Below are 141332 nucleotides of genomic sequence, written 5' to 3'. Positions count from 1 at the left end.
AAGATTGCTTGTGTTGTATTAGCATGAAAAACTGGCACAAATTTGCTTGATTGAGCTTCAGGGAGGAAGTTTGGCAGCACACGGCATCACTTTAGGATCTGACAGCAAAAGACCTAAACACAGTTTGAGAGAAAAAATAATACAAATTGTATTATTTTATTAGGCATGTGCCTAAAGGCTTCAGCTCTGTTTCTGTCAACATAAGTTTACTAAAACAGGATGTGGGGAAGCAGGAAAGCACAGCCACAAGAACAACAATCACAAGATACATAATAGATTTAGTAACTTTCTGTTACAGTTTATAATAATATCTGATTTTTATGACCTGTTATTCCTCTAAGGTTGGGATGTCGAACTCATTTTCATTTCAGGCCACATGAAGATCATGAATGTCACTATGGTCTGATGTCGCCCCCTTCAGGCGAAATAGTTTCATGTCCAATCGTTCTAAAAATAGATTAAATTAATAATAATAATAATAATAATAATAATAATAATAATAATAATAATAATAATAATAATAATAATAATAATAATAATATAATTATTTTTCTAATAGAATAACAAATATTTGTAAAGTGTTTAAGAAATTTCACTTTTCTGGCCACATAATTGAAAAATCAGTTAAAATATACCATTTAATTCGATTTGAATAAACCAGAGAAACCCAGATAAAAAAACAGCAAATTTAACAATTTCCCCAGCAGAGTGACTCCTCTTGTTGAATGAACGATCTCCGAAGGGAACCGGAAACACCCGCTCCTCTACTTCCTGCTTCCTCGGTCCGCCCACAGTCAGCTGTTACTCGGGTGATTGCAAACATCTGCCCGTCCTCCGTGGTCCCGCAGCTCCGTCCAGGATGGGGGAGAACGACGACAGCGACATTATCGAGCACCACGTCGAGGAGGAGATGGAGAAGAAAGCGGCCAGGATCCGCGGCCTGTCCTCCCCGCTGCTGGATAGCCTCAGTCCGTCCGAGAGAGAGGGCCACAGCAGCACCCAGTCCTCCCACAGGCTGCTGGCCTACAGCGATGCCCTCATCTCCATCATTGCCACAGTCATGGTGAGAAATCCCGCAGCAGATTCACCTTAATTCACAGTGTCCAAAAGTGCGGCCCGAGGGCCATTTGCGACCCTCTGAAAGATTGTGTGCGGCCCCTGACCTCAACGCAAGCATAGGGGGTTGATGCAGATGGACACTTTTTCATTCTGTCGATTAACATTTTTTAAGAGATAACATATTATTAAAAAAAGAATATTAATACATTCCCATTTATTAACGACGTTTTTGCAGTCATCTTAGTTTTGGAGTATAATAAAATAAAATAAAAATAATCAACCCCCCAAAAGTTAGAAACTTTGTGCCTCTCTTATGATAACTGTGCAAAACCTTTTTTACTCTTTTTGTCTACAATGATTTAAATGTAAATTTTGATTATTATTAAGAATATATATGTAAAAAAATAAAAATTCCCCTCTCACCCTCCATGGGTGGTCTCTTTCATCCTCTGAGCTCGGGTCCTCTACCAGAGGCCTGGGAGCTTGAGCTTCTAGGCACCTTGGCTGTGCCTAGAACTGCACATTTCTGGACTGAGATGTCTGATGTTGTTCCTGGGATCTGTTTGAGCCACTGCTCCAGTTTGGGGGTGACTGCCCCGAGGGCCCCGATGACCACAGGCACCACTGTGGTCTTCACCTTCCAGGCCTTCTCCAGTTCCTCTCTGAGGCCCTGGTATTTCTCCAGTTGCTCCTTTTTCCTGATGTTGTGGTCACTTGGTATTGCTACATCCACCACAACGGCTTTCCTCTGTTCTTTATCCACCACCACAATGTCCGGTTGGTTCTCCATTACCATCTTGTCTGTCTGGATCTGGAAGTCCCACAGGATCTTAGCTCGGTCATTCTCCACCACCTTTGGGGGTGTTCCCCATTTTGACCTCGGGGCTTCCAGTCCATATTCGGCACAGATGTTCCTGTACACTATGCCCGCCACTTGGTTATGTCGTTCCATGTACGCTTTCCCTGCCAGCATCTTGCACCCTGCTGTTATGTGCTGGACTGTCTCAGAGGCCTCCTTGCACAACCTACACCTTGGGTCTTGTCTGGTGTGGTAGATCTGAGCTTCTATTGCTCTGGTGTTTAGGGCCTGTTCCTGGGCGGCCAGGATGAGGGCCTCTGTGCTGTCCTTGAGTCCAGCTTTCTCCAGCCATTGGTAGGATTTCCTGATATCAGCCACTTCAGTTATTTGTCGGTGGTACATCCCATGTAGGGGCTTGTCTTCCCATGATGGTTCCTCCAGCACCTCATCCTCTGTTCCCCATTGCCTGAGACATTCGCTGAGCACATCGTCCGTTGAGGCTTTGTCCTTGATGTATTTATGGATCTTAGATGTTTCATCCTGGACAGTGGCTCTCACACTCACTAGTCCTCTGCCTCCTTCCTTACGGCTCGTGTACAGTCTCAGGGTGCTGGATTTGGGGTGGAACACTCCATGCATGGTTAGTAGTTTCCGAGTCTTAACGTCCGTGGCCTTCATCTCTTCCATTGGCCAGCTAATTATTCCGGCAGGGTATCTGATTACTGGTAAGGCATAGCTGTTTATTGCACGGATCTTGTTCTTGCCATTGAGCTGGCTTCTCAGGACTTGCCTTATTCGTTGGAGGTATTTGGCTGTGGCTCCTTTCCTTGTGACCTCATCGAGGTTGCCATTTGCTTGTGGTATTCCCAGGTACTTGTAGCTGTGCTCTATGTCTGCTATCGTTCCCTCTGGGAGTGAGACCCCTTCTGTGCGGACGACCTTCCCTCTCTTTGTAACCATCCGGCCACACTTCTCTAGTCCGAATGACATCCCAATGTCAGTGCTGTAGATCCTGGTGGTGTGGATCAGTGAGTCGATGTCTCGCTCGCTCTTAGCGTACAGCTTGATGTCATCCATGTAGAGGAGGTGACTGATTGTGGCCCCATTTTTTGTCTACAATGATTTAAATGTAAATTTTGATTATTATTAAGAATATATATATATATATATATATATATATATATATATATATATATATATATATATATATGTTTTGTTTGTTTTAAGTGGTTCTTGATTACAAACAGAAACAGTTTGAACAATTGTTTCAGTTCTGCTGCTGATAATAATTTGATGCTGATGTGTTCAATGATTAAATATTTACTTAATTGTAAAACTGATACCAAAATATAACTTCACTAGATTTTAAATATTCCTCATTTTAGCACAGTAGGAAGACTGCTTTCTCATAAAATTACTACTTTAGTGCCTTAATAGTTATTCTCTTAATATTGTGACTTTATTTTTGTCATTTTAAAACACAAAATTCCCTCCAGGACTGGAGTTGGTACCCCTAAAATAGGCAAATTATGCAGAAAGGTCCTTCATTTAGTGAAAATGTTATTGGAGAAACTGAAGCGTTGTCCTCTTGGCAAAAACCATTACCAATTATTTTAGTTACTTTAATTATTATTACATATTAAATCTGACGGACATATCTTCTAATCCTGACTCTTATTTACAGATATTGCCGGTTGCCCACACCAAAGTGGAAGATAACGAGGTAAACCTTATTATTATCTTGATTGATCTTTATTATACATTACAGGTTTCTGTCTGAAAAGTTCTCTATAAAAAATATTGATTGGTTTGTGCAGGAGTTGAGGGAGAGTGTTCAGCTGCTGCTAACGACGAAGATCGCCGTTTACCTGATGACCTTCCTGATCGTGACGGTTGCCTGGGCCGCCCATATCAGGCACTTACTTTCTCTGTTCAGATTTCTTTTTATCACTCAGACTTTTTTCCAGGTTTCCTTATTTGGTCTTTGATTTTGGCAGGTTATTCCAGGTCATTGTTCACATTGACGATTGCCTCGCTCTGCTTAACCTTGTGAGTACAGCCTCAGGTTTGTTGACGTCTTTATTTTTTGTTTTTCTACCAGACCCTCTCTAAGTTTCACATTTCCCTTTTTTTGTTCTGCTTTCTGTTCTAATTCAGGCCTGCATGATGCTGATAACCTTCCTGCCGTACACTGTGAGTACCAGACTGGTTCTGAATGCGTTTACATTTGAATAAATGGATTCATTTTCCTTCTGCTTTGCAGTTTTCTTTAATGGCGACCTTCCCTGAGAACGTCCTCGGGATTTTACTCTTCTGTGGTTGTGTGATGGTGATCGGGGTGATTCAGGTCAGGAAGTGTTTCCTCGTCCTTTACGTCAGATATCGGCCCGGTCCCAATTCTCACAACCTTAATCTTGGAAATATGGCAATGTTCACACAAAAAAATTAGTTTCCAAATGTAAAGTATTAAAATAGTTTTGGTTTCATTCTACTGGACGTGTGGCTACGTTGAATTTTGTTCGTTTTCAACACATTTGAACATCCAAATATCTCCACCATTGACTTTGAAAGGAAAAATATCTTACCTGTACATATAAAATTGATTTATTTTGTTGCAGTTGTAGTTTTGGCAGCATAAATGCTGAAACTGTGACCGATCGCGCCATTTTGGATGTCGAAGTCCTGAAATTTTTGCACGATTGTAACCTGACGACGCAAACCTTTATGTTCACTTTGACTGAGTCCACACTTCAGAGGGGCGTAGGGCGCAGGGTAGGGCACAGCGTAGGGCGCAGGGTAGGGCGCAGCGTAGGGCGCAGGGTAGGGCGCAGGGTAGGGCGCAGGGTAGGACGCAGGGTAGGGCGCAGCGTAGGGCGCAGCGTAGGGCGCAGGGTAGGACGCAGCGTAGGGCGCAGGGTAGGGCGCAGGGTAGGACGCAGCGTAGGGCGCAGGGTAGGGCGCAGGGTAGGACGCAGCGTAGGGCGCAGGGTAGGGCGCAGGGTAGGGCGCAGGGTAGGGCGCAGGGTAGGACGCAGCGTAGGGCGCAGGGTAGGGCGCAGGGTAGGGTGCAGCGTAGGGCGCAGGGTAGGGCGCAGCGCGCAGGGTAGGGCGCAGCGTGAGTTTTGGCACCGGGCCGTTTGCACCGTGTGTTCACTAACCCCTGACACGCTGACCTGATTCCTGCGTTTTCCAGTCGGTGATTGTGCTGTACGCCTTCAGCCGGCCCTTCCTGCTGAACGAACAGATCCAGATCTCAGAGAACCTGACCTACTATAAACATCACATCCTCAAGGTCATCATGAGGGTTCCCATCATGTGCTTCTTCGCCAGCATCTTCTCCTTCATCTTCTTCCAGCTGGTCAGCACCAAATCTGTCCCACTTAAACTGTTTTCACATGCAAGTGAAAAAAGATGGTGGTTAGTTAATAAGTTTTGCTGTTTTTAGAGACATTTGTAGACTTGCCCTGGATAAGTGTAGATGTAAAACGCTGCTGTGTTAATCAGATAATAATCAGACATTCATCTGATCTGACGGTTCTTAATCTGATTCCCATTAAATCTGGTAGAAAAAAATATTTTTAAACATTCTTGACTGGATCCGATCGGCGGTTTTCTTTAACCTTTCTAACAAAGTTACAGACGGCAGCTTCCACATTTACAAGAATAAAATTCAGAATTTTGAGTTTTAATGTCATACTTTTATAATTTGAAGAATAAGTCATAATTTTAAGATTTAAAGTTGTGATGTTAGAATTAAAGTCATAAGTTTGACTTTTTAAGTCTATTTTGAGTTCTATAGTCATAATATCAAGAGTAAAAGTCAATTACGAGTTTTAAAGTCAATTTCGAGAAGAAGTCAAAATTTTAGGGTTAAAAATAATTTTCAGAGTGAAAGTCATAATTTTGAGTTTTAAAGTTAGAATATTGCCTTTCAACGTCATAATTATGAAATACAAAATAATGTTTCTCTAAGGAAGTTTGCTTCATTAGAGATGACTCTGAAAGCCAAAATCAGGACTTTCTGTCTGATAATCCTGACTTTTAATGTCGTAATTATGAGTTTGAAAGTTAAAGTTATGACTTTGTTTCTCAAAATTCTGACTTTTAAACTCTTAATTATGACTTCCTGTGTGGCTTTTTTTTTTTTTATTTGTGGCAGGAATGGGTTTCCGTAGCCTCCCATGTTTCACCACCTTTCCATAAGTTATTGAGGTCGTTCTAATTTATGCCATGTCTTCCAGTCTTATGTTCTCCTAGCCATCGTCATCTTCCTGCCTTACATCTCCCAGAGCCTGAAGTGGTGCCGCAGCAAAGCCATCGGTAGGAACCCGGACCCACTGCCGCTCTGATGTCGCTTCCTTCCTCTCATGAGTCTCTTCTGCTTCAGGTCAGGTGGAGGAGACGCCGGACTCCATGTTGTTTTACACATACCTTCCCAACGAGCCGCTCAGCAAGGAGCGAGTCGAGGCTTTCAGCGACGGCGTTTACGCCATCGTAGCAACGCTTCTCATCTTAGACATATGGTATGCTCTGAAGCCAAACAGTATGTTCTACATATTTGTTGAAATGGTCATTATTTTGTGAAATGCTTAGTAAGGGACAAATGATCTGTAAAAAAATAAAAATAATAAAAATCCTGGCTTTTCAGAGTCTGGGCCCTGAACTGTCACATTCACTGCAACAACTCAAAATCTAGAAAGTAATTTTTGGTCTAGTTTCTAGTCCAAATATCTTACTAATGTCTCATTGTAAGGGTAGTTAGATATTTGCACTAGAAAATTACTTTAAGATTTTGTGTTTTTGTAGTGAGGAGGCGGGTCTTAATGCTGTCAATCACCCCATGTATCCAATGCAATTCAGTTTATTTATATAGAGAAAATTCATTACAAATGTCTTGTTTCCATTTAATGCTTTCCAATTAGTACACTAGCACAATTAAATATTCAAAGTAGATTAAAAGGTTTTTAAGGAAACCCTGGACCTAGCAGAGCTTGTTATGAATGCTAAGGCTAGTTAGCATAGCCACCGTTGACATCGAATAAGCAGTTTTTCTGTAACGGTAAGCTGTTTCTCCTCCATTACCACATTTAGCAACGTGCTAATCTGTGTTCATGAGGTTGATTGACAGCACTAAGACCCGCCTCCTGGCTCTGATTGGTTATTTTTGGTTCAGTTCTTAAGACAGTGGAGGAGATCTACTTTTTATTTCACAGATTATCAGTGACAGTTTTAACAAATATGTTAAAAAAAAAGTCACTTCATCTTTACAAAATAATGTGTGACTTTAATGGTGTTCTGTTTAGTAGTAAAACAAAGTAACGTGTACTGGGCTCCATGGTTTCAGTGAGGACAACGTTCCGGACCCGGCGGTGGTGCAGAAGCAGTTTGGCGGCAGCCTGGTCGCCGCCCTGCAGGCCTACGGCCCGGAGTACCTCGCCTACTTCGGCTCCTTCGCCACTGTCGGCCTCCTCTGGTTCGTCCACCATTCCCTCTTCCTCCACGTCACCAAGGCGACACGCTTCATGGGCCTGCTGAACACCTTCTCTCTGGCGTTTGTTGGCGGTTTGCCGTTAGCCTACCAGCTAACGCACGAGTTCCCACGCAACTCGCAGAATGAACTCGAAGCCATTCAGATCAGCTGCGTGATCGTTTTCTTCGCCGGGATATTCCAGCTCTCCATCTGGGTGGTGGCGCTCTACAACGAGCAGGAAACCTTGCACCCTTACGTCTGGTATGGCGGACGGGAGCACGTGTTCATGCTAGCTAAGCTAGCTCTGTACCCCTGCGTCGCTTTGGGGACGTTTTTCCTGTCCTGCATCTTGAGTAAATTCAGCACCTCCATCTTCCATCTGATGGAGATCACGGTGCCTTTCGCCTTTCTTGTGCTGAGGCTCTTGGTGCGCATCGGGGTGGCACTGCTTCGCTTCCTTTTCTGTCCCAACCGGTCCGATCTGACGACCATTGTGGACGATGAAGCGGACGAAACGCGAGTCCCGTTTAATGCTGTAGTTACCTAGAAGTTTCCTGACTGGCTCTGTGGAGTATTGCTGCTAAAAGGTTTGGCCACTGAAAGAAACCCCTGGTGGGTTTATATCCAGAGCAAAGTGGACAGAACCGTCCTCCTTTTCTATTAGTTGTTTGTTCATCTCTGGAGCACAGATGGGATTAAACGCTGAATGTGAAATCTGGATCCAAGATGTAAAGGAAGCTCTGATACTAATGCAGTTAGCCAAGATTCGTTCGTTCATTCATTCGTCTTTTCAGTTACCACCTGTGTGATTAGCGGCCGTTTTAACCAGAGGTGGGTAGTGTCCCCAAAAATTGTACACAACCAAGAGTAGTACAGCATATTTGTACTTAAGTAAAAGTAGAAAAATAACCGTCCAAGAAATACTTGAGTAACAATAAAAAGTACAGCATAGTAAAAGTACTCCAGTAAAGGTAGCCGGGTAAATGTAACCAGTTACAACCCATCTCTGGTTTTAGTGTTGTCACCATCCAGGCATCCAAATGTGATTCTCTTAGCATGTTCATATTTTTGTTTTATCTCAATCAGGATCTGAAGGTTAGATTGGGAATCTGTTTTCTCAGCCAAATTCTTTTCTTAAAGGTTTAGTTCAGATGATTAGTGGTGAGATTATGAGATAGAAACCTACCTTTCCTTTGTATTTGGCAGAATTGTATTGTATTCAGTATAATTTGGGTCTCCTTTAATCAGAACTGCAGAAACTGAGTCATGACAGCCTTTTTTTGTATTATTTTGTTTAGCAAAGGCTGTTTCCTTACTGATCCATTTTGTTTTTGCGTAGGCTCAGTGAAGCTGGTTACAAAGAAAAAATAATGTTTTTTCTTTGTTCTGCTCCAGAGCAACACACTGAATTTGGTCATTGCGGCTGCAGATCTGACATTTTTCAGATTGGAGATTTTGTCCAGGCCTGAAGCAAATGGAGGAATGTCTTTAGGAAGTTGGAAGGTCAGTCGGGGTTTCGTCAACAGCATCGGGGGCATCAGAGTCTGTAGTGGCGAAAGAGGATGAACCAAAGAGAAACTTTGGAAATATTTGGTTCAGAAATGTTCTGAGTCATGAGGCATTTGGTTTTGATTTTTTTGCCCCAATTCTTGGGAGCTATTAACTTCTGAGGGCCAAAATCATTAAGTTGGAAGGAGTTTTAGGCCACAAAATGTATGTTTGGTGCCTTTTTTTCAAGTTGATCCACTCAGTAATTAAATTTAAATCATTGTAGACAGAAAACGTAAAAACATTTTTGCACAGTTGCGTTAAGACAGTTACGCAGTTTTTTTTTGCGTTTGATTGCAGAAACATGATAAATGGACGATATGTTTTTTTGTACCTTTTTTCTTTAATAAGATGATATTTATCTCTAAACTATGTTTCTCTATAAGATGAAAAAGTGTCCATCTGTATCAACCTCCTGTGCTTGCAATGAGGTCAGGGGCCGCACAAAATCCTTCAGAGGGCCGCATAAGGCCCCCGCACCACACCTTGGACACCTCTATGGCAAATCTATTGTTTTGGTTTAAATGAAGTTGTCAAGATTTAAGGAAGATGCTAACTGCTCATAAGCTCTCCACAGAACCAAACTGGAAGCTTAGCGCACTTTAAAACCCGTACTGACAAAGTAGAGCCATAAAACTCGTCACTGCACTGTTTTATATTGATTTCGTACAAATTTAACAACTTATAAATCAGTTCAAATTAATATTTAATCAAAAACTAAACATCAAATGTTTCAGAGACAAAAACCGTGAGACATACGAAGGGTTTTTACTGTGTTGCATCAACACTGGAACTTGAAATGGTTCCCTCCTTTTTCCTGTAGTTTGTTTTTTTTATTTTCTTCCGTTTATTTTTCAAATCGATGGTTGTGGATTTGATAAAACAACTTAAAAAGGGATCCTGTATGTTTGTCCAGTAGGGGTCACTGTTATTTTAAATAAATAATGCTTAAACACCGACATTGTCATAAAAACCGTTTTAATACCAACTCCAGGTGGATTTAAAACCAACGTGCACTTTAATTAAAACCTATAAAATCGTGCTCATCTTTTTTTCTTTGTATTATTTTGTGTTAATTTGTTTGCAACCTGCACTGTTTTCCATTCAGATCATGTTGAGAAGAGACCTTTTCTTTTTTTCACTGAAGGACTGAAAAGCCGTTAAATGTTTGGTTTCAAAATGTTGACTTCCTAAATACAAATGTTTGTGGCACATCATGCAGATTAATAAAAATGAACTGTCAAGCTTTATTTTTGTGATTTGTCATCTGTAAGGTCACAATAAAATAGATGTTTGTTTTAAAGAAAAAATTTATTCATTTCATTACAGTCTTCATATCATCTCTAAAACATCAGTGTTCACGTTACACCTTTGTTTTGCTCGGTTCCTTCAGCACAAGATAAAGATTTGATCCGAAAGGCTAAATGCTGTCATTTCTGCAACCGATCGACCAAAACACACAAACTAAACCAGCAGTATAAAGTGCAGAACCTGAACGTTTGGGTCGCAACAGCTTTGTGCTTTCTGGTCTGTACATTTATGTCTGCATGACCGTTAGATCCATAAATTAAGTTAAAAAATAAAATAAAAATGAAACCTTGAGAGAGCCGCTGGAATTAAATCATTTTTTAGACTTGAGTTTGTCTTGTGGCCGTTAGAATCTGTCACTGTCGATTTATGGGGGTTTTTTGTTTGTTTTTTAGACAATTTGGCCTCTGAATTTTCACATAAACTGCAAAAACTCAAAATCTTGCCAAGTAATTTTGGCTTAGTTTCTAGTGCAAATATCTTACTAAAACCAACTTGTAAGAAACTTTTTAGTAAGATGGAATCATTGACTGAAAACAGGCTCTTATATCTTGCTAAAAAGTTACTTAAAACGTTAAGCTGCTCAAAGTGAAGGACTGTAATGTTTTCTGCACATTTCCACCTGCAAAATAGGGTTAATATTTTGTATTTTGCCAAATAAATAGGGAATCCACTGTTACATTCAGAGCCAAGATTGGTTAGAAATCTTTAGATTAAATCAGATTCTTACTATAAAAACAAAAAAAGCAATATATTTTTACCAAACCTTTGCAAAAAATAAAAAATAAAATAAAATCCTGACCTTTCCCTTTAAGTATCCCAGAGGCTCTCTGCAGATTCTGTAAAAATGAGCTTAAAAATGTGTAAAAATGTAAATAATAGTGTTGCAGATGTTGCTTCAGTGTCTGGAAACAGCAGCAGTTAGAGAACATTTACAGCTGGTCCCGATAATCTCAGAGGAAAACACTCAGAACCGCTTAAACTAATAAATTAGAACCTTCAAGAAGAAAAACTGACGTGAATTAGCTCTCTGCTTTGGGGTGTTGTTTCAGAGAGGGATCCGACTCGCTGGCGCCCCCCGGAGGTCCCCGGAAGGAAGTGAGCGTTGATCAAGCTTTGGTAAACATTTCTCCCCAGAGAGATCTGGCTTGGATGCGAGAGCGCGGTAACGCATCGTTTGACTCGACCCGAATGGTAAGCATGGAAACAGCATTTCTAATAAAACCTTCTAGTGTTTACAGATTCATGTTGATGCGTTTACTGTACAGAGAAAACAAACCGTACCGATGCTTCACACCATCTTACATTCATAATTTACTCTTATAAACATTGATTTGATGTAACCCTCCCTGCTCAAATCAATTTGATTTAACTGTCCCGCAGCATAACCCGCCTCCACCTTACAGTGCAACCACAGCTTAAAACAAAGGAAGCGCTAAGCTTTCATTAAAGGAACATTTCATGTTTAAAGTTGGATCAGAAGATAAATTCCTGTAAAGCTCACACAAAAGCATGTTTTGGTGAAAAAAAGTAAACCTAAAATGTGGCGCCAATATTTCCTCTAATTTAATTTCATCTGCAAAAAATAAAAAGTAAATTCACATTTTGAAAAAAGTATAAGACAGCAAAATAGACAAAATAATAGAGTTGCTGGTTTTATGTATTCTGTTGTATAGGTGGAGGGTAAAACCATAAGATATGATTCAGATTTATTATATATTTTATTTAATTTAGATTTTAGAGTGAAACCAAAACTTAAACTCAATGAATATGAAATTCCTCAACTTTAGAAATCTGAACTTGAATACATTTTTCAGTAAAAGATCAAGTGAAAATTAAAGCTATCCTGTGATTTTCTTCTAATATGGGGGAAAATAAAGTAATTTTTGCTTGTTTATTAGCTAATTATTTAGTTTAGAAATCTGTTATTTTTGCCTTTTCTCCAGGGTTGATATGATTCAGTTATTAAACCTATATCATTCAGTGGCAACAGATGGAAGTACTGCTCAGAAACCACAACACATGCTGAACTCTATAAACTTTCTAATCCAACAGGGAGAAATATCTCTAATTCCCATTAAAAATGTTCCAACGGCAAAATAAAAGGCAAAAACTTTATTTTTGAGAAAAATAATTAGAGCAGGGACAACCGCCATCAGCTTCCAGTTTCCAAATTAAGAAACTGAAGAAAAAAAACTGTGAATTTCTGAGAACTGAGCTGAGTGCTGCCACCTGCTGGTCAGGTCTTAAACTGCACATATTTCTCATTTACACGTTTCCTTAAAATCAATTCGTTAAACTGGGAAAACAAATAGATAATTTAATCAAACCTAATTATTTCAATTTGTCAAATAAAATATTTATATTAAAAAGCTAAAAAAAATTATTTTTTTGTTCTACCGCATTTTTACTAGCATAAGATAAAATGTTTTAAGTATCAAGTAACACTTCATACATGTAAGGGTTTTGCTTTATTTTTATTATTTTTTCCCCCAGAAAATCCCCTTTTCTATTTGTTTTTACCTGATGAGCAACAATTATTTCATGTTGCACTTCAGCATAGGAATCTTTAAACAATAGAATAAATAATTTTATATGAATTTAACATATAATGATTAAGTTTTACATCAAATCACTTCAAGTACCCGTTTTATTTTTTAAATATATACAAATAGTATTTATTTTAACCAAGTAAACCTGTTACATATTTACTCTCCTATAATTTTCAATGCAACTAATAAATAAATTTAAATGCCCAGCAGAAACTGAATAAAAAATAAATAAAAAAAATGGCAATTATTCAGATTAGTAGTTTGATTTATAAATATTAAATTTTTATGAAATGCAATCCTGTTTTTTTTTTGTCTGTAACGGTGGTTTGTAAATAAAGATTTTAATCCACAAGTCACAGTAATTACAGCATCAGTTCAGCCTCCTTATTGTTCACTAACAGTTTTATAATGCAGTGTTACAGTTTAAATGCTTAAAACAATATTTTACCATAAAATAAAAAGTAATTCATCAGTGAATTTGGGAGAAAATGTAAACCTTAACACTGTGTGAGCTTTACAGGTGTTGCTAGGAAGATTTTAAAACGTTATTTTAAAACAGTTAATCTATTTTGTTTATGTTCAGATAAGCTACTCGGGTTTAGATTAAAGCTTGCAGCGCTGATCTCCTAATCCCACTGTGACTCCTAATCTTTTCCATCCTTTTCTTGAAGTAAAGCTTTACCAAACATCACCGTCTCTAAATAACCTCAGCGTAAACCTACATGGCTGCCTGTTAAAGATAAACTTTGTTCATGCTAAAAAGGAAATTATCTCTTTAGTTGCATATCATTTCTCACAGCTTAAAATGTTTTTTTTTTCTTTTCCCACAGCAAATCTCTAAGTAAATATATATATTAGGTATTTGTTCAGCTAAATATTTACGTATATTTCTGTACAATATATTTCTTCAAGTGTCAGGTGTGCAGATGATGATCTACGATCTGCGCCTGCAGTCGATCCGTTTCCACCAACGTTTGGTTAGAAACCTAAAAGCTACCAGTGGAAGGAGATGGAGGCAGCGCCGCCGCTGCATGCGCCGCCGCTGCATGCGCCGCTGCATGCACCGCTGCATGCACCGCAGCTGCTGCATGCGCCGCAGCTGCATGCGCCGCCGCTGCATGCGCCGCCGCTGCTGCATGCGCCGCAGCTGCATGCGCCGCCGCAGCTGCATGCGCCGCCGCAGCTGCATGCGCCGCAGCTGCATGCGCCGCCGCTGCATGCATGCTACATGTGTGGATGTGCAGAGCGGAGTCCGTGAACCAGTCCGTTCTGCTGGTGGAAGCTTCTCTTAAGAGTTCACATCAGAAAAGTCAGTGCAAAGTTCACCGTTCTCAGAATCCAAACTCCTCCTCGTCCTCCTTCGCCGGCGCTGGAAAAGCGAGCGAAGGCGGTCAAAAGCAAACCGGCGGCAGCAACTCCTGGGTTTGGTTTGGTACATTTTTTTTCTTCCCCCTCCAGAGTCGCCTCAAATCTAGAAGGTTGATGATGGATCTAGGAGTAACACACAGCACAGTCCAAAGGTGTGTGTGTGTGTGTGTGTGTGTGTGTGTGTGTGTGTGTGTGTGTGTGTGTGTGCGTGTGTGTGTGTGTGTGTGTGTGTGTGCTCGTACTAGCTAAGGGAACCGCCTCACACACTTCCTGAGTGGGTTTCACTCAGCCTGGACGGCCGGCAGCGGCAGCAGGCCTCTCTCCTTCAGCTGGGAGTGCAGGATGTGGAAGATGCTGAGCTGCTGCTCCGGCTGCAGCGTCAGCAGCTGCTGCAGCACTTTGCTGGGGTTCGGACCTCTGCAACACAAACGGCCCAGTCAAAGTACCACAGTGTAGAGAGAGCCCAACAAACGTAGCAATAACGCTGGAAAAGACGTTATCCTTGCTGCCCACCTGACGAAGCTGGCGATGTAGACGTGAGTGAAAGTCGCCATCAGGTACTGACAGTCGAAGCGGTCCATGATGCCGCCGTGGCCCGGGATGGTGTTGGCAAAATCCTGGGAGAACAGAGCATTCCATGACTTTTCCATGACTCTCCATGACTTTCGATATAATTGTCCATGACCCTCGTACAACAGGTTCAGAAAGAAAAGTGTAAGACTGAAAGACTAACTCCACCAAGCTGAAAAACAGCAAACATGTAAAAGTTCAGGCAGAGAGGGAGGAAATATTCTTCTTTGCAGAATTGTTTTAATTCAGGCACATAGGAAATTAAGGTTTAGGTCAGACTTTGACTAGGTTCTCACTACGGTTCACTGAAGACCCAGTGTCAGAAAATGCTTTTAAACCAGTGGTGTCAAAACCTTTAGCTGAAAGTCCTCAGGGGCCAAAATGTGTCTTTTCACCCCAATTAAAAACACAAAAATAAATTTAAAAAGGGCCTGCAAGAAGAGTGCCCATCACTTTGGACCCAGAGATCCAGCTACAGCTCGCACAGCCGGACTTGGCCTCAGGAGCTCATCCGTGCAGTACTGACCTGGTTCACTGTTATAGTACAATAGTTGAACGAGAAATTCAGTCCGACTGACGATTATAAGCTTCGCAAGGCAGTGCTCTAGTGATGCCCCACATGCTACTGATAGACTTCATGCTAACATTAGCATTTTGGCAAATTTTAGTTTATGCATTCATTTTAACACACTGAATGGTACAGGCACAGCTTAGTCCACATGCTTCTGACTCTCCACAGGTTATTGACTACACTGCAGCTTTCTTTAACATTAATGCTAATTTTTAGCATCAGAACGCTGGGTCCAAGCCGACGGGCACACTTTGGCAGGCCCCGGTTAAATTTCTTCAGGAACTTATGAACACAGCCGTGGTTGATTAGTTAATTTTAAACTCCTGGTCTGCTATTTATTTTGGTAACGGTACCAAAATGTACAGGATTGCGCAACACCTTGTTGAAACAATAATTACTGAAATTGTTGTTGTTGGGTCATTAATTTGAACACGTTTTGTTGATTTTTTTTTCTTGTTCTTTAATGAAGTTAAAGAACTTTATTATTATTATTATTATTATTATTTATTTTTTTAAATAATAATAATAGCAATAATACTTTATTATGAGTTAATGTTATTATTGCTATTGTTATTTAATAATAATAATAATAATAATAATAATAATAGTACTAACAGTAGTACTATTATTTAAGAAAAATAGGAATAACTGTCATTCTAATTTAATATAATAAATTATATTAATTTAATAGTTATTAAATGATAACTATGTTATTATAATGTAATACTGTTACTATAGCTATTGTTTTTAATAACAGCATGCTATTATTATTATAATAAAAAATAATAGCAATAATAATACTAAATTATAACTTTATATTATATTATTACTACTATCATTAGAAATAGTAACAATAATAATTATCAATATAAGTAATACTAATTATTATTATTATATTGATAATTTTTTATTATCGTTATTCACAATAATTATTATGATTATAATAATCATTTTAGTATAATACTTAGCAATATAATAATTATTATATTACTAAGTATCATATTAATTATTATATTAATTGTATATTGATTAAAATACAAATATATTAATATTCATATTATTAATGCTATTATCATTAAAAAACAATAGCAATAATAATGTTAAATTATAACTTTATGTTATATTGCTATTACTATTTTTATCAATAGTAATAATAATTTTCAATATAATAAATAATAATTATTATTATATTGATTAACATAATATTATTATTATTGTTATTATTACTAATAGTAATTATTATTATTATTATTATTATTGAAGTTGAGCTTTTAGACTCAGCGGTCTGTTTTTCATCACCAACTTGCCCAGCCGGGGAAGTTTCCTCTCTGAGATTGGCTAAATCGTCCCCAAGGACAGATCTCTTTTGGGTACGGTCTTCCAAAGTCGCTTTTGTAGCGCAGAAGTTGAGTTTTTACACTCAGCAGTTTTCCGTGGTTTGCTTCCTTGTCGATGAATAGATAGTCATCGAACTCATCGTACTCAGTAATGTCGTCCTTATGACTAGTTATATCAAATTTGATCCCTGGAAGCAGTTTGTTAAAAACTTTCCTCACTCCAGTGTTGATCAAATATCCAGCACCAAAAGTGAGCGGAAAAAACAACACCTGTTCCATCCTTGGTCAAACACCTTGCAAAGAGTCACTGAGCTGCTTTGATTTAACCTCCTGTTTGGGATCCAAGCATTTAGAACCTCAGATGTTCTTTCATCTATGACATAGATCTATGTCATAGATGAGGTCATAGCTACAACCAGTCACTGCAGTTCTGGGGGAATGTCTTGCTTCTTATCGTTGCTATGGAAACGGTCAGATCAGTTCTCCATGACTAACTATTAACCCTTTGCAACTGCGTCACTTAATTATTTTAGGCGCCATGACGAACTTCAGAAGGGTATAGTTCAAGAGGCTAGGGATTAAAAGAGGGATTTTAATGGTTAAATATTAAGTTTAGAATGACAATGGTATATTAAAACAATTAATTTAAGTAGGATTTTTCATGAATCCATCAGGTTTAAAATTCTGAATCATACTTAAGAGATAAATAAAGCAGTTTATAGTTGTGAGGATTGATACGAAATTGATAGGAAATGAAATGGAAAAATGCGATGTGAGCTCCTCTGTATTCTACTTTGACGGTCTATAAAATAATTTTATTTCACTTCTAGCAACAAGGAGAATGTTACTGGATAATGGCCCAAGTGTGTTTCACTATTATATCATCCTACAGCAGCGACAAACAAAACAAAGTAACTTTGGTAATTCTAACTTAGGTGTATAAAAATATCTGGTTTCAACTGTAAATGACACTTTCCAAATCTAACCAATTAATCAAACGTTAGATTGTACTTTATTAAAAACCTGTGCAGTTTGAATATCAAGCACTTTGTAAACATCTATAAAAGTCAAGCATTTTCAAGGATTTCAAGCACCCATACGAATCTTGCTATTGAGATCTTCCAACCGTCTTCATCCAGGTAAAACCATCTATGAGGGGAAAATACTTTTTTCACAAGAGAATAAACAGTTTAAAAGGGATTTAGGAAAATTATCATGTTTAACTGCCTCATTTACCAAAGATGGAGACGTTCTGCAAAGACCAACAGCAATTTGAGTGATTAATCAAACCCCGAGAGTTTTTTCCTGTATAATTAGATGAGGCGTTGAAGCAGGCCTGACAGCAGGTGGTGCAGTTTTATCTCGACTAACCACAGCAGAGAATCTGTGCTGCTGTTTGAGCGATCCGTCAAAAACTCTGCTGAGCAAACAGAGTCTTTAAATAAAACCTCAGCCGAAGCAGCCCAACCGATTCCTGCAACGGCTCATCTCAACCAAACATGGAGGAGCAGCATTCAGCTTCTATGCTCCACAAATCTAGAACAAGCTTCCAGAAAACTGCAAAACAGCCGAAACCCTGAGTTCCTTTAAATCCAGACTAAACCCCTCCTGCTTAGAGCTGATTTAGAAACATAATACATGAAACATATTTCACTCTTCAAATGTAATGCTTGTTAAATTGTTGACTGTGTGGTGTTTTCTTCATAACTTTGTAATTTTGTGTTTTCATGATGTAAAGCTGAAATGTGCTACACAAATAAACGTGATTAGTCTGTCTACACAGACTTTTATTGATGGTAAATCTCAAAGACGGATTGTCAGAAGAACCAGGAAAAAAAAAAATCAAGCTTCAGGAGATGAGACGTTCCTTACTTTGATTTTGAACGCTCGCTTGAAGCCGCTGGCAAAGAATCCGCCGAACGGCCCGATGAGGGAGGCGAAGGACGACAGGAAGATGCTGTGGATCTGGAAGGGGTAAAGGTTCACCGTTTTCTGAAATGGAAACAAAAAAACAGGATTTCATGACTCCATTCAGGACGTTCTTGAATAATAGCGCGGATGAAGAGCGGGTCTCACCCAGCTGAGCGTGTTCTGCAGCGCCGCAGGGAGCGTGTACTCCTGTATGACAAACAGATCAGACGGCTCACATTCCACCGTGAACCTGTTGGTCTCACTGTTGAACTCCACCGGACACACAAAGTACTGGAACTGCGACAGGAGGTAGGCCAGCTGACGGGGAAGAAAAAGACGTGAGTGATGCGCCGGTTACGGCAAATTTTACTGGATGATAAATTGTCCCAGAAATTATAGCAATAAATGAAAATATTTTCAAGTAGTAAAAACAAAATTGTCGTTAAAAAAAGGACTAGTTGAGCCCAAAGCACCAGACTGAAGACTTTTATCATCCAGTTTTTGGTAGACAGAAAAGAGAGAAACAATAAATCATCCAAATTCAAATTGTTGAGCTTGTTTTAATTTATAATGCGATTAATTGATCTAATGCTTATTGGGGCAGGCCTAGTCGGTGATATGAGAAAATAAAGAGATGTTGCATTAATAACTTTTGGAAAAGTTCTTTTCTGAGGTTTAATCTCAGTCCTAAACCTAATAATAATGTATTCAGGTTATCTGCAGGTGTAAACAAGTCAAATTTAAGAATTTCTAAGACCTTTTAAAGCCACCTTCAATTAAATTCAGAGACGAAAACACCAAGTATAAGGGATTTCTAGGGTGGTAAAGGAATGTTGTCTAGGTAACTGGCAATAAATTTCCATTTTATTTGCAAATTTTAAGACTTTTGATTAATATATTTAAGGCCATCTTACCTTTTTCAAAAGACTTAAGGCCTTAATTTTTTAGATACATTAATTTAAGGCTTTTTAAGGAAGTGTGGAAGTGAATAAGAAGAAGAAAATAAATCTGTCAACAGATAAAACATTAAAGATGTTTTTTAATCTACGCAGGCAGCAGGGATAAAAACAGAACTGGTTCTTAATCTGATTTAAGTGAGACGGTAGAAGCAATGGGCAGATGACCTTATTTCATATTCCCATGGTTCTCAAACTGTGTTGCGAGCATCACAGGTTGCTTCTAGATTTGTCCAAATCCAATCGCTGATTTAATGTCTTCCAGAAGTGGTGATGTAGTATTTAATAGCTTCCTGTAAAACCAGATCTTCTTCATCCTTCTCTGGGTTCTTAGAAACCATTTAGGGGGAAATGCTGAGCGTGTGATGAAGCTGTGAAACCTTAACTACTCACAATGAAGCCAAAGACCACCGTGGAGAAGAATCCCCCGATGAAACCCTCCCACGTCTTCTTGGGCGAGAGCTGCAGGGGGAACGAAGAGAGAAGAAGAAGTGAAAAGCTGTTTCCAGCATCAACAAAGCTGACAATGTTTTTATCCACCATTAATAAACCGCTTGTGATTCGAGAGAAATCGTTTTTTTATGCAGTACTTTGATCTGACTCGGTGTCAACAAGGAGATAAAATCCCACCAACGCACAGAAACAGACGTCTGTTTCATTTTAGACTATTTAAAATCTCTTTGACGAGTTTCTCATGACGACTCTCTAGCATGTCTTCACTGAAACCAGATTTGGTTTGACTGAACTTTAAAAGGAGAGATGGGATTGAACCTAACCTGAAAAGCAAAGCTTGCCTTTTCAGAAAGTATCTTCTCTCTGAAAACCAGAGCAGCATGACTTAGTTTTTCAAACTTGCACACCTGATAATCCGGCAGACTTGCTCGATTTACCTTTAATGGGCCAGCGCCCCCGATCCATTATCCAGGTCCCTTTGCACTGAATACCATTTTATGATTAATATTACCAACATTACTGCTGTCTTGATGTTCATTGTTCCTTCTGCATTTAAAAACCTCTGAAGACAACTTCCTTCTTATTGTAAACAAAATGGTGTGGCGTCAGATTTTAGAGCTTGCAGGATTTTTTTGTACCTTTCTAGGTAAACGATCTAGAGTTTGATTAAAGCACACTAACTGAATTCACCCTGAGTGAATCACAAAACCCAAGGAAAAATGCAGATAAAACCAGAGTATAGACGTTTGGTCACGATGCACAGCTGGAGGAAACCAAATGCAGCACATCAGCGTAAACATATTTCAACTGGAAGGCATAATAATTTGACACAGGCCTTGAAAACCTTGAAGTTATTGATCACCATGAACTTCCATCAACACCAAGTTTAAGGAAGTACAAGATAAGCAGCTTAGATTCATGATCAGTCAAGAACCGAAGGTAATCAGGTTTTAGTCTTCAGACACCTTCACCTTCAATTCTTAATACCAACCAACGAAGGCAACCAAAGCTCTTTACAGTAAAAGTTACATCACAAGAAAAACAGACCAACAGAATCCAACAAGAAACAAAGAGATAAGAAAAATGAAACTATGCTACATGGTAATAAAACTGTGAAATAAAAAGTCTTGAGCTTAGACTGGAGCACCACTTGGTTTGACGAGTCAGACGTTAAAACCAACGATTTCCACCTGCAGCTGCCCGTCACAAGCCGAGTTCAGTAAACCTACTGATAGGGCTGTTGTAAACGAATATTTTAGTAATCGAGTAATCTATCGATTATTCTTACGATTAATCGAGTAATCGGATAAAAAAAAATTATAAAATGAAATATTGGTAAATCTGGCATAATACCGGTGTTACTATCAGATATCAATATCAGTCCAATTTTTCATATTTGAGCATCCCTAACAGTTGCTTTTTTTGTAGTTTAGAAAACTAACCTGTAACAATAATAGCTCACTTTCTAAGTTAACCAGAAGAAAAGTTATAGAAAAATCTGAATTTATATTGAATTTAATAACAAAGAAGCAGGCTCACAAATATGCTTATAAAAAATGTCTACAATCCAGCTTTTAGTTTATGTATTCATCTTCAGTGAGTTTAATAGATTAATTAAACTCACCTTGCCACCTAACCTGTCACGCTTTGGGTTTGAAAATACGGGAAATGTGCCTGGAGTGGGAGGAGAGGGCGAATGAACGAACATGGGGTGGAGGGGAGGAAATAGACCAGCGGACTGACGAACCGTTAGACCGGGGGACGAACACGGGGGAAGCAATACGGGATATTTACGACACCTTCACTGGTCACACTCAGAAACTCATCTACCAGCCATGTACGATGCGCTCCGCCACCCGTTTCTTCAGACCGGGATATGAAATTTATTGTGCGGTTCGTCGGTAAAGCTACATTTACACGGTAAGCATCAGCTACTCAGCCGCCCGCCCTGTTCAGGCTATCCGCTCACCTCAGCGCTCTTCCCGCCGTTCGCTTTCAACCAGCAGCACCGTAGGAGAAATGCTGCCGTACTCCAGGCATTCCCCCAGTCATTTTAAGGATGCTTATTGGTTCCCCAAAAACGATAAAAAGTCGGGCATTATCATCAATCAATAAAATCCCCAAGGGCCAATCTTGAAGATTGGACTTTATGCCGCTGAGACTTAGCTTTTGTCAACAACTCAGAGGCGGAAGTGAGAGCTCCGCGCAACGCAAATGAAGTCCCGGCCGGAACACGGTGCGCTAACTAATAAAACATAAATTAACGAAGCTTCGAGGCAGGTAAATTTTCCTCGAGGAATTTTAGTAATCGAGGTACTCGAATCATTCGAGGAATCGTTTCAGCCCTACCTACTGAGGTCTTACGCTGGTTTCATGACATGCTGTTGTGGCTCAGCTAAAGTAGTGAAATACGAGGTCTCCGGTTGGACAGCTGGGCCCAAACGAGGTCAATAACAGGACAGAGGTTTCACACACAGCTAAAGACCTAAAACATGGCTGAGGAAAACTTTTCCAGGAACTGTTGACATAAATCAAGCTCATATTTCTTGCTGAAAACTTACTCGTGAGTTACTTTTGTTTTATTTCACGTGTACTAAGATATTTGATCAAAAATCAATGTATTGAGTATAAAAGAGATTTCCCACATAAATCAGCTACAACTTGCATTTAAAAGAAAAAAAGCTTGCTTTACCTTGATAAGAGGAGTTCTCCCAAAGAAGAATCCAAACAGATACGCCATGATGTCGTTGCAGATCACTATGGAAATGGGAACAATGTACCTAGAAAGCAGGAATGTCAGCTATGTGAGCGGCAGTTGAAGTCACAACAACAAGTTAACATTTATTCCATTTAAATTATTTAACTAATTAAAATCAGTTTCTATTTGGTTACTGCTGCTACAGGACACACAAAAACAGAGCACCACAACACTAGTGATGGCACATCGTGGCTGTCTGTGTCCTGCTTACCAGATCATTCCTTCAAACAGGTTCTGAATGACAAGGTGGGACTGAGTTACCACAATCAACAGGGTCACATGGGTCCAAGCAAACTGGAATGGCAAACACAAAACACAAACACCACAGTTTCACTGGACTGGAATGTCGTTGTGCCTGTTCAGAAGTGAGCTCGTGTCAGAAATAAAAGGAGTCCAAACAGGTGAATGACGCCGACGGAGGGAGACGATCAGAAACATCAAAATGAAGCAGGCGACAGACGGACAGAGTTCACACTGGAAATTCAGGAGGGTGCATGCGAAAAAGACCAAAATCAAACTGTAACGCTGCAGCATGATGAATGCAGGACGACACAGGAGCCAGAATTAGTCATATTTTGAAAATAATCAACTGCAGCCACATGATCAGCATGAATGAGTTCTTAACTTGGGGTTTTTAAATGGGTGATGTCAGCTTTTCTATTTTCAGAATGGAACGATTATGCAACATTCAGAGAAACTGAGCGCACAATTTACTTAAAACATGCACTGCAAAAAACACAAAATCTTACCAAGTATTTTTGGTCTAGTACACTTGGAATAAGAAAAAACTAAATTACAAGCAACTTTTCAGCTTGTTTAAAGTTAATAATTACTTAATATTGATGAAAAACTACTAGCTGTATAGGCAGATTATTTTACTAACAAGACATTTTCCCATGTTATAAGTGAAATTATCTGCCAACAGAACTAGAACTTTTTCACCAGTATTAAGGAATATTGACTCAAAACATCTTGCTGAGTTAATACTTGTAAGTTAGTTTTGTCTTATTTCAAGTGTATTTATTTGCACCAGAAACTAGACCAAAAATACTTGTTAATATTTTGTGTTTTTGCAGTGTCTATTTTATTCTAAGCTTGTGTGTCCAGTTTTTCTTTTTTGTGTTTTTGCAGTGTAATAATTCTGGACTTTAGATCCCTATTATTTTTTGGCAGAAATGATAGTTCTTTATCTGGTTTCAAGGCACAGTAACCCAGATAGACTTAAACTTTCCTCTGAAGGACTTTTCTAACGTCAGAACCAGCAGTGTTTGCATTGAAACATAACTAATCTTGGCATTAGTGATTACAAAGCAGAAGTTTGGCATTAGTACCATTTATTGTTATTTTATGACCTTGTGCAGTGATTGTCTGAACGCACGATGCATGTTAATCTAACACAGCAGTGGTTGATAAGCTAATTTAACCACCTGCTCCACTGTTCATATGTTGTTGTGTGTGGGTTGCCTTTTTATTATTAATATTTTTATTTTAGCTGAACTGAAACTCACCAAATTCTGCAGCACATCTACCTGTTAAGGTTGTCATAGTCAAGCTAACATAAATGACCTAATTCATTCTCTCTCACCAACTTTTATTTTTAATTAAAACTTCTTCTTGACCTGTGAAATGTTGTACTATGGAATTTCGTTATCTAATTAGTTATGTTGGCAAAGCACTGCATCCTTTTTTCTTCTATATATGAAGTGTACATTTAAGATTTAGTGCGTTATGTTGACAACTTGACAGCTAAAGCTAATGGTAGTCATCGTCAGCAAGCAGAATCTGTTTATGTTGCAACATAAATATTTCCTCATAATATTAAGCTTCAGGACCCAAACCCTGCAGAAAATTAACAGACGATGTTTAAAAGCCGGGTGGTGCCAGGATACCAATTAAATAAAGACCAGTTCTGCCAAGAACAGCATTAGAAGAGCCAAGTATCCAGCTAGTTTTACGCCAGTCCACTGTTAACTGCAGAAATTCAGTGTTTAAGTTGCATTATTGTAGCGTATTCTGCTTTAAAAGCCTTACAGGCCAAAATAACTTCACTAGTGCATAAAATCAGTCCAAATTAAAGTCTTCTCAGTTTGACGCATGAAAAGCAGAGAACAGACCAAGAGGATGGACAGCAGGTTCAACGCAGTGAAGCAGAGGAGATGGTTACTTTGCTGATACACACCATGTAAAACTGCAGGCGGTAATGTTTCTTCACTAAACTCAGCACAAACATGCAGAAACCTGTGAAAGAGTAAACAACATGCTGTCAGTTTTACTCAGCAGTGTACAGTAGATTAAACAACAGTCTCCTCTGTGCTGTAGGGAGTAGGTGAACCATGCATTTCATTAAACAACTTCATATGTTCACTGACATAATAAAAGTTACAATAATTACACAACACCTAAACCTGCGGTGCACTAAACTGAAATGAGAGCTGCTAATGCTGGTTTATGCATCTTGTCTGATGAGCTTTAATGCAACGCTTTGACTCACTGTCAGGCGCTTTGGAAACTGTCTGATAACCGTATCACTCCGCAGGATGCTAAGACCAAAGACTCGTTTTATTCTGTCCACTGAAGTATTTTCTTTATAGTGGATGTTTTATTTTAAAAAAATGTGTCAACTTTTTACATATCTAACATAAAAACACACCTGAGTGAAGTTGGCCCCCACCTTCTTCAAATCTAACAAAATTGGTGTCAAAAGTTTGTGCTACGTTTGTGTAGCTGCCATTATGTATTATAAATCATAAATAAATATATCCTTCAAACCAGACAAAATTGATGTTGATCAATTTGTGCAGCAAAAATTTTCTTTTGTGCTGCCATAATTTTAAATATGACCTCTGGAAATAAAGACGTTTCCAGAGGTCATCATCAATATTTTCAAAGCAAAAGCAGCACAAACTTTTTTTCTCGCTATAAAAGCAGAACTGAGTTGACTGACACCAAATTTGATTGATTTTGTAAATGTGAGCGTTGGCCTTTGACCTCTGAAATCTTTTTCATTAATATCTTAAAAACAATAGCTGCACAAATAAAAATTTTGCTGCACAAATGTTTGACATCAATTTTGTTAAATCTGAAGAAGATTTGGGGGGCAACTTCACTCAGATCAAAAACACAACGGGGCAACTGGTGGAGTGACCCAGCGCCCCTAGGAACAGGCTCAGCTAGTTTACTGGGAAAATCCCTGGAATTAAATTAAATTTAAGGCTTTTTTAACGCTTCTTGCTCATAATTTCAGAGGGTGCTGCATGTGAGCTGGTGTAAGATCAATAAACTGTCCAACCAGCAAATGAAAGATCAAAGATAAAAACAGTAAAAGGAGGATATGAATGAGCTCATGTGATTGTAAATCAGCGTTAAAGCTCCAAGGGGATTTGTTGCTTTTTTTTCTTCAAAAAACCAATGCTGTTTGAGGATGGAATCTGAATCAAAGGGGTCAAAGGTCATGTGTTGTTATTCCAAGATACTGAAGGCGACTCACCTGCGAGGTACAAAGTGAAAGAAATGAAGCGGTGATAGCGAGAAAGGAACTGCAGAGGCTCCTCCCTCCGCACCAAAGCCCCAAAGTAATCCGCGAGCGTTTCACCATAGAAGAAGTAGTTGACACAAATCAGGAAGTACCTGAGGCAGAAAGCACAGGTCTGGTGCTAAGCTATTGTTTGGGTCACTGGGTTGACCTGTTGCATGTTAACCTACAGAGAGAGTGAGAGTGAGAGTGTGTGTGTGTGTGTGTGTGTGTGTGTGTGTGTGTGTGTGTGTGTGTGTGTGTGTGTGTGTGTGTGTGTGTGTGGTGACCTTGGTAGGAAAATAAAAAGTGTTCATTTACTTCCAGCATGGCAGTGATCTTTGCTCTGATCTTTGCATTGTGTGGGTGTGTATGCAAAGTGTCAACAGCAGCAGCAGGGTGGGGATGCTACACACACACACACACACGCATGCACGCACGAACACACACACACACACGCATGCACGCACGAACACACACACACACACACACGCACGCACGCACGCACGCACGCCAAAATATGCAAATCTCACAAAGTGTAATTGATACTGTATTAGTTTAGATAGTAAACAGTAGACTGGGAATCATAATGTATTTCCTGTTTAGTACGTCTGCGTGATTTATAAAAGGAAACATTTCCTGCTCTAAATTTGACAGAAGCGTCAAATTTACAGCATGTTTGCGGTGGAGATTTTTATCTCATAGCTGAAGCTATTTCAGTTCTGATTAGGGAAAGGTTTGGTTGAAAATTATTCTCCACTATTACAGCTCCAGGAAAAGGTTGGACACATTGATCCCACATCAAATTGGAGATTTTAAGAGTATTTTTAACGATGTGGCTTCAAAATAAAACATTTTTCATACCAAATCAGATTTTTCTCACTTCTGTTTGTAAACAAGAAATTAAAAATGACAGAAAATGTTTTTACACTACAAAAAATAAAATCTCACCAAGTATTTTGTCTAGTTTCCAGTACAAATGTCTTAGTATACTTGAAACAAAACATAACTAACTTACAAATAACTATTCAGCAACATATAGGAGCTTTTTTAGAGCCAGTAATTCTTAATATTTATTTAAAAAGTACTAGTTCCACTGGCAGATAATTTCACTTATAACAGAACAAATTTTCATTACAAGTGAAATATTTATCAATATTAAGGAATTATTGACTCTAAAGCTCCTTTATCTTGCTGAAGTTACTTGTAAGTTATGTTTAATTTGAACTATATGTATACAAAAACTCTTGGTAGGATTTTGTGTTTTTGCAGGGTTTAATTCTTAAAATAATCAAACGTAAAAATAAACTGCAGAAAACTTTTCCGTTTTAAGAGAACACTGCCCTTTAAGAATATTTTAGACCAAAGTGAAACTTCATGAGACACATTGAAAAACTGCAGCATAACTGTGTGTTCATAAGATGTAGCTGCTGTTTAACGTATTAATCGATTTTCCTCACCAACTCAGAGTCCTGAACCAAGGCAGCTCATAGGAATGGTAAACTCTGTAGCCGATGGTGATTATCTCCTGGAAACACTTGATCTGCACACCCATGACCTGGAACACAAGCAAAAGGAGAGTCAAAAAACAAAAAATTAAAGTTTATTCAACTTGTACACACAGCAACCGCATGAGAGTTTTATAAATTAAAGTTTTGTCTCCAGTGTGACTCACTGCGACTTACCACAAAGATAAGCATGATGGGTCCCATGTAGATCATAAGGAAAAAACCCGAAATCATGCAAATGGACAGAAGTCCTCGTATCCAGTAGTTCCTCCATCTGTGAAGAATTACAAGCTTTTAGAGAAAATGCATGGCTGTTATATCAGATTTAACATGAGGGTATAAATCAACGATCAACAGAAGAACCATCACATTTCAACAGAGGACCGTGATTAGCAGAATATTTGAATAGAAGTGGGGAAAATATTAATGTTATCTGAGATAAAGAAATAAGAGTTATGAGAGTAAATGTTTAGATGAGATCAATATATCAATATTTATCCTGCCAAATGTGATTAATCACAAGTAATTGTTAATCATACCCAATCACTACTACTTAAAAACTGAATTTTCTATTTACTCTGGTTTTCTTTCTCAAACAGTCTGAGATTTATATCCCTCCTCTGCTGCGTCATTCATTCAATTTATAATTAAAAAATAAAAAAATATTTATTACAAAGGACAACTCAGACTTTTTTTCCTCAGAATTCTGAGGGGAAAAATCTAAATCTGAATTTTGAGAAGAAAAGTCAGAAATATGTTGAAAAAAAGACAAGAAAAAAATTACAATTCTAAGAGACAAAAGACAAGAGAGAAATCTGAGATTAAAGAGTGAGATTTCAGATTAAAGAGAAAAATCTGAGACTGAAGTCAAAAATCTAAGGGAAAAAATTACAATACTAACAAAAAACTCAAATTTGAGGGAAAAATGTCAGAAATCTGATATTAAAGTGAGAATTTTGAGAAAGACAAATTGAGATTAAAGTCAGAAATCTAAGGGAAAAAATCTGAGAAACAGTCTTTTAATTAAATCAGAAATCTGAGATTGAAGAGCAAAATCTGAATGAAAAGGTCAGAAATTGAGATTAAAGTAAAAAGTCTGAAGACAAAAATTTGAGGAGAAAAAAAATCAGAAATCTGATAATAAATCAGATTTCTGAAGAGAAAAAAAGATAAAAATTGACATTAAAGTCAGAAACCTGGGAAGGGAATTTTATTTTATTATTTTCTAAATTCATCATCCCTTTTCCTCTTCAATAAAACCGTCTTTTCCTCATCCCTGTGTGATGTAATGCATTGCCAATGTGTGCTTGCTGGGGAAAAGCTTCGTATTCACTGTGAAATGTTTGTAGCTCTGAGGCGAAACCTTTCAAAACACAGGAAGTGACCTCACAGGAGCCAAACTGAGGCGGCCGTCTGTGAATGGAGGAGAGAAACCGCTGCATCAGGAGAAACGCTCTCACTGCTGAGTGCTCACTATCCCCTCCTGCAGTCTTCACCTCCAGATCCATTCATCCCTCCTCTGCTGCGTCATTCATCTCAACCCACCGACGTCCAATGGTCACTGAAATCTAAGTCCAGCTTCGTCCTCTTCCCTCTCTCTGCTCGGCGCCCTTTGGCTTGATGAACCTTTACGCACCATGACCTGCCAGTCATCCAGCGGTCACACCCTCCACTCCTTCACTGCACAACAAAACAGCCCATTGTCGAGGACTTCTCCACTCGATAGTGTCGATATCTCTGCTGCCGTTTGCGTTCATCTTGTCAGACTCTTATCTTTCTTCCTATGTTTATCTCCGTCAGGCACCAGCAAACCAAAACAAACTCTTCGTCTGGGGCAAACTGACATTTCTGCTCCTCCTGAAGCCTCTGAATGATCATAATTGTCAACCCATTAGGAACAATAAATATTCAATAAAAATGTGTACAATATGCAAAAATGCCACAAAAAATGTTCGGGTTGAGTTTTCTGCCATTTAGCAAATAGAAATAATTTTGATGATTCCAACTGACCAAGAAGAAGAAAAGATCAGTTGGATTCAACCAGAGTTGGGCAGCAACTGGTTACATTTACTCAATTACATGCAAGTAACTTTTGTGAAAATAAACTTACTTTTAGCAGTATTTTTACTAAGCTGTACTTTTTGCTTTACTTGAGTAATTTCCTTTTGAAGTATTTCTACTTTTACTTGAGTAAACTTTCTGGATTTTCTACCTACTGGATGTTTTAACCAGTAAGTCACCAGACAGACACTCAGCTGCAGCTTCTGTTAAAGTTTCATCCGTTTTTTATGGAAAGAAACTGATTTGCTCGATTCTGTTTTTTGTTATTTATATGAATTATTATCATTTCTGTCCTAAGAATACCAACATTTCCACTTAAATTTATATTTTGGTCAGTCTGATAATGTAATTTTTAAATATTGAATGATTGATAATTTGATCAGTTACTCGATTAATCAGTTATTCTGGCGATTAATCGGATTTTAAAAATGGCCTTTAAAAATATGAAGATATTTTTACTTTTTATACAATATTAGACATACATTAAAAGATAAATAAACAAATAATTTTTAATTAAGAAAATACATGTTTTATTGCCTACAATGAAATAACGTAGCGTTCCTTTAGTAAATCTGAACCAGGAGAAGCTAAAACTATGCAACTTGAGGAGTGTTGGCTAAAACAGACAAGGATCTTTTTTTATCTGGAATGTAAAATATTTATAAATTTATATATTTTCACTTTGGGCTTGTTACTCCCTTGTTACTAAAGGAGTTGACGATTATTTAAACAATTCGTTTCAGCTCTCCTCAATTCAAAATATCTATGCACCATTTTCTGGGCCCAGTTAACCTTAATGCAGTGTGGAAGACGATTTTGTTTTTTGGGGAGGTTTGATGTTTTTCTGAGTGTTTCTGTGGAAATAAAATCAACTGTGACTACTGACCAAACTTACAAACTGAGATCTCTTTCTGCTTGCTGTCAGACTTGGTGTCGTCTCTAAAGATAACACATGCATGCAAATTTAACTTTAGCTGCAGTCAGGCCTGGCTTATCAGAGCTCCTCTGATAAATGCTGCCATCACTTCTCATATGAAATAACCAACAGAAGCCGTTTGAAAACGTTCCAGGAAAGAACATGCACTGAAGAAGGCAGAGGTTTAGTTAAGAAAAAGGCCAATAATCAGCCATCTTTGTGTGGCTTCACAGAATGGTGACAACAGAAAGTATCAGACACAAGAAAATAGGGCTGAACACATTGGCGTTTCATATCAGTCAATGTCAATAATTATTGATTTGTTTTTTGTTTTAAATATCTGAAATACTACCAAAATGGTGGCATAACTTTTTCTGTTGTATCCACAGTTTTCACTCCACATTAAGCAGATATGAGGCAAAATCTTGCTTAGCAGAAGATGGTTGCTAGGTAACCAAAGTAGGGGGGGACTTGAAACTACCCAGCAGGTTGTTGCTAGGTAACCAAAACGTGGGTGGGTGGGTGGGTTAGTTGATTCCACCAACCTAGCTTAGCTAGCAATGAGAAGCTGAGCAGTTAAAGTCTTTCCTCTGCCTACATCCCCGAGATTATCTATTGATATTGATTTATTTTCAATCACAAGATACAATGTTATTGATTTATTGTCCAGCTGTACGAGAAAACCTTCAGTGTTACAGAACAGATGCATATCTGCGTTTGAGGAGTACGTACTTGGGAGGAAGCCCCTCCAGAGCTTTGTTCAGGCATTCTGGAGTGTTGTCCGTGTCCGCTGTGGAGGCGGGAACATCTGGAGTGTCCGTTTTGGAGTCACCGTCACATTCTCCCTCAGTGTCGCCTGACAGGCCCAGCCTGTCGTCGCCATCGGCTTCCTGCCAGAAAAACAAACAAAAAAAAGCAGATAAGTATTTAAACACTGACTCATAAATAGGAGTTAGCAGCTCAAGAAAGCATTTAAAAACAGGAGAGATGAAATCATGTAAATATTGAGAGAGTACTAGAGTTAAAAAGGAGAAATTATTTTGTTGCAAAATCGTTTTTCTCAGAATTGTCAAATGAAATCCATCCAACTTGCAGACTGACAACTACAGAAGACAATATGTGCCTCCATGGTTACCAATGGTCACCTCCAGCGTTATTTTACATTACAGTGGGGTCATGTCCTCCAATCCCCAACCCAAGAACAGATCCAGGATCAAATCCTCCTCGATGGAGTATTAGGGCCGTTGCAGACAGAAAAACAGAGAAAAGTACATTTCTGCTTAGAAATGTTCTAGAACAAATCTTTTGAAAAAACAAAAACTCTTCCTAGTTTAATCTCAAAACTTCTGAATTTGTCCTTGAAAATGTTCGACTTTTGGGGCTCAGAAATTTTCTTGTTTCTTCCAGAAAGTTTTTGACTCTTTGACCTCAGACCTCACATGACTTAGAAATATGACAGCTTGAAATTGAGCCTCTGTCTCTTTAAGAAGTTTCTCCACACTGACACTGCGCCTTCAGCTCATCACAATGTTCCTCTATTATACCATTTACAAATATTCTTAGGAGTGTTTGACTGAGAAGCAGATCTGATGTAAATATTACCAGATTTGCACCAGTAAAGAATAAAAAAATACTTTAATAATTTAAGTGTCAGATTGCAGCACCAAGTTACAGGAGCCTCCCAGGATATTTATCACAAACAAAATGTCCTTTGATGCAAATATAAATAAGAGTTGCATATTATACACTGATGCTTATTAACTTTTAGTATTTTGTAAAACATTTTTTGCAACATTCAATCATAAAATATTAAACGTTGCATAAACAATCAAAACTGGAAACGGTTAGTTAGTAGGGACTTAAACACACATTTGTGTTAATATGTGTGATTAAGACGGTTAATTGTGTTCTTGAGGCACCTCCATTAATTGATCTCAACGAGGTGAGCTGGAGATTTTCCCCCTGAAGGAACCAGCTGCTGCGTTTCCTTTCTTAACTTGAGACTCTCTGCTGTTCCTCCTCATCCTGTTTTTACCTTTCATGGGCTCTTTTACTCAAACGCTGCCAAATGTGGTTAAACGGGGTCATCAGGGTTAAATTACAGAGCCTTAAGTCCACAGACGTAATGAGCTCACAAAATGGGAAAGCAGTCGGGTTGCAGTGTGGGTTACTCTAGTTGGTGTAAAAACAGAGACAGAGGAGATGAACCTGGATTTAAATTCAGGATAAAGGGAATAGGGAGTATATCTTTTCATCTTTTGATAATTGTTCTGCTCTAAAACGATATATTTTTGCTAAATTTGACAGAGAAACACTAAAGATTGGTTTGGTTTGTAGAAAGCCATTGATGATGAACCAGAACCAGTCATGGTAATATTCAAAATAATGAACTTCATTAAATATTCCAGTGTTAAATGGTCATTAATGTGTTCTTGCATTATTATGCCATCATTACTTAAAAAAGGTCTCAAAATAAAATATAATTTATCGGAATAATTTCTGGAACAATTTATCATCCAGCAAAACGTGTTATTATGACAGGTGTGGAGTGTGGTTGATTTCCAAAAACGACTCGATTTCATGCAAAACTGAATTATAAATCAAACAGAGGACGTTATTTTAGCTGCTAAGCAAATAAAACCTTTAAAAATGTTTTGCAACATAAACAAGCAGATATGAGTAATTAAAATCCCATAATAACCAAGAATAATTTCTAGAATGACTAGAAAAATGTGCATGTGTCCTAAGCTGCTGAAACAAACAAATCTACTGCAGAGAATCTTTACATTTTTTTGTAGTGCTGATTATACTGATTGATTATTTTGACAGAACTCTTCACCCGCCTGTCTTCCTGCAGCTCTTCATGTCTCTCAGAGCTGCAGGAACTGGATGATGTCATTTTGTCCCTGCAGCTCTGGGACAGAGAACAAATGTCTCTGTTCTATCAGAGGATATATTGACCTTTAACCTCGCTTAGAGCTTTGACAACAGGAAAGAAATCGCTTCAGGACATTGAAAAAAGTAAATAAATAAAAAGGATGAGATCGTTCTAATTAAGAGTGAGAATATTAAATCTGGTTTCAGGTCATTTCATTAACTTCAAATTGTACAAAGTTTGGGAGGAAAATGATTCATCGTTTCTATTATTCCATACAAACAGAAATCTGAAAGGTGTGGCATGCATGTATAATTAGCCATCTCTGGCTATGTTTCTGCCAGCTTTGCATATCTAGAGATGACATGATTTTTTTGTTTCTCAAACCAGCCTAAGATCAGTGACCCTAAATGGAAATGCACTGATCACAGCTCTGAGATGTGCATAGCTTAAAGGTGACCTTGATGCTTCCTAAAACAAATTAAGATAGGTCTAGGGGCCATACAAACATTTCTTGTACAAAATAATTCTTAGAAAATGAGATTTTAATCTGTTCCTTTTAGAATGAGCTGTTTTATGGTCTCTTGTCATTTTAAATTCAAAGAAGCTGCTGCTGGCCACGCCCACAGACTCAACATTTACAATCGCATGTGAAAATGGCTGCAAACAGATGTGCAATTATACAACCATATATATTTGAAAAGCAGAAGTGGAGCCTACTGCAAAACCAACAAGAATCTGGCAAGTGGTTTCTGGATGGTAAGTCGACTACAAAACACTTGTCTTTTCCAGCAGCCATTGTAAAGTGCATACAGCAGTAAAACCAGCTGACCAAACTTGCTGGAGCTCAGCTCGGGTTGCTAGGTAACGGGCCAAACTCTGTTGGGGTTGCTAGGTAACGGCACAGTGCCTGCTGATTTACATTCCAGAGTTTTTGAAACGGCTCATTTTCCAGACACCAAAAGAATTTAAACTTTTTGCCAAAAACCGGTCAGGTGTTTTTTTGTTTTCTTTCTTTGTTGTATTTTTTAAGCACTTGGGCTGTTTTTAGAAGGAATAGAAACACAAATGCAAGTACTAAAATGAGGGGAAATTTACAAATTTTACACAATAGTTCAGTCCCCTTTAAGATAATTTTTTAGAACCTCAATATGTTTTAAACCTCCTCTCTGATCGGTCTGCTGTGGTCTCCATGATGCTGTTTGTCCTGTAACAGTTGGGATTTTAAAGGACCAAGCTGATTAAATCACAGCCTAGACAAGTTTCCTAATCCTTGAGGGAAGAAGAACAATCAGCCGCAAACACCAGAATGAAAGTGCGACTTCCTCAGAGAAGCATCTCCATTTTCAACAACGCTGCTTTTTTCCCCTCTGACAAACTGCAGTGTGAAGCAATAAGAAGCTTTCAGCAGCCAAACAAAGTCAGGTGGGAATTTAATGCTCATTGATACAGATGGATCAATGGAAACTGTGGGCTGCCATTCAAGCACCAATTGTCTCTTTAATTCATGGCTTTACCCTGTGCCAGTTAAGCATCGTCAGCCTGTTTTAGACTCAACTTTAAGCCGAGTTCAGCAGAATCGCAACAGCCTGGGGGATCGTCTTTCAAGATTAATTTTATTTATGAAAACATTGTAAATCAAGTCAAAAATAAACAGCATTTTAGAATAAATACATTTGTGGAATCAGAAAGCCAATAATAAACATTCAGACAATATTTATTTACATCTTGTTGCCATTTATTTCAGGTCATGTGACAGTGATGCAGTGCATTTTAAGGTTTTATTAAGCTTGAGAAACTTTAATAGAAACTCCAGGTGTGTGTCTGGTGAATTTTTGTTAAAACATGTTTGTTTTTCATTCAGTGGGTAGAAAATCCTGAAATTTTACTTAAATAAGAGAAGAAATACTTTATAATAAAATTACTCAAGTAAAAATAAGAAGTGAAAAGTAGTAAAAATACTCCTAAAAGTGAACTTTTCAAAAAAGTTACTCAAATAAATGTAACTGTTTGAATGCAACCCAACTCTGTTGATTTATCTCATTTTTAATGCCTCATTATTTTAATAATTATTTACTTCATCAGCCCCTTTACTTGATTAACTTGATTGTGTGGAATAATTATTTCTAGTATTTCTATATAAAATACTTAACATGGTCCACTTAAATTAGTTACAAAGTCACTTAGAGACAACAAAGTCAATGTTTAAAAGTGCTTTAAATCCTTTAGTGTTTAATCCAGACATAAACTTCAGGATGACATATTTATTATTAGTCAGCAGCAGCCTGACGAGTCCGGCTATGATAAATAGGTGAAGGTATCACCTCAACCCGAACTGCTCCCAATCGGAACCGTATCCGTGACCGAGCTGCGGCTGAAGCTGGATTAACCAGCTAACCAGCCTGGCTAACCCGGCTCTCCAGCAACAACCAGCCGGACTGGTTTCCAGGACGAGGATCCACGGTGATACCGGTGTCTCCTTACGCCCGAAAGGTGCGTTTTACCTTGTCGCTGATGTTCTCGGCGGTGTCGGGGTCTCCTCCACCGGCGCCTCGCTTCCTCAGCTCCGTCATGTTTCGCTCGTCTCGCCCCCGGGACGTTAATGTGTCACATAAGCCGACTCCGAGGGCAGGGAGGGCGGGGAGGGAGAGAGGGAGAGGACCGGGGACGAACCTTGGAGTTTTAACAGCCGAAGTCCGGGATTTTTAGAGCCGGTTCGACCTCAGAGGCGGTCCGAGAAGAAGGTCAAGTTTCCTGAAAGTCAACCGGTGCCGACAGCGCAGCTCCGCGGGACGAGGCACGGCTGCTTTACCTGTTTGTTTACCACCGCAGTCCCTGCTTTGCCTTTTTTACTGCTGCGAAGCACGAGAAATCATGGACACCACTTCCGGCGAAGGCTTTCAAAAATAAAAGCTTTTCTCAGGCGCGGTTTTCTTTAATTTCCCCTCAAAAGTCTAAAGCACATGTGTCAAACTCAAGGCCCGCGGGCCACATGTGGCCCGCCATGTCATTTTATGTGCCCCCCCAGCATTTTATAGGCCGATGATTTACTTAAAATAGGATTTGAGCACGAATTAACTACAAACTACATCTCCCACAATGCATTCCGATTGTTACCAGCCAACATTACGGCTTCTCGCCACTAGAGAGCAGCAGAGTCACCTCAAGCTGCTTATTGATTTTCCCAGCGAATAAAACTGAGACATCGACAAGCTAACATCAAAATGTCCAAGAAAAGAAAAATCGATTTACAAGTAAGACTGTGAATGAAGATGTGTGTGAGTTGGTGTCAGGACGGCAGGTCGCGCCAGACTTTTTTTGTTATCCGTTATCCTGACCGACAACATCATGTACTATTTTTATCCGTGAAATTACAATCATATTAACATCGGCCATTTAACCGCATTTTATGCGGTTTAGTTAATATTCACCGTGAATCCAGATCCCATCACAAATTAAGCAGATACATGTATCTACATTTTTCTCGTAGTGACAAAAACCACTGACTGAGGCCCCAATAACTTTTAATAAATTGAATTAAGCGGCTTCACTTAAATTAGCCGCTGGGGTCCTGGTTCCCATCTGCAGAAAAATCTGGATCTGTCTGATCCAAACAGATCAACTGAACTCTGGGTGTTTTACCCTGCGCGGTCCGGTGTGCCTTTTTACCAGGATTTTTTATTTATTTATTTATTTTTATTATTTATTTATTTTTTTTAATTTTTTTTTTTTTTTTTTTGCGTGTTTTCGCTTCTCCGAAACGGACAGATGTTACGTCTGCAGCTCCTCCAGAGCGCCGCTCTCCTGGGTAACGTGAACCCAGAAGGCTCCATTTGTTAAATCCGCTGGATGAGTTACTTCCAGCATCTTCGCAGTCCACAGTGGTTGAGCAGCGGACTGCGCATGTTACAGTCTAATTAACTTTTGCGTCGTCATTTATTTCCTCAAGATAAACTACCGGCTCCTCAAATGGATTAACACAACGTTTCATTCTCTTTAGTTTTCTCTGGTCTGTAATGGAGACTTGAATTTAACGCGCCATTTCAACCAAAGGTTTGTAATGCACTTCCTAACCAGACGCTCCAAAGCGTCCGGTCCATAACTCTTCAACACGCTGTCAGTCCCGGTCAGAAAGACGCATTTAGTTCAGAGACCATGAGATGATATTCAGAAAGGATTTTTTAATTAATTGATTTCAGTTGCCTCTGAGACTAAATCTTTGTGTAAAGTCTATAATGTCTGCCCATGTGACTTGTTTTTATTTGTTTGCTCACCTTTAATCACTGATTTAAATATTGTAATTTTTAAACTGAGCAGTAATTTTACATTCATGGAAACTCAAATGTAATATTTAAAACTTCAATACATAAAATCAGTTATTTAACAATGTAAGGTGTTTAATTTATTTTTAACATTGTATTTTTATACATTTATGCTAGGGATGCCCAAGTAGTTTTCCAGAGCTACCGTCTGCAGCTTTAGATGCATTCCTTCTCTAACACACCTGGACCATTGACTCAATATAAGCCTCTACAGAACTGAATGAGGGAAGTCAACCTTTTGTCTGGGTGTGTTTTAGCAGGGATGCACTGTGGCCCGTTGAGGGGGGCCAATATGCTGAAGTGGCCCTCGGTGAAATTGAGTTTGACACCCCTGGTCTAAAGGAATAACTCAGTTTTTATGTGTGTGGTTTTTCTTTCTTTATTTGTTTATTTACATGTGTTAATACAATTGTAGATAAAATGGGAGTAAATTTTCACCAAAAAACTCAGAAATGTTCAAGAACAACAAAAAGAAAAAAGAAAAGAAAATTTCTGAGCTCCAAAAGTTTAAAATTTGCAAGGCAAAACTCAGAAATTTGGAAAATAATTTAAAAAAAAACAAATTTTTAAATTACAAAGACATTTCTGAGCTCCAAAAGTGAAAAAAATTGAAATATTTCTTGATAAATGTCAGAAAAAAATAAGGAAACTTCTGAGCTCCAAAAGTTGAACATTTGCAAGAAAGAAAATCAAAAAGTGTTTTTTCCCCTTTTTCTATTCTACATCGTTGTAGATATGAATTAATAAAAAAGTCACATTTGCTTGTCATTGAATGAATGGTATTATTTCAGTGCACCATAATACATTTGGATGACATATTCATTTTTATAACCCCATCTATAATTTATCCACCATAAATTGATTTTTCTCTTGTTGAAGTTGTATACTTTGGAACTTCTTAAATTATGATTTGCAGCTAAAATAATTTTTTACAGGAAAGAAAGTTTAAAATACCAAACATTAAATGTTTCTACCATTAGAGTTGCAAAAACTCATTGTTACATGTGATATATATATACTTTCACCCATTGTTTACTTCTTTGTCTTCAGATGTAATTCATAAATGCGCATATGGGCTCACATTTGGTTTTATTTTGAAATGCGGCGAACCTCACTTCCGGAGTGAGTCTGTATTTATTTTAACTTTATTCTGCTCTGCTGCAGCGTCACCCTCCATTCAGTTCATACTGGGTTAACCTGCTCTGCTTCTCTCTGCAGTAACAACCAGTGCGGGCCGAATTAAACACACAAACACACATTTTGCATCGATTACAACCTGAAAACCCAAAATCTGCTCTGCTCGGACCGCCAACTTCAAATCCAACAAGTCAGTTTAATTCAAATCAATTTAAATACCTCACAATGTCATGATAATGAGGTTTGTGAGCAAAATGCCCAACACATAAAGAAAAATGTAAAAAATAATCGTTGCGTGGACATGGGGTCTGGTTTACCTTTTGACCTTTAAACTTTCATATTTTCAAAAAAGAAAAGCAGCACAAAGTGGCAAAATGTGGCATAGTTGATTTTTACCAAATTAGTTTGATGGAATAGAATTTTTGTCAAACAATTTTAATTTTAAAACAGTTGTTTAATCCTAAGAAATCAGAAGCTCAGGAAAGTCAGACATGCAAGTTCATCAGCTAAATTAGCAAAACTGTCAAGATTAAAAAAGATTCAAACATCTACGATCTGCAAAGTAACCTGAGTTTGAGCAGAAAATGGTTCCAAAAACTGTTAAAGGAGCTACTAAATTAAGATGAACACCTGCTGAAATTTGTGTTAAAAGCTGAAGATATACATTTTATTAAACTTTAGAACTTGTGCAGAAATTGCAGGAAAGCAAAATTTTATTTTAACTGATAAATTAGCAAATCATCTGCAAAAGAAATTACCTGAAATAAGAAAATGGGAAGCTTTTTTAAAAATGTCCTGGAGAAATACATTAATTCAATATGCAAAGGCATAAAATGTAAATTTTACATGTAAAGCACAACCAATTATTAGATTTCCCTTTAGAAATTAATTCATTTAGCATTTACTCTGGTAAACTTCATTTTCTGAAAAGTTTAAGTGTAACAACTAAATCTAAAAGCTATTTTACTCCCAAAAGCTTTAGAAGTAGAGAAGTTGAAGAATATTTTTGCATATTTGTTTACATTTAGATGAGCAGCAAATGATAAAACCAGATCCAACAGAGATTAATGTCTCTCTGTATGTTTGTATTAATTTCAGATTTCAAAACAGACCTGAAAATATTCCCCAAATCAGAGACGACAGCCTTTGGTGGTAAACAGCAATTATTTATTGAACTGAAATGAAAAAGAATAAGTACCAGCTCTATTGCATTATTGAACCATTTTGCTCCGTCGACATTGACGTGGGTGTTACTCTACTATTTTTTATTTTTCTCTCGTAGGATGTAGTGAACACAAAGATACAAGGAACATTCAGCTATCACAGATTGCACACCAGATACTGTAGTAACGCAGTCTAATACAAGACCACCAAAATAATCCAGGATTTTTTTTCTGTTTTTTTTTTCCTTCCTCGTTTCGTAATTAGTTCGTAGTTTTTCCGTAAAGAGTACAAAAGTCCACCCGACGCCGGGAACGGGATAAGTCGGCTGCTCATCAGACAATGCCTCAGAGATAAAAACAAAAGCAGATATCCAGCAGAAAAAAAGAAAATCTAACATGTACAATAATACACTGACACAGAAAGTCAGCTGTGTTAATAAAACATGCAACAAGTAACAAAACTTGCTGAAATCATTAAAAAAAAATCTAAAACCAGTTGTAATTGCATAAATACTCTGTACAGTTCATTAATCTGCAGTGAAATGCATCTCTGCTGAAATGACAACGTAAACCTGCGTCAGTGAAAACTCATGATTCCTCTTTGCTTTTTTTTTTTTTACAAGGTGCAAAGAAGTTGGGCCTCTTCTGCGAGACGGCGATGATGATTGCACTAAGTTACAGTACGGAAACGATGAACGCTAGCAGGAGTGTGTGTGTGTGTGTGTGTGTGTGTGTGTGTGTGTGTGTGTGTGTTTAGGACCGAAACGAGGGCTGGTGGAAACCAAACGGATGAAAGTTCTTCAAAAGAAGCAGCGCTGGAATAAAGGGAGGAATATGGGAGAAAAGAAGAAAGAAAAGGAGTAAAACAAACTGACAGGATAGTTGAAGATGGTTCTTGACTTTAACCTTTGCAATTAAATTTCTAGAATCGCTGAAGAAATTAAAAACTGGATAAGATTATTTTAGGTTTAGATTCATTTTTATGCTCCAGAAAACTGCCTTTTGTCTAGGGGTGTCCAAAGCGTGGCTCAGGGGCCATTTGTGGGCCTTGACATTATTTTGTTTGGCCCCTGACTACAAATCAAAAATGGTAAAAAGCAGTTGATGTTTTTACCATCATCAATTCAAAAATGTTTGTTTTTCTTTTAATAAAGCAATAATCATAAGTCCATTTTCTTTTGGCTCTTTAATAGATTTACAGAATAATTAAAAAAATAGTTTATTGAAAAAAAATCACAACACACTTCTTTTTTCATTTACAGGTCAATGAAATCTGTGGGCAGTTTGTAATTTAAATTAGTCAGTTTTGGCCACAGGTTTAAAGTTTGGCCCCCACTGGCCAACAACAACAACAAAAGGATTTTTCAAGACCTTTTGAACAACAAACAAGAAAGAAGATATTTTTATAAGTAAATGTCTACAAGGTGAATTTGTTAAAATTTAAAAAGAAATAATTCTGTAGTTCATATAAAATGTGGGGGGAAGCATTTAGTTGAAAGTAACTGACAGTAATATTAGTTTGATTCTGTAAATCCAATGCAGATATTGGATGAAATTGTACAGAAAAACCATCATGAAGCTTTTTATGACCGTCATATTTAAAAACACCATTCAGTTCTTTGTTACTTTAGGCCAGTGATATTAGAAATGCATAAGGACTCTTAGATATTATAATATTCCTCTTACTACTTTTGCTTTTCCATATTGGTGTTGTGGGCAGGATGAGCTAAACTCTCAAGCTGATTCTGAGGAATCCCAAGGAATTCGTACTTCCTACACACGAGGTGTACAAACTATATAGGAATTACTCCCTAAAGCAGTTCTAGGTCTTTAGATCGACTTTTAATCAGGAGGTTTTTGGCTAAGTTCTTTATTTGACCCGACAGAAAAATACCAGTTTGTCATATGCATGTAAGTCAATCAAATTTTACAATAAAGAGGACTAAATCGAAAGTAAACAAGGTGAAAAACTTTATCTAAGCCATGAATTCATAAAATTTTGTCCTTTAAGTTTGAGGAGATTAAAAACTGGACAATCAGAGGAAAAAATATTGCGCCTTCGTTACGGAAATGTCTCAAAATGCTGCAATTTTCCACGTTTTTGGTGACGTTTGAGCTGAAATAAAAACTTTGGCTGTATAGAAAACACTAGCTGCATTTATTGTCCCTTTAAATCCTCCACACCATCTCTGCTGGGCAACATTTCACCACAGAAATCAAACATAAAATCATAAAGTGGCATTTAAAAACGCATTTTTAACCCAGTTCGGCTGTTTTTGCCCAACTTTTTAAATATAACGGATATTGTTAAGGGATAACCAAGGTCTTCTCTTAAATTAGGTTGCAGCTAGAAGAATTAAAAACAGATTGTGTAGAGAGATGTAAAAATAAAGATGTCCCTTTTCTGTGTGCTTCTAAAAAGCTGCTTTGACTGAAATGTGGATGTCAGAGAATAAATTCACATTTTAAAACAAATCTCCGCCTTTTTGGATGAACTCGTAAAAACAGAAAGAATAAAACTGATATGTTTAAAAATCTGAACTGATCCAGTCTTCAGAGCGCAGCAGCAACCATGATAAAAAAATACAACAACCTCCAAATGGAAAACGACGAAGGACAGAGGAGATGACAGGCTGAAAAAACAAAACTATTTGGCAAAAAAATGGTGATTTTATGATCGATGTCACATTTTGTAAACAACAAAGTGATCTGGAAATTATTTATATATATTTATATATATAAAAAAAAGGTGATTTTTGCATAACTCCACCCACAGACATAAAGTTTTGACATTCATATCCCTCCGTACGTTTTCTGTATTCGCTGTGGCTTGTGACGCAGGTTACACACAATCTGTAGTTTTGTTTTAAAGCAAGGAGTGGTTAGTCACATCGCTAAGTTACAAGCAAGCTGTTGTTTTTCTAGATGACCTTCATTTTCGTTGTGTTTGCAGAGTTAAAAAGGCCGTGGTTACGTATTTACACTATGAACAAGTCTTTTTTTCTTTTTGTTTTTAATGGTGACAGAAGGAGGAAGAGTGTCTTCGAAAATGGCGGGGGATTGATTCAGATTAGCTGCTTGGCTATTTTTTCCCTCCGGATGATGAGTGCATGTGGTTACAGTGATGGCTGAGTTTCTTTCCCACATTTTCCTTTCGATCCGGTTCCGATCTCCGTGCAAATCAAACATTGTGGCGTTTGAGAGGATTGGGATTCTGGGAGGTTTCAGGTCACACGGAGGGCAGATCCAGGCGGTTTGCTAACCTATCAGTTTTTGGCGCCGCCGTCGTCAACGCTTCGCTCGTGCTGAAGGTTGTAGTAGCAGTTCTGACAAACTCGCACTGGAGATGAAATCTTCAGCCTTTTAATTTCCGACTGGAAGCGACTACACCTGCAAAACAAGCCGATTATATGTTAATAAATGAGATTCTGACTAAAGGTTCTACTAGTAATTTCTACAAACCAGATGATTTATAAACAAAGCCCAATTCATCACGTATGTGAACATGTAAAAGGAAAATAAAGGAGTACGTATAGAGCCCTGAGGTACACCAGAGGTACTAGAATAGATGTGGGTTAACGTTTAGGTCTGTCACGATTACAGACTTACAATATTAAATCAGTGACGTTTATACATACACATATAACCAGTGCATGTTGGCATTCAAGGTGTTTTTGTGATCGATTGATTAGAGGAACTGCTGATCGGTTTCAGGTTCTTACCGCTGACAGAAGAGCTGCCCGCAGTTCCTGCAGTGGTGGCGTCGCTCGGTCAGGGAGAAGCGGACGGTGCAGCCGGAGCAGCTGTCCACCACCTCGTCCTTCACCCAGTGGTCAGCCGCCGAGCGGCCGGGCTGGTCGCTCACCGACCAGCTGAACACCCGGCCGCGCCCGTCTCCGACCAGGATCTTACTGTGGTCCCTGCAGAGACGAAGCAGAGGGAAATGAGACGCTCTCACCGGGGCTCATTCACTTTCAAACAGCAAAATTCAAGCAAACTATCATTTTAGTAAAACAGGATGTAGTTTCATAGATATAAGCCTGTCATCTGTTAACGTCACGTTGCGTCAGCAGCCGCTTGCATGTCGCCTGCAGAACGCAGACAATAATACATTATTCTAACTAAACTACTTACAATTAAAGAAATTGTTACAGCTGTTTTTGTTCCTACGTTGGTTAATTTAACTTTTTATGTATTTATTGAGCCTTTAGGAATAATAAATATTGCTTAGATTGAAAGGATCCAAACAAATCATGGGACAGTAGATGACTTTCCTGCTCAAATTAAATGCTTAAACCCAAAATGCAAAAGATTTTCAAAAACAAAAATCTAAAAACATGTTCTTGCCAAGTTTTTTGTCATTTAGCAAATGTAAATAATTTTGGTAATTCTAACTGACCTAAAACAATAAAAGTTTAGTCTGATTTAACTTCAAACAGTGAGAATAAAAAGGGTCTTTTTATTAGGAGCACAAAAATATCTATTAATGTTTTACAAATTCAGGCGTTATATTTGAACTTTATTACAAAACTGCTCAGCTTTATTATCAAGCACTTTCCAAACCTTGAAAACATCTAATTAAAATTCAAGGATGTTGAAGGATTTCAAGCACCTGCATTAATTAAAGGTTTAAATGAATTAAACCAGTGAAACGTTGAGAGTTAAACAGCAGAACTTTTAGGAGTTTGCTTCGTATTTATGTTTTAAATGTTTTTAAATGGTTTATTCTTGAAAAAGCCTTTTTTAAAATGTTCTGTCTTACTTGGAGATGGAGAGTGAGGTGATCTCGGCCGGATGGGCGTTGTCCTTGCGATCGAACGCTGTGTGCATGGTGAGTTTGCTCCGGAAGACCAGCTGACGCTCCCATCTGTATCCTGCAGCCACACACACATCAAACACGCTCGCCGAATCGCCTCTAGCTGGAAAACGCTCAGAGTCAGGAAGATGTCGCCCACCTGCTTTGAGCTGGTTGTAGGTCCGCGGCTCGGCGGCCGGCGGATGGACCGACTGAGGGAGGGACGCCTGGGCCGGGTGAGCCGACGGAGGCAGGGGGCCTTTGGTTTGGCCCTCGGAGTAGTTGACGAACACGAAGCCGTCTTTCTCGTCGATGCTGAGCGTGTCCGACCAGCGGTGAGAGTCGTCAGAGCCGCTGTCCATCGACCACGACGCTCCGGCTCTGGATGACGGACCTGAACGGAGGATCAAAACAGAGACGGAGTTACAGAAAATACAGAGAAAATCAGAGCTAACAATTAACTCAGATCAGAAATAAGCCTTCAGAGCCACCTAAAGGCAGTTGCAAAGTCGGCCTTCTATCACCTGAAGAACATTTCCAGGATTAGAGGATTAATCTAGAGAAACTCATCCATGTGTTCATCGTTAGTCACAGTGATAACTGGGTCTTCTCTGTGGCTCTGTGGGTGTCGATGTGTCGCTGGGCAAAGCACTGATCCCCCTACTGATCTGCATGTTGGTGTATAAATGTGTGTTTGTGACTCCAGTGTAAAGCGTTTTGAGTGGTAAAATGATTGGATAAGTTCACAGGTCTGCCTAAAAAAATCAATCAGATCCTGGTTCTGTTGGACCTCAGTGGGGCTTTTAACACTGTTGATCATGACATATTACTAAAACGTCAGTCGTAGTGAGAAAGCTGGTGCTGTTGAGCAGAGATCTGGGCGGCGTACCTCTGGGTCGGTGGACGGCGCTGCCCGGCTGGCTGCCGCTGCCTCCGCCGGTCGAAGGGTTGCGCGGCGCCGCCGGTTCCTCTCCTTCTGACTCGCTGCTGTCATCGTCGCCATTGTGACTCTCGCCGCCCTCTGAGAGAACAACAACGTTTAGGTTCATCAATGCAGAAGCGTTCATAACTCCCTCACACTTTGTCACATTACTGTCATAAACTTTAACGTATTTCTTCAGCCTTAGCCATGGCTTCGTAGAATCGCTTTCTGTTGCAGCTGAAAGCTTTTCAGCTGTTTTCACGCCCAGTGGACTCGGTTCATTGGGGACTAAAGGTGCATTTCCAGCTGCTGCACTGTGTCAAACAAACCAAACTCATTGAAAAACATGTTCCCCTCCTCGCCTGTGGGGGCGCTGCACCAAGAACCCCTGAAGGAAACAACACAAAAACTAAACAAAACTAACTTATAAGTAACTTTTTAAAAATAAGTCATTAATTCCTTAAAATTCATAAAAAGTAATAGTTTCATTGGCTGACTATTTCACTTATAACAAGGGAAAAAAATGTCTTGTTATAAGTTTAATAATCTGCCTGTTGAAACTAGAACTTTTTCGATCAATATTAAAGTTTAATTTACTTAAAACAAGCTCATATATTTTGTTGAAAAGTTACTTGTAAGTTAGTTTGGTTTAATTTCAAGTGTATTAAGATATTTGCACTAGAAACTAGACCAAAGATACTTAATAATAATAATAATAATAATAATAATATTTTGTGTTTTGCAGTGTAGACGAGGTCTGAATGAAAATGGCTGCTCTACGTTTTAATTAAGGGTATCACCGTATATTATACAGTTGGTTTATTACATAAAATAGCATTAAAATAACTTTAAGTCTGAAAAATGTAAAGCAAAACTCACCGATCTTCTCATCCGCGCAGCAGTCGGACACGTCGGGCTCCACTGGCTCTGGCGCAGGGGTTTCTGGGACTTGTAGGAACTCCATTCTCCAAAACTACAAAACATTTTTCACCACAATCCCAGAAGGTTAAAGGTAAAGCTCCTGAAAAGATGACAAACCTGAGTTCAGAAAGTCTGGTTACCCTGACGACTCCGTCGGAGTGTCCGGTGACGATGACGTTCTGCGTGTCCCACTCGTTCATCTCGGACACGCAGCAGCAGAGGATCTGCTGGCTGCGGCCGGTGAAGGTGTTGGCGCTGGCGATGGGGCTGCCGTTGATGCTCCACACGTGGATGTAGGTTCCTGCACAGGAGACGATGTCGCCCTGCAGAAAGCGGACGGTTTATTAGCACCGCACTTTGTACTCCCCTGACCTACATGAAATTCCAGGGTCATCCAGTGAGGAAGTGACTCACTGTCAGCTCGTTGATGCAGAGAGCGGAAACGGGCGCGCGGTGGCCACGCAGCTGCGTGACGAAGGACAGCTTGTTGAGGTCCCAGATGATGCAGGTCCGATCCCGGGAGCCGCTGACGACGATGCGGTACGCCGACGACGCGGTCAGACACGTCACGGCATCCGTGTGGCCAAGTAACGCCTGAAACGTAAAGAGAAACGGTTCATTCTGACAAACCTCACCTCACTGACCGAGGCAACTGGATGATTCAGACTAAATGGCTGTGCCTGACGCGACCCAAATACCATTTATCTATTTTTGCCTTAGTTACACTAGTTCCTACACCAGCCATCTTATGTCATGTTCTCTTTTTTATTTTTAACTTAAACAACAACAAGGAATCGTTATGTAGCTGAATTTATAAAAAACAATAAAAATTAAAAAAATTAATTTAAGTGTCACTATATTTGAAAGAAAAATGTACATTAAGAAAACATCCATCCATCCTTCATCATACACGCTTAAAATCTGGCAGAAGAAACATTTTTCCATAAACACTGCAGGTCTGAGTCTGTTGAAGTTTTGGTTAAAACATGTTTTTCATTCAGTTGGTAGAAAATCCAGAAATTTTACTCAAGAGTAGAAATACTTCATAATAAAATTACTCAACTAAAAGTAAAAAGTACAGCATAATAAAAATACTCCTAAAAGTAAATTTTTCTAAAAAGTTACTCAAGTTAACGTAGCTGAGTAAATGTAACTAGTTACTACCCAACTCTGCATACAAGTTGAATACTTTTGGAAGTGTGAACAAAAAAAAAAAAAAAGATTTCACATAAAAATATTTGGGTCACTCCAGGCTGAGTGTGAGCAGCCTCACCTGTGTGTGCAGCTTCACCTGTGTGAGCAGCCTCACCTGTGTGTGCAGCTTCACCTGTGTGTGCAGCCTCACCTGTGTGTGCAGCCTCACCTGTGTGTGCAGCCTCACCTGTGTGCGCAGCCTCACCTGTGTGTGCAGCCACACCTGTGTGTGCAGCCTCACCTGTGTGCGCAGCTTCACCTGTGTGTGCAGCTTCACCTGTGTGCGCAGCTTCACCTGTGTGTGCAGCCTCACCTGTGTGCGCAGCCTCACCTGTGTGTGCAGCTTCACCTGTGTGAGCAGCCTCACCTGTGTGTGCAGCTTCACCTGTGTGAGCAGCCTCACCTGTGTGTGCAGCCTCACCTGTGTGTGCAGCCTCACCTGTGTGCGCAGCTTCACCTGTGTGTGCAGCCTCACCTGTGTGCGCAGCTTCACCTGTGTGTGCAGCCTCACCTGTGTGCGCAGCTTCACCTGTGTGTGCAGCCTCACCTGTGTGCGCAGCCTCACCTGTGTGTGCAGCTTCACCTGTGTGAGCAGCCTCACCTGTGTGTGCAGCTTCACCTGTGTGAGCAGCCTCACCTGTGTGTGCAGCCTCACCTGTGTGTGCAGCCTCACCTGTGTGTGCAGCCACACCTGTGTGCGCAGCCTCACCTGTGTGTGCAGCCTCACCTGTGTGCGCAGCCTCACCTGTTTGAGCGTCAGAGACTTGGCCTTCTCCTTGGAGCTTCCTGTCTCCCACACGCAGATGGCGGTGCTCGTCCCCCCGGTGATGACGAGCTTCGGGTTGGGACAGATGGCGCCGAGGATCTGGCCCCACTCTGACAGACACTCGTACACCACCAGGGCCTGAAACGAGTCGGAACATCAAAATTTATCCTCAACACAACAACTGGCTGTGCACAAAAAGGTTTTCTTAACGTCCCACCACCTTGAAGTACACACACACTGCACAAAATATTACCAAGTAATTCTGGTCTAGTTTCTAGAGCAAATATCTTAGTACACTTAAAATGAGACAAAACTAACTTAGAAGTAACTTTCCAGCAAAATATAGAAGCTTGTTTTAAGTCAATAATTCCTCAATGTTGTTTTAAAAAATAAAATTTTAAGTAAAACATGGAAAAAATGTCTTGTTCTAAGTGAAATAATCTGAGTGGAACTAGCATTATTTTCATCAATATAAAGGAATTATTTAGTAAAACAAGCATCTATATCTTTCTGGAAAGTTACTTTTAAGTTAGTTTCAACTTATTTCAAGTGCACTAAGATATTTGAACGAGAAACTAGACAAACATTTTGGTAATATTTTGTGTTTTTGCATCAGATCCATCAGTAGACCCAGACTTCAGGCCTGACCTCTAGTTTCTAGCTGTAATACCTGAAGCTGTGTGTTGACCCTTTGCAGGTCCAAAGATAATAACTTATCAGGGATAATAATAACATATTAAAACCATCTCTGTAAATCTGTGAGGGCATAAGAAGCCTCTGACCTTGTCGGACTCGTAGTTGGCCAAGCGGCAGCTGAGGTCGGCGTAGCCCCAGGCGAACGTTTTGCTCCAGGTGGGTGGAACCAGAACTTTGTTTTGCTCCACAGCCAGGATGCCTTTATCAGTGCAAACGATCTGACCCACAGGCTCCTTCAGCTCTGAACCAGAGAAACATGAGTTCTGTTTACTTATGTGTTTAAACTCAGACAATGAAGCTGTATAAAAAAAAATCAGCTTCTTAGAAAAACCAAAAAGTAAGACACACAGAAGCAACTACTGAATTATTTTTATTTATAAATTCATTCTGTTTATTTTTACATGTGTTCAGGATGGAACTAGTTGCAATAAACAATAAATCAATTTAGATAAATTAAAATCAATAATGCTGATGGAAATATTAAAGCAGTTTTAATCTGTGTGTGTGTGTGTGTGTGTGTGTAGGTGTGTGTGTGTGTGTGTGTGTGTGTGTGTGTGTGTGTGTGTGTGTGTGTGTGTGTGTGTGTGTGTGTGTGTGTGTGTGTGTGTGTGTGTGTGTGTGTGTGGCCTTATGATAACCTTTGACAGGAGCAAGAGAAGGTCTGAGGTTGTCCAGGTGATGGAAAAAGATCTTGTCGTTGTTGGAGTTCGGCGGAACGGCTGCTAGGTCGCCGTTGGTTTTACTGCGAACGCGTTTGGGGGGATGAGGTTTCTTAAACAGCTGAAAGAAAGAAAAAGAAAACTCAGTCAGAAGGAGATTTCTGCTTCCCAAACCAAAGCAGAGTCAGATTTCCGAGTTTCTGACCTGCTTGGGGATTTGTCCGAAGTTGTTGATGAAGCCGATGGTGGCCGTCTCCTTCAGCGGGTCGTTGATGTTGTAGATGTCCACCTGCCCCTCGTAGAACAGGTGGTGGAAGACGTTGACGGCCTCCACGGCCGGCGGCCCCTGCTGCTTGTAGCCGAAGATCAGGTCGATCCACTCATGGAGGTGAGCGGAGACGTAGTCGCACTCCAGCGCCTGGAAAAAAACACAAATCTCAAACCTCAACAAGTATAAATTAGGCTTTCCTGAACAGGTTAGGATCGGTCTGTGGGCTGACCCAAACATGTTCATTAAATTTTTTTCACAAAATCTACTTTTGATAACAAGACTTTAGCCTGGTTAGGCATAGAATGAGCTGCTTTAGGGCCTCTGTCACTTTAAACCCACACAAACACAAATCGACCCCAACTCACCATTTACGTAAAAATGTCTGCAAACAGATGCGCAATTGTATAACCGTATATCTCTGAAAAGCAGAAGTGGAGCCTCCTGCGCAACCAACAAGAAAGCAGCAAGTGGTTTCTGGATGGTAAGTCAACAACTAAACACTTGTCTTTTCCAGCAGCCATTGTACAGCAAGACTATCAAACCATTGGAGCTCTGCTTGGGTTTCTAGGTAACGGTGCAGCATGACTCAACAATCAGGAGGCTTTTTAAAAGGGTCATTTACCAGATACCAAAAAACATTAACTTACTGCTAAAAAAATCATTTAGGTCATCTTCAGTTGTTACAAAACTGCTACATGTAGCAAATATGACTTAAAAGAAATTTTACTTCCTGATTTAATGCCTTCAATTTAGGCCACCGTCTCTTTAAAACCTCCGGCTGCAGAAAGTCATTACAACATGGCTCCTCCATTAACCCTTCAACCACGTTTTTACCAGTGTTTCACTGCGCAGTGCCACCAGTTTGCTAATTGCTGCTGGCTAGTCTGAAGGAACTGAGCAGGGAGGGCTGCTCTGAGAGGCGGAAGGAAAGAAACAGCAGCTCGGAGGAGGAGCTGCACCTTGGAGGCGGAGCTAGATCCACCCAGGCGTTTTGAATAGTGGAATAGTTGTCATGAGAATTAAAGGACTTCTCAAACAGGCTTGAAGGAGTCAAAGCAGGACTCCAGGTATGTTTTTGAAGAGGGCATCACAACATGATGTAAAGCTCAAAAAAGCGGATTTTACTTGTTACTGCCCTCTAATTCTCCTACCTCTCTGTGGACTCTGATGAACTCCCGGGGGTCACCTTTGGCCCACGGCGGGAGGATGACGTCACCCAGCTTGGTGCCGTTCTGCTTGGCACCTGAAGCAACAAACGGCAGAATAAGTGAAATCTCCTCCAGCTGAAAGTAGCTGACGGCGCGGATCGTCTCTGGTCACCCACCCAGATCAAAGTTATTGGAGTTCAGCAGGAACTCAGGCAGGTAGAAGAACTCTGGGATCAGCTCCTTGACGTCGGCCATGTTGTGTTTGGAGGCGGAGAGCCACGCCTCCCGGACGCTGTGGAACATCCTGTCTGCAAGGTCAAAGTGACCTCCCTGAAGGTCACAGAGACACACAGTTAAATCGTGGTTCCCAAACATTTTCAACACTTAAAGGGGTTTTTATTGTTTCCTTTTAAGTAACTAAACAAGTGTGTTGTTTTTCTTTCCCTTTTGTTTATTGTTTTTGGTTGTCATATTTTATTTTGAACATTTAAAATGTCTTCCAGTTCTAAATTATGGAAATGAGGCTAAACTTCAGAGCTATTTAGCTTTGCCTTTTGGCAAGCAGAGCTTTGTACCGATTGCTGTAATAATCAATATAAGCTCTGGAATTGAGGATCGAACCTGAAGTCTGAGGAAAATCTGCGTGAATGGCTCCATCCGGACCAAATACGAGGCAACGATCATGGCGGAGGAGTAGTGGGTCCCGTAGTGGTACGCTGGGGTTTCACCTGGACAGAGGAGTCAGCGAAGATCTGAGTAACATCAGGAAATAGCTGCACCATTTGTTTAGTTTGATGTAAATTCGCCAGTTTAATAACAGATAAAACTGCTGAATAATATTACTAAATACTAGCTTTTTGATGCTAACGCCAACTTCATGAGCGCTCTATGACTAACCCAAATCTGATTCTTTTGCCAAATCTGACTTTTTCACCGCAGTCTGAACGGCCCAATTCCAATCTTTTTTTACCCAAAAATAATCAGATTTGTGTCATGTCCATATGTGGAGCTAAGTGGGATACATATCTGATTGTTTTCAAAGTGTCTGCAGTCTGAACGGTCATGTCACTTAATGTAATTCTGCACCAGAAGAAGCAGACGCGGTAAATCAAACTGATAATTGTAATTATGAAATTAAGACAGACGTTTGTGTCACTGAAGCAAATTATAATCACAATCCCACTCTTGGCTCCACATCCTAACAAAAGGATGCAGTCAAAAGGCCGCTGCAATGCATTGTGCTTTCTTTTGATCAGCTTCCTCCTTCATGTTATGATCTTGTGACAATACTGTCGTCTCTCATTGCTGAACAAATTTAAAATCTTCCTTTTGCACATTCTGGCAACTTTGAGGATGAAAACCAGTCTGATGGTGATTGAGTTTCATTAGCAGTATGAACAAAAAAACCAAGCAAGTCAGATTTCAGTAAAAAATGTGAACTGAGCATGAAGAGGTTCGGCGGTCTCACCGTTGGGATCCTCCCAGTCTTTGTATCTCTTCTTGTACTGGGTGAGCCGGTCGTCGGTCTGGGCGCCCATCGGCTTGGCCAGGTTTCGGAACGTCTTTGGGTTGTTCAGGTCCAACTCCTGCAAATTTAAATAAACAACAAAAACTGAAGGCGGACCCAAATCCACAAACCTCGTTTTAAAGGTGAAACGCTTCTTTGCTCACCTCTGAGTCGAAGTCGGCCAGGATCCAGGGGAAAACCGGGTACTGCATCAGGTCGTTGTACGAGCGTCCCGCCAGCGTGTTCAGATGCATCAGGTACTGGAAGTTACTGATCTCGCCTCGCTGGAACACACACACACACACACACACACTCAGGAGGCGTCGATACAGGCATCAAGACTATAAATCCCAAACTAAAGATTCTTACCTCCCATCTTTGAGTGACTGACTTCTCACCAACCAGCGTGCTGAGAAGTCCAGACCTGAAGGAGACGAGGAGAAAAACTCAGTGGCTCTGAAATAAAGGGCTGATAGTCTTTATTATTATTGTTTTATTATTATTGTTATCATTATCATCATCGGTGCGGAGAAACAGATACAAGAGGAAATGTTATTTATGAGAACAGAGTAGGTGATTGTGATTTATGTAAAAAAAAAAACTGTAGTAAATTCCTTTCTGGTTATTTTTATGTGCAGAATAGCCTTAATAACTGAAATAACTAATTATTATGAGATAATTACCCTTGTTCGACGCTGGTGTTGGGCCTCTGGCCTGAAACAGACTCTGAGCTGTCAGCCAGCGACGGCACAACAGCCAAGAACCTGCAGAAAAAAAAAAACGCTGTTCAGCGTCTCCAGCAGGAGTAAAACTCATTTTCATTACCAAAGGTAACTCTACACTCTACCTTTGGTAAACTTTGTTGCGAACGCCTTTCTGGAAAGCCAACAAGTAGTTCCTTCCATCGGCTGAGAAAACTTCCACCGCCATCGGCTGAAAAGAAACAAAAACAAATCAAGGTTTTACACTAAAACATAAAACCTTCAACATTTGAGCATATTTAACAAAAACCTTTAAAAATCATAGCATTTCTGAAGTACACGGTGAAATAAAGTCACATTGGACTTTTGCTCTTCATTCATTTGGCTTTTTGTGCATTTAAACCAACTTATTGTTGGTGTTTTTGTTAATGATGCTAATTTTGTTTGTTGATGAAATTTTAAGAAAAATGATTGTTTATCCACAGTTATTAAAATTAAATAGATGCTATATTAGTGGGTTAGCTATTGATCAATAAAAACTGGAACACTGACCAATTTATTTGATGCATATTGATGTCTGTGATGTCGTTTCAGAATTGGTTACTGTATGATGTATTTATGATGTTTTCATGACAATGAGCTGCCTTCACTGCAAAAACAAAAATCTTACTAAATACTTTTGGTCTAGTTTAGTTAGTTAGTACATTTGAAACAAGACAAAACTAACTTACAAGTAACTTTTCAGCAAGAAACTGTTTTAAGTCAATAATTCCTTAATATCAAAGTACGGGTTCCACTGGCAGATTATTTCACTTGTAAAAACACATTTTTCATGTCATAACTGCAGTATTTTTAATCAATATTAAGGAATATTTGTCTTTAAACAAGCTCCTGTTTCTTGCTGAAAAGTTACTCATAAGTTAGTTTTGTCTTATTTAAAGTGTTATATGACATAATTGCACTAGAAACTAGACCAAAAATACTTGGTTTTCAATTGTGTTATTGAAGTGAAGTTGTTGAGATGTTCTATGTAAATAAACTTGACTGACTGATTAAATACAAATTTGTTATATGTATGGTCTACATGTGTAATAAATATAAGATTTTGTAGGTGGATCAGAACTGGGAATATTGATACGTTTATGCTTGTCAATATTCAGTCCCATGAATATTTAGTTTTGATTTTATGCTTCATGCTCTAAATTTTTTTGTACATCTTTAAAAAACAAATCATCAATAATAATAATAAAAAAATTCCAACTAAGAGAAGTATCACTGTAGATACTTATAGTCCAAACTGTTGAAAACTCTTCTAAATTTGAGCCTTTTAGCCCAGTTTATGATCCAATAACATCACTTTTCTTAGGTGCTTAATAAAAATATAGAAGTGGTATTTAAAGTACAAAAACAAAAATATATGTTAATTAAAACATGCCAACCAATTTACTTATAAAGTTGAATGTCTCAGACAGAGCTAACACTGCAGTGTGGAGGGTTTTGGGCCTGACCTGCAGCAGGTAGCGCCGCTTGTGAACCTCCTTGATGTCTTCGTAAGCAAAGATGCTGCAGGTTCTCTTCAGCTGGCTCTGGCCCTGCCGCGCCCCTCTGGGAATGATGGCCTCGTGCAAACTGGACACCAAGTAAACATAAGGATTCAGATGAAATTACGCAACAAAAACAGCACAAAAAATATAAAGGGAGAATAAAAATGTAAAACACTAATGAAGAAATATTTCCCATAAATTCATGATTGAAAGTCTGGTTAAAAGTTTGTAAATGTCTATAATTCTACTCTAACATGTCCCTGCAGAGGGATGACGTCACTCTGTCAGGAGGTAAAGTCTGGGTCAGAGGTCAGAGAGGAGACGGCGGCGGCTCACTTGGGCGGCAGGGTGTCGATGTCCCTGATCTCCCTGGAGACGGTCATGGTGTAGCCGTCGATGACGTAGAAATGCTCCTTCCCGAACAGCAGCAGACCCTCGCTGGTATCCAGGCCCTGCACCCTGGCACAGCGGTACATGTGCTGGATCTGGAGGAACAGGAAGAAAACAGATCACATGAATATAAACTGTGCGCGGAAACTGTTCAGAGGAAAAAAATGAACAGGAGAGAAACTGTGTGATGTGAGAAGAGTTGGTGAGAAAAAGAGACAGTTCAGAGAAAAACACTGCAGAAAAAATGAAACAAGGATGGAAGGAAAAAAACAGGAAGGGAGAAAATAAAGGATGAAAGAATTGAAAAAAAGTCCAGTATTCACAACAGGATTTGCTGCGCCGCACTGAATGGTGATTGACAGCGCTAAGATCCGCCTACTGGCTCTGACTGCTTGTTTCTAGTTAGCGCTGATTCAAGGCAGATGATATTTTGGATTATATGTCTCATAAACAGATAAAACCAATATGTAAAAAAATAATTTATAAACGTTGATTCTTTTGTAATGTTTGTTAAATTATGATTTTATTCTAATCATAAATATGTTGTTTATTCTAATAACATATTTATTATTATTGAGTTTATTTGATCGGGACAGACACACATCGACATGGATAAACTGAATAAAACAGTCCCATGTTTGTCATAGTGCAATAGCAACAGCTACTTTAAATATAATTTAAATGAACATATTTTAATTACTTTTTTATTATAGAAAAAAAAATATTTATTCTAAACAATATTTATTGTAATAAATACAATATGATTTTATTGTAATTCAACTTCTATGCACCATAAATCTGGAACAAACTTCCTGTAATGTTTGTTAAACTGTTGACTGCACTGTGTTTTCTTTGTAGCTTTATCACTTTGTGTTTTTATTACTTAAAGCAACTTGAACAAATAAAACAAATAAACTTGACTTGAGTTGTTATTTGTGGCAGAGTGTAATGGGGATCCTTAAATAAACAAAGCTGCTCAACAACATAAGATGAGCTTTTATTCCACAATCCAATAAGAAGAAAAACAGGAAACACTGAAATTCTGCAACCACAATAGCAGAGCAGATATCGATCAGAAATGTCTCCCCTCACCTTCTCCCCCTCCTCCAGGAGGCGCAGCAGGGACGTGTTGTCGGTCCTCTGCTCTTCTTCTGGACCTCCAGACTCCAGCAGCTGGTCCTGAAGCTGCTCCTGGCTGTCCTCGTCCGTGCCGTCAGCTGTGGAGCGAGACCTCTTCAGAGGAGCCTTCACCAGACCTGGAGGGCAGGAAGAGCAGGAAATAAACACACCGACAGGCAGTAAAATGGATGAGTAAGAAGCAAAACAGATGCTGACTAACCAAATCTATTATAAATCATTTAATATTTAAAAATTACATAATCAGATGGACCAAAATATACAGTTAAATGGAAATGGTCCTTAAAATATCACAATATTTTAAGGACCAAAATGACAATAATTTATACAAGGAACAAAAATTAATAAAATCAGGAAAAACATAATTTTTCAATTCAGTTTCTGTCAATAAAAAACTGACAACAAAAACAGCTAAAAACTGTTGAATTTCTGGTTAAAACATGTTTGTTTTTCATTCAGTGGGTAGAGAATCCAGAAATTTTACTCGAGAGTAGAAATACTTCATAATAAAATTACTGGAGTAAAAGTAAAAGGTACAGCGTAGTAAAAATACCCCTAAAAATATGTTTTATTAAAAAAGTTACTCATTTAAATGTAACTGAATAAATGTAACTAGTTACGACCCAACACCGGGTAAGATCAAACACGATTTTCAATTTTAATCGGAAAACATTAAAATAAAAAAATGTGGGCTTACTAAATATTTTATCTTTCTTGCTAGTATGCTACTAGAAGCTTTAATTAGGTCAAATCAAAGCTAAAATGTAGTTTCTATATAGGATTTTGTATTTGTCTGTGCCTCACCGCACATCACGGGTCGAACAGGAAATACTTGTATTAAATCTTTGTCACCTTTGACCCTAGCGATGGTGTCCTCTCCGTGCTCCGGCTCGTGCTGCGCCGTCTCTCCCTCAGTGCTGTGCTCCACGGAGTGCTGGTACATCCCCGGGTTTCCAGACAGCAGCCGCATGTAGTATTCCTTGCTGTCGTAGCTGATGGCCCGGCGGTACCGCAGCGGCTTCTGGAGGCGAACGAGAATCAAACCTGAGAGAGCCGCTCATATTTAAAGGTGCAAACATCAGACACATGCAGGAGTTAGTGATGATTTAATCCACAGCAGATGTACGTCGCATCAGGTTAGAGGAACCTGCAGTTCTGGAAAGAGTTAGGATTAGATCAGGGACAAATCAGAGCTCTTCCTGTACCAGTTTATCCCTCTGAAGTTTTTATGAACTCTGATCCACATATTCACTCCAAAAACAAAAGATTCCCAAGTATTTGTGTCTGTTTTTTAGTGCAAACATCTCAGTACAGTTAAAATAAGACAAAACTAACTTACACATAACGTTTCACCAAGATATAAGAGCCTGTTTTAACAATTCCTCAATAATGATAAAAAAAATATGAGATCCCCTGGCAGATTATTTAACTTATAACATGACATTTCTCCTCTGCTATAAGTTAAATAATCTGCCAGTCTGTTTTAATAACCCTTTCAATGTTGATGGGCAGCAATATTCGTCGTTATATTCATCGTCATAAACTAAGACTTTATACACTTTGATAATGTAAGAATGTGCAGAAAGTGAGAGCCGTGGTGCTTCGATACTTGAAGATCCTGGCAGAATCAGTGAATTCGCAGCCCAGCTAAAGCCATGCTGTATTTATTTTCAGCTGCAGATTTAAAACATGCGGCAAAAAAACTGATATGTGGGTAATTAGTCTGGACAGGGAGGGCAGGAGGGTACCTGAGCTGAGGGGAAGAGGGGCACCAGAGGGGGGAAGAAGGGCTGGAAAGGTCACAAAAACGAGGTTGAGACTGTCGTAAAAAGCTATGAGTGATGCAACACTTTTTATTTCTGTCTATATGTAAAAAACTAAAAAAAATAATCCACCATATGTATGCAAAACATTTTTTTTTACAAAATGCTTTTTAGCATTTTTAAAGACAAAAATTAAAATTCTTCCTGATCCTTATAGCTGCGATATGTAACTTTTATAAAGAATATGGTTTTATATATTTGTTAAAACTGTCACCATGTCATGGCCATTTACGATGGGCTGTTTATGGTCAAACCTACCAAAAATAACCAATCAGAGCCAGGAGGCGGGTCTTAGCGCTGTCAATCACGCTCCATCATTGCTAAATGTGTTAAAGTCAGGAAAACAACTTACCTTTACAGTAAAACTGTTTATGCACAGTTACAGGTGGCCATGCTAACTAGCCTTAGCATTCAGGATATTTTCGGACTGTGATTGACAGCGCTAAGCCCCGCCTCCTAGCTCTGATTGGTTGTTTCTAGTTAGCAATGGGAGAAAGTGGGTGAACTTGTAATACTATGACTTTATTGTGATATTTCGACTTATTCTCATAATATTGTGACTCTAAGAATAATCTGACTATTCTTGAAATATTATGACTTTACTCTCATAATTTACAACTTTAAAAAAAATGAAGCAGTATTTTGTGGGGGTTTTCTATTTGCTGTTATTGTTTCTGCTCAGTATCTTGTTTTGGAAATGATGCTGAAATTGTAAATAAACAAAACAAAACTAAAACAAAGACAGACATGTTGGTAACCAGCACTGATCTTGCCAGAATTTGTTCTTGACGTGGAGCTGAGTACCTGAGCAGAGTTGGTGTTGGTCTCGGTCTCAGGGATGTACGGGTAGTGGATGTAGAACATGTCGTTGCGGACCATCTTCTTCCTCATGCGGCACGGCCCCTCCGTCATCTCCAGCGTGAACTTGTCCAGGTGGGAGCCGATGGGCGGCCCCCAGAGGCCGCGCTCGCGCAGCAGCTCGTACTCGATGGCCGCCCACTCCTCCGTCACGTACTTCAGGGCGTTCTGCTGGCGCTGCCGGACACAAGATATGGACGGAAACTTTTCAGACACAATCCAGGTAAGTTTTCAGATAAAAATACAAACTAAAATTCACTGCAATACATTATTTGTTACTGTTATTAATGATGACTTGTGATCGTATGATTAGGCCTGTCAATAAATCAATTAATCGCATGATAAGTTAAAAACAAGCTCAATAACTTTTCTCTCTTTGTACCAAAAATCTTCAGTCTGGAGATTTTGTTTCACCTTTTTCTGGAGGATAATTTTGTTTAGAGAGACTTTATAATTCATTTAATTTGTTGTTTTGTTTATTTACTTTGGATATTTAAAATGTCTTCCAGTTCTAGTGTTAACTGTTAATTAAATTTAAAGTTTATTGGTCTCTGAGAACGTGTTCTTCCTTTATTATGTCATTAGGATTATATAACTTGAAAATAATCTCTAATTAACAATATTATCGTTTATCGTGATAAATGATAAAGCCCAGAGAGACATTTCCTGTGTGGCGTTTGGTACCTCTTGATGCTCTTTGTACTGCATAGCGACGAGGTCCCTAACGACGGCGATGTGGGTGAACATCCACTGGAACGTTTCCTGTCGGTCAGAACGGCCGCCGGGTTCAGCTCAGGAAAATCTTTTCATGTTTATTTTTATTTTTTTAAAGCTACCTGTGCAGACGGACTGTTTTTGTTCAGGCTGTTCTCCTTCTTGTTGCGCCGCACTCCGGTCAGCTTGGACAGGCCGAAGCCGCTGCTGACCCGCGACAGCTTGGACTGGGCCGCCGGCGCTGCCGCTTCGCCGCGACTGATGCACTTTTTCTCGTGGGCTGAGAAGAAAAAATAATAATGAAACAACAATCCGTGATTATTTACAGTGTTCACAAAGCCGCTTTAAGAAGCCAGATGGGTAACCAGAGTCTATCCACCCATCATTACATAATTTCTTCTTTCTTTCTTCTTTCTTTCCTCTCTTTCTTGCTCCCTTTCTTAATTTTTTTGTTCGTCCATTCTACCTTTCTTCTTTCCTTCCTCTGCCAATTCTTCCTACTTTCCTTCCTTCCTTCCTTAATTTCTTCCTTATTTAATTCCCCTGTCCTTCCTTCCTCCCTTCACTTTTGTCCTTTCTTCTGCTCTCTTTCTCTTTTTAAACATCTACCATCTCCATTGGCAGATTATTTCACTTATAATGTGTGAAAAGTTTTGTGTTATTAGTGAATTTATCTGCCAAAGGAACTGGCTTTTTTCATCTGTATTAAGGAATTATTTACTAAAACAAGCTTCTATCTTTTGCTCAAAACGTATTTACAAGTTTTGTCTTATTTGAAGAGTACTAGGACATTTGCTCAAGAAACTAAACCAAAACACTGGGTAGGATTTAGTATTTTTGCAGTGTGTGTTCCCGTCTGCCGTGTTGTTGCCGTGGTTTCTCTCACCCAGGTGGTTCTGCCAGCTCTTCAGGGCCGGTTCCTCCAGAGCGGGCCGAGCCGTGCTGATGTCCACGTGTCCTCTGTCATTGCAGGGCAGAGACACTTTGAAGATGTCCTCCAGCATCTGCCGCTTGCTGTGCATCAGCTCCGTCCAGACGCGGTTCACGGCCTTCAGCAGCAGCTGTCGTCCTGCACAGGAGGGACAATTTTTATTTCTAATGCGACAAAACCATGAAATAAACTTCAGATCAATTAAGAATCGTTTGTGCGTCTTCATTAGATCTTTCTAAAAGGAGAAATCTCCCCATCGGAGTGCCGTGTCTCACCCTCGCTGACGTCATGGCTGTGCGTGGAGTCGGTTTCGTTCTCTGCTGGCATCATGACGTGCCAGGTGGTCATCCTGGCCTCCGCCTCCAGACCGAAGCCCTCCACGCTGCTGCAGACACACAAACAGGGAGGGAACCTCACTGCAGAACTACTCTGTAAATAAATTTATACTCTTAATACATTCTGTAAAATCTGATATTAAAGCCAGAATCCTGAAATTCAAATCAGAATTCTGAATTTAAATGTCAGAATTACTAAAAATTATTTTTAGTAATTCAGAATTAACAATATTATCATTGAGAATTCTTCTTTTTTTTTTCCAGTGGCCCTAATCCTCTTCCATAAGAGATTTACGTTATAAAAAGCCATTATTAAGAAAAAATATGTTTCAGATCAAATTTAGACATGCCAATGTGTTGCGTCTTTAAATACATAAATAATGCTAATGCATTATTTATGTGAAGAAGGCCAATGCATAAATCTGCAAATGTTCAATGATCTTTGCTCCATATTCAGATTTAAACACATCAGAGATGTTCTATGTAAATTTTCCCCCCAAAACAACAAACAAAAAATAAAAAACCTCCTGGTACTTTTTGCAGTTGTGGGCTTCCGTACCTCCCGCTGTGCAGGCAGATGAAGCAGTGAGCCAGGCAGGCCACAAAGTCCTGGTCGTGGTTTCCGGGCCCCAGCACCAGATTGCGGTTGACGGTCAGGACCCGCAGGGCGTCCAGCAGCGCCACCTGCTGGGCCACCGTCTTGTGGGGCCGGCAGAGCTGGTAGAGCACGGTCCGGTTCAGGCAGTGGTAGATGGTGTCGAGAGAGAGACCCTGGGACCGCCTCTTGGACTGGAAGCGAAGGGAAAACGTGTTATAATGCCGCGGTCAGAATGGGAATAAAGCTGCAGAAAGAAGATAAATCTGCAGAGAAATTACCCAACAAGCCAGTTAGAGTTTAACTGTGAACACATTCTGGTTATATGAATACTAAAATAACTTTTTGACTGCTAACATGTTAAATCTATAAAATTCAGATGCGCTTTATGGCTTCTTGGGTCATTTCCTCTAAATAATCTCCTAATCTTATCCACTGCACAACAATCAAGTTATGCTGTATTTTTATATTTTTCTCAACTTAAAACTTTTATCCAAATCCATAAGATGAAGGTCTGATACTAACGATTACTTTAGTAATTGATTATTTGATTGATTATTCTAAAATTATTCAGAATAAAAATGAGCACATTCTGCAGATTTTTTATTTAATAATTTAGTCTTTTTTGTATCATAATAAAAATATGCTAAAAGATACAAACAAATAATTAAATTAACTTTTTAAATAAGAAAATAATAATTTTATTGCCTAAAATACATTTGTAGCAAAGGATACATCTGCAGCTAAAATATAATACTAACACCAACGTGTGAAAAGCTCAGCCGTTAACATGAATACAGTTTACCGATTAACCAATTAATAACCAATAACTGGATAGCAAAAGGTGTTTAAAAAGACAATTTTTATACACCATTTGAAATTGGGTGAAGCTTAAAATAAACCAATTCATTTCTGGGTTGAACATATTTACAGATAAATTTTATCTTAAATGCAAAATGTTTATTTTTTTCAGGATTTTTGGAATAATATCTGCTTGAATGTTACTCTTTCAGCAAATGGCATTTTTGAGTTTATACATGCCAGCGAATGATTAATGGATTATTTCAATAATCAATTCATTATGATTAATCTGATTAATCATTTCAGCTCTCATTTATTTGTTGCAGTTTATGTTCTTTCACTTCAAGCAGATTCAGGAGGAAAAAGGAAAAAGGCGTCTTCCTGGACGTTAATCTGCATTTCTCTGTTTATTGTCAGTTAATTCTGAAATTAATTGACAACATTATTAAATCCGACTAATTTTTCATCCCTAATTAGATGTAAACTAGATATCTATACCTTTATATCTATAAATATAGACACTAAAATCCCCAACTGTCTGACAAAGTTCCCCTAAATGCTTCAGCATTAATGTAATTTTGCTCATTTCAAGGTAAAATTGGCAGATATGGTTTCCATCCCCATGCATGCTGCTCCTCTAATCACATTCTGCAGATGGACTGGCTCCATTAACTGGAAAAAAGATTCAATCATTCAGCTCAGGCAGCTCACGAACCCGGGTCCATATAAAACGTTGCAACATTATATAAGTAATAACTTTTTAAAAAAGATCAGATTTTGGCTGTACCTGTCCGATCAGCTGCACGATGAAGTCCACCACCAGCTTGGAGTCCTTGTTGAACATTCCCTGCCACAGCTTGTCCACGACTCTCTGGGTGAAGTAGAAGACGTTGTTGACCAGGATCTGATAACTGCCGCCGGTGCTGAGCGGCAGAGAGGCGTCTTCACCTGGACGGAGACGCACAGAAGAGCACACCTGTCAAGTCCCACGTTTTGGCCGGGAAACTGTCGTTTTTTACCCCCTTTTTCCCGCCATCCTCCTGTATTAGTATTTTCCCGTAAACCTCTGCTGCATAATCATTTTAAATAAGAATTTCTGTGCCTCTCCAAACTAAATTAGGTCACTAATCGTGATAACGGCCTGCAGCAGCGGTGGTCTGATGGGGAGACATCGGGCACAGGGGCGGATTCAGCCTGGTGTCTCATCCAGTTGTTCTGCATGTCTTTCTGAGGAACAGGCTGGTTTCCCCCACTCTAGCAGAAGTTATGTTATGTGTTTTATGTGTTAAGGAAAAGTATTTTTGCAAAGCATGTTCATTTTTCTAAGGTTAATTATTTAAGGTTTGCAGATTATTTTGTTTCTAAAAGTAAAACCAAGATTTAAGTTCTGAAGTCCTTAAACATTACAATTTAGTCAACTGTTAACATTGAGTACAATCTGAGTCTGCTGTAATTCACACTGTCATCATAGCAGTCTGATTTTTAAAATGTTTGATTGATATTAAAGCTCTATTGGAGAGAATGTGGTAAAAGATACTACAGATGTGGATGTTACGAAAAGGTTTATTTGAATGTATGAACATTTTAAAGCTCACATGTTTCAGTTATTGGACACTAAAATACAGGAATTGGAGCTCAGGGAAATAACTATAAAATAAGTGTTTTGCAAAATAAAGAGATGCAAACTGGATGAAGGCGCTACACATTGTGTTCATTGCTGCTGCGCCTTTTCTGTATTTTCACAGACTTATCATGTTCTATCAATCCTGGGCCCAAAACCTAATACACTTTCTGGGATTATTAATTTAAAACAAGCTCCTTTATCTGAAGCTGAAAAGTTAACTGTAAGTTAGTTTGGTCAGATTTCAAGTGTAATAAGACATTTGCAGCAGCAATTAGACCAAAAATACTTGGAAGGATTTTGCGAATGAAGGATTCACTGGAGCAGAAGCTGCTGTAATTTGCTGCTTGTGGTCCATTTATAAAGCTTCATTAAGAGCTGAGGAACGCTCAGCGCCACATTACGTCCCTCTGGAGCCTCTTGCTAATTGAATTGTGTTGATTTTCTATAATTAAATCCCTGAGCTGAGAGCATAAAGCTGTGATTGGGAGATAAATTAACAGAACGCCTTCTTTTCCTCACTGTAAAAGTTGAAGGTGAAATGTGCCGACTGGTTAAAATCTGCTGACAACTGGACTTTGTACTGCAAAAACACAAAATCTTACCAAGTATTTTTGGAGTAGCTTCTAGTGCAAATACATAAGAACACTTGAAATAAGACAAAGCTAACTTACAAGTAACTTTTCAGCAAAATATTAGAGCTCATTTTAAGTCAATAATTCCTTAATATTTATTTAAAAAGTACTAGTTCCATTGGCAGATAAATTCACTTATTTATAAGTTAGTTTTGTCTTATTTAAAATGCACTAGAAACTAGACCAAAATTACTTGGAGGATTTTGTGTTTTTGCAGTGTGGGAAGTGTTTCAGTCTTGGCTCTGACCTAGAAGGACGTCTGCAGCCAGAAGATGCTCCATGACGCCGTCCAGGATGCTGGACTGAAACTCCTTCTGCTGGGTTCTGGTGGAGCGATCCGGGGAGGCCTGCAGTTTAAAACAGGATCAGGAGACGATCCAAACTTATAACCGGAGGTCGAGGTGTGAAGACAGCTGCCTGTACCTCCAGCAGCATGTCTATGATGGGCGTCTGCTTGCTGGCGGGGATCATGCACATGTTGTCCATGATCAGGACCCTCATGAAGTCGAACACATATTTTTTGGCGGGGTGGTTCGTCAGGGAGGTTTTGGAGCCCACGTTGCAGTATTCGGACTGGCTGCGGTTCATACCGGTGTCCCCAGCAAAGGCCTTGAACTCTTCGGTGGGAGAACCGGCTTCGTCGTCCAAATCGCTCACCTGAAGGCGATAAAAGGGAAACAATTAGTCTATTCAGCTTTACTGCAATAAAAATACAACTCTCATTCACCCAGTTCTCAATTTCAACCCCACAGAGGTTATAGAAGCCATAATTTCTTTTTTAACCCCTTCAATACTGTTAAGACTTCAATACTTAAGTCATTTTTTTAGCGAGAAACTTTATCACTGCAGCTGAAAGAGAATCTCCCAGACGGATCATCTGATTATTTATAGCATGATTTAGCCTTCAGTAAAAGAGACACTACTAATTCAGTGAAGTCACGTTTCTCTCACTGTGTGTCTCTGTGCAGAGCTCCACACACTCACCATCTCGGAGTACGGCCTGATGTTAAAGGGGAAGACGGTGGCCGCCAGGGCGCAGAGGAACTCCGGGCTGTGCCACATCGGGGCGAGGTCGGCCACGTTGTGGTAAAGGTACCTAAAGAACTGCATGAGGGTCACTGGGTACTCCCGGAGCCAGGAGCCTTCCTCCTCAGACTGCCAGGGCTGCAGGGAAACACGACAAATATTAAATGTCCACCAAGGCCTCAGCAGCTGTCACTTCAAACCTTAAATCCTTCCATTCAGAAAAACAAAGATGGTAGAGTCATTTCTGCTGTTTTATTGGGAACCTTAAGAGAATAAAGACAGATTTTAAGGTTTTAAATGGTTTTTAAAGAGGACAGAACATGGAGAAATGTAGGTGTTAACCAAGATGAGTTGGAAAAGTATAAATTCCCCTCGACTACAAACTGAATTGGGAAGATTAATCCCAAAAATTTCATAAATTCAAGAACAGACAACACTGATTGAAAAATCTTTTGACTTTTTTTTGGTAAATTCAAGTTTTCTGGCCAGAACCAATTAAATATCATGACATTTACTTAGTAATAACATGATTGACGTTTAACTTGTGTCGATTTCCTTCATTCCTTAAAGCTGATGAAAAATGTGGTTTCTGACCAGGTTGAGCATGCTGCGCAGCATGGCCAGCAGCAGGAAGGCGGCCTCGGTGCAAACGCTGTGGATGGAGCCGACCACCGCCCCGCTGGAGGCCGGCATCCCGAAGATAAACGTCCAGATGGAGTCCAGGTCAAACTGACAGTGAAAACACACAAACCAGCTCAAGTTAGACTCAAACTGACTTAACACTTAACTTAAAAAAATGAATTACGGGTATATTTTAGGTAGAGACAAATCGTCCCCCGATTTCCTTAATTTAGGTAAAATTTGTTGCAATATTTAGAGACTTTTCAAGCCAAAAATCAGAATCAGGAGGTCAAGTTTTTTAAAACAACAAAACTTGCAGTCAGTGCACCCCTAGATATAGCAATTATTTTAGTTTTAGCTAACGGGTAACCATCAGCCTGCCACTCCTCTTTTTTTTCCAAGACTGAACACTGCTGGAACAAAAACAGTAAAAACTGTAATTAAAAGCTCAAATAAACCCAGTTCCCAATTACATAATATCAAAAATAACGGTGGGCCAAGTATTAAATACTGAGGACCCCCAGAAGTTAAAGAATCTTCACAAAGGGATTTTTTAAAATTATTGTTGTGTATTTGTATTACTATTTGTTCTTCTTGATTGCAGTGTGATGTGACGTCTTCTGGTTTTTAGCAAGAAACATAATTTTGATTCCTCGTTTGTATTGTATGGCAATAACTTTGACAAAAATAGCAGTTTTTTTTTTTTTTTAACAGAGAAACGTTTTTAAATAAGAAGAAAACTAGTCCACCGTAGAGCTAAGAATGCTAACGGATGATTAGCTTTCCCTAGAAAGGCTAGTTCATTTGAATATTTTTAGAGGTACTCGTGAGAGTAAAGTAAAAGAAAATGGGCATACTAACATGTACCTGCAGGCTGTCTGGCAGCTCAGTGACAGGCTGCTGCAGGAAGAGAGCCATGAGAAGGAAGTAGAGCTCAGGAACATTCGTGTGTTTGGGCAGCAGCGTCTGCAGAACAGGGAACCCTGGGAAATGGCAGGCGTCCTTGTTGATTTCTCGCACTGTAGACCGTCCGCCGGCGCTGCGGCCGACGTTGAAGCCTAGAGATGAAGGTGGGGGAGCAGAACGAGGAGTGAATAAAGCTGGGAGGCTGATGCACCTGCAGGGAGATCTAAACTGGACTTCTGCACCTGGTTTGGGGTTCAGAGGAGCTAAAATATTTCGGCTAGAACTCCAAATCAGAACGAAACTAAGGGGTTCCTTTCAGCACACATTCGGCATAAGGGGGGAAGTTCTGGAAGCAGAACCAATGGTTCTCAACCTGCGAGTCAGTTTGTATTCTCAGGTATTTAAAGGGGCAGCATCATGTAAAAGTGACTTTTTTGATCTTTACACCATGTTATGATGTCATTTCCTAATAAAAACAAACCTGGAATGTTGCTTTGATTCTTTCATGCAAACCCTTCAATCTCCATGGCAACCACTCAGTTGCTAAACGCCTGAGTGGACCTAGCTCCGCCTTCGAGGACGAAGCTCCGCCTTTGAGCAGCAGCTTTCAATCTTCCAAGCTTGCAACTCGCAGAGCAGCTCTCCACTGTGACTCCCCCACTTGGCTCCTACAGACTAGCTACGAGCAATTAGCAAACACCTGATGGAACTGGGCATCTACTGAACTCACAACTATTTCTTAGTGTAACCCTGGTAAAAAAAAAAAACGTTGTTAAAGGGTCAATCAAGGAGCAAGGCTAAGATGACTTCCTGAAGGCAGCGCTTCAGGAAGAGCAGAAGCTTCTTAAAGACACAGAGGCCCAATTTAAAGATGTTAAATTACAATGTCAAATTTCTTTTAAGTAATATTTGATATACATAGCATTTTTATATCAACTCAAGGTAACATAGTTAATTGACTGTGTTGTAAAGCTGCACTTTGTGCATGGAAAACAAATAACACTGCCCCTTTAAAGTATTTTGGGAGGGTTTCTGAAACTAGGGTAGGTTGAAAACCACTGAGCTCAGGAGGAACTATGATTTCTGCAGCGGGGGGGACAGGAAGGCGAATAATAAGAGGACGAACCCTTGGCTGTGCGGCGCACAAATTGAGCAGCTTTCTGTTTACTGAACGAAGGCCAGCTCCGACGGAAAGCGTTGCCGGAGTGCGGAGAGTCGTCTGCTGAGCCATGTTACAACATACAGGGTTTTACGCTAGACATCAAACCTCCGCCTGTTCATGTTCATGCAACAAAACCACCTAACTTTAGCTAAACTGAGGTTTGGATCTGCGTCAAAGTTTGATTCGTGTGGTGAAACGGCGCTCTGCGCTCACCCAGGACCGTGCCGATCTTATTGGTCAGGACGGAGTCGGTGTGGTCCAGCCAGCCGCCTCCGCTCAAGCCCTCCCTGAAGCGGTTCAGGATGGGCTGGTTGGACAGCAGCACCACCAGGATCCGCAGTGCCACCGTCACCGTGGTCGAGTGCAGATGCTCCTCCATGAACATCAGCAGCCAATCGAAGCCCAGCGTTCGCACAAACTCCTCACACGCCCTGCAGAAGCAAAGAGAGTTAGATCAACCGTAAGGAACAAACCTCTGTGTTTCCTGGACAGGTTCCTCCATCAATCAATAATGTTTATTTCAATGCAGTTCAAATTGTTTTACATGATAAAAACAGAAAAATACAAAGTCATAAAAAAAACATCAGTCAGCAATAGACAAAACTGATAAACATTACATTTTGATGAGTGCCATCATCAAAACACATCTGATATGTCGGCCAATATTTCATATTTTATGGCTCAAAATCAACTCTAGACATAAACAAAAAGTTGTTGACACTGCAAAAAGTAATTTTTGTCTACTTTCTAGTGCAAATATCTTAGTCCACCTGAAATTAGACAAAACTAATTACATGTAACTTTTCAGCAAAATAAAGTAGCTTGTTTTAAGTCAATAATTAATTAATATTGATTAAAAAATACTGGTTCCGTTGGCAGATTGTGTCCGATTGATTATTCATAGCATTTATCTGCAGCTGAAAAATACTTCAGCCTTTTCTGAAGTATTTTTTCTGGTTAACATCATTACAGCATAGGGCTGATTTTTTTCTGTTAACTGTTTAATTATTGCATAACCAAAGGTGTTTAATAGGATATTTTTTTGTGCAAAATTTGAATCAGGCGAAGCTGAAATGATGCCACTTGGAGTTCTAGGTAGAAAATATTAATAAAGATCGTTTTTTATCTTAAATAGACAATGTATAAACTTTTAGGAAAGTTTTGGTTTAATTACCGTTTTGGATGTGATATTGTTTCAGCAAATTGTCCTTTTTTGAGTCTGTATACTATAACTTATGATTTATCGATTAGTAAGTAGTTGACTACAATCGATTCATTAATCGTTACAGCCATAATTTATTTGTTGCAGTGTGTGTTCTTTCACTTCATGCAGATTCAGGAGGAAAACGGCGTCTTACTGGACGTTAACTGTGCATTTCTCCTTCGTAGTGAAAAGCAGCTTCAGCAAATTGTCCAGAAGTCGATTCCTCAGCAAGATCAGACTGGCTGACAGGAGGCCGCCGAAGTCGTCGTCGTTACCTGCAAACAGAACAACGTTTCCAGAAATCACATCTAAGGCTCGCCGTTTATTTCCAGATCATTCACTACTGAAATACTGCAGGGGAAGAAATTCAATAATAATCACCTCCATCTATCTTCTCCTCGTTGTTGATTTCCATGACAACAAACTTCTCACACACAGCGAAAGTGGGGAGAGTCGAGGAGATGAACTGGCCAAACCTGGGAGGCAGAAAAACAAACTTTCCGTTCCTCATTCTCTTCCAGTAACTTCACATTCTACATATTTTAAAAGAACTGCTGTATAAATCAAGGAAGCTGATCTAATATGAACAAATCTACACTCTGTTCAAATGCTAGAATTTTGTGGCGTAAAAAATGAGATAATGAAAAATCATCTAAATTTGTTTTCCAGCGTGATTGTGATGTATTTTCTATTAAACTCAAAGGTAACAAAGCAAATCTGCTACAGGGGAACTGATGAAGCTACCTGGTTAAAACGTTTAAAGCATAAAGCTTGAAACTCATATTTTTGCTTTGGATTCCTTCAAAAACACTTATAACTGCCTATTTCAATAGTTCAAACACCAAATATCCTTTAATATGCATTAATACACACTGTGGAAACCATATAAGCACTGCTGCAGAAGCTAACATCTAGCTTACAGCCACTCAGGATCAGTGTGTGTGTATGCCTGTGTGTGTGCGTGCGTGCGTGCGTGCGTGTGCGTGTGTGTGTGTGTGTGTGTGTGTATGCCTGCGTGCGTGCGTGCGTGTGCGTGTGTTCACCTGAGCAGGTCGTATGGGTTGGGGAAGCCTTGCAGCAGCAGGCTGAGGACGTTACTGATGGCAGCCACCGTTGGCTGCGACAGCGACGTGTCGCGCAGCGTCAGCAGCAACCTGGGGATCAGCTGAAACTCGCGCAGCAGTTTAGCGTTTTTTGCTGCTTCACTGTTTGAGCAAAACAAAGTTCATTTTATTTTCACACAAGAAAGCAAACAAACAAACACAAAAAAAAAGTTAAAAGCAGAATTTTATTTTAAGAGATTTTTAAAAATGTTTGATTCTTGCCTGGACTCGGTCAGCAGCTCATTGAAATGCTCAAAGAGAGACAGGTGGAGTTCGTAGGGGGCATGAAGCCAAACCTGAGGGGCAGAAAGACAACACTGTAAAACCTAGTTGCTTCTCCTTGATTAAAAAATAGACGCAAGCTCTATTTAGTTTTTATTAAATTAACTGATTGAGTGACATTAACTTGTGCAATTTAAGTGAGTGTAAATTAAGTTAACTTAATAAATCTGAGTATGTTGTAATTAATTAAATTATTTTATAGAAATAAAACAAGCATTTTGTATTAAAGGTTTTTTATTTTTTTTAAATTCTATTAAAAAAATCTTGTATAATGCTTTTTTCTACAGAAAAGCTCTTTAACCTTTTGTATAAACTTTTTTGTATTTTTTTATACAAAGAAAATGTTTTATACAAAAAATGAAGCTTTGTTGTATAAAACTTGGTTTAGTCAGTTGCTAATGCAGGTGGCACGAGTTTGGATTAACCAAGTAAATTATTATATAATTTATATAATTATATATTATAAACCTCCCCCCAAAGAAATCACAGGTATAATAGTGACCAAACCTTGACCAAAGTCAAATTATATTCACTCATTTTAAAATAAATTAAATACAATACTACAGTTTACAATTTTTGCCATGTCTGTTGTTATAAACGTTTGCCACCCTACAATCAGCAAAGTAAAACATTTCAGTGAAAGAATTAAGAGTTAAAAGCTCCTCAAAGCAAATGTTCTCACCTCAAAGTCACAAAGTAAGTCCTGAAAAGCGGTGGAGTTGGGAATGATGGAGGTTTCATGGCCGCTGTCCACCGTTCCCACCAGAGAGAAGGTGAGGTGGAGGATGTGGCTGTTGAGCAGCGAGCGCTTCTTCTTTAGCAGCATAGCTAGCAGCTAAAGGGAGAAAACAAAATGAATCCACTCTTTAAATTTGTTCTTTAAGTTTAAAGAAGTCTGTGTCTTCCTCGTCTGATGGATTCCAGTCAAAAATGCTGTAATAGCAATGATATACCAGCTGGGGGCGACATATTTCACAACAAAAATTCAAAAGAAGAAAATGAGCACGGCTAAAGCAAGGCATGGTTAAGATTATTCTAAGATCTCTACTAAAGATAACGTTACACAACATTGTTAACACTTTAGGTAACTTTTGTAACCTGATTAGCAAAGTAGCTCAGGTTAGCATCGAACAGTGCCTATTAGTCACCATAGCTTGTGATGCAAGCCTGCCGCAGTAACCAATAAACCAATCAATCAAATGATAAATTCAAATAAGCTTGATAATTTCCATTTGTAGGATTTATGATTTTTCTCTCTTTCTACCAAATATTGGGTGATAAAAGTCTCAAGTCTGGTGCTTTGGTCTCAACTAGAGGCTTTTTTGAAGGACATTTTTGTTAACAGAGACCCTAGGAACTATTTTATTTGTTAGTTTGGTTATTTTGTTTATTTACTTTAATATTTAAAATGTCTTCTAGTTGCAGTGTTAAACATTTGCTAGAAATTAAAGCAACAATATTATCAGTTATCAGAATAACTTCTCTGACAATTTATTGTCCAGAAAAATTTGCTATCGTGACAGACAACAAATTTTGGGTACCATTACTATGTATTGAATTGTCAATGAAACCAGACTGTTCCGATGCTGGATGAGCAGAGTTGCGAAAATTGTCAAAGCGCAATTATTTCTTACCTGAAATTCATAAAATATGACTTAAATTAAAGCTTGATAGGTGGAATATGGTTTCTGTCAGTTGTGTAATGAAAAGAGGACTAAACAAATTTCTCTTTTGCATAGATCCCACTCTAAAAGACATTTTTTTTAAATACTTCATGTAATATTTTATCCTACATCATGCCTGTCATGAAGTAGTCCAGCTCATTTGTTGAACTTTAGGAAATTACAGCAGCCACATTTTGCCCAGCAGAGGTAAAAAAAATCAACCCTGAACCACTCCCATTATTTTTTTCCTGCCCTTGCTGCTAACTCTACTCGGTTGCTATGGCAACCGACTGACAACAGCTCTACCAGCCAAAAGTTTGAGTGTGTCAGGCATCTACATTTGATTTTTTTTTTTTTTTTTGCAGTTCCAAAATAGGAAGCGAATCAAGAATTCAATAAAAAGATAAAACGGAATTAAAAAAAAATTCACATCACAAACTTTGTGCGAAGACTGCAGATGCAAACGTAGGATAAATCTCCATTTGTAAAATGTTTGATCTTGTCCGTAATTCTGTTACTGTGACTAAAAATCACCAGTGACCCACCTGGTAGCCATTGATGCGCTCCATCTCCTTACTGGCCAGAGGGTTGCTCTTCACAACACACACCAACGCTTTAACAGCCGCATAGAGCCCCTCCACATCCGACGCCATGGCAACCAGGCCCAGGATGGCCGCGGCGCCGCCAACGTACTGCAGGTTGGTGGCAACAGGTTTGGGAACGAACGTACGGACACCTGAGAGGGCAAGAAAAGTGGAGGAAGTGTAATTTTCTTGATTCAGAGCTGCAGTAAGCAGCTTTGAAACTGGTTTAAGGAACTGGTTTACCTAAATATCCGATGACGGCGGCGCCAACGGTACGAGCGGGCCCGTTGAGGTGGCCCGCAGCGTTATGAATCAGCTTGACAGGAGTGGCGTTTTCATGGGAGGACACAGCGAGCTGAAGAAGGAAGGAGGCAGTTCAGTTTCGCTCAGTGTATGATAAGCCTGGCGGGCCACCAGGCTTTACTTGTTCCCCCACCAGGGTAACCATTGTTTATTTATTACAGTCTTTTTAATAAAACAGTATAAACAGTCATGTTTTATTCACCAGTTCAGGTTTTTATTGTTCTATACACAAACAACTTCAGTATAAAGCGACAAGTTACAGAGAAAGGATGAAAAAAATGTTGTAGACTTTAACTAGGATGAAACAACTGAAGTGCAAACATTTTTATTTATTTTGGGTCACTGACTGCAGTTTTCTGGCTGATTCCCGATTACCAGTCTTTGAAAAGCCTGATCTGCTAATTCCGATTTTGGTCAACACCAATATTTTTGTGTGAAATGTTGCTAAATATAGCAAGAAAGTTGCTAGGATGACAAGAGTGGGGTTGCACAGATTTCCTTCACTTCGGGGGATTGGTGACCAGCCGATACGTTTATGTGAAGCAGATCTTATACCCAGATCTTATGTGTCACCCAAAGGTCTAAAAATTAGCCACTGCCCTCTTCCGCTCTGCAGTGAGAGAGGTCTGATGGACCGGCCCACCAGGTAATGTTCGCACGTTTGCAGTTAACAGTATTTCTGGTTTATTCTGCTCTCCATATTTGATTCACATGAGATATTGGCTCAGTATTTCTCACCTGCTTGGCGATGGCTTTGCTGTCCAGTTTGTTGTAAACTTTCCTGATTTTAGCCACAGTGAGCGTTGAGACGGAGAGTCCATAGAGGCTGAAAGACACTTTCTCCTCTGGTACCAGAGCCACCGGAGTGGCAGGCGCAACCTCCGTCTTTGTGTCTTTACCTGTAAAACGATAAATGTTGGTGAAAAGCAAAGAGAAAACCCACCTGTATGGGTGGAAAGATGGTGGAGTTAGTGATATCACAGAGGGTTCGCTCACAGGGCAAGTAGACAGCCTGAAAGCTGCCCACATAGTTTGGTCCCAGTTCAAAGATGGCGGCCACGCTGGTGGCTGGTAAAACCTCCTCCAGGAAGTGGCTGGCCCCCAGACGCCACACCAGGCTGGACAGCTGGCGCTGCGCGGGCGGCGTGCCGATGTAGCCGTAAACGGTGCTCACCACAGGCGGGTTGGTGGAGCCCGAGCCGCCCGGAGTGCTGTGGATGTAGTGAATCTGGACCGCAGGAGGAACGGTGGGAAAAAAAAATTTAAAAAGAGATGTAAAGGAGGAGGAATTATGAGTTCAGTTTACACATGTTATAAGTGAAATAATATGCCAGTGGAATAGGAGGAGTTAAGGTGTGATGGCACCCCAAACACCTGGGGGCAGCAGATCTTCATCATATGACGCTTCAATTGGGGCATTATGCCATTATATTTCAAAATAAAACACCACAAAAATATCCTTTTCAAAAAGTAACTCGAAGGTTTAAAAAAGTTCAATCCAGTTTTTACATGTGGCAATAATGTATGTTAATATATAATGTAAATAATCAACGGCTCATGGCAGAAAAACTAGCAAAAATGCAGGTTTTTTGTTTTACATCCTCTTATAGCTCAAAAATAAATTATAATCAGTTAAAATTGTTATCCATATCTACATATATAATGAAAAAACTCATCTTTCATGTAACTCGTTAAATATTTAAACCAAAATAGAGGAAATAAACCAATCTGTTGTTTTGACAAGCAAAAAGTCTTTTAACCCAACCAGCTTTTTATGGAAATCCAGCACGTGATTTTAACCAATCTGAGCCACGTAGCAGCGGAGCATCGTTGCCTGCATGTTGACCTCAGCAGGAAATGAAACCGCTGTTATCAGTGTTGCAGACAGGAAGCTGTGACTTGTGGTTTGGTGTTTAATCTCAGGGGGGAAATCTAAAGTCACCCCCGACCGCAGACCACATCACAGTCTGCTGACTGCTGCATGAACCGGCCAGCAGAAAGGCGTCGGTATCGGCTAAAACCAGGGTTTTACAATGTTAGCTGAGAGGATTTTTGTTTAGTGACAGAAACTTTGTGTTTTGTCCAAATAAAGATCAGATACATCCTGATTTATTACAAAGAACTTCTCATTCTTTTTAATGTCTAACTTTTTACCGATCAGCTTTCTTAATTGCAGTAAAGCAACATCATCTGCAGAGACGAATCAATGAAAGAGTCTAAAATAAATTCCTCAAACTGACCTTATTTCTATGAATTAGGGCAGATGTGAAGGAAATCATCCTTCTGCATTAACTATATTTTAGTGCAGGGATTTTAATACGTTAAAAATTCAAATGCAACTAATGATTTTTTTTTCTTTTTTACATACAAAAGTTCCAGGAAGAGCAAAAGTTTGTTCAACAATAATTTAATCTATTTTTTGAAAAGCTTGTTGAGCATCATAATCACGATAATAATTTATAATAATTTTGCAACTAAAAACTAAAAATTAACCAAAGCATGAAAAAACTAAACCTACTCCTATGACTAATAAAATCTAGACTAAAAGTAAACAATATTTGACTAATAACTAATAGAAACTAGCAAACACAAATTAAACAGAACCAACTGAATGAGACAAAATGTCACAACAAAACTAAAATAAAACTTAAAACTATTAGATGCCTGGTCTCTAATGGCACAATAAGCAATAAATCAGTTATTCGCATGATAAATTAAAATAATCTCAATAATTTCCATTGATTTATCATTTTGTCTTTTCTTTCTTTCTACCAAAAACTGGATGTGTGGTGATTTGGTCTCAACTAGACTGTATAATTCATTTTGTTTGTTTTTATTTATCTTAAATATCTTCCAGTTCCAGTTGTGTTAAATCTTATCTTTTAGAACATGTTCTTGCATTATTATTATCATTATGTTACCTGAAAATGGTCTCAAAACAACAGAATTATCGTTTATCACAATAACTTCTGGGATAATTTATCGTCCAGCAAAATTTGTTATTGTGAAAGGCTTAGTCTCTCCTTTTAAAACGTTAATATATTTACTTGCATAGATAAACAAACAGTATAATCTCCAGCTTTAACTCCTCTGCCAGCATCCTGCGTGTCAGTGTGTCTGTAAGCGTTACCTTGACGGTGCTGATGAGCTGGCCGTCCAGGTACAGCGTGGCCGTGCTGTTTTTCAGCATGCCTTTGCTCATGACGAGCACCAGGTGGTGCCACTGGCCCTCGGCGATCAGCTCTCCACAGCGGAAACGGGCGCAGCACGGCAGGATCTCATAGAAAGAGGCCTCTTCGCTCGACTCATCCGCTGCTTGGAGAGAGAGAGAGAAGCAGCATGAATGAGTCACAGAGCTCAGGTAGAAAGAAACAACAAGACTGCACTGCAAAAACACAAAATCTTAACAAGTGTCTTTGGTGTAGTTCCTTGTGAAAACATCTTTTACTTGAAATAAGACCAAACTAACTTATAACTAACTTTTTCAACAAGGACTGAGCAAAATAATTCTTTAATGTGGATGAAAAAGTTCTAGTTCCACTGGCAGATTGTTTCACTTACAACTTGGCAAAAGTGAAGTAATAAGTACTTGTTATAAGTGAAGTAACATCAATAATATTATATATATGCCACCAATTGCTGCCTGCTATGCTACAGCTTCCAGCCTGTAGTGAATGCTAAGGCTAGTTAGACACGGCTCCTGGCTCTGATTGGTTGCTTTTAACCGGAGCATTTCAAACACCCATCCATGTTTGTGTTTAATAATATGTAAGACACAATGCAGGATGCAGGGTTCCTGCTGCTCACAGTATGTCTGCAGCAGCTCCTCCTTGGTGGAGACGGTGAGCGAGCGGTCCTTGGCGGACAGAACCACGGCCAGGCAGACGAAGTGCTGCTCCGAGGAGGTGGCCCGCCGCACCACGGTCAGCAGCCGCACCTGGTGGGCCTGGGGGGCCGCGCTGAACCGCTCCACGCAGAACCAGGTGGAGTAGCTGAGCCCGGACGGCGGGGGGAACAGGCGCTCACCTGGAGGAGGAGGAAAGGACCGCGTGAGGAAAAACAAGCAAACAAAAATGACCACGTTGTCGTGGTAACAGGCAGGCACAGTTATGAACTTCTTCCACATTCCTTTTAAATAAGTGCAGCGGCGGTTGTAAAGTTTGGTAAAACTGAGCTCTTCCTTTATGCCTACGGGGTACGAGGTGGGCGTTTATCAAATCGTTTATCATTTATCGTGATACATTTCTTAGTATAAGAATTCTGATTCATTATCATCATACATTCCAATTAATTTTTTTTAACTGTTCGATTTTACTATTTTCTCACATTTGTTCAATGAATATATCAATAAATATGGATTCAATTTAAAATATTTAGTTTTGAAATGTCACAATTTCACAATTTTATTTAATTCATCAAACATTCTATCTAAGTCATAAAAATCATTAGAACACCAGATTAAACATTCAGTCAATCTTACCCCAAATTGTCATTAATAATTTTTATCTACTTGTAGTACAATATTTTATCTTTGCATATGCATTGATGCCACAAATAACATTTTGAAGCTACACTTGCTTGCTTGAAGAAAGTACATTTATTTTATGCATATAAATTTTGTAAGTTGGTAAAACATGGATGTTAAGAGGAGCAGGATTTATTTCTGAATCCATTTCTAGATGACATCATCCACACGTCTGGGAAGAGGTCTGATGCTGACAGAGAAGAGATGGATTTGGGGAAGCTAAAAGGAGGGAATAAAAAAGAGAGACTGGACATCGGGATAAAAAATGAAAGGGATATGAAGAGAGAAAAATTTGAGCGACAGAGAAACACGAGGAAGGAAAAGAGCAAAGCCTATAAATAGAGCTGGACGCTGGGTGGAAAGAGGAGATATATTAGAAACTAGTGGAGAGGGAAAACGTAATGTAAGAGAGGACGAAGAGTCTCTCTGTGCTTCATAAATATTAAACAAGGACATCTAATAGAAATCCATCCATAACGTCACAGATTATATTCATCAAAATGAGCAACAACTATTCCTTTTCTGTTTTATATGGTATATTACCCACCTCAGAGATTTATTATTAGGAGAAACTGCACTGAAAACTAATTAAATCTGCTGCCTAAAGGCACAATCATCTTTTTAAACTTGAGGAATTAACATTATTTCACATTAAAACTAAAAAAAAAAAAATCAAAAACCTGAAAACCCACATTTTCTTTTTTGCAACTTGCTGATGCATCAATGTAAGAAATTAGAATCTGAGGCCTGGTGGAAAAGATGGACGCAGAAAATGCTGAGTCACTGTTTGCTACAGTATATAACATCACTCTGATCTATGGAAGAGAACGCAATGGTAGAAAATAAATCCTGGTTTCACAAAAATCTAATCTTCAAAAACGAAAAATTCAATTAATCAATCAAATCAATAATCGTTTTATCGCCTAGAACGATGTCCATTGGTTTGTCTGCAACTCCAGTCCTGATACTTTTGGATCCATCTCTGCTCCAACACACCTGAATCAGGAAACAGGACGATATCAAACCTATCAAGATATAAAAGTTTTATATCAGCCGATATCGAAGATTATTGATTTGTTTTTTTATTAAAAATATCTGAAATACTGCCAAACTGGTATCATGACCTTTCCTCTTATCCACATTTTCACTTCACATCGTTATTTCTTGTTTTTAAGCCGTTATGAAGGAAAGTGGTGAAACCTGAAACTGCTGCTGCGCCAGTTACTCAGCAGGTCGTTGCTAGGCAACGGAAGTTATGTATATGTATATATTTTATACATTATATTTTCTTAAATGGGATTGAAACAACTTCATTTAACCAGAAACAAACCTGCCTAGCAGGTTGTTACTAGGCAACCAAAGAGTGAGTGAGTGAGTGATTTCACCTTCCTAACTGAGCGCTCACTGAGGAGCGCTAAGCTAGGTGGCTTTCCTCTGCCTACATCTCCCAGAATGCTGTGCGTTTCTGAATCAGAGTTCATTGAATATTTTACACATTTAATATTGAATATTTTATCAGATATATTGCAAATAACCACAAATTAAGGTCTGTATTTGTTTGTGTCCCTTTCTAACATGTATCACCCTTACTTTGCTTTATGTGTTTTGTCTATGATTGACTTCCTGTTTTGATAGGACAACTTCTGCTTTATGTATTATTTGAATGGCAGCTTAACAACAAAAGACCGAAGACAAGTTCTAACAGAGTTTGATAGAATTAATCTTGTTTTTATTATCTATTGATCATGTGTGTATCATGATATGTACTGTTATTGATTTGCTGTCCAGCCCCAGATGACTGAATTTCATTCTTAGCATTGAGAGCAATTTTTACAAAGACGAGCGAGTACAAAGCAGACATCTTACCCGTCCCCATGCCGCTGAGCACGGCTCCGTCGTTGACCCCGGACGCGGTGGCGGTGCTGGTGGGGGCGTTGTGGGGCGCCAGGCTGGGCAGAAACAGACACCTGCAGAGGGAAAGCAGATTGATGAGCCGTCTGCCTCAGGACGCAGCTGTAGCACATGCTAAACACATGCTGTCAGCTTAAACACAGAGGAGCTGCAGAGGAGATTTACAACGTGCTTACAGCTGCTGCTGCAAGAAAAACTGCGTAAAAACTTAAAAACAAGAGCATAATTTATGTGCTTTCAAACAGAAAAGCTTTGAAGTATCATATAGAAATTTAAACATCAGAAAAGTATTTACTCTGATGAATTTGTTTACTGTGCAGGTGAAGGTTCATAAGGGTTCGTAAACTTTCCCCACAGTAAAATTCAAACACTTTTTAAGGATATTCAAGGTATGTTTTCAAACTTTGGAGATAAAGACAATACAAATAAAGTCAATATTATAACGTAATTTACTACTGTTTTTATTACAGAAAGGTGAGGGAAGCAAAATTGTAACAACATTTTATGTTTGGAAATGTCTCTCTCACTTTACTCACCTGACTGGTCCAAGAAAATATGAACTGAACATACAAATCTAAAAAAAAAATTATTAAAAAAAGTGTTTAAAGCAGCAGTGTGTAACTTTTATAAAAAGTATTTTTCTTTTTTCCCCACTGTCTGAAGAAACGCATCATCTGTCTGAAACTTGTGTTTTTCCTGACTCACTGTGTCTTGGTGAATGTAACATTTTCTCCAGAATTTTCTCCAGAACTGAACACACTTCATGAGCGATTTATATTTTCTTAAATTGGTTTGAAACAACTTAATTTGCCCAGAAACAAAACAAGCAGCCATGATGGCAGCTGCTGACAGTAAAACATCTCAGATACATTTGTTTTCTGCATAACTACAGAAAAAAAACACAGCGTGACAACAGACCACATGTGTGCAAAAAGGAGGAATAAATCAAAGTTGGAACTTTAAACATTTAAACATCAAAGCCTTACAGATGCTCAGTGAGGAGGAGAGCCAAACATCTGGGAAGCATTTTATGCAAATCAGAAATAAATCAGAGCAGACATGCAAACGAAGAAAATAAGCCGTTGTGTCTCGTTTCATGAAAACTTGTCAATTCAGCAAAATTCTGGAAATTATTTTTACTTAAACTTTAAACTGGAAACCTGCCGTTTTCATCAAAATTACTAAATATGTCAACTAAGTAAGTAAGTAAGTAAGTAAGTAAGTAAGTAAATAAGGAAGAAATAAAGAAAGAAAGAAAGAGAGAGAGAGAGAGAGAGAGAGAGAGAAAGAAAGAAAGAAAGAAAAAGAGAGAGAGAAAGAAAGAAAGAAAGAAAGAAAGAAAGAAAGAAAGAAAGAAAGAAAGAAAGAAAGAAAGAAAGAAAGAAAGAAAGAAAGAAAGAAAGAAAGAAAGAAAGAAAGAAAGTCCCAGTTTAGATTCTCTACTGGTTCCATTGTATTTCTAATGAGACCCTCTCTGAGCCCATTAATGTTTCTCTTTCTCTCGTTTTTCCTCCTGGATAGCAGGGTCAAAGGTCACGGCTGGCTACCTGACCACATCCACACCGCTGCCAATTTTTAGTTTTAACAATTCCTTGTTATGACTTTTTTTCAGGACTTTTTCCAAGGTCGTGTGTGGCGCCTGTTAGCATGTCAAGCTAACGAGCGTTTCAGCAGACTTCCTCACCGACATTATGCAAAAAAGAAAAAGAAGACGTAAATAAATAAAAATCTTCAAAAAGAAAGTCTTCCTCCCTCCACAGCAGTAGCATCTTCCTCGCCTGGCTGGATGCGTGTGTAGTCGTGTGTGTGTGTGTGTGTGTGTGTGTGTGTGTAGTCATGTGTGTGCGTGTGTGTGTGTGTGTGTGTGTGTGTGTAGTCGTGTGTGTGCATGTGTGTGTGTGTGTGTGTGATTCCTAACAGCGGCAGCAGCATCAATATTTCATGTTGACAGATGGGAGGGGGAGGAGGGGCTGTGAGTGGGTTTCCTCCTGAGTTTTCACTGAAAGTGGGCCACCGCCTCGCCGCCGCGTTTTCAGAAGAAACTCCATGTTCTATTTCCATTTTGTTTCCACGAGTAAAAAAGGAAAGAAAGTTAGGAAAGGCGGATTGCGGCGGTGTGCGATCGCTGCAGGGTTTCCGGAAATCAAAGCAGCTGTTTGATCTGGATTATCTGCATGAGCACTGACACACACACACAAAAAGAAGCTAATTAACGGTGTGAACATGATACGGCGTTTTCATCAAGTCTGTTTCATGTTGTTCAGCCAAACTTTACAAACGGTTCCAGGAATGTAAAGTGATTTTTATATGAATGAGCTTCTGCAGCAGCTTGTGTTGGCTTCACCAACTCCATTTTGTTTTTCAGTCCAATCAGAGCTGCAGCCTGAAATTATCTATTTCTACTGAAATTAAGGCATTTTATTTTTGTTTATAAAGTGGATGGGCATTCTCATAAAACAATTTAATTTTTATTTTTATTTAGTTATTTATTTTATTATTTTAATTTTATAGTCAGGTGGATAATTTCCATGTCTCGTCTCAATGGCAGGTTGTTGCTAAATCATAATAATTTTACATATTATGAGCAGAAATTCAATGACACATTTGAAAAATTAGTGGAAATTTACTGAAATTATGGTTAATAATTAATGTTTCAGTAAATTGGCTGAATAAAGTAAAAAAGCAGATCATAAAGTCAAAAAATTTATTTTTTTAAAATGCCCTAATTTAAGCAGAAAAGTACAGAATTCTACATAACTTAAAAATGTTACTAAATCAGTACATTTTAAAAAATAGTAGAAATTAGGGCTAAAATGTAATTGATTAAAATAATTTGAATAACTAAAATCAAAAAACTGATTTAAAATCAAAAAACTGTTTTTAAATGCCCTAAATTCAGTAAAACTTCACAGAAATTTACCTAATTTAGGTAAACACAATGAAATTAGCACAATAAAAATGTTTTTAAAAATATATTAAAATTAGAGCTAAAGGTAATGCAAATTGATTGAATATAGTAAAAACGCTTTTCTAAACACTTACAAAAAGTGTTTTTAAATGCCCTAATTTCAGTAAAAATGTACTGACTTTTGCCTAATTTCAATAAAAAATACTGAATTAACCTTTTAAATCAAAAATTAAATCAAAGGTTAATTGATTTTAAAAAGTAAGTTGACTGATTTAAATTGTAAATTGATTCAATAAAGTTATACAATCAGATTTATATGAAATCAAAAAATGGTTCTCAAATCTCTGCCACGCCTTTATGGATTCGATGCGAGTGGATTTGTCAGCCATGTCTGCACAAATGTGGAAGCAAATTGCCAAGGTCATTTTCCAAAGAACATGTTTTCTGCTAACAATCGCCGTGGGGAGTTTGTGGGGGAATGAAGGTGCGTCTGTCAGCAGCGCGGAGCAGCAAAAGGTAGCCGGCACGACATAAAAGGCGGAAAATGAGCCTGTTTGTATGCGGAGCGCCACGACTGCAGGCGGACAGCAGCCCCCTGCTGAGACGGCTGCAGGTGCTGCGAAGAGGAAGGGAAAAAACACTGACGTGTTTCACTGAGGGCAGAAAAAACGCGGCGCCCCGAGGCGCGTGTCACCGGTGAGGAAAACTGATCCGTAAAGAGATTCACAAGAACGGACACCATCTGGTGCACCTTAAAAAAAACACATCATGGGTTCTGAGGAGAAGCGCAGATATTTCCAACTGGAATCTAATTAACAGAGAATGAAACCTACTTTGGTGATATGTTAAAATTACATCGCTAAATTTTATTTGTGCTGTTTATGTTGTATAGACAAAAATAAATCTACTTTCTGTTTTATGTCTTTATAATTTACTCTAAAACTGGAGAAAATACAGTCATACAATGTTTTAGTTTTATTCAAAGACAATTTTGTTTAGAGACTACATAATGAATTTATTTGTTGTTTCTGTTGATTTGTTTATTTATATTCATTAGAAATTAAAGTGCATTATTATGCCATAACCATTATATGAAAATGGTCTCAAAACAACAATATTACCATTTATCGCGATAACCCCTGGGACAATTTATCGTCTAGTATATAAGTGTTATTGTGGCAGGCCTAGTTATAGACAATACTGGTATTTATTCTACAAAGTCACGAGGAAATAACATTTTTTTAGCAATAATTAATAATTATTTTCACATTTTGTCACTTAATAAATTTGAACAAGCTGAAGCGAAAATGATACCACTTGCATAGTTTACCTAAGATATATTTAGACAGACAGAGGTGTTTTTAACTTAAATGCAAACTGTATAAATATATATATGTATAGTTCAGTTTTGTTTTAATTGCTAGTCTCAATAACGAATATTTCAATAATCTCTTAATCATGATTAATCGATTCAGCTCTACTTCTGAGGACTTTTTTCTACTCGCTACTCTTTCAAAAAGGCAAAATTTTTAAAGTTAAGCACCAATTTGTGTTGGTCTAAAACACAAAATATTAAAACTTGTAAAAAACTTAAACTTTAGAAAAAATAAGGCGACAATAACATGAAAGTTTTGCTGCTTTCCCCCAAAAGACCTGATTTATTACTATTATTACTTCATTAAGAAAGAAGAGAACTAGGCAAAGATCATGCAGACTCACCCAAATCCCTCCAGCGACGTGTCGAACTCCACGAACGCCGGCGTGACGGCCGACCCGTGCAGCCGGATGTCGTGGGGCGTCGTCATGGAGACCAGGCACTTGACTCGGGTGAGGGGCACGGTGCTGTCCTCGGCGGAGCGCACCAGGCTGCGGCTGATGCGGTACTGGCCGTTGTCCTCGGCCGGCGTGGTGAAGACGCTGTCGGGGCCGAAGCCCTCCATGGACATGGTCATGCTGTCTGGAACGCCACAAAGAAAACGTCCGATTCAGGCGAAACAACCAGCAGAGACGAGGTGATGATCCAACAAGACGGTTAGGAGACTATGGGGATTACACTTCAACATCGCCTAACATCGGAACAGTGGCTCTAAAACATGTTAACGTTTGGACGATCTTTCTGACATTGAAAACCGTTAGAGGGGCAGTATCATGTGCCATTTCACTGCAGAATCAAGTACCAATGTTACCTCAAAAAAATGCTATACATCAAATATGACTTAAAAGATCTTTTGAAATTGAAGTTGAGTCTCTGCCTCTTTGAAAACTGTCAGTTACAAAGTGTGACATCATATTAGAGCTATGAGTTTAAAATTTTAAATATTGGAGGAAAAGTTGTTAATGGAGACGTCAGTCATTACGGGATAATCATATGTTGCTCATTCATAAACTTTAATCAAGAGGTTGGGTGAAGACATACAGCTGAAAGCAGTGGAGATTTCAAGACATAAAACATCCAGACAACACTGAACTCTGCTTATTTTTCAAAGTCCAACAACAGAGGACAGATTCTAACGCTAGGTGTGAACATAACTACTTAAAAGCTGTCCACCTGTGACTAAATCAGGCAGGAGCATGTCAATGTCAGCTCTGAATGGCTCCACAGGGAGCTGTAAGCAAGCAGCCCTAAATCATCCATGGATGTTTACTGTCCCAAAGGGGCCAGAACAAGCTCCTGCACAAAGGTTTAATATTTCACCTTATCCTGGCAACAAAATCCATTATTTATTAAGTATCAGCAGTTGTGACAAAGACGAATAAAACTAGAGAAGACTTATAGGAGCTAATAAACCAGACGGCAGGACGTGCTCAACCAGAGGCTGTTTGCATGCAGCAGTAATTAGTAGGGACTTAATATCCATTATCAGCTGGGAGGAGACACAATAAGCAATTAGGACCTGCTGAGGAGCCCAGAAAATTACAAAACAACCAGCTGTTGGCAGGAAACAACCCAAAGCCGTCGCATCAGATTCACGCAGCTCTTTATTTAAACGGAGAGATTATTCACTGGCTTAATGAGCAGCGCAAGAAGGAGTTCTACCAGGAGGTTTTCTACATGAAGGTTTTCTACCAGGAGGTTTGCTACCAGGAGGTTTGCTACCAGGAGGTTTTCTACCTGAAGGTTTTCTACCAGGAGGTTTTCTACATGAAGGTTTTCTACCAGAAGGTTTTCGACCAGAAGGTTTTCGACCAGAAGGTTTTCTACCTGAAGGTTTTCTACCTGAAGGTTTTCTACCTGAAGGTTTTCTACCAGGAGGTTTTCTACATGAAGGTTTTCTACCTGAAGGTTTTCTACCAGGAGGTTTTCTACCAGGAGGTTTTCTACCTGAAGGTTTTCTACCAGGAGGTTTTCTACATGAAGGTTTTCTACCAGAAGGTTTTCGACCAGAAGGTTTTTGACCAGGAGGTTTTCTACCTGAAGGTTTTCTACCAGGAGGTTTTCTACATGAAGGTTTTCTACATGAAGGTTTTCTACATGAAGGTTTTCTACCAGGAGGTTTTCTACCAGGAGGTTTTCTACCTGAAGGTTTTCTACCAGGAGGTTTTCTACCTGAAGGTTTTCTACCAGGAGGTTTTCTACCAGGAGGTTTTCTACCTGAAGGTTTTCTACCAGGAGGTTTTCTACCTGAAGGTTTTCTACCAGAAGGTTTTCTACCAGGAGGTTTTCTACTAGGAGGTTTTCTACATGAAGGTTTTCTACCTGAAGGTTTTCTACCTGAAGGTTTTCTACCAGGAGGTTTTCTACCTGAAGGTTTTCTACATGAAGGTTTTCTACATGAAGGTTTTCTACCAGAAGGTTTTCTACATGAAGGTTTTCTACCAGGAGGTTTTCTACCTGAAGGTTTTCTACCTGAAGGTTTTCTACCTGAAGGTTTTCTACCTGGAGGTTTTCTACCTGAAGGTTTTCTACCAGGAGGTTTTCTACCAGGAGGTTTTCTACCTGAAGGTTTTCTACCAGGAGGTTTTCTACCAGGAGGTTTTCTACCTGAAGGTTTTCTACCTGAAGGTTTTCTACCAGAAGGTTTTCTACCAGGAGGTTTTCTACCAGGAGGTTTTCTACCAGGAGGTTTTCTACCAGGAGGTTTCTAGCAGGAGGATTTGGTTCTGTCATAAAGTGTCATCCGGTAAATAATGACACTTTTACTGAGCTACGCATTAAAAGTGTCTGTTTAATGCAAATTTGTTGACACTTTAAATGTGAAGTTGAATTAAGTGTCATTAATTACAATTTAATGCAAAGTAATTTAATGCAATTTAATGCAAAGTCAACTATCAGCTCAGAAAATAAGCATTTTTTAAAACGCCTTCAGTGTTTGACTCTAAAGTTTGATTAACTTTCTGCTCTCCTGTCGTTTGCAGAATCAATTTGATTAGGAATATCAGAGAAGAAGAAAAAGAAATGTACTTCTCATGTCTGCGTCGTAGCCGAGGGAGCTGGGCTTGTGGACCCGGTACTGCTTCAGGAGCTTCTTGTCCCAGGCGCCGCAGTTCAGAGGGTTTCCCAGACGTAAAAATTCCCTGCCGGAGAAATTTACCAGAACATCAGAACAAACAATAACCAGAAAACGAGAAATACAAGAAATCTACTAATTCTTTCCTTTTTTGACATGTTATTTTATTGTTACTGCATTTATTCATTTAAGTGAAGTCTATTATATATTAGATACAATGCAGAGGTCTGTATATAAAAGGTATATACAGACGCACTCAACTGCTGTCGAGTGTCAAGAACTCAACGGCAGTTAGACACCTGGTCAAGAACTGCCGTTGAGTAAAAAAAAAAAAGAAAAAGAAAAAATATATATATATTCTTTCAGGAAATTATCCTTTTAGAGTTGATCAAAGGCAGGCGTTACATATTATCATGAAGATTGCAGCAATCCCCTTTTTTCACTTCTGATACAGAAATCTAAGCCTTAATGGCTGAAACCCAGAAAAACTGAGCAGGATAGACTTCACAGTCAACACAATCAATAAATGGACTGAATTACAAACATATTTGATAATTCTGCACCAGTACAGCAAACGCAACACACTTAACATCTAAGCAAGTCGACTGCAGCCGGGTTTTGTGGTTTTAATCACAACAACAAGCATTTCCTATTTATTACAATTAGGCCCTGAAGCATGAGAGTCAAATCAGAAGATAATCTTCCAACTACAGCAACATCTTTGTGTAACGGCAGTTTTCCTGCTGGCATCCAGCTGTCATCTGTCAAAGCGTCAAGTTCGTGACACAAACTCAACCAGACGACATCAGACAGAGAGACAAACTGGCAACAGAAACAAGTTAAAGTAAGAAACACAGAGACAGTGAGAGAAAACGGGGTAGCAGATACGTTTATTCCCACTCAGCATAATTAAAGCTGGAGACCGAGCAGACAGGCCATATTTACATATAAAAACAACCGACCTCGTGCTCATGAAATAACTTCCCATCATCCCTGAGCCATGACCGCCCGTTTTATTTAACCAGTCAAGCAGGAAATGAGAGTCATATCTAAGCCTCATCATCATCATCAAATCTGGCAGCACAGACACAACCTGTCATGCCTTCTGATTCCACTTCTCACAATATTTTCATAAAAATACAGCAATGAATTTATTCATGAAGAATAGTAAATTCAATTAGATCCAGTATTGTGTTTCTTTATCTCTGTGAAAAGAGTCAGAGCAAAACTTCAGTTATTACAGCTAGAAACAAGAGATCAGGCCTGAAATCTGGATGTAGTGATGGACCTGAACCTTCAGAGCCACATTAAGACAGCTACAAAGTTGGCCTTCTATCACCTGAAGAACGTCTCAGAGATTAGAGGACTTATGTCTCAACGAGATCTAGAGAAACTCATCTATGCATTTATCTTTAGTCGCATTGATTACTGCAACAGCGTCTTCAGAGGTCTGAGTAAAAAAATCAATCAGATCCAGAACGCTGCTGCTGGGGTTCTGACTAAAACCAGGAAGATGGAGCACATCACCCAGTTCTAACGTCCTTCCACTGTAGCTCAGAGAATAGACTTTAAAATACTGCTGGTAGTTTATAAATCACTGCTGTTGTCATAGCAACCTTCCAGACCTCTCAGGTCTACTAGTTCTGGTTCCACTCTGCATCCCAAGAACCAGAACCAAACATGGAGAAGCAGCATTCAGCTTCACAAATCTGAAACAAACTTCCAGAGTTTCTTTCTAAACATAATCAATGAACATTAATTAAAGGGGCAGTATTACGTGTTTTACAGCCACATGGCAACATTTGATAGCAGTTACTAAGTTACTGTTAGTTGTCCTTCAACAGCGTTTTTACCAGCGTCGCACTGAGAAGTAGCTCCTATAATGAGCTCAGCTGCTGCACAGGGTAACACTTTGTTTGAAGGGGTGTGCATAACACTGACATGACACTGTCATAAACAAAGAAGTCTTTATGAATGTTTATAACAGTTGTCATGATGTGTCATTCTGTAAATAATGACACTTTTAATGCTAAGTTGCTCTAAAAGTTGCATTAAAAGTCTATTAAAAATGCCAACGTTGCATGATTTTGTAAATTATGATAATTTAATGCAAAGTTGCCATTTTAAATGGACTTTCAATGAAACTTTTAGAGCAACTTTGCATTAAAAGTGTCATTATTTACAGAATGACACTTCATGACAACAGTCATAGACATTCATAAAGACTTCTTGTTTATGACAGATGTTATATCATGTTTATGACAGTGTCATGTCAGTCTTATGCACACCCCTTCAAATAAAGTGTTACCCTTCACAGTTCTACCAGGTGTTTGCTAATTGCTGCTGGCTAGTCTGAAGGAGGGGAGGAGGTTCATCTTTGAAGGCGGATACTGCCCCTTTAATACATTTGATGTGTATTTGCCAAATTATTTTTAAGATGACATTTTAAATGTGAGTTCATTGCTTGTTTCATACATAGTGGCTTTATGACGTTTTTACAACGTAAAGTACTCGTTTCTGAAGCCTCCAACCTTGACTCCATAAATCAGGATTCAGAATGTTTCACTCAGCGGTTGTCGGTGGCGGTACCTGAGTGCGACGGGCTGCAGCGCCTGCGAGGCCAGCCTCTCAAACATCCGCTGCAGCGGAGGGTGCAGCGGATGGTCTTCATCGCCGAGCGCCTGGCTGCAGCGCTGCAGCAGCCGCTGGTGGAGGCAAGCCTCACACAACACCTGCTGGTTCCGCTCGCTGTTCACCAGGAGCTGCAGGATGTTGGCAACGGCGAGCTGGAGGTCGAGGGCATGCTGGAGGAGAAGGTCGAGGTCAGACGTCGGGAGCTGAAGGAAACGCCGTCACCTCCAGGTGCGTACGGTCAGTTTTCTCACCTCGGGTTGGCTCTCGGAGGAGACGGAGGGCAGCAGGTCCAACATGGCCAGAACGGCCCCAGGGTGGATGACCACCATGTCGGACGAGGATGAGAAGGAGGCAGGGTGTGACGGGTTCACCAGGTGGAGTTTGAGGTCCGTCAGGGCTTTGACTGGGGCGGAAGAACCCGACGTGCCGTAGTAACCGTGCCTGGGGGCAGAAACAAAACGAGATATTAGAAGATTTAAAGGAAACCTTCACCTCTAATTCCACATTTTTATTAGTAATATCATAATTACTATTTAATTTTCTTCTTTTTTTCTATTTTTTTTATCTGCTATGAAACAGGACACTGGGTCTTTTATAAAAGCTTCAATTGAACTGATTGGTTAATTATCTGCTCTCATTTTAAACATTTCCCCACCTTTCTCCCTTTTTGTTTTTAGGCTCAGTGTCTATTATCTCATCCTACCAAGGCTTGGCTATCCACCTAAAATCCCAACAAAATACAATAAAAATGGTGGTTGTAACAAAAGTTGCACTAATTCATCAAGGCATTGTAATTTATTTGTATTTATCCATCCTTCATTTAGGCATCAAGTTTCAGAATAACAGTTACCCCAAGCACAATTTTAAAAAAGCCTACAATTCTGTTTGTAATGATTAAACTGTGTATAACATGAGTCAGGAGTTTTCACACCAACTCATCCAGAGTAACGGGGTGGAGAGGAGGATATCTGCAGGGCTGTGACGTCAAACAGATAGGAAAAAAAAGAAAACAAAATTACAGAGCAGCAAATTCCTGCCTGAGGAGACAAGAGCCAGCAGAGAGTGTGAGGCAGGAAGCTTTTACCATGTGTCAGTTATTATCCGCTACCACAATAAAACACCCAACCTTACTGTTTATTTTTTAAACAAAATGTCTATGTTTTGAATAAACATAATTTTGGTAATTCTAACTTACCTAAAACAGAAGAAGTTTTGTCAAGATGAAAAAGTGCAGGGGACGAACAAAATCTTCCAGAGGGGGGCAAATGGACAGATATAGGACAGGGGTGGCCAAAGTGCGGCTCGCAGGAAGCCGCACTTTGGACACCCCTTTGGACTATATCTTGCTGAAAAGTTACTTTAATTTAGTTTGGTCTCATTTCAAGTCTATTAAGGTATTTTAACTAGAAATTAAATCAAAATCACTTGGTAAGATTTTGTGTTTTTCCACTGTATAATGCAGAATAAATAAAAAAGACATTTTGTTTTTTTATTTCTGTCCTACTACTGGAGAAAAGGCTTAAAACCGGCAGCACAGCTGAAATTGCTCTTAGCAACAACAGACAGGAAATGGAGAGGAAGAGGAAGGGGTGAGGAAGAAGGCAGAAAGCTGTAGCTACCTCTTTCTGGCGAGTGCGGGCGTACCCCACGGTGAGGGCAGCGAGGTTTCATGAGTCAGGCATGGAGGCACCTGCTCTGCACGACTGCATGACCACAGGTGACACGCACACACACACACGGAGAGGAGCACAGGTTCACACACACATTTATGTGCAGCCGTGCAGGCAGCCCAGATCGAGGATGAGGAGCCAGTCAGCACCAATGTTAGAGGAAGAAAGGAGAAAGAGAGAAAAGAAGGAAAGAAGCTGTTAGTTGAGAAAAGCTCCAGTTTGGAGAATGTGGACTCAGATCTGAACACTGAGTTTCAGGTGAGTGTAGAAATGACAGAAAGGAAGATGAAAGGACAGAAACTAGACTTCTTAAAAGCTTCAGCTCTGCTTGGGGTTTCTTGATAAGTTTGCTAACTTATCGCAGCAGCAAATGAGCTTCTGGTCGGTGAGCAAACAGAAGAGCAGCACGACTGAGCAGAACAGAAAAACTGGACCGGCTTCACGCTGACGTGAACTTAACTGTGAAACTAAATATCTACCTCTGCAAAGTTCAAATGATACATTTTTTGTTTTATAAACAACAATGTTATGAAGCCATTTAATATAATGGTAATGGCAAAACAATGCAAGAGCACAAAGATCAATAAATCTTAAATTTTAGTGAACATTTAACTGGAAGTAATTTCAAATATTCAAGATAAATAAACAAAACAACAAAAATAACAAATATAGTGAATTATAATGTCTCTCTAAATAAAATTGTCCTTCAAAAAAAGGAGCAAAGCACCAGACAGAAGAGTTTTATCGTCCAGTTTTTGGTAGAAAGAGAGAAAAGAGAAAAATGACAAATCATGCAAATAGAAATTACTGAGGTCGTTTTAATTTTTTCATGCGATTAATTGATTCATTGCTTATTTGAAACCAATGATAGAAGGGACACTTTAGCTATGTTTGTGTTGGTATTGTGTTGTTTGTGTAGTTTATGGGTTTCCACAGTTCGCCCACCTGTCGAAAGAGTCGGTGGCCATCTTGTAGAGGTAAATGAAGAGCTTGCTGCAGTGTTTGAGCGTGGGACAGACGCTGTCTCCAGCGCAGCCTGCGGAGGACGCCTCGTCCTCCAGCAGCCTCTGGAAGGGCTGAGCGTTGGACGGGAACACTCCGGTTGGGCCCAGCTTCCTCGTGTCAGAGAAACAACCCAGCAGCCTGGAGGAGGGAACGCCAAAAAGCTCAAAAGATTCACACCGTAAAAACACAAAAATATTACCAGGTCATTTTGGTCTAGTGCAAACATCCTATAACACTTGAAGTAACTTTTCAGCAAGAAATATGAGCTTGTTTTAAGTCAATAGTGCCTTAATTATTGACTTAAAACAGCCAATCCAGAACGCTGCTGCTGGCGTTCTGACTAAAACCAGGAAGATGGTCCTAGAACTGGACCACTTGGTGAAATTTTGTGTTTTTGCCGTGTAAAAGTAAAAATATATTCCAGCTGTTTCTTGTTTGTTACCTCACAGCATCGGCCAACTTCTCGTACTGGATTTCGGTGCGGAAGAAGTGCGAGTTGGCCGGCTCGTAGCGCATGGCGGCGGTAAGCGTGCAGAAGACGGTGTGCAGGAGCTCGAAGACCTGGTTCTGGTTGACCCGCTCCCAGCCGTGCCGCGGCGGCTGGCACAGCGAGCGCTCCATGGCCACCAGGAGGGAGGTGATGTACACGAAGCCGCCCACCTTGCGAAACACCGTGCGGGTGCGGTGACTCTCGCGCAGCACGGCCAACAACGCCTGGAGACGGAAAACACAGATCCATCAGGCACCATCAAAATATTAGAAGTAAAAGTAAATGAATACATGTTAAAGTATTCAAAATGAAGTTAAAGAGAAAGCAACTGTGTGTTGTACTGAAGAAGATTTTAATTTGTTGGTAAAATGAAAAAAAAAATGAGGCCATTAATGGTGTGACTACTGTTATTAACTTCTTATTTTCTATAACACAGAAAATTATTCCTGGATCAGTCGGTTGTAGCAAACAGCTGCTCATACTGAGCTGCATTCTGGTTCTGCTGTTAAAGGAGAGTTTCTCCTCTCCACTGTCGCCACATGCATGCTCAGTATGAAGGATGGCTGCAAAGTTAACAACGACTCAAGCAAACGCCGACTGTCCGGGAGGAGTGGACGCTGCACATCATTAACTGGATGCAATCTGCTGGGTTTCCTTAGGTAGAAAACTTTTTAACTTCACTGCATTATTTAGTAACTAGGATCAATTTGGACTGAACTGAATTTTCTTAATTGGATTTTAAAAATGGCAAATTCTACTGATTTTTCATTTAACTATCTGTGCCTTTTTTTTTTATAAAATAATAGAAATACATTAAAAGATGCAAACAATTAAATTGCTTTTTTAATTAAAAAGCTAAAGAGTTTATTGCCTAAAATGCATTACATAGTAAAATGAATGCTTCTATGCCACTTGACGCTTTTGGTTTTCATCTTAAATGCAAAATGTCTGCATTTTTGTACATTATTGACATAATTACTGACATAATTACTGTTCTGAATATGGTTTTTTGAGTATGTCAACTCCAGAACCACTCCAATTATTAATCTATCATTAAATTATTTGACGATTATTTTATTAACTGATTAGTCATGATTTCACCGTTTAGTCGTTTCAGTCGAAGCGTTCATACAGTCAGAAATCGTGCAAAAAGTCAAACGTGAAACTCGTTCTGTTTACTGTCGCCTATGGCAACCATGAATTGAATGTCTGACTGAAGCTACAGAGCAGAAGAACAGCATACGCCAGTAACAAAGAAGAAGTAAAACCAGCCAGCTGTTTCCTGCTGCATTAACAAAGTCCTGCTAGTGTCAGCACAAAGTTTTATTAAACCAATCACAGGATGTTGGAGACGTCTTCCTCTAACTTCACACTGGGAAATCACCACCAGGCTGCAGCTGTGCACTAAAAGTCTGAGTGTGGGGCATTAATTTCACACGCAATGTGGAAGATTAATGCAACAAACCCCTGATAGATTCTTCTCACCTGTAAAACATGAAATGAGGGCTTTCACAGGGCTGAGCCGAAGATTTATACAAATTCTCTGTTACGGTGCACAAATAAAGGCATATTTAAAGCTCCGTGCAGTTTCTTTTTATGGTGATAATTAAAATCCATGATTAGTGAAATTGAAGTAAAATGCTGACAAGTTAATCCAGGCGAAGCCCTCGGAAGGCATGGGATTTACTTCATCTGCAGGGGGAAGGAGTTTAAAAATGCAATTATGCCTGAGAAAATGAGCCGGCCTCTCATCCTGCCAGTGTGTGAAAGTGTGTGTACGGTTCCAGCTTTTATGTGCGCCCAACTCTCAGAGATCCTGCTTTAAAGCAATTACTGTGTGCAGCGCTACAAATGCATATTGATTTTTAAAATCACTCCCTTTCGTGTCTGGACGTTCTTACCAGGATTTACTGACAAGCTTTTGGAGGTGCAGACTTTGTTTCTGCTCGATTCCTCCTGGCGGTATAATAATTAAATTATAGAAACAGCCTAAAAATCAAAACTGGAATGAAGACAAACAGTTGAAAGCAGACGCTGCTCTAGAAGTAATTTTGGTTTAGTTTCTAGTGCAAATATCTTAGTAAACTGGAAATAAGAAAAATGAACTTCTAAAAAACTTTCCAGCAAGATATAAAAGTTTAATACTGATGAAAAAGTTCTATTTCCATTGGTAGATTATTTCACTTATGAAAAAACATTTTTCTCATGTTTAAAGTCAAATAATCTGCCAATGAAAGTTAGTTTTGTCTTAACTAGAAACTAAACCAAAATTATTTTTGTAAGATTTTGTGTTTTTGCAGTGTATGACTTGGGTCAAAGATTTTTGATATTCCTTTATATTCTCACAAAAGTTTGTCTAAATTTTGGCCCATTTCTCACAACAGAATTGGTGTAATTGAGTCAGATTTGTAGGTTGTATTGTTTACAAATACCAATTTAAGAATTACTAACTAACTGAGATCAGGCCTTTGTGACAGACAGAGGCAAGTTAAGTACCCAAAAATTATGCTCAAGTGAAAGTAGCTCTACTTCAATTACTTATTTGGTAAAAAGTGTACTAAAGTACTGAGTAACTGATTCAATTAGCAATCATTTAATATTTAAAAATTACATCATTAGATGGAGCTAAATATAAAGTTCAGTATAAATATTTGTACTTTAAGGAAACAAAATGACAATAATTTACATAAGTAACAAAAAACAACAAAATCAGGCAAAGGAAAATGTTTCCAAATCAATTTCTTTCTTTCAATAAAAAAAAAAAAATTATAAAACTTTAGGAGAAACTGCAGGTGTGTGTCTGTGTCTGGTGATTTTTTTGTTTAAAACATATTTTACTCAAGTAAGAGTAAAAATACTTCATAATAAAATGACTCAGGTAAGAAGTAAAAAGTACAATGTCGTAAAAATACATTTTTTCAAAAAGGTTACTGAAGCAAATGTAATTGAGTAAATGTAACTAGTTACTACTGAACTCCGTTTGTGTTTGTTACCCGCAGTATGTCGGTCTTCAGCTGCAGCTCGCTGGACGGCGCCGAGTGCATGAGGCCCAGCAGCGTTCCCATGTCGTCGTCGCCGCTGGGCGACAACACGAGCTGCTGGATGATGAGCAGGGCGTGTTCCCGGCACTGGCGGTACTTCACAATGTTGTGGACGCAGCGAGCGCCGCCGAACTCTCTGAACAGAGCTGAGAACGAGAGGTGGGAAAAAGAATTTTAAAAATCTGTCCTTGCAAATAAAATGTTCAATCCACCTGCTTTCTACAGTTTTAGCAGCTGTGATGTCATCACATGATCTTTTGAGGCTCTCTTATTATAATATTGGTGATCCATATCAGTCAATATCGATAATTAGCTAAAGATTTTCCTTTGCCTACATTTCCCAGAATGCTCTGCAGTTTTGGATCGGAGTTCAGTGAATATCCTATATATTGAATATTCTATCAGACTTACTGTGTATTGATATTGATTACGTGTTTATTGCGATATATATATTGTTATTAATATTGTCCAGACCTCTGCTCGATATCAGCTTAACTAGAGCGTGGCTAATATTTTTAGCTCAATTTGAATTTGTTTAAACTGAAATGTAAACAGCTTTAAAAAGCAGCAAAGGTGCCTCAACGCTGCTGGTTCTGAATTAGTTTATGTTCAAACTAAATTTGTAGAAGAATATGTCAAGTTAGCTAAAAAAAAACAAAAAACGGTATCACTTCTAATATGCTAACAATGCTTTACTTCAGTGATTTTTATTAAAATAAATTTAGTTTTTATCTATATCTATTGCAAATTTTCAATAAATTTTTGAGTTTAATTTTAAATAATGTAAAATTATATTTAATATATACATACTCAAAATGTTGCATTATATGGTTTAATTCATTTATTTATATTAAATAAAGAGGTTAACGCCGCCTCAAATTCAATGAGCATAAGTCAGATTATTATGATTTTTTAACCCAAACATCAACACCTCTTCTGTTTCTAACTGTCCTACAGCGAGCTCCTTGATTTTTCTTTCGTCCATCCAAATGTCAAACACTTGTTTCAATTCTCCGTCACATTACAGTGGCAGCTAAACGCTCCAGGTGCGTAATGCAAATGTAATCAGAGTGAAGAGCTCCTGATGTCTCCCACATCATGACTTCCTCTAACGACGACAAACAGCCACCATCCAGGTCACAGAGAGCAGAGCTGCAGGATGGTTATTCTGGTGACTCACCCAGTTGCTCCAGCAGACTGAGTCACTCACACACACACACACACACACACACACACACACACACACACACACACACACACACACACTCTGATACGCAAACAGGAGGTGTGAGTGAAACCAGCTCTTCAGATTTAACAGATTGGAGAAAATATTCTCTGATCTCAGTCATCAGGGTTTGTTGGGAGGTCAAAGCTGAGACATTCGTGGTCTGATAGAAATTAACGACAAGCTGAACAGAACTGCTCTGTGGTGGATGAGGGGGAATAAACAAATGGGAGATTATTTGCAGGGTTAATTAAACACAACAGTTAGTGAGTTTATCAGTCTGAGCCAAAGACGCAAAGACAAACAAACCATGATAACCCAGAATGCAATTATAATGAGAGAGCAGAGTTCCTGCTAATTACTCATGTTAATAGAGAGAGAGAAGGAAAGAAAGAATGGAAAAAATAAACAAACGACCAAACAAATTAACAGAAAGGAAGAAAGTAAACAATGAAGAAAGAATGAAGCGAGAGAGAGAAAGAAAAAGGGAGAAAGCAACAAAAATGAACAGAGAAAGAAATAAACAAATGAACAATTAGAGAGATAAACGAATGAACAAAAAGAAACGAACAAATGAACAGAGAAAGAAAAACAAACAAATGAGACAGAAAGAAAGAAAAGAACAAAAGAGAGAAAAAGGAAAACTAACTAGAGAAAGGAAGGACTGACGGAAGGATGGACATGCTAATAGAGGACTGGATGAATGGATGGATGGACAGACGGACGCTGACCAGCTCCAGAGGAAACCTGGTTCTCCTGATCCGACTCTGATTGTGTGAACTTTTCCCTGAACCGGTGGCCAACCTGCTTTGGGTCAGACGTCCTGCTGGCCTGATTTAAACCCTCCAACCTGCAGCTGTGTGTCTGAATGTTAGTGAGATTTCACCCCCGGTCTGTGAAATCACCCTGCAGCCTGCGGGGTGTTTACCTGCGTTGGTGTTGGTGCTGTTGGAGCCCTGCAGCAGCACCGTTAGAGTCTCCATCACCAGCCAGGCTAGCTGCTTCTGCTCCTCCGCTATCGGGTTGTTCTTACAGTCAGCTGAGCGCAGAAAGACAGAACAAGACGATAAAGACCATTAAATTGGCTACACAGTCAGGGCATCACCTGGAAAGGTAAGTATTCATGTTAACATCAATAATTCATTGTTACTGTTATATGTCACTGTTAAAATTCACTCTTTGTTACGGGAGGCAGCTGTACCGCAAACAAGTATTTTTGCTAGAGGTGTGCCGATCGATCGGTCACCGATCACAATCGGGCCGATTTCCGTGAAAAAGTGCATGATCGGTGATCGGCGATCATTGGCTCTTGTTGCCGATACCGATTATCTCATTTCGCAGCCTGCCTGTGCAGCTGGTCTCCTCTTTCCTTCACTGCGCAAACGCGCAGCAACAAATCCTAAGCGATGTGTAACTATAACGCACTGAGTGAATGGGGAAGTTTGCGTGTTGCGGCGGAAAATTAAAGCACGTCAAAATGCATCGACACAACGAAGCTAGTACGACATAAAAACAGTGCCATACTTGATGGAGTTTGGCTACATTGAGGCTCACTGCAGTAAAAAAGACATACGGAGGATCAGATAGCAGGTAAAGCAGCGCACAGCTACAAACACTCACCCGGATTAGCATGACGGTCAGAAAGCTAAACAAATAACTTGGAAAATGATTTAAGTCTTCCAGCTGCGATGTAAGACGCTGGTTCTGCTCTCGCTGTTGAACCGCTGCTACGCTACAGGTAGTAATATCTGACAGACGGAGCTTCGCTTCTGCTCCACCTGGTAGTGACTCTCACACCGAACCTCTGTTTAAAGCTGCAGCATCTAACTTAAAAAAATACATTTTACATACGTATTAAAACTTTCGCTGTCCTCACATGAGACAGATAATCTCTGAAAAAATAATCGATCTCCTCCCTGTTCTGCATAATTACTCCGCTCAGTCAGAAACAGCCAATCAGAGCTAGCAGTAATCAGCTAGCCGCCATGCTATCAGGAAGTTTTCATTCAGTAAATCTGGATTGTTTATTGTAATGGAACCTGTTTTTGCCTTTGAATGTTAAGTTTTATACTTGAACTTTTTGGCAATGTTGAGAGGTTTTATTTTGGCTCTTTGTATTATTTAGCCTCTTCAGAGCCTTCATATGTTATCAGTCTGTTAAAGATAGTTTTATCAATAGCAGTACAATTTGCACAATGCCTGTTTTGTTTAGTTTTCTTCTTGGAAAAAGTTATTAAAAACAAGTTTTTGTCTAAATTAAGGTGAATTCATGGTTCCTTTTTCCACATAATGTAACTGGTAGTGTTTATGATAAAAAAAAAAAATAATAATAATTATGTGATCGGTATCGGTGATCGGCCCTCATGGGTGATCGGTATCGGTATCGGCAGGAAAAAACCTGATCGGCACATCTCTAATTTTTGCTCTAGTTTCTACTGCAAATACACTTGAAATAAAAACAAAACTAACTTATAAGTAACTTTTCAGACAATAATTTCTTAATATTAATGAAAAAATGCTAGTTCCACTGGCAAAATATTTACACTTTTTCCCATAAAATAATCTGCCAATGTAACTAGCAGTTTTTCATCAGTATTAAGGAGATGTTGACTAAAACGTTACTTACTAGTTAATTTTGTTTTATTTTAAGTGCAGTCAGATATTTCCACCAGAACTAGACCAAAATTCCTTGTTGAAGTTTTGTGTTTTTGCAGTGTAATCTTTGCGGGTGAATTTTTCTCACCTTGGTCGTTGTTTTGCGGCTGCTGTTGCGACGCCGGGTCTTTGAGCAAGGCGGCGTACTTGTGCAGCAGGTTGACCATGACTTCCAGCAGGCCGACCTCCCGCAGCACGTCGCTGAACACGGGGTCGTGCCTGGCCAGCTTCAGCAGGGTTCTGACGGCGGTGATGCTGCAGGAGAGCGACGTGCTGGACTTCAGCAGCACGCACACGCTGAACAGCTCCTTACACGGCACGTAGTTCAGGCTGAACACCACAAACTCCAGCAGCTCAAAGTACTTGGTCTGGGCCTCAGGCAGCTTGGCCACGCGCTCGGCGAACTGCGACAGCGTGTGCTGCGACTCCAGGATGAAGTAGTTGGCCGGCTCGGCGGCGTAGATGTTCCCGATGGCGTCCAGCAGCATGCAGGCCAGGCGGCTGGTTTTGGCCCTCAGGAAGGCGTTCTGCAGGACCGAAAAGGCCTGGATGTTCCGAACTGTGTGACCTGAAGGAGACACAAGAACAACATATAAACAGAGATAAGAGCTGAGGAAAAAAATGTATCTGTTTGGGATAAAATATTAACTGGGAGCAACAACGAGCAAACGCTGAAGTAAAGGACACGCCTCACTAAGAGAAACACACGAGTGATGATGGACACTCTCCATGATGTTACACAGAAAGACATGAAGGTTCAGAAGAACAAGAGAGTGAGAGAAAGAGGCAGAGAGAGTGTGAAAGAAAAAATAAGGAAAGGAAGAAAGGAACCAAGAAAGAAAGAATAAAGACAGAACAAACCAATCAACAAAAAACAAACTAATTAAAACAAAAGAAAAAAACAAAGATTAAAAACAAAGAATGAACAAAACAGAAACAAAAAAGAATGATTAAGCAAAGAAAAGCAACAAAACTTAAAGAAAGAAAAAAAACAGGAACTAAGGGAGGAAAGCAACAAAGAAAGAACAAAACAAAAACAATAAGAAAAAAAAGAAGAAAACAAAGAATGAAAAAGGATCATCAAAAAAAGAAAGAAGCTAATCTACCACAGTGGTGGAAACAGACCGAATTCCACAGCACATCTACATGTTACTTTTGTCAAAGTCAAGCTAGCATGACTGAGCTGCATCCCTCTGCCTTGTTATATTTTTCTTAAGTAAAACTTTTTCATGAACTTATCTAGTTGTCATAGTAATGAGTAACAAAGCATTGCGTCTCTTTTCTTTTATATATCACACATAGAAATTTAAATTTAGCGGGTTATTGATAATTTAACAGCTAGAACCAATGCTAGTCATGGTCAGCGAGCAGCTTTTTGTCCTCCAGCAGGGAGACTGGGGGGAGATCTGGTGTGTGTGATTTCACGGTGTACAGGCTCCACTCTGGGGTTTGTTAATGCAAACATATAAAACTGATCAACTGTTGGGAATGAGAGTTTTATCCCTCATTTAAAAGCTCTGCAGAACCTGAAGCCTTTTCTGTGAAACGGACCAAAAACGCTCAGCAACTAAAGGTCAAGGGGAAGCAGTTCAGAGGTTCTCATTTGTATTCAGGATGTTTGGAGGGGCCGTCTCCAGCAGCGTGACGAGCAGCACAGCGTCTGTCAAACAGGTTCAGCTTCCTGGGATCAGCCAAGCATCAAAGTCATTTCCCAGATTAAGATCAGGCTGCGAGATAAGAGCAGGAGGGAAAAACAAAAAGACTTTTTCAAGTTTGGAGCTTTAAGCTAACTAAACAGTTGGCAAGTCTAACACCCGTCTGCAAGAACATCTCTCCATTTAGACGAATGGAGCAGTTTCCATGATATCAAGCTTCTGCATGCAGAGCAGCTCTCCCCTGCAGCTTCCCCATCCAGCTCCTTCAGACTAGCCAGCAGCAATCAGCAAACACCTAATGGAAGCGCTGAACTCATTTTAAGAGCTGTTTCTCAGTGAAAGGCTGGTAAAAACCCTGTTAAACAGTTAATAGAGGAGCCATGTTGTGATGACTTCCTGAAGGTGGAGTTTTTAAAGAGACAGAGGCCCAATTTCTAGGCGGTAATTACAAAGTTGTTCATTATTGACGTTATAACCAAAAACCAAAATTTGTCTATTGAAAAGGGCAGAATATTAAGAATATTTTGAAAGCTTTTCTGGTTCCAGCACCGTACCTTTCCCAGATGGTTGTGGGAGAACGAACCCTGGCAGCAGGAAGGGGGCGCCGGTGGTGAGGCCGGCGGGTTTCAGCTCCGTCACCCCGTACGTGCACAGACAGGTGACCAGGTTGACCAAATCCTTCAGCGCGTCTTTAGACTCATCCTCCTTAGCCTGTTCCAGTCTGGAAACAGGAAATAGTTTGGATTAGAGCAAACAATAGATCAGTTATATATATATGGTGATAGACACATGATCAAAATCATTAGATAATACATCTCAAATAAAAAAAAAGAAAAGATAAGAAAACATGGCGCTCTCGGTTGTACCTGAGCATGAGGTCGCAGAGGAATGCGTAACCCTGGCACATCCTGAAGTCGTCCAGCAGCGTCTGCGAAACGTCGCTGGAGTCTTTGAGGAAGCAGGAGAGGCCGGCGAACATCTCCACGATCTCCAGCGGGGAGAGGTCGTCCGACTGCTGCATGTTCTGGACACATGTGGACAGACATTCTTTCTCTGGAAAGAGAAAAGAGAAGGAGGAGAAAACATGGAAGTTATTAAAACCATGTCCTGGTCGCTTTCATCGTGGCTTTACAGGCTGGACAGGAACTCTCTGCTGGTTCCCACCGGCCTTCGTGTGGGAAAAGGTTAAACTTTTCATGAAGGGAAAAAAAAAGCTGGAAACGTCAGAATGTGGAAAGTTCAGCCCTGTCGACCTTTTCAAGGGATTCACTTTTATCCTGCAGGCCTTTCGTCCCCTGAGGTCGCTAAAACTGGCTGTTTTAATTATGACTGTCACTTTTGGAGCAGAGAAAAACTTTATTAAACTAAACCAAACTATTCAGTCTGACTTCTAGCTCAACTTTAATCACTAAAGGTTACCCATTAGAGCGAGATGTTTCAGAGTCTCCTGTCACTTTAAATCCCAAAACTCAACATTTACACTCAAACATGAAAATGCTGCAAACAGATGAGCAATTATACAACCGTACATCTTTGAAAAGAAGAAGTGGAGCCTCATGCACAACGAAAAAATGTCAATTTTGCTTAATAGGTCTCCTTTAATTCTTTTCAGATTTATAATAGATATTTTGGGCTTTAACATATTTTTCTGTGTATTCTATTCACGTTGTTCGATTAAATTGATGCTGATTTATCTGGTTAATACATTTTTGTGCACTTTTTTTGCAAAGGACTTTGTTTTGACAACATCTTATAAAGTTTTACTGTAACAGTGCTGACACTGTGTAAACTGATAATCTTCCTACAACACACACGCTCCATTGGATCAAACATGAATGTCGTACCGTGGATGTATTTGACCACGTTGACGCTGAGTCCGTGTCGGGAGATGGTGGTGAGCACCTCGCCTGCGCTCCTCCTCCAGGGCAGGTTGTGAGGAGGGCACCAAGAGGTGATGGCACTGAACAGCAGCTGCAGGTCGTCCTTCTGGGCCAGCTCCTCCGCCGGAGACACAAAGGTGCACAGCTTCACCAGGATCTGTGGAAATAAAATGGAGCAAAACGAAAATGAGCGTCTTTCATCATGCAGCTGGCATGAATGATTGGGTTAAAAGTCTACACCAGTCTTCATATACCTCACATTATTTTTCTACAATCAAAATAATTCACCATGTTTAGGATGCGTTCACACCCATTGTTTAATCCGGTTTGTTTGGGGATGTGTGAATACTAATCAAACTTTGATGTGGAACAAAAAAGCGAACTTTGGTCTTCATACAATCCTTGGTCTCAGTTTGGTTGAAGTGAACTTTGGTGCACTTTGAAAGCATTTGTGAACACCAAGCAGACCAGAGACTGCTCCAAAAGCAGGAAGTGGACGACAGCGCAGGGCAATCTGGGTAAATACAACCAAAACAAACAAGAGTCTATTGCTAGCGTGAAAATGGCTTGTGTAGAGAAGTCCTGCTTGTTTACATTTCAAGAAGGGAGTTGTGGTTGGTCAGTGTCTTCTTCAGGGGTTTTGTGTTGTTTCTTTCAATGCTCCTTGGTGCAGCACGTCCAGGTTTTTAAAGGGTTTTGTTCATTTTAAGCAGTGCAGTGTGAAAGAGAACTGCAGTAGCTGAAAATATAACAAATGTTGCCATTTTGGTCCCCAATTGAACCGAGTCTACCAGACTATAAACTAACTTATGGGGGCGCTGCACCAAGAACCAGTGAAGGAAACGACAGAAAACTGGCTGAAGAAAACCCTGAGCACAACTTCATTCTTCTTGAAATGTAAATAAGACTGGACTGGTTTCAGATTTCAGCAGTGGCAGGATTTCTCTTTTGTCTTTGGTTCATGAGCTATTTATCCTGTTAGCGCTAGCCTTGTGTGTTATTTTGGTTCTGTTTACCCAGAATGCCCTACGCTGTAGTAGTCAGTTTGGCGTTTACATTTGATCTGCACCAGAATTCACTTCAATCAAACTGAGACAGAGGTTTGTCGGTGTAGGTTTGGTCTGCATCAGTTTGATAGCGCATTCACATCTCCCCAAACAAACCGGACTTTCAAGATAAGCAGACTGGAGCTGGACTCAAGCGGACTACATGTGGCTGGTGTAAAGCTGAAAGAACCATTTCTTTTTTCCACCTGGACAAAGACTTTCTGGAGCAGCGCTCGGCGGTCGGCCAGCGGCAGCTCCGGCTGAGTGTGGGCCTGGCTCGGAGTCTTCTCCTGGTTGGGTGGGGGTTGTGGCGGCTGCGGGGTGGGGCCCGCTGGGGCTTCGGCCATATGGGGCAGGTCAAAGAACAGGTAGAGGCATTTCACCAGGGTGGAGGGTACGGACATGGTTGTCATGCAGTCCACTGTTTTCTGTTGGGGGCAGACGAAGGACAGAGATGAAGTGAATGTTAATTAAAAAAGGAAAGCGGCTCCTAAATCAGAGCTGAGTGGTTAATGTGGAGCCAGAACTGTGTTTGTGTTAAGATTTCCCATTTAGGTAATTTCAGAAAAATAAAACTGTTCTCATTCCAACACTTTGTCAAAAATGTCAAAACAAAAGCACGTTACATTTTAAAAAAACAATTTGTTACATTTTACAAGTCAATAGTTCTGAAATATAAAGATAAAATTTCTGAAATGTTCTCCTTTATGTTAGTTTCTTTTACTTGAATCAGAATGGTAAGAGAACAATTTTACATGTCATTTCCTTTAAACTAGAGAGCTCACTATTGTTTTGGAAATCAATTCTGACAATTAATCTGGCAGTAAAAATGCCTTTTTATACAATATTAAATATACATTAAGTAAATAATTAAATATTTTTTAAATAAGAAAATAAACATTTTATTGCCTAAAATACAACTCCATTAGCTGGTGAAGGTAATCCTAGGTCACTTGAGGAGTTTTGGCTAAAACATATTTACAGACTAAGATGTTTTCTTTTATATTTTTTGTACAATTTTGGCTTAATTATTGCTCTGAATATAATGTTAATTTCATCAAATGGCCTTTATATACACCAGTTAACAATTAATCAATTAATTGACAATTATTTCAGTAATCGATTCATCACGATTAATCTGATTAATCATATCAGTCCTACTTTAAACTTCAACATTAGCTTTTAATTTTTTCACTACATACACAAAATAACTTAGTACTTACAAAAATAAACATATAATCAAATTTAATTCAGTTTATTTATATAGTTTATTTATTCTATTTATTCTCACAAAAAATGTTGTCTCAAGGCACTTTCTAAAAAAATTATTTCAATTCAATTACTTCCTGCTATGCAGGATCGTGCTGTTTGATGCTGTTTATTGGAACAAAATAAAAGTTTATCACAGCAAATTATGAGAATAAAATTATTTAAAACTGACCAGTAATGAGTTTCCACACTAAAGCAGGAGGCTGCTAAAAATAAAGACTAAAACATTTTTATTTTTAGCGTCACGCTGATAAATTGTTATTTGGTTGTGGATTCTTGGCCGAGTTGCTGTGAAGAAAACAAAAGCGAGAGCGGCCATGATGGCCTGAAGTGTGTGTTTCAATGTGTGCACTTTACAGTTGGTGTTATGATGGCGAACCAGAGAGCTGTGCTCACTCCGGCGAATGACTCAGATAATGAAACAGCCTCCCACACACCTACTGAAAATAAAGCTCACAGTGACTAAATCACACACTTTCTAATTTATGATAATTATCACACATACAGAGACAAATAAAGGCGGAGAGAAATGACCGCAGTATTTACTCCACCGCTCTGAAACGCGCCGTTTCTGATCGATGAAGGAGAGCGGGAGGGAGAAGAAAAATGGAGGAATAAAGCAACAATTGGTGAAGGAGAGTCAGGATAATGGAGGAATGGATCCTCACCTTTAACAGGTGAAATATGTGTGAGTGTTTACAGGCTGAAACAGAAAGATCGACGGCTGCTGCATCCCGAAAAGTCACGGTAAACGCCTCGCAGACGTTATTCAAAGTGTGAGTAAAAGTGACACAAGGAGGCTGTGGAGGAAATATGGCGGAAGCGTCGCGCCATGTCAAGAGGAACAGACACAAAGAGGCTGAGCTCTGTCTGAACGGCATCCTATTAAAACAGGCAAAGCGAAAAATACAGCAGGGGCTTGTAAAAGGAAGCAAGATGACTTCAGGTTTACAGAGGCTGGGAGAGGCTTGGTGTCTGTCAGAGACACAAAGAAAGACAAAGACTGTCTCCACCTGAAATACTAAGGATGCAAGTTAACGATTCGTTTTCCAGGCACATGGTGGCATTTTAAACGACATTTAAGTCACTATTTTACCGTCGGTTATTATGGAACTACTACCAAATATGACTTAAAATAAATTTGACTTTGTAATTTAATGCCGTTAACTTGGGCCTCTGACTCTTTAAAAACTCCTCCGCTTCCAGGAAGTCATCACAACAGGGCTCCTCTATTAACCCTTTAAAAACATTTTTACCAACGGTTCACTGATAAGGTGTTTGCTAATTGCTGCTGGCTAGTCTGAAGGAGCCAACGCGAGAGGGGGAGGATAATATCATAACATGACGTAAAGCTCAAAAACTTTGATTTTACATGATACTTCCCCTTTAAAAAGCGTAGAACAAATTTCCAGAAAAATGCAAAGCAACTGAAACACGAGTTCAAAAGCAACTCATTTTGCTTTATGGACCATGAACCATAATAAATGAAATACATATTTGATGTGGATGACTTTGGTGATGCACTCATCAAAATATAATGTCTGTTCAGTTGTTGACTGTATGGTGTTTTCTTCATAATTTAGTAATTTTATGAATTCAAGGCTCAATTAAATAAACTTGATTGACTGAATTTGATTGATAGCTTATCAAAACAGTTAACCATCTTTGCATAACATGAAGTGCTAAATTTAATATTTCAATATTCGATTAATAACAATTAACAGAAATAATCATCTCAGTCTTATAAGAAAATATTAAAAAATGTCAAAAATATTCTCTGTCATTATTCTGGTGTTTAACATAAGCAATTAGTTTTGGTACCATAACTGACCAAAAACAGTAATGGTTTAGACTAAACTAAGATCCTGATAAAAAAAAACATGGAAAATTTGCAGTTCAATGCATGAAAATTTCAAAACCGTATCAATACTTTGGTGGGCAGTGGCACATTGAACCTTCCTGCAATAAGAGGACAGTCTGCAGATGTTCTGATGGATTTGACTCAGCGGTGTCTTTACTGACCTGTCCAGAGGAGGCCAGCAGGTTGATGGTGGTCAGCAGCATCCAGCCTCGACTCGCTTCCTCGCTCTGGTTCACCTCCAGGAACTGGACTATGGCTCGACTGGCAGCTTCTGCAGGAGGAAGCACACGGCCGTGCGGTCAAACAGATGGATGGTGACGGCACGCTGTTGCAGGCAGATGGCCGCCGGAACAATGAGCAGACACCAAGTGGATAAATCATCATGGAGGCCGTGACGTGGGAAAGAGCCCACATGAGGCTCCTTGGTTTGTCAAACCAAAACTGTCGCCAGTGAACTCTCTTCAGACATTCAGGCTAAAATCCAGGAGCCAAACTTAAGCTCCTCACTGTTTAGGCCAGAAAAAAACATCAGATGAAGACGAGAGCTGCTGACTCATGTGACATCACGACTCAACTCGTGACTCAGGCTACAAAGACCAGCTGGAGAAATTATAAATGTTCCCTGCTTGCAGAGAAAAGGCCTGCAAAGAATCTGTAACTAACTTTGCAGGAAAACACCAGTTTGGATCACCGCTTCCTGAAACCAACCTCCTGTTGGGGTTGGTTTTCTCCTGTTCAGTATTCTTCACCCAATCGATTTATTAGTAATCACAATACTTTGACCTTTATGAATTAAAAGTTTAACTAAAATGTGAAAAAAACTAAAACTACTAATATAACTAATGAGAACTAAACTGAAACTAACCGATTTTTAACTAGTAAATACTCTCTAAAAACTACTTATAACTAAAGAATTACACAAAAAGTCACAACAAAATAAAACTAAGCTATAATGAAAAACTCAACAACCTTAACCTTGTCAAAAAGCTTCTTCAGTCAGAAAAAGAACTGGATTTGTATGATTAATCTGCATAAAGTAACTGCATCAACAGTAAAACTAACAATTCCAACAGTTTAGGATGGTGTTAAACATCTTTAATTGCAATTTATTGTAGCAATGATAATGAAAGTTCTTAAAGATGATAAATGCCCAGCTCACCTGTGGATTTGTTGGAGGCTCTGCGTCTGATCTCGGTCACCATGAGTCGGGACACCTGGGTGGTGAACTGCAGCAGGTCAGAGAACTTCTCCATCATGCTGCTGGGCGGAGCATTGCCAAAAACCTGCAGACAAAACAGAGCAGATTTTCTTTAGCTGCTTAAAGTTAAAGTAAGGAACAGATATGATCATTTCTGACCTTTAGTAATTCACAGATTCCTCACATTTACAGCTTAAGGAACAGACAAATGTGTGTTAGAAAACATAAAGGCGTATATTTTTGCTTTGTTCTGAAGATAAAACTGCACTGCTGTGAACAAAGCCTCCTCCTCCTGTGTTTGTGTCTCCAGTAAATCTGACAGAAAAGTGGGCCTGCTGCACAGGGAGTGCTTCTGAAATCTGACATTAAATTACGCCACCAGTGTCTGAATCGCTGCCAATGCTGGATAATTAGCTGACAAGTCTTAGTGTTGCTCTTCAGTCTGTCGAGGACACTCAACCAGGCTGCATGCAGAACAAAAATGGAGGATTGTTTTATAACTACAGCAGGCAGGAGAGTTGGAAAAGCAGCCATCATTATGTTCACAGTTTTTATATGGAAAAAACACAAATTTAAACCTCTACTGGCTCACTGTGGTACAGCAGGCAAAAAAATACAAACATGCTGCTAATGCCAAGCACCTGGTGTTGTTCTGTAGTTCTGGCCCAGCTTTCTGTATTATTTAAAGTCAAAACTGCTGCCATGTTTTTCTATTCTTATTTATGAATTTTGACATGTAGCTTGACATATAAGTCTCAACAGATACAAGTGATATTTAAAAAAATACAAATCAGAAACTTTAAGTCAACATCATTTTATAGGCATGTCACAATAAGCAATAAATCAATTTATCACAATTAAAATCAGATCAGTAATTTCCATTCACGTGATTTATTGTTTTTCTCTTGTAAAGAAAAGGACAAAGAAAAATTTAACTCTTGCAAATGTATCAAATATTCACAAAACAATACTCTCACAGCTTAAGAAAGTTAATTGATTCTTTGTAAATCATAATAAAAACAGGTGGTATGTTCTGAAAATAAAGTGGACCTTTAATTTATAGCTGAACTTTGCTGATACTGTAAGAAAAGGAAAAAGGTGAGAAGAATGTAATTTACTGGTTCATTTTGGTAGAAACAGGAAGGTGTTCTGACTGCTCTCCTTCCGAAGAACAGATGTAACAGAGACGATGGGTATTGATCCGCCTGGGTTTGGGCCTCTTGGAGCGACTTACCCGGTTAAACACAGGAAGCATCATGTAGAGCTTCTCCTCCTGCTCCTTCTGGGTCATGTGACGAGGCGGGTGGCACAGCTCGGAGAAGAGGCGCCGCAGGTGCATCAGGCCGAGCGCGTTGTCCTGCGGGCTGCACTCCTCCTGCCGCGGTCGCCCCATGATCCGTTTCACCATGTTCATCTTGAGCGGCTTTGTCAGGGCAAAGGCAGCCCTGAAAGAAAACAGATTTAAATCAGAGGCAGTGATTTACACTTGGGCTAATGTGACAAATCTATCATGAAAACATCAAACTTTTGTAAGTCAAAACAAGAAAAACTGAAAAACAACAATTGCCACAGCTGGTCATCCAAGCAGAAACACAATTAACCCCGATTTTGTTCTTTAGATGACAAAAGCTGCAACAAGATGGAAATAATAATTTATCAATATCGGCCCAATACTGTTAAAAAAAAAAAAAGATTAACGTCGACCAATACCGATGTTAATAAAGATACATCTGCATGTCTACGTTAAACTATATCCTCTTAGGTAACAATGTTTCATTTGCCAAGAATCTAAAAACTCTGAAGAAAGTACAAAATCTGAAACAAATGTTTTTTTATTTTGTAGATTATGTTGTAGGGCTGGACTAGATAAATTTTTCTTATCAGTCGATATCAATAATTATTGATTCATCTTTTGTTTTAAGTATCTGAAATATTACCAAACTGGTGGCATGACATTTCCAGTTTTATCCACCGTTTTTACTCCAGTTTTTATTTTTCAGCAGTTATGAGGCACACCGACATGAAATTGCTGCTGTGCAAGTTACTCAACAAGTTGTTGCTAGGTAACCAAAGAGTGAGTGAGTGAGTTGATGCCTACATCCCCAGGATGCTGTGCGGTTCTGGATCGGATCTAGTGAACATTCTACATATTGAATAGTCTATCTGATGTATTATCTATTGCTAATTAAATTCACTCCAGTATTAATCCATTTCGTATTGGAAAAATGTATAAACAGTTGTAATAACCATTCCTGGCCTATAGGGGGTGACATGTCTGCAATAAATATATATCACTACATAAAAGAAGAATGTAGTCTGCATGTCTCCGCTTATTTTGATCATATACAATTCTGTTTATTAAAATCAAAACAAAAATAATTTAATAACACCTTTTGTGGTTTACGACAGCAACAAATATGTCATAAAAAATAGCTTATTACCCAAAAATAAACATGTTATTATTATGCAAGATGACTGTAGAGCACTGTGACTGTCAGTTAATGGTCTGTTTTTTTCTGACAGAACAGGAACAGGTAAACAAACATTGCTGTTATTAATTTTGAGCTCTTGTTCCCTAGAGAATGGTTGAGAATCAGTACATTTAGCCATTTGTTCCACTTGCCAGCGTCTCTCAAGACTATTTGAGCTGGTTGCTAGGAGACACTCGTTGAGCCTAAATAGAGCACATAAACATCCAATAATAAAACCAGAAACAGCAGAATTATAATGCAAGGAAATGAAGGAAGAGTTTAACCTTGAAAAATATATTTTCCTCTTCATATGCCCACTCTTTCATCATGTTGTTATTTTGAAGGAACAAATGCTTTTACTGGCATCATAATCAAGGTAATGAAAACTGGAAAATGAAGCTTTTCTGCTTTAGATTGATTAGCAGTCCTTATAACCATCTCCACTCAGGTTCCCAGAGGATTTTATTTAATCATTTTTAAATCTTTAACTGTCTGGCTTCTCTGTTTTGCATTCAATGAAAGCAGAGACAAGATATGTAAAGAAAAATACTTACTGTTGTACCCCCCAGTAATATATATATATATATATATATATATATATATATATATATATATATATATATATTATTAATCTGAAAAAATCTTTCTCTTAAACTTTCAAAAATGTTCATTTTCATCAACAGTTAGTGTTTTCAGACTCTACTGTCATATTTAAGCTGAACTCTTGGACATGCCTGCTCTAAATGCCGTCATGCAGGAACACAGGGAGCGACATCATGAAGTCATCCGACAGCTGGCTGGCACAAATCTAGCATCTGTGACACTAACAACATTACTCCACACTAAGGACTTCAGAAAGTCATTTTAGCAAAACCTCAGTGCTGCCCTCTGCTTGAACTCCAACCAAACGCTGCACAACACAACAGTCGCCATTTGCTGCCGTTTTATTCCAAGTGGAGAACAATTTTTTATTTATTTTTTTTTACAAAGCAAGCTCTCAGAATTTAATCCAGGAGTGCAAACAATCACGTCAGAACTGTGGTATCTGGAAACAAATTAACATTTAAACATCTCTTAACTGTGTTTAGTCAACGTAAGACCCAAAAGCCAGAAATGAAAGGAACAACAAATACTGCTGTAATCATGTTGTGAGTCACTCCGTTGAGTCACATCACAGCTTTGTGGCTTTTATCTGTAGCTTGGCCAAAGATTTCATCAGAAAATAACCAGAGACAGGGCTGGATGCTGTGTTGGTCTCAGACACATTTTACACACATGATGGGGGGAAAAAAATCAAAGCAGAGAAGGATTTGACATTTACAATACAGCGGGTGTCTGGAAGCAGCGTAGCGCAGCGTTCGGCCCTTACTAACCCGCAGCTCTGCCTGTCTGAGATAAGGAACTAAAACAAGTCCAGCAATAAAAGTGTAGGCTTTCAAAGGAAGGTTATAACCCTGCCTGGAGCAGGTGGAGATTAAAGTCATGTTATCACTATCAGGCCTGGAGAGGCAGCTCTTCTAAACTGTATGGTATGATAGCTCTGCTATACGTTGAAGTGTATAAAACTGATTTTTGATCAAATAACATTTAAAATGTTTAATAATAACTGTCAGAATGTACTGATCTGTAATGAAAATGCTGTATTGATTTAATTATTGCAGAAGCTTCTGCAGGGTTTGGTTGCAGTTAGATCTAAATAGGGAAATGATTTCTTCATTTAGGTTTTAGAAAACCATCACCTCAAGTTTCTTTCTGTTTTTATAAAACATTTTGACCTGCTTACCGCTTTGCACAAGTTAAGACAACAAAAATATTGCCACACTTCTATTATTTTCTTCTGATCATTAGACAAAAGTTCCAAGTTTCATCTTTGGTATTTTATGAAATTCTTAACAACATTGGCCTGTAGAGACTTTACTTGGGAAAAGAAAAATCTCTTGTGAGCTCCTATGTGAAACTGCGGTGGGTGGGAACTGATTCACAAATTAATCACCAGGGAAAAGAATTGAATTTCCACTCCTGATACTAGAAGCTGCTGCAACAGGAAGCCATTTTTGTTCATGCTTTCATTTCCAGAATAGAGACGGAAATGTATCATGAATAATCTGTGTTATTATTCTTTATTTATTTTGTTTATTTCTAAACTGCATAAACACAAAGTCTTAAGTATTCTCTTCTAGTTTCTAGTGCAAATAATTAAGACGACTTGAAAAAAAGACAAAACTAACTTGCAAGTAACTTTTCAACAAGAAACGTTTAGAGTTAATTCATTAATATTGGCAAATATTAAGGAATTATATTAATCAATAATTTAAGCCTCATCGTTCAAGGATGTAGGAATGATTAAGAAACCATCTTTCGGATCAGTTAGGATCCGAAAGATGGTTATCACAGTTTTTATTAAACTGTGAGAAAAAACTAATCTGGGATTGTCAAATTGGTGTAAAGATTAGCCAAAGTGTTGCTCCAATGATCTGAATATTTTCTCAACTTTTATGGCCATCTTGTAAAATAATAAACCACAAAAATGAAATTAGAAATGGCATTGAGAACTGCTGTAACCAGAATATAATTGGCATTTTATTTTATTTATTTAAAAGTGATAGAATCTGCCAATGAAATTAGTACTTTTTTATCAATATTATGAAATTATTGTCATCAAACAAGCTTCTATATCTTGCTGAAAAGTTACTTTCAGGCTAGTTTTGTCTTATTTCAAGTCTATCGAGTTATTTTCACTAGAAGCTAGAGCAAAAATACTTGGTAAAACTTTGTGTTTTAGCAGTGTAAATAAAGAAGAATGCGGTGATCTGTGCAGATTCTGTCTCAGGTTGTGGGCCGCAGCAATCAGTTCCTCTACAGCCACTGTCCTTCCTCTTCCTGCTATGACACAAATCACTGTTTCTTTCTATTTTACTCCTAATAACATGCTAGCTCTAAACACAAATCCACAGTAGCTCTCCACTGTTGATGGGCAGATTTTTGGCTGTTTCTACTTCAGCTGGTCAGATAGCAGAAAGTCTGTGGGGCTTGTGGGGAAAAGCTGCTGGTGTTCAGCGCATTTGACTGAGCCAGCAAAGTGATCAAGAAGTGGCTTTAGTAGCATCAGCACTAAAGTCCAGACTTTAGCCGCCAGCTCAGATAGAAACTCGGGTCGTGTCCTGTTGAAAAGCTTCCAGTCAAGAAGAAAAACTCGAAAGGACATCAGAAATGAAGGAACCAAAAGCAGAAGTGGCTTAAATATATCCGGGCCAATGAGCCCAAAGTCGTCACTCAAGGATGCAGGAACCGTTATGAAACCGTCTTTCGGATCAGCTTGGATCAGGTCAAACTGCAATCAGAAACTATTCTGGAATTATGAAATCGGTGTAAAGATTAGCCAAGGTGTTGCTCCAATGACCTGAATATTTTCTCACCCATTTTGTAAAATAATAAACCTCAAAAATTAAATACGAAATGGTTATGAAAACAGTTGTAATCAGGTTAACTGAGGACGAAAGGAAAAGGAAGTAAAAATGAAGCATCAAGTCAATGATAAATTTTTTATAAGGTTTTAAGAATTAAATGTCAGACATGCAAGTAGAGCTGATACGATTAATCAGATTAATACGATTAATCGGATTAATACGATTAATTGTAGGGCTGATACGATTAATCGGATTAATATGATTAATTGTAGGGCTGATACGATTAATCAGATTAATATGATTAACTGTAGGGCTGATACGATTAATCGGATTAATATGATTAATTGTAGGGCTGATATGATTAATTGGATTAATATGATTTAATTGTGGGGCTGATACGATTAATCGGATTAATATGATTAATTGTAGGGCTGATATGATTAATCGGATTAATATGATTTAATTGTGGGGCTGATACGATTAATCGGATTAATATGATTAATTGTAGGGCTGATATGATTAATCGGATTAATATGATTTAATTGTGGGGCTGATACGATTAATTGTATTAATATGATTAATTGAAGGGCTGATACGATTAATCAGGTTAAAAGATTTAATCCTAGAGCTGAAACGGTTAGTTGATTAATATGATTAACTCTATTGTATTAATCATATGAATATGATATAATCAATCCAACTAATCAGATTGATATGATTAACTGGATTAATAGGATTAATTGTAATCGTTGACAATTATTTAAATAATTTAGTATGTTAACTGGAGTATTTAAACAACATATTCAGATCAGTAAGACAAAAAATTATAAAAACTACAAATATTTTGCACTTAAGGTTAAAAAGACACTATTTGTAGATATTTTCTAACTAGAACTCCTCAAGAAGGAAAGTTTTAGCTTCACCTGGTTTAAATGCTGTAAAAAATCTACTAATCACCATTTGCTATCTAAATATTAATTGGTTGATCCAAAAATAATCAACAGATGCATCCTTTGCTACAAATGATCAAGCGTTCACTGAAAGAAAACTTTTATTGCATTTCAGGCAATAAAATATTGATTTTATCATTTAAAAGGAACAAAATTATTTGTTTATTTGCATCTTTCAATGCGTTTTTTTAATCATTCTATAAAAAGGATTAAATGACAAATCTACAGAATGTTCCAAGTTTCTTATCCTATTAATCGAATAATCGTCAAAACAATCGATCAATCGATAACTATTTGTTACAAAGAACATAAGGTAGCCGTTGTTGCTGTAGTTGTTAATTTTATTGCCGAGTGCTTACACGGACATGCCGGTTAATCTGTAAATAAAGTAATAAAAAAAAATAAAAATAAAAAAAAGAAACAAAATGTCAATACTTAGTATTGCAATATTCAATAAACACAAACTTAAACATAGATTTAGGAGCTTGGCTTGACTAGACTAGCCGGTTATAAAGCAAAGTTTACTCTTAGAACACTTCGTAATATAATAAACGTCAGCATTCATATATCACAGTGCAGCAAACAGCTAGCATTTGGCTAATTAGCTCTAGCAAATTCACCAAGCGCACGCTTAGAACAGATAAATACTTATCTCCTACAGCTTTACAGCATTAATATAAACGTTGGGCAACACTCAAACATTAGTAAGATGTGATTTTATGGCAGGTTCGGCATTTTAGTTTAAGCTAACGCAGCATAAGTACACTACTGGTCCGCCGTTCGTTTTCTTCTTCTACACATTAATTCACAGACCAACACAAAACAACTATAGAGCCCCCTAGTGGAATTGGAGGAGTGAATCCAACACTATTGTTATTTATTCAGAGCAAATAGCCACAAATGGGTTGAGGTCAATTACAGTACAAAAACATGACACGATTTTCCCCTTATTGTTGCATGTTTATGCTGAAACAGCTGATCTATTTCTGTCCTGTAACATATCCCTGAAGCACATCAAAGAAAGCATTTATTCCTGAACAATGCTGACTGTTGGCTTTGTAGCGAGGAGCCGATGTAACGGAGAGCCAGTGAAGCAGATAAGAGTGCAGAGAGAACGGCGGAGCCGGAGCACAGCGAGGAACCGGACCGCAAACTGGGCCAAACACATGTCATACGACTTCAGCATAAGGCTGAGCTGGAAAAACCAACAAAAGGGAAGGCAGTGACACATGAAGGATTAGCGCTCACTCCACCTACAGCAACCAGAGTCCTGCAGACTTTCTTCTCTAGTTCTGGTAGATCAGAAACAGACATTTCACCAGAAAGATGCTGCTGGGTTTAGAAGACTTATAGAATAGGCCATAATGTGATAAATTAAGGTTTTGAATAATAGTTTAGGCCTTTCGCAATAACTAATTAATCAGTTTCATGTTAAATTAAAACAAGCTCAATAATTTCCATTTTCAAGATTTATTTTTTATTCTCCCTTTCTACCAAAAGATGGGTGAAAAAGTCTTCAATCTGCTGCTTTGGTCTCAGCTAGCTTTGTTTTTGTATGGATAATTTAACTAAATGTATTTATTGTAGGGCTGTTGTAAACGAATATTTTAGTAATCGAGTAATCTATTGATTATTCTTACGATTAATCGAGTAATCGGATAAAAAAAATTATAAAATGAAATATTGGTAAATCTGGCATAATACCGGTGTTACTATCAGATATCAATATCAGTCCAATTTTTCATATTTGAGCATCCCTAACAGTTGCTTTATTGTAGTTTAGAAAACTAACCTGTAACAATAATAGCTCACTTTCTAAGTTAACCAGAAGAAAAGTTATAGAAAAATCTGAAATTATATTGAATTTAATAACAAAGAGGCAGGCTCACAAATATGCTTATAAAAATGTCTACAATCCAGCTTTTAGTTCATGTATTCATCTTCAGTGAGTTTAATAGATTAATTAAACTCACCTTGCCACCTAACCTGTCACGCTTTGGGTTTGAAAATACGGGAAATGTCGCCTGGAGTGGGAGGAGAGGGCGAATGAAGAACGTAAGATGGGGTGGAGGGGAGGAAATAGACCAGCGGACTGACGAACCGTTAGACCGGGGGACGAACACGGGGGGAAGCAATACGGGATATTTACAACACCTTCACTGGTCACACTCAGAAACTCATCTACCAGCCATGTACGATGCGCTCCGCCACCCGTTTCTTCAGACCGGGATATGAAATTTATTGTGCGGTTCGTCGGTAAAGCTACATTTACACGGTAAGCATCAGCTACTCAGCCGCCCGCCCTGTTCAGGCTATCCGCTCACCTCAGCGCTCTTCCCGCCGTTCGCTTTCAACCAGCAGCACCGTAGGAGAAATGCTGCCGTACTCCAGGCATTCCCCCAGTCATTTTAAGGATGCTTATTGGTTCCCCAAAAACGATAAAAAGTCGGGCATTATCATCAATCAATAAAATCCCCAAGGGCCAATCTTGAAGATTGGACTTTATGCCGCTGAGACTTAGCTTTTGTCAACAACTCAGAGGCGGAAGTGAGAGCTCCGCGCAACGCAAATGAAGTCCCGGCCGGAACACGGTGCGCTAACTAATAAAACATAAATTAACGAAGCTTCGAGGCAGGTAAATTTTCCTCGAGGAATTTTAGTAATCGAGGTACTCGAATCATTCGAGGAATCGTTTCAGCCCTAATTTATTGTTTCTGTTGTTTATTTAATTTGGATATTTAAAATGTCCTCCAGTTCCAGTGTTAAATGTTCATTTGAATTTGAAGTTTATTGATCTTTGAGAATGTGTTCTTGCATTATTATGCTGTTACTATTATATTACTTGAAAATTGAATCATTAATGACTTTACCCAAAATGCTAAAAAGGTCACTAATTTATGGAAGCACAAATGAGAAAGACATGAAATAGTGTAACTGATATGCTCATTGCAATGTATACCAATATTATTGACATTGCAGTTTTTCTAACAGCAGGACAAAAGCAGCACACTTTGCAGCAATCGTTCCACAGAAAAATTTATTTTGAATCTGTTCAGAACAGCGCTACAGCCTGGTTGCGCTTTCTAAAAAAAACAAAAAAAAACAAGCAGAAACAAGTCAAACACAAACCTGCTAAACAGTAACCAGACCACAAAGTTACCAGACAAACACACAAATGATTAAATAAAAGCAGCTGACACAATATGAAAGCCCACATGGGAACCAAACACCGAGGGATCAGAGGAAAATTCACTGGCCCCTGTAGTCTCAGATAAAAGACTTTAAAACACTTTCTTACTTTATAAATCACTGAATAACTTAGACCTCTTGTTGTTGTGTCAGCCCTTCAGATCACTCAGGTGTTCTGGCTAAAGTCTACTTTAAATCCACAGAATCAGAGCCAAACACTGAGAAGCAGCATTTAGTTTTTTTGCTCCACTAATTTAAAACAAACCTCCAGAAAACTGGAACTGCTGAAACACTGAGTTCTGTAAAATCAAGGCTAAAAACCCAAACCCAAAGTAAGTTTTCTCTTACTTTGTCACTGCAATATAAATTTCTGCTTGTTTGTTGTTTTATTTTCCATTTACTTATGAAAGGCACTTTGTTGTTGGCACCTTGTTGGCACTTGTTGCTGAAAATGTGCATTTTATGAAGAGCAGTATTTGTGTTTTTGCTGCTTTGACTACAGAGCTGTGAGGTCAAAGCCATTCAGTCTGATGACAAAAATATTTTATCACTTTGTATCATTATTGCAATAAATGCTACAAAATATTGTGACCAAATTTAAACTCCAGAAGGAAGAAATGAGGAATCCGTCATTGTACTCTGTTCTTTTTGAACAAAGCTGATACAAATTAGAAAAGTACATTAAAAAAATAATTAAATTAGTGTCTGCAGCCACATGACGCCACTTGGGCTTCATAAGAGTTGTTAAGAGTAACATAAATGAAAACGCCATGCAGCCACACAACAAGATGCTAAATTTGCTCCTTGCTAAGTTCATTTTTCCAGCCTCCTAAAATATCTTCATTATCAAATGTTGTTTTCCCACCACAGATCTAGTTCTGTTTTTCATTTTAGTATCTGAATAAACAGCCTACCCACACCTTTGGCAACTGAGCACAGCTAATTTCTTCATAGAGATGCAAGTCTCTCTTATCTCCTGATGCAAAATGGCTGCAGAGAATAAACTGCAAGCACAAGCAATTTTAATTCCTTACAGGATACCGATTTCTCCACCCAACACTGGCAGCTGTGGAGACAGATTTTCAAACATGGCCAGAGGGTCGGCAAAGTTTTAATATAGAGTTCCACAAGTTAATAAAAGATAAAAAAAACAAGGTTCTCTAACATTGAACCCAAAGACCTCTTTACTACTATATCTCACTGCTGTGTGTTATGTGTGGTTTTTATTTCCGTTGAATTTATTATTGTGTTTTGTGCAAAATCAAAGTTTATTCATCTTTGCGAGGGTGAACTTGTAATTTATGCTAATATCAATCTATTACTTTAAAATGGCCTCAAAAACAACAATATTATCGTTTATCACAACTATTTCTGTGATAATTTATTGTCCAGTAAAATTTATCGTGACAATCTGACTGTATTAAAAAAGTAGAAGCGTTTAAAGAGGAAGTGCATTCATAATACATTTTCAAATACAGAAACTGGTCTCATAAGCGTAATTTTGACGTTTTTACATTTACCGATATTTCTTCCTCAGCGTTTTTAATGACATGCATAAGTGGCCCAGACTTCAGACTCGACATCACCGATCTTTCTGTTTGGTGAGCTGCACACACGGACTCCAATATGCGTATGTGTGCGACCAGTTGAAACTCCAGGTTAGGCCAAATGACTAGGACTGTGGCAATAAGCAATAAATCAATTAATTGCATGATAAATTAAAACACCCTCACTTTCCATTAGCATGATTTATTGTTCTTATATTTTCTCTCTTTCTACCAAAAACGGGATGACAAAAGTCTCCGGTGTGGTGTTTTGGTCTCAACTAGCTCCTTTATTTGTTTACCGAGATTCCATAATTCATTTTATTTGCTGTTTCTGTTGTTTGGTTTGTTTATTTTGGATATTTAAAATGTCTTCCACTTCCAGTGTTTAGTGTTCATTAGCATTTAAAGTTTATTGATCTTTAATGTGTTCTTACATTATTATTTCATTACAATTACATTACTTGAAAATGGTCTCAAAACAGCAATATTGTCGTTTATCACAATAACTTCTGGGACCACTTATCGTCCAGCAAAATTTGTTATTGTGCATCTATCATTTGTCTTTTTGTCCTGATGTAATAGAAAAGAAAATTTGAAATCGGCGTCTAGGACTTGACCTACAGAAGCAGACGGCTCACTGAATATTGATGAATCTCAAGCAAAGCTGAAATGACAAGAACGATAAAGACAGCATCTTTAATGATGTTACCTTCATTGTTCAAAGAATCACCACCATAGAGCAAAAAGTAAATGCATTTATCACAACTAATTTTATATTACAGGCACAGCCAGAAAAAACTGCATCAGAAAATGTTTTTGTCTTGGCTGGAGCAAAGAAAACGAGTTGGTGGCATCAATGGAATGACAACTCCTCTGCAGTGGGAATCTGTGCCTGTTTTCTGGGTCTTCCAGTTTTTTAAAGCACTCTCTTTAAGCGAACGCCAGCTTCAATGAACGTCTTGAAGAGTTAACACTAACTCCTGGGAGATGAAGGCAGCCAATGCCCTGGAAAGGCCCAGCTCTTCAAAAGCCTGTCTGGTTGTTCCTCTGGAGAAAGTGACGTAATGTCAGTTTGCAGGGGAAGGTGGAGGAGAAAGAGAAAAGGAATGGGGGGATTTGACAGCAGCGAGATAAAACACAAACTTTCCCAACAAAATGCTAATTCAGAGAAACTAAAAAGAGTGCAGAGTGCTGATTTCACGCCAAACCCCCACACAAATGCTGGTACGTTTGGTTTCAAAGAGAGAAACTGCCTGCTCTGGAAACATTAGAAAGACCCACATGGCAGATTCTGACTAATATGTGTAAGAAATATACCCATCATTTGGTAGGGGACCAGTTGGCTGATTTTCATGTTAAAGTAGCTCCATTGTGAAGCTACAAATAATTTTTTTCCTCCAGTCTGTGAACACACCATGGCAAATCGGTTAATTTGCTCTAATAATAGCCTGAGTGTGAAAGTTTTTCCTAAGTGAGTGTATCTGCCACTTCTGCAAAGTGTTTAACGTTCGGTTAGAGGAAGCACAGAGGTGTGAGGACGTCCTAGAAGAAGACTTGAGTTATATCTACCATTCATTTTACTATCAACATGCAGCTATTGCTTTGATTTATAGTAATATTTGCTAGATTCATGGATAAGGTGAAGTATACTTATTTACAGATGCATTGATGATGCTTTGACTGGAATAAAGTTCTCAATTATTCTTTTCTTTCAAAGAACAACAGATTTAGTTCAACTTTGTTTTAATTTTACAGTTAAGCCCAAATCAGTGAATACACATGGCAGATTATGATTTAAATCAACAAAAACAGAGATGGGTATCTAAAAGATCCCTAAACAACGTAAAAGAAGGAATTTTGAAAAAAAAAAAAAAAGGTTGTAAAATGCAAGAAAAAAGCATGGAGACGATTGTTTGTACTCTTTGCAAAGGGCAAAAGAAAAATATTGATTAACCTTCCAGGAATTAAACTTTTCTCATACGGGTGCACTGATTTACATTTTCTGATCAATCATTTACCTTTAAGAAGCCTGATCTGCTCATTCAAATTTTGTCCAATACTGACTTATTTTGACTAAAAAAATCTCTAAATCTCTAAGTATAGTGACAAAGTTGATTGTCTTTTGTGCTCTTCAAGTATTTCAGACTGGACAGCTTCCTTGCGATCACCTGAATCTTTATCCAGCTCCACAGACTGAAGTCAGTTATCAGCCTGGGCTGCTTCAAGATGTTAATACTACTTCCTGTCTAACAAATACCAAATATATTACATGTATTGTGTTTTGTTCCATGTGCATTGACAAAACTGACAAAAAAATTGATGGTTTAACAATAGGTTCCCATAGTAACCATTGCTTGTGTGGGATTGGCTATTGTCTGGATGTTAATATAGCAAAAGAATGAGCTGCCTTTCCCAAAAGTTAGTAAATACTTGCCTCAGCATATTGAAAATGTCATTATGTGCCTTCAATATTAATTTATTTTGAATTTCCAGTCATATTGCAAAGTATTTATTGTTATAACTTCTAAATATAAAGTTTAGTATGTAGGAGCTTTTAGTGTTTTGCAAGATTTCAGGTAATATAATGGTACAATAATGCAAGAATACATTCTCGAAGATTAATAAACTTTAAATTCAAATAAACATTTAATACAGAAACTGGAAGACATTTTAATATCCAAAATAAATACTCAAAACAACAGAAATAACTAATACATTGTATTATGAAGCCTGTGAATACAAAATAAGGTCTAGTTGAGACCAAAGCAGCAGACTGAGGATTTTCCTCATCCTGTTTTTGGTAGGAAGAAAGAAAAGAGAAAAACGATAAATCATGCAAATGGAAATTATTGAGCTCATTTAATTTATCGTACCATTAATTGATTTATTTATAGCTTACTGCATTTAATCTTCAGAGATTAAAACGACAGAAAATAAGAGCTGTGATGATCAATAACCTGTAAACTGGTGTGTTTCTATATCGGTGAAGTGAGTAAACAAACTAAGAGTCGCCACGGAGACAAGCTTAGCACCCAGCTCTGATTTCTCCTACCTGCTGTTCTCTCTGCGCTCTGCCAGCATTTCAACTCTTCACCACCAGAAGAAACAAAAATATTCCATCAAAAGGCAGAAATCGGCCGCTCGTGCCCCTGTGAAAACGTTCCTTTCCGAAAAGCCCTGGCGATGGCGGAGTCATGCCTTTCCGTCTTGGCAGCATCAGAACAGCACATGCTACGCACAGAGCGCGGAGGCAGGGATCGTCTTCAACTGGCAGTGCTAGAGGCTTTGTTTTCCACTAAGCATACTGTGTGTGTGTGTGGTCTGCCGGGACTGGCACAGCTGATCCCCCCCTGACACCGGGTGGGGTGTACAGAGCTTCAGAGAGAGAGAGAGAGAGAGAGAGGAGGGTGGAGTGTGGCGAACACTACATCCATAACAGAGAGGAATGAACCATTTCGTCAAGAGGAGGGGAAGAAATGAGCTAAATTAAAAACCACTGTCAATGTGGTTTAAGGAATTAAAGTTAATTTGTGAAAAATCTGTCAAAAGTTCAAGAAAATTTGTAAAGTTGGATTTAAAAAAAACACTTTAGGGTGTATTTACACCAGTTGTTTTTAATCTGCTTTAACAGAACTCCAGTTTGTCTGTCACTTTAACACCGCACTTTGTCAAACTATTCAAACCAATTGAAAAACTTGTTCCCCTCCTCGCCTGTTGTGGCGCTGCACCCACAACTGTGGAAGGAAACATCACAAAAACCTCTGAAGAAGACACTGAGCACAACCTCCGTTTTCACAAAATGTAAACAAAAATGGAGTGGCATGAGATTTTAGCAGTTGTAGAATTTCTCATGTGAGCGATAGATTCTTCCTTTTTTTGTTTGGAAAATCTGGAAAGTTAGATTAAAAAACAATTCAGCCCTGTTTAGTCTGCTTTACTCAAACTCTAGGCTGTTTGTCAGTTTGCTTTAACATTGCACTTTGTAAAACAATTCAAACTAATTGGAAAAAAAAACCTGTTCCCCTCCTTGCCTGTAGTGGCGCTGTAGCAAGAACTATGGAAGTAAACAAACAAATTCTAATTCAGACCAAAAAGTGAACACTGGTCTGTTCGGTTGAAGTGAACTCTGACACGGTTTGAATGAATATGTGAACGCCACATGAACTGCAGCAGGAAGCAAACAATAGCGCAGGGCATTCTGGGTGAATACAACCAAACCAAACGCAGGAGTTTGTTTTGATCGTGGTCTTTTACCAATCACAAAAGAGAAATCCCACTATTCCTAAAGCCTGACGGTACTCCATTTTTGTTCACATTTAGCGAAGAAGGAAGTTACATTCATGTCTTTCTCTGAGGTTTTCATGTTGTTTCCTTCAGTAGTTCTTGATGCAACGCCACCACTGGGGAACAGTTTTTTCTACTGGTTTGGATCATTTGACAATGCGGTGTGAAAGAGAACCAGAAGTTATTGTGAAAAACGATGATATTGTTTGAAACCATTTTTAAATAATACAGTGGCATAACAATGCAATAACACATTCTCAAAGAACAATAAACTTTAAATCCTAATGAACATTTATCACTGGAACTGGAAGGTTTTTTAAATAACCAAAATAAATAAACAAATTAACAGAAACAACAAATAAAATGAATTATGAAGTCTCTGTAAACAAAACTGTCCTTCAAAAAAGGTCTAGTTGAGACCAAGACACCAGACTGAAGACTTTTCTCATCCAGTTTTTGGTAGAAAGAGAGAGAAAATCACACAAATTAATTTTAATTTATTATCCTATTAAATGATTTATTGCTTACTGCGACAGGCCTAACGAGGATGATCCCTTTTAAAACTCTGCTATTTGAGTTTATATTTTTAGGCATCAGTGGCCTTTGATGAACAGTAAATAGATGGAAATCATGCAGAAAGTGGGAATCAAACCCATGAAAACCATATCAAGGACTATAACCTCTTCACATGGTGATCGCGCTCTACTAACTGAGCCACCCAGCGCTCCTGGATTTATTTTTTATTGAAGGCTGAAATTTGCTCACATATTTATGAGGAAGAAGACTCAGGAATATGGTTTCCAGATGCACACTGAGGTGTATAAAATGACTCCAGCAGGGAAAAGAAAACATCCTGCGCCGCACCGAATGAAGCCTGCAACACATTCTCATAACAAACACACAAACTTGAATATACAGCTGAAGATTTAAAAAGTAAATAATAAAATAAAACACCAACCAGTCTCAGAGAAAAAGCGAGAGAAAAAGCTGTTGTGTTATACAGCCTTAAGGGATCCTCAGGAACCAGAATGTTATTTGACGCATTATCTGCCTAAAACTGGGCTCATTGTGTGAACTGGAACTGCATTATAAGTGTTTATGTGAGCATGCAGGGCATTTTATATTATGACTCAATGTGGCTATGCATTAGAGTTTATGAAAAACACATTGAAATAAATTACGGCAATAAACAAAGCTGGAATATTTCATTTTCCATCTGTCCAATAAAACAGCAAACCATTACCCTGCTTTGACTAGTCTATAGAATAACCCGAAGCCGACATGCAGCTTCAAAACACCGAAACATGAATCCATTATTTATAAAAAAATAAAATTGTTATGAAATTCCTGAAAGCTTTAAAATGCATAAATTATCCTTGAATTTACCAGCACAGTAAATGACGCACAACAGCTAAATAAGACATTACTGTCTAAACTGACTTCCTGTTATCCTCAGCACTTTTGGTTCCTTCTGAGAATGAAAAAAACTGAAATTATTCAGTTTAAGAATAAACAAACTTCCTGTGGTTCCTAAATTAATTCTGCAAAACAAGTTTAAAAGCACATAACACAACTAGATGAGACGGACAGACTATTAACTATTTTGGGTTTTTTGCTCTGGGAAATGATGTATATACAAGTATATATATACATATGTATGATTTATCAATAATTTTGTTTACAGAGACTTAACTCAATTTATTTGCTGTTTCCTGTTATTTTGTTTATTTATTGTGCATATCTAAAACGTCTTCCAGTTCCTATGTTAAATGTTCATTAGAATTTATAGTTGATTAATATTTGAGAATGTTTCTTGCATATTATGCCATTACCATCTTATTACTTGAAAATGGTCTCAAAGCAACAATATTATCGTTTATCATCCAACATTGACTAACATCTACAGGTGCAGAAAAAACATAGATTTGAAAAATCGCAGTTCCAAGGCCTTGAAATTTTAAATCAATTCAAAATGCGAAAACGCATTGATTTCAAAATCCATTCAGCTTCTATTAGCAAGTACACTTCAAATGGGATTATGCGTCCACTCAGTCACCGCAGGTACTTAGAATAATTTGATACTTTTTCTATTTAAGAAAAAGCCAGGCGGACAAGCTAACCTAACAATGGACATTTAAATTACAGAACTTTAGGCACCAACCTATTTTTGCTTTAACATAAACTGGAGGAATTTGATTAAGTATGAAACTGTTTTAAATAAATGTTTTGTTTACACCATGTCTCCTTCTTGTCAGACACGTAATTGAATTAAAAATAGTTTCCACATCAAAACATGACCTTAAAGATCTAAATCAAATTTATAAAAATTATAAATTATGTATCCCTTATTGAAACAAATGCTTATCAAATAATATCAAAACAAAACTGCTTACTGAAAACATGGTTGTGTTTGGGCTAATTAAAAATCATCCAATTATGTTACATATTAATACAGAGAGCCTGATAAAAAACAAAGTCTGATGCTGTATTTCTATCTGACAGTTCACTTCGTCATCCTCTGTAACGCATTTCACTTGGTCCAAAAGGAATCGCTCTTTGTTCTCTCGGAGGTGAATCTGCATTATCCGCAAGATTTACATGTAGCTTCATAGTTTCACCGAATCAATAACAGGCCAACAAAGCACAAAATCCTAAGTGCTGCAGCACAAAGAGGAAATCACAGGGATAAGATGTAATATCAGGTCAGAAGATTTGCTTTCATTCTTTCATACAAACGATTTACTGAAATGTTTCTATTTACATTCATGTAAAACTGTATGAAACGCAATTTATAGTAAGAGACAGGGAGTCTAATTTCCCAATTTCTCCTTTTTATCTTTAGAGCTTTTTGATGCATTATTGATGATGATTATTTCTAAAAGTCTCCATCATGTCTTAATAACACTGATAATAAATGATATTTGCAGTGGAAAATGACAGATTTATGGCTGTTATCGTCACATGTAAATAAGATCTTCTTTGTTTGCATTAGTTACCCCAGATCTCAGAAAGTAACCCCGGTTCTGTCGAACCTGTTTTGTAGCACGATGATCAGACAATGAAGCAACTGTTTGTTCCAGGGCAGTGCAATGCAAATATTCTGATCAAATCTACAGCTACCAAACATCAAAGCTGGGGAAGATATACAGTAAACACAGGGTGAATTACCAGAATATATTTTAATACTGATTAAAATATACAGTTTGAAAGGGTACTACAGAGTAACATTTGCCTACATTTGGGCTACAATCAAACTGACAAGCTGTTAGAAAACTGTGGCACAGCTCAGTAACAGTCAACACCTATTAAGTTAACTGCTAAATCTACCTAAAATAAGAGGCAGTTTATATGATAAAATGAATCAAAACAACAAATTCATTTGAAAGACATGTATTTATGTCAAGGCAACCCTTGTTTTAGCCCTGCAGAGGAAAGCAGACTCAACCACTGACAGGAGTTTCAAGTTACAAAGCCTGCTAGCAATGAAAGCCGAGTGGGAGAAAAGCAGAAGAATGGAAGACGTCAAGGCTAAAGCTACTGTATGCTAACATTCAATTTGTGAAGGTCTTGAGCTTTTCCTATTAAAAACAGTCTGTTCGACACAATAAAAGGAAATTAAACTGCTGGATAAGTCTTGACATGCGACCTATCAATCAAAAACTAAAACATACAACCGATTCTGAACAATGAAGGCTACAAATTCAGTGTGCTCATTAAAATGAACTTGTATTTTCTACGACATGCTGAGGCATGTCTGCAGCTCTGCACGCAGTACAAGACAGCTGTTCTTGTTTTATCCTATTAAACTGTCACCCAATGCAAATGCGACCTATATCTGACTTAGCTTAGGGAAGTCTGGATGGCATAAATCCAGTCTTTTCATCCAAAAAATCTAATTGCTGCCACTTCCATATGCAGTACTAAATCAGATACATATCCAATAGTCTTCAAGCATATGCAGTCATATCACATTTTATCTCATTGACATGTGACATGCGTCATAATAAATCCAGTTAAGGGTTCCCCCAGTGTATTATAAGCCTGGCGGGCCACCAAGCTTCACTTGGGGTGCAACTATAGCTTATAAGTGTATTAAAACCCTGCCAAGCCACAAGGTTGTTATTGGGGTACAAACAAAGCTTATAAGTGTATTATAAAGGGGCAACCAGGGTTTATTGGGGGCACAATAAGTGCAATAAGCTTTACTTGGGGTAAGTGTATTATATTATAAGCCTGAATGTTCACCAAGCTTTTCCTGGGGCACAAGTAAAGTTCATGACTGTATTTTAAGCCTGGCAGGTGACCAGGCTGTACTTGCACTCCCACCAGGCACCAGTAACAGTGACACCAGTGTCTCTTTGGTGAAACGTAAAGTCAGTATTTGAACACATAAGGAGACCAAGGTTAGGAGTTCTGTATTTTTATTCACCACTGCTGTTGTTCCTAGTCTATATGCCAACTACTTTAATGAATAAAGTAAAAAAAAAAAATCTATTTTTTTGTGTTTGCTTTTTAAGACTTTATAGTTGGTGTTTAGGCATTGTTAATAATGCCTTCCGATAGCACATAATTACCTACTAATGTTTTCAAATTTCTTGTCAACTTTAAACATGCCTTAGCTTAAAAACACGGTGGGCTGCTGGATGACTGCCTTAGCATCCCAACCACTGGGCTTAGCAAGTTTTCATGAGGAAACACTGAAGGATGTAAACAATGGAAGCAGTGCCGTTACTTTGGATAGAGCTACGGTAATCTAATAAGAAGACAGAGAATCTTGTGGTACATATAAGTCAAGGATCAGGGGGGATAATTTAGATGCTGTCCTTTATATAACAATACAATTTTTAAAGAGAAGTCTGTGTTAGATGAAATTAGTATTGGTATTTCAAAGCCTTCCAAAACAGTAAATAAACCAAAATATTCAGATCTGTACCACATCAGAAATCCTCATATGATACGTCAGAGTCAATAGGGGTCAGTTCACTTCATCACTCACTTTTTTCCTGTTTTAGCTATAAAAATACTAAAATAGGAAAAACAAAGTTCATGAAATCAGAGCCTCTTGCTTCCAGTACGAGCACACAGTGACTCTGCTGTCCTTTCACACACGGCTCTCTGTGCAGAAATAAACTCAATTTCCAGATAAAGTTACAACCAGACAGAAACACTGTTTAGCATCGAGAGCAACGTGCAAATCCATCTAAATGCTCGGCATTAAACCACCACTTCAGATAATTTGGATTTTATATTAGATTTGACTCTAATGCTGATCTGTGGCCAAAAAAGGTGGAAAAGTGCTGCTTCATTGCTTTTTGCTGGTGGCTACAAAGATTCTTCTTTTAGCCACATCTGCAGACTTTATCCTGAAGAAAATTTAGTGAATCAGGTTCAGCTTGCGTGCATGTTTTATGTCTATTGCTATTTAAGGCTTGCAGCTGGAGGAAAATGACACTGATAAGGCCTTTAAACCTAATTTATGTCATACAAAAAACATTATTTCCTGCTGTGTGAGCAACAGACTGAAAATTAACAAGGTGTGAGGTATTTTCTACACAAGATTTTGGGGAAAATGGTTATATTAAAAACTTTTAGAAATGACAAACCCTATTCTAAATCTAAGAGAAACAAATATATAATTTTTATCATCAGTTAAATCTATAAATTTAAAAATCTATATTTGGTTTTAACATAATCTTTTAATTTGACTGACAGATTCTTTCTGAGTGGTACGTTTCTTTGCATCGCAAAACTGAAAAAAAAACGTCAAGAAAACTGCAAAACAGCTGAAACGCTGAGTTTCTTCAATTAAAGCTGTTGCTGACCTCAAGGTCAGACAGTTCAATGCTTAGAGAAGTGAAAGAAAATCCCAAGAGCTCCATTTCAGATATTAAAGGTTTCAGCTAGCATGCTAAATGCCCCATGCTAAAGGTCATGACAGTACAATAAGAAAAGGACTGAACAAGCGTGGCTTGCTTTATAGGTTGAGAATAAGAAGACGACTTCCTTTTTCTAAAAATAACATGACTTAGGTTTGCAAAGCTGAATCTTAATGAGCCAGAGGCATGATTTTTGTTTGTAATGCACAGAAGTATATTTAGAAAAAATAAGTGTAAACATCTGGTAAAATCTGTCCAGCATGATGGTGAAGGTGTGATGATTAGGGTTGTTTTGCATCCACTAAGTGAGCTGGAGTCTGATGTCTGTAAAGGTATTCTAAATTAAACATGGGGGGTCTGAGAAACAGCTGAATCCTGGGGAAACTGGGTCATGCAAGCAGTTAAATAAAAGTGGATCTACAAACTAGGCAGCTTCTCTACTTTGCGGTCAACTTTGTTGAACACGTTCTAACACTGCGAAGGCTGACATTCGCAGTGTTAGCCTGAGACTCAAGTAGGAATCTGGGGAATCCAAATCATTTTCAAAAATGTCTGATGGCAGACAGATGAGAACCAGAGCCATGGCTGAAACTGTTTACATTCCCCGCTGTCATGATTTTTAATGATTTATCACGTGAACAAACATATACACATGTGATTTTAATTTCCTCTCTTATTTCATGGAAACAGCTCAATTGCAAAATTATGTTTTTCAACATTAGCAGAATATTGACAAAGATTTGCCCACATTTGTAATCAGTAAAAAAGGTTGATTGGTCTCTCTAAATTGTTGTAAGGTGTGACTGGCTGTGTTGCCCAGTGTTGGACTGGAAATCTGTCCAGGAAGTACCCTGCGTCTCACCCAACGACCGCTGGAAATAAGCAAATCCAGCCCTGCACGGATAAGCAGGTACAGACAATGGACAGACAGATGGATGGGTTGCAGATTTGAGAATTACTAACAATAACGTAAACACAACCACAACAATTTTCTTAATTCCTACTTGCAACATATGCCTGGAGACAACTAGATCACACTAGCCACATTTCCATTGACCAGATGATTGCATAATTTGACATTTTGAGAATAAATCTGCTTAATGGAGACTGTCAAATTTTGAAAAAAACTAAATTTTTGATAAAACATTTTGCTGTAAGGATGAGGTCTTTTTTAGCATTTATCAAAATTTGTTTAGTTCACAAAACTGCAATGAAAGCACTTTTTACACATCACACGAGTCTCATGATCAACAACCACATGTTGCCACTAGCAACAAAGAAGAAGACAGCAGGAAGTAGTTGGAGGACGATGGATCAGCATGTTTTATAATCATATATCGTGTGAACAAACTTATTCACGTGCGTTTTAATTGCATTTATCCTTTAAAGGAAACACCATAATTGCGAAATTGTGTTTCTTTCAACATTAGCAGAAAAACGACAAAATATTGTGCACATTTGTAATGGAGAAGCCTCTAATGTTAAACTTTCCAACTACCTAAATACCAAAAATCAACTGACAGGATGCATAAGAAGACACCTTATCAAAATCTGGACTCCTTTAAAAAAATGGGAAACTTTAGAATGTAACAAAAATATTTAGTGATAAAAATAAAACTAGCAGAAATCATTTTTCCTAAAGACAGAATATTCTCTGTTGCTGTGTTTAAAAGTAAGAAATATGGATTAAAACCTATACATTTACATAGATTTAACTGACACATACTCTAAAGAGATCATGCATTTCAGTCACCATTTCTAAATAAATTGCAGCAAAATTTCAGCTATAGATATCCTGTTAAAATATACACACAATATTTATATAATTTAGTTGTTTTAATGCCAATACGGGTTAAATAGTTTGCTTTGACATACCTTATACAAGGCAGAGACGGAGATGTAGGTTAATTAACTGGTGTGCAGACATCCAGGTAGTCGGCCCTAAACCCACAAACAATACGCTGACCAGAAGCAACCACAGGTTATTCTCAATCTGCACCTTTGGCGCACAAGAATACAACAAATCTGGTCGATATAACCACCCACAATATGCGAAATATCAAGAATATACAGTCAAAAGCCATCGATGGTTAAGGATTTGGTTCCCCAACCATGATTTACTAATGTTGACGAATAAAAATGCCTTCACACTGAATCATTCTCGGGTCTGTCAAGGTTATCTTGACAGTGTCCTTGTGGGGTTTTTTTTTCCAAAGCAGCCCATTTTCCTTCAGCCAGCCCCATCAGCTCGGAGTTAAAACCCAGCTGCAGACCTGCAGTTGGTCACCGAAACGCCTCCAGTTAAAACATGTTAGCTCAAAGAAGCTAACCAGCTGATCGCACTAGCATCGCAGCATCTGAGCGACAACTGTCAAACTAAACCGTGACGTCTTCAAATGAAATGCTTTGAAAATAACAAATTATAAAGATATATATTTAAACTACACGTTATAGTGCGAGAATTGAGTTCATAATTTCGTCTTTAATGGTGTTATTGTGACGCTAACAGCGGCTGCACCGTTGCTGGTGCTGTTAACTGACGTGATGAACATTCCTGTATATGCTAACTGTGCTAGGCGGCTAGCTGGCGATGCTAACTAGCCGCTCCAGAGACCTCAGCGTATCCGCCGTCCTACTCACCAGTGAGCGGCCTCTGAGGCGAAGTACTTCGGTGGGAACGTTGACGATAATCTCCAATGTGTGCATCCATATGTCTCAGACGATGCGCAAACCTAAAAGCGGTGAGCGCTTCCTCTCCTTCCTTTTACCGGTAGCCATTTTTTCCTCAACATCCAAATAAAGCGGAGCTCGTCCCGGTTGCGATTAGGTCCCAGAGCCGAGTTTCCTCCAAACAGCATCCTCCTCCTGACACCGCCAGCGTGGAGAGGGGAGCCACATCTGCAACACAAAGCTGACATCTGTTGGATCCTCCTAGGAAAAGCACTCCATGACTTGCATTAAAGGACACGGATCTAAAAAAATATATTCTTACTCCTTTTCTTAGGACCTACACCAGTGCAGTGGTGTCCACACTTTGATTGTTTTTGCAATTTTGCAACTTTTTTTTAAAGGTAATCCGCTCAATAATAATGAAACTTTAAATCATTGTAGACTGAAAATGTAAAGAAGGTTCTTCCACAATTAACGTTATCATTAGACAGGAACGCAGTTTCTAACTTTTTGGGGGTATATATATATATATATATATATATATATATATATATATATATATATATATATATATATATATAAATATATAAATATAAATATATATATATATATATATATATATATATATATATATATATATATATATATATATATATATATATATATATATATATGGTGGTGGATAAAGAACAGAGGAAAGCCGTTGTGGTGGATGTAGCAATACCAAGTGACCACAACATCAGGAAAAAGGAGCACGAGAAACTGGAGAAATACCAGGGCCTCAGAGAGGAACTGGAGAAGGCCTGGAAGGTGAAGACCACAGTGGTGCCTGTGGTCATCGGGGCCCTCGGGGCAGTCACCCCCAAACTGGAGCAGTGGCTACAACAGATCCCAGGAACAACATCAGACATCTCAGTCCAGAAATGTGCAGTTCTAGGCACAGCCAAGATACTGCGCAGAACCCTCAAGCTCCCAGGCCTCTGGTAGAGGACCCGAGCTCAGAGGATGAAAGAGACCACCCGCGGAGGGTGAGAAGGGAATTTTTATATAACATATATATATATAAAAAAAAATTCCCCTCTCACCCTCCGTGGGTGGTCTCTTTCATCCTCTGAGCTCGGGTCCTCTACCAGAGGCCTGGGAGCTTGAGGGTTCTGCGCAGTATCTTGGCTGTGCCTAGAACTGCACATTTCTGGACTGAGATGTCTGATGTTGTTCCTGGGATCTGTTTGAGCCACTGCTCCAGTTTGGGGGTGACTGCCCCGAGGGCCCCGATGACCACAGGCACCACTGTGGTCTTCACCTTCCAGGCCTTCTCCAGTTCCTCTCTGAGGCCCTGGTATTTCTCCAGTTTCTCATGCTCCTTTTTCCTGATGTTGTGGTCACTTGGTATTGCTACATCCACCACAACGGCTTTCCTCTGTTCTTTATCCACCACCACAATGTCCGGTTGGTTCGACATTACCATCTTGTCTGTCTGGATCTGGAAGTCCCACAGGATCTTAGCTCGGTCATTCTCCACCACCTTTGGGGGTGTCCCCCATTTTGACCTCGGGGCTTCCAGTCCATATTCTGCACAGATGTTCCTGTACACTATGCCCGCCACTTGGTTATGTCGTTCCATGTACGCTTTCCCTGCCAGCATCTTGCACCCTGCTGTTATGTGCTGGACTGTCTCAGAGGCCTCCTTGCACAACCTACACCTTGGGTCTTGTCTGGTGTGGTAGATCTGAGCTTCTATTGCTCTGGTGTTTAGGGCCTGTTCCTGGGCGGCCAGGATGAGGGCCTCCGTGCTGTCCTTGAGTCCAGCTTTCTCCAGCCATTGGTAGGATTTCCTGATATCAGCCACTTCAGTTATTTGTCGGTGGTACATCCCATGTAGGGGCTTGTCTTCCCATGATGGTTCCTCCAGCACCTCGTCCTCTGTTCCCCATTGCCTGAGACATTCGCTGAGCACATCGTCCGTTGAGGCTTTGTCCTTGATGTATTTATGGATCTTAGATGTTTCATCCTGGACAGTGGCTCTCACACTCACTAGTCCTCTGCCTCCTTCCTTACGGCTCGTGTACAGTCTCAGGGTGCTGGATTTGGGGTGGAACCCTCCATGCATGGTTAGTAGCTTCCGAGTCTTAACATCCGTGGCCTTCATCTCTTCCATTGGCCAGCTAATTATTCCGGCAGGGTATCTGATTACTGGTAAGGCATAGCTGTTTATTGCACGGATCTTGTTCTTGCCATTGAGCTGGCTTCTCAGGACTTGCCTTATTCGTTGGAGGTATTTGGCTGTGGCTCCTTTCCTTGTGACCTCATCGAGGTTGCCATTTGCTTGTGGTATTCCCAGGTACTTGTAGCTGTGCTCTATGTCTGCTATCGTTCCCTCTGGGAGTGAGACCCCTTCTGTGCGGACGACCTTCCCTCTCTTTGTAACCATCCGGCCACACTTCTCTAGTTCGAATGACATCCCAATGTCAGTGCTGTAGATCCTGGTGGTGTGGATCAGTGAGTCGATGTCTCGCTCGCTCTTGGCGTACAACTTGATGTCATCCATGTAGAGGAGGTGACTGATTGTGGCCCCATTCTTAAGTCGGTATCCGTAGCCAGTCTTGTTGATGATTTGGCTGAGGGGGTTCAGGCCTATGCAGAACAGCAGTGGGGACAGAGCATCTCCTTGGTATATGCCACATTTGATGGACACTTGTGCAAGCGGTTTGCAGTTGGCTTCAAGGGTGGTTTTCCACAGCCCCATCGAGTTTGCAATGAAGGCTCTTAGAGTCCTATTGATGTTGTACATCTCTAAGCATTCAATGATCCAGGTGTGTGGCATTGAGTCATAGGCTTTCTTGTAATCAATCCAAGCGGTGCACAGGTTGGTGTGTCGGGTTTTGCAGTCTCGGGCGACTGGGTGGTCTACAAGGAGTTGGTGTTTGGCTCCTCTACTATTTATGCCGATGCCCTTCTGTGCCGTGCTCATGTATTTATCCATGTGTCCGCTTATCTTAGCCGCTATGATGCCTGACATGAGCTTCCATGTTGTAGAGAGACAGGTTATTGGCCGATAGTTGGATGGGACTGAACCCTTTGAGGGATCCTTCTGGATCAGGATTGTGCGCCCTTCAGTTAACCATTCAGGGTGAGTCCCATTCTGTAGCAGCTGGTTCAGTTGAGCTGCCAGTCGCTCATGGAGGGCAGTGAGTTTCTTTAGCCAGTAGGCATGGATCATGTCAGGCCCTGGTGCTGTCCAGTTTTTCATACCCGAGACTCTTTCTTGGACATCTGCCACAGTGATGGTTACCGGGGCTTGTTCAGGGAGGTTGCTGTGGTCCTCTCGTAGAGAGGTTAGCCACTGTGCCTTGCTGTTGTGGGACGCCTCCCTTTCCCATATGCCTTTCCAGTATTGTTCAGTCTCCAGCCTTGGTGGGTCTGCTCTGTTGTTAGTACCCTGCCATAGAGAGTACACTATATATATATATATATATATATATATATATATATATATTTATTTTTTTTATTTTTTTTATTTTTTTTTTTGTTGCCTTTGAGTAAAAGCAGGTTCTTGCTTGTGGTTCTGGTTACTTCACAGCTAAGACGATTTCAGAAACATTGTTAATAAATGTGTGTTTGGAACCTCTTATATTTTTTAAGAAGATGTTGTTTATTTGTAAAAATGTTGCTCTACAAGATGAAAATGTCCATCTGCATCAAACACATATGTCAGCAATGGGGTCAGGGGCCGCACAAAATCCTTCAGAGGGCCCCAACCGGCCCTGTGCAGCACTTTGGACATCCCTGACCTAAACACAAGAAAAATATAATGAAAAAGTTTAATATCACAAATTTAAGAAAGAGAAATCAGAGCACGACTTCAAAATCTTTTTACTCAAGTAAAAGTAAAAAGTAGCGGTCCATGAAATCACTCGGGTAAGAGTAAAAAAAGTATTTGGAAAAAAAATCTACTCAAGTACTGAGTAACTGATCAAATAATCATTTAATATTTAAAATTTACATCATCAGATGGACCAAGTGGAAGTTTAGGTATTTTAAGGATGAAAATGACACTAATTAATTTAAGTAACAAAAAATAAAATCAGACAAAACATTTTTTTTTCCCCCAAATCAGTTTCTTTCAATAAAAATCTTCTGAAACTTTAACAAAAACTGCAGGTGTGTCTCTGTGTCTGGTGAAGTTTTGGTTACATGTTTGTTTTTCATTCAGTTTGTAGAAAATCCAGAAATTTTACTCAAGTAAGAGTAGAGATACTTCATAATAAAGTTACTCAAGTAAAAGTACGGAATAGTAAAATACTCTACAAGTAACTTTCAAAAAAGTTACTAAAGTAAATGCACTTGAATAAATGTAACTAGTTACTACCAAACTCTTGTCATCACACCAGAGTAAAGCACTTCCTATTACTGGTTTTAAAACAAACACAACAGGATTTTATCATTTTTGCAGTGTTAGCTGCTATTAACAACACACATTTTGGCAATGGTGTGTTTCTATTAAGCAAATTTATTTTATTCCAATTTGCACATTTTTCAGTGGAAATACAGCTTGTGGAAACTTCACAATGAACTTCAAGCAACATGGATTCTGGTCCTCTCCACTCTTCTTCCAGTTTCATTGACCTTGATATCCAAGTAAAATGTAAACTTTACACTTTTTCCTTCCACTGAATCTTCTATGAATATGCTTGGATGCTGCACTCTGTAAACAACCTGCTTCTTTAATTATGTGGCTTCTTCTCCTTATAGAGGGTGTCAATGATTTCTTCTCCATGATTAAATCCTACTGACCCAGAGTGAAGACCATTGAGAGGCTCAGAAAACCTTTTCAAGTGTTTAGAGTTAATTAGCTGATTAGGGAGTGACACCATGAGTTTCCAATAAGTCACTTTTCCACAATATTATAATATTTGAAATGCTGAATTCTGGGTTTTAGTTATCTGAGTCATAATAGAAACCCAAATTAAAGCTAATATTAGCTACAAAGTTAAAGCTAGGTAAAATACTAACAATGTACAAGAAATAAGGACTTGAAAATTTTCACGTGATGTGTAATGAATCCATATAATTCTCTGAGCTTTGTCACAATATAATTTTTTTTAGCTATACTTGTAAGTTTAGCTAACAAGTATTTATTTACTGCTAATGAATTATGCAAATCAAGGAAGTATTTAAAAAAATCAAAGTGTTTTACAGAAAAAAATAAAGTACATGGGGAAAACATTCTAACACACTGGAAATTAAATTTAACAAAACAGTGGTGGAGGACAAATGTTAAATGGTAAAACATGGTATGACAGGATATTTACAATTAACGTGAATTTAAAGGAGCTAACAGTATATTTCAAGTCTTATTGTGTTCCTGTGAACAATAAAAACTAACAATGTCTATATCGACTTAGACGACTTAGCTTTAATTTCATATTTGAAGTGTTATTTTTGTGAAACATACTTTAGCCGCCAGGTGGTGCTGTGATCCAGCTCTTTACTCCGGGCTCCACTTAACAATAATATTCTGACATTACAGTAAATGGCCGCCAGGTGTCGCCATTTCTCCCTGATAATAAAAATTTCGGCTGCTGTGCGGGTTGTATTTCCTGAGTAGTGGAAACCACATACCACATTAACCCAGGCTGTGATTTAATGCATTGATGTCATGCCTGAGGTGGTTTTCTTTAGCTACTGACTGTATTTTTTATTATTATTAGAATAGTTAAGGATGTGTAAGTGATAAAAATGCAATATTTGTCAATAGTTTGAATATTTTTCATCTTATTTTTGTGTAGATTTTCTGCCCATCCCAGTGGAAATGCTGAGTCGTTTCAGTTAAATCTTTTGTTCCTATCTTTACACTTGGCCCTATAATCAAAGTTTAAATCTTTCTGTGGTTTTAAGGCTTGGCAAATGAATAAAGAAAAAAATCCCTGGGTGTGAAATCCTGTTGTTACTATGTAATAAAAAAAAAAAGGCAGTTCATACCATACCTGAATTTCAACCTGATCAAAGCGGTTGGTAATAAAATAACATAATACTCTATGGCTTTAACAAGCTCAAATCTTTGGTTATCCACTACCCTACGCTAAAAGAAATACTTAATTTGGCATTATACTTAATAGGCAAAGGCGTGTTGGGGTCACTGTAGGAAAAATAAAAAAAGAAGTAAATTTCCACCCCAAAAAACTCAGAAATGTTCCTGAAATAAACTAGGTCATTTCTGAGCTCTATAAAACTTAGCTTGAAAAAAACCTCAGAAAGTTCGAGCTTAATCTAAGAAATTTTCTAGAAAGAAACTTGGAAATTTATGAGTTTGAAAAGTCAAAAATATTCTAGAAAACAACTCAGAAATTTTGAGATTTAAAATTAAAAATTCCAAGTTTCAGAAATCAAAAATTTTTAACATTTGAAACTCAGAAAAATTCTTGTTTTTTTGAGAAAATTGTTGAGACAAACCTCACAATTTCTGAGTTTTTCCTAACAAATGCTTAGCTTTTCAAACTCAAATTTCAAAGGTTTTTCTGTGAAATAATGGAAACTTGATGAGCATTAAGTAGTTTGGCCACTAACTGAAGGTTAGGTTTTGTTTTCTTGTATTCCAGGTACATTTGGTTTTCCTCGTTTGTCCTGCTTTTTTCTTTTCTTTTCCTGGAGCATTCCTGTTTTATATTATTTCACAACTGCTTTATCTCCATTCTCCTGAGGATATTCAGTGTTTATGTAGCGTCGGTTCACATCAAACCTTGTGTTTTCTCAAAAAGGGCAAGCGAGTCCAATTTTTATCCAGTTACATAAGATCTACATCAATGCTGCTTGTTCCAGTAGAATCCAAAAGCAACATGTTTATTGTTTAATTAACTCTTTAACCTTTTATGTTACCTGATGTTCACACCTGTGTTCGGTTCCCAGCTGTCACTCACCTGTTGTTCAGCTGTCAGCAGTTCCTCGGGGCTCAGTGTTCTGCCTGGTTTCTTTTACTCCTTTACATATGTCTGTGTGTTTTATCACACTTTTTTTTGTTGTTTTTACACCTTACCTCAATGTTCTGGATTAACTTGCTCCAAAGTTTCAATATTCAAGGGGCAGTATCATGTTACATCGATATTTTAGCTTCGCATCATGTTTTAATGTTATTCCCCTCATCATAGACAAACCTGGAGTGTCGCTTTGATTCTTTCATGAATGTTTGAGAAATCCTTTAATCTCCCTGGCAACCATTCAGCTGAGCAAAACGCCTAAGTGGACCTAGCTCCTCCTACAAGGACACAGCTCCTCCTTGGAACTGCAGTTTCTAAGCTTCTGAGCTTCCACCTCAGCTCCTTCAGACTAGCCAGCAGCAATTAGCAAACACGTGGTGGGTCAGCTGATCTCACTATAGGAGCTACTTGACAGCGAAATGCTGGAAAAAACGTTGTTAAAAGGTTAACAGAGAGCCCGATTTCAAGGAGTTAAATTAAGTTTTAAAAAAAGGAAGTTATATTTGATGTACATGACAGCATTTTGATTTTGCTCTAAAATGAAATTATGTGCCTGGAAAACACACAATGA

At 38.9% G+C, this 141332-nt stretch overlaps 3 protein-coding genes across 4 annotated transcripts; 1 reads left to right on the top strand and 2 right to left on the bottom strand.

Moving 5' to 3' along the window:
• The first annotated feature begins 669 nt into the window (after window positions 1-669).
• tmem175 (transmembrane protein 175) lies at window positions 670-10126 on the top strand. Its single transcript, XM_088008632.1, has 10 exons — window positions 670-1063; window positions 3543-3581; window positions 3676-3773; window positions 3856-3907; window positions 4016-4051; window positions 4122-4205; window positions 5052-5216; window positions 6100-6178; window positions 6246-6381; window positions 7203-10126. The coding sequence occupies exons 1-10, from the start codon at window positions 860-862 to the stop codon at window positions 7873-7875; spliced, it is 1566 nt and encodes a 521-aa protein (XP_087864758.1). The 5' UTR covers window positions 670-859; the 3' UTR covers window positions 7876-10126.
• Window positions 10127-10168: 42 nt separating this feature from the next.
• On the bottom strand, window positions 10169-36373 carry cds1 (CDP-diacylglycerol synthase (phosphatidate cytidylyltransferase) 1). 2 transcript variants are annotated; one of them, XM_014994645.2, is made up of 14 exons: window positions 36036-36373; window positions 31389-31546; window positions 27857-27953; window positions 27632-27729; window positions 26148-26287; window positions 24840-24898; window positions 22872-22954; window positions 22595-22682; window positions 19843-19911; window positions 18659-18811; window positions 18455-18574; window positions 14618-14721; window positions 14347-14521; window positions 10169-14227 (listed from the first exon to the last, which is right to left on the bottom strand). In XM_014994645.2, exons 1-13 carry the CDS (start codon window positions 36102-36104, stop codon window positions 14386-14388), a joined length of 1374 nt encoding a protein of 457 aa, XP_014850131.2. In that variant the 5' UTR covers window positions 36105-36373; the 3' UTR covers window positions 10169-14227; window positions 14347-14385. The 2 variants fall into 2 exon arrangements, with proteins under 2 accessions (XP_014850131.2, XP_014850130.2); XM_014994644.2 differs by having other exon boundaries at window positions 10169-14521.
• Window positions 36374-40135: 3762 nt separating this feature from the next.
• Window positions 40136-133849, bottom strand: wdfy3 (WD repeat and FYVE domain containing 3). The gene is made up of 67 exons (XM_088008630.1): window positions 133758-133849; window positions 110628-110838; window positions 109355-109478; window positions 108357-108466; window positions 105272-105493; window positions 103984-104176; window positions 103006-103192; window positions 102694-102860; window positions 100573-101052; window positions 98758-98868; window positions 96557-96750; window positions 93516-93787; window positions 93014-93211; window positions 92018-92101; window positions 90650-90839; window positions 90354-90568; window positions 87719-87831; window positions 85036-85273; window positions 80364-80464; window positions 77780-77998; window positions 77103-77284; window positions 74969-75200; window positions 74711-74871; window positions 73913-74024; window positions 73631-73821; window positions 72104-72256; window positions 71362-71435; window positions 71080-71241; window positions 70418-70512; window positions 70191-70311; window positions 69046-69263; window positions 67626-67822; window positions 66738-66872; window positions 66102-66281; window positions 65541-65774; window positions 65365-65464; window positions 63649-63809; window positions 62025-62254; window positions 61406-61515; window positions 61086-61268; window positions 60322-60479; window positions 60170-60247; window positions 59432-59662; window positions 57657-57825; window positions 56760-56923; window positions 55614-55762; window positions 55242-55362; window positions 53880-53965; window positions 53716-53796; window positions 53402-53456; window positions 53197-53316; window positions 52994-53111; window positions 52147-52253; window positions 51702-51855; window positions 51529-51620; window positions 50312-50524; window positions 50086-50227; window positions 49534-49688; window positions 48731-48889; window positions 47206-47385; window positions 46932-47114; window positions 46750-46843; window positions 45838-45969; window positions 45109-45342; window positions 44916-45027; window positions 43876-44073; window positions 40136-43543 (listed from the first exon to the last, which is right to left on the bottom strand). Exons 2-67 carry the CDS (start codon window positions 110805-110807, stop codon window positions 43420-43422), a joined length of 10638 nt encoding a protein of 3545 aa, XP_087864756.1. The 5' UTR covers window positions 110808-110838; window positions 133758-133849; the 3' UTR covers window positions 40136-43419.
• Between the last annotated feature and the right edge of the window lie 7483 nt (window positions 133850-141332).

This window comes from Poecilia mexicana, unplaced genomic scaffold, assembly GCF_051168715.1.
Source record: "Poecilia mexicana isolate PSO_F unplaced genomic scaffold, ASM5116871v1 scaffold_9, whole genome shotgun sequence".
NCBI classification, from domain to species: Eukaryota; Metazoa; Chordata; class Actinopteri; order Cyprinodontiformes; family Poeciliidae; genus Poecilia; species Poecilia mexicana.
Note: the sequence above shows the minus strand (reverse complement) of the source record. Positions and strands in the feature narration are given on the sequence as shown.

Bases quoted from the DNA above. Each gene is read 5' to 3' on its own strand.
- tmem175 (XM_088008632.1), top strand. From the start codon at position 860: ATGGGGGAGAACGACGACAGCGACATTATCGAGCACCACGTCGAGGAG. The intron at 1,064-3,542 runs GTGAGAAATCCC...TCTTATTTACAG, and splicing joins CCATCATTGCCACAGTCATG to ATATTGCCGGTTGCCCACAC. The intron at 6,382-7,202 runs GTATGCTCTGAA...CCATGGTTTCAG, and splicing joins CTTCTCATCTTAGACATATG to TGAGGACAACGTTCCGGACC.
- cds1 (XM_014994644.2), bottom strand. From the start codon at position 36,104: ATGACGGAGCTGAGGAAGCGAGGCGCCGGTGGAGGAGACCCCGACACC. The intron at 26,288-27,631 runs GTGAGGAAAATC...TTTCTGCCTCAG, and splicing joins TGGTTCAGGACTCTGAGTTG to GTACTTCCTGATTTGTGTCA. The intron at 22,955-24,839 runs GTGTGTATCAGC...TTGCCATTCCAG, and splicing joins ACCGCCTGCAGTTTTACATG to TTTGCTTGGACCCATGTGAC.
- wdfy3 (XM_088008630.1), bottom strand. From the start codon at position 110,807: ATGAACATGGTGAAACGGATCATGGGGCGACCGCGGCAGGAGGAGTGC. The intron at 66,282-66,737 runs GTCAGAAACCAC...GTTTCCCTGCAG, and splicing joins TGCGCAGCATGCTCAACCTG to CCCTGGCAGTCTGAGGAGGA. The intron at 59,663-60,169 runs GTACCAAACGCC...TGTGTCCGGCAG, and splicing joins AGTACAAAGAGCATCAAGAG to CGCCAGCAGAACGCCCTGAA.